Consider the following 144,179-nt stretch of genomic DNA (forward strand, 5'->3'; position numbering starts at 1 on the left):
AATTGCTACAGTATTAGGAGCGGCAAAATCTACAGTTTGGTACATCCTGAGAAAGAAAGAAAGCACTGGTGAATTCATCAATGCAAAAAGACCTGGGCGCCCACGGAAGACAACAGTGGTGGATGATCGCAGAATAATCTCCATGATGAAGAGAAACCCCTTCACAACAGCCGACCAAGTGACCAACACTCTCCAGGAGGTCGGCGGATCAATATCCAAATCCACCATGAAGAGAAGACTGCATGAAAGTAACTACAGAGGGTTCACTGCACGGTGCAGCCACTCATAAGCATCAAGAAGAAAAAGGCTAAAAAACATCTAAAAAAGCCGCACAGTTCTGGAAGAACATTCTATGGACAGATGAAGCCAAGATCAACCTCTACCAGAATGATGGAAAGAGAAAAGTATGGTGAAGGCGTGGTACAGCTCATGATCCAAAGCATACCACATCATCTGTAAGACCCGGCGGAGGCAGTGTGATGGCGCGGGCATGCATAAACCCGGCGGAGGCAGTGTGATGGCGCGGGCATGCATAAACCCGGCGGAGGCAGTGTGATGGCGCGGGCATGCATAAACCCGGCGGAGGCAGTGTGATCGCTTGGGCATGCATAAACCCGGCGGAGGCAGTGTGATGGCGCGGGCATGCATGGCTGCCAGTGGCACTGGGTCACTAGTGTTTATTGATGATGTGACACAGGACAGAAGCAGCCGAATGAATTCTGAGGTCTTCAGAGCCGCCATACTGTGTGCTCAGATCCAGACAAATGCAACCAAACTGATTGTCCATCTGTAGTATGAAACGACGACCAATGACCCAAAACATAAAGCCAAAGCAACCCAGGAGTTTATTAAAGCAAAGAAGTGGAATATTCTGGAATGGCCAAGTCAGTCACCTGATCTCAACCCAACTGAGCAGCATTTCACTTGTTAAAGACTAAATTTCAGACAGAAAGGCCCAGAAACAAACAGCAACTGAAAACCACCGCAGTGAAGGCCGAGCATCAACAAGGAGGAAACAAAGCGTCTGGTGATGTCCATGAGTTCAAGACTTCAGGCAGTCATTGCCAACAAAGGGTTTTCAACCAAGTACTAAAAATGAACATTTTATTTAAAATTATTGAATCTGTCCAATTACTTTTGGTCCTTTTAAAAACAGGGTGGTACATGTTAAAGAGCTGAAATTCCTAAACCCTTCATCCAATTTTAATGTGGATGCCCTCAAATGAAAGCTGAACGTCTGAACTTCAACTGCATCTGAATTGTTTTGTTTAAAATTCATTGTGGTAATGTCTATAACCAAAATTAGAAAAATGTTGTCTCTGTCCAAAAATATATGAACCTAACTGTATATTGTAATGCACCCTTATAGGCAGACTCTATTGCTAGCCTCTATAGTGTAATACAGCCTCTAAAGTATAATGCACCCCCATAGGCAGTCTCTATAGTGTAATGCAGCCCCATAGGCAGCCTCTATAGTGTATTGCAACCCCATAGGCAGCCTCTATAGCATAATGTACTCTTATTGGCAGACTCAATGTAAAGCACCCCTATTGGTAGCATCTCTAGTGTAATGCTCCCTTATAGGCAGACTCTATAATGTAATGCACCCCATTAGTAGGCTCTATAGTGTAATACAGACTCTAAAGTATAATGCACCCCCATAGGCAGCCTCTATAGTGTAATGCAGCCCCATAAGCAGCCTATATAGAGTAATGCAGCCCCATAGGCAGTCTCTATAGTGCAATACAGCCCCTATAGTGTAACGTAGCCCCATAGGTAGACTCTAATGTAATGCACCCCCATGGTAGCCTCTGTAGTGTAATGCAGCCTCTATAGTATAATGCACCCCCATAGGCAGTCTCTATAGTGTAATGCAGCCCCATAGGCAGCCTCTATAGTGTATTGCAACCCCATAGGCAGCCTCTATAGCATAATGTACTCTTATTGGCAGACTCAATGTAATGCACCCCTATTGGTAGCATCTATAGTGTAATGCACTCCCATTGGTGGCCTCTATAGTGTAATGCAGCCTCTATAGTATAATACATCCCCATAGGCAGCCTCTATAGTGTAATTCAGCCCCATAGGCAGCCTCTATAGTGTAATACAGCCCAATAGGCAGTCTCTATAGTGTAATGCAGTACCATAGGCAGCTTCTATAATGCAATGCACCCCATTGGTAGCCTCTGTAGTGTAATGCAGCCTCTATAGTATAATGCACCGCCATAGGTAGTCTCTATAGTGTAATGCACCCCCATAGGCAGCCTCTATAGTGTAATACAGCCCCATAAAAAATACTTCTCTTCCTCCGGGTTTATGCACTGGTCCGAGCTCGTGCTCATTTCCGGACCACAGGTGCCGAGGAGTGATATCATCGTGCCCACTGTCAGTGTTGACGTCGGTGACGTCAGACGCTGACAAGGGGATGATGGGAGATCAAGCGTAATGCTCCTTCTCTCATCAATGTGGTCATCTGTATCGGAACTCAGCCGATACAGTTGGACCTGCAATGATGGGGGGCCCAATGCTGGTACCGGGCCCCCCACTGCCTGCTCAGGGACCCCATAGTGGCCAGGTGGCAGAGCAGGGAGATCGATTCTCCCTACTCTGCCACAGAATGTAACTGTATCAATGTGCTGTGCATGCCGATAGTTTACAGTAGCATAGCTCAGGATGGGCCCACTGAGTGCGGGGGGCCTGGGGCAGCCTCCCCCTCTGCCCCCCCCCCCCTGTCCTTGGGTTACAGACAGATAGTGACTGTAGTTAAGTAGGTGAAAGGCCAAGTCTGCCCAGCAATAGACTGCTGGGGCAAAGAGAGTAAAGATAGAGTTAATGATTGGTCCAGCCCGCAGTGGGAGGGTTAGGGCCAGTAAATAGGGAACTATTTTCTGATTTAGTCAGTTAGTGAAAGAATAGTAAAAGTGTTTGTTACAGGCAAAGTGAAGTTCAATGTGGAGTGAGCTGAAAGCACTGTGTGGGCAAATCTTTCTGGATGTATGAGATTGGGAGCTATGGAGAGCACCGACAACCATTCCATACAGAAGATGGACTTGGAACCGTTTGAGAGAAAGGTAGTGGATCTCAGGAATACTGCGGTGCCCCAACGGGGAATCCCTATGGCTAACAGGGCCTGTTAAAGTAGGGGTAGTCCGAGCAGAACATAAGCAAAATTTTGAAATGTACTGTGTCGATGGAACAAGAACCTGAGTGAGCTGGGCCCTACACTGCTTGTTAAAGACTGATGTACTTGAACCATCCAGTAAAGGTAATCTTGTTAAAACGAACCGCGTGTCCCCTGTGTGCGGCTGATCCTGGACCTGAGGACGTGGTTGCAGAAGGCCTCCGGTCTACAAGTGAGCGCACCTTACACAGCACAACACATATGTACTGGGACACAATTTGTAAAGTGCCAGGGCGTTAGGGATTGGCAGCTTCCCCACGGCTAGTGTCCTGGGCACCTTACACTCTCACTGGATGGCAATGTTCATCTTGGAGGGCGCTCTCTCTCTCGACAGCCGTGCACATTCTGGAGGGCCGAACTCTCACTGGGCATCTGATCTCAAGGGGCCACGGTCTTGCTCTCACTGGGGTGCCACACTCGTACTCCAGGGCCGGGTTTTCAGTGGTCATGTTTTAGGATCCTCAGTAGCTGATTATTGGGACTGTGCAAGCCGTCACTTTTCATTTACATCATTGGGATATGAGGCACCGCCATCTACAAGCCTTGACTCGTCATCGAGGAGAAGTGTAAGAAGAGATGGGACGAGGCTGTGATAACGCTGGCGACGCGTCTTCGATACATCCTCCATATTCATCCATGGCTTGTAGCAGCTTGTTCTGCTGGAACATTTCCATATTACATCTGCCACAAGCGCTCACCGGGGGCCGCCGCATACAGAACTCTGACATGGTCACCTCAGCAAGGGCGCGACATCTCCTCATGAGCACCCACAGAGGTTACCGAGTAACGGAGAGATACACAGGAGTGGCCCTGGGCCAGCAGCGTTCACATCACAACCTCAACCTGTCGCCTGTTCAAGGTCGGTCATAACAAATGCATTATGGGAGGAAGAGCAAGAGGACCCTACCAGAGACTGCTCCTTCAGGAGGATCCCACCAGAGACTGCTCCTCCATGACAGCTGTATGATGGGAGGAGCAGGAGGACCCCACCAGACACCGCTTCTCCATGACAAGTGCATGATGGGGGAGGAACACCACCAGAGACTGCTCCTCTGGGACAGGTGCATGTTGGGAGGAGGATGCCACCAGAGACTGCTCCTCCAGAGCAGGTGCATGATGTTAGGAGCTAGAGGAACCCACAGGAGACAGCTCCTCCAGTACAGGTGCATTATGGAAGACCTCATCAGGGACAGCTCCTCCAGAGCAGGTGCATGATGGGAGGAGCTGGAGGGACCCACAGGAGACTGCTCCTCCAGGGCAGGTGCATTATGGAAGACCTCATCAGGGACAGCTCCTCCAGTACAGGTGCATGATGGGAGGAGCGGGAGGACCTCACCAGAGACCCCACCAACAGGACAGGTGCATTATAGGAGGAGGACCCCACCAGAGACGACTCCTCGAGCACAGGTGCATTATGGGAAGACAACACCAGAGACTGCTCCTCCAAGAAAGGTGCATTATGGAAAGAGGAGCAGGAGGACCCCACGAAAGGCCGCTCCTCCAGGACAGGTGCATGGCAGGAGAGGGAGGAACCCACCAGAGACCGCTTTCAGGACAAGAGCATGAGGGGTGGAGTGGGAGAAACCCTACCAGATACTACTTCTCCAGAAAACGTGCATGATGAGAGGAGTGGAAAGACCCCACTAGAGACGAGAGCCCGAGAACCTCACGAGACCCTGCTCCTCCAGGACAGGTGCATGATGGGAGATGAAGTACCCCATGAGCCACTGCACCCCCAGAACAAGTGCATTATGAGAGGAGGAACTCAACAGATACAGCTTCTACAGGACAGAAGAATTATGGTAGAAGGACCAAACCTGACACCACTCTTCCAGTCCAGGTACACCATGGAAGGACCCAACAAGAGACTGCTCTCTAAGGAAATGTTCATGACGGGAGAACCTCAACAGAGACCACTCCTCGTCAGGTGTATGATGGGAGGAGCGGAAATACCCCACCAGAGGCTGCTCCTCCAGGATAGTTGCATTATGAAAGGAGGACCCTAACAGAGACTGCTTCTCCAGGATCGATGCATCATTGGAGGAGCAGGACCTCAACAACGACCACTCCTTCACAGGATATGCATGATGGGAGGAGAGGGAGAAACCCTACCTGAGACAGCTCCTTTAGGACAAGTGCTTGATGGGAGTAGGAGCAGAAGGACCTTACAAGAGTCCATTCCTACATGTCAAGTGCACGATCGGAGGAGGCGCAGGAGATTCCCACCAAAACTTCTTCTCCAGGAAAGGTGAATTATGGGATGAGCAGAAGTACTTCACCAGAGACATATACTTTGTGCATGATGGATGGAGCAAGACTTCATTAGAAACCACTCCTTCACGACATTTATGCTCGGAGGAGTGGAAGAAATCCCACCAGAAACTTCTCCTCCAGTACAGGTCTATGATGGAGGAGGAGGAGCAGGAGGACCCCACCAGAGACCACTCCTTCAAGACAAGTGCATGTTGGGAGGCTCTACAGGCCATTACAATGAGCAGGTGCAGCTGTGCCTCGGACTAATACATTTTCTGCTGTAGATTATATTATATTATTATATTTCGACACCACATTATGAACAGTTGTAACACTGAGTACGGGAGGGTGAGGGGGCATGAAAAGAGGCAAAACACCGCAGTGCTTGGCCGTCTGCTCCGTCACATAGCTGCAATGTCCGGCTCTCCACCCCAGGATAACACCAGAGGCCGCGGCCTCAGGACTGGGTGGCCACACTTCACCATCTTTTTCTTTTCCATATTTGGTATTTTCAGAGTATACCGCGGATGCCACCCTCAGCCTCCGCCGAAGCTCCCCTCCCCCCCACTCAGCCTCCGCCAACGTTCCCCGACCCTCCTCTGCCACCTTCCCCCACCTCAGCCCTTACTGAAACCCCCTTCCTTCATCGAAACCCCCCTTACCTTCCATCGAAGCCCCCTTGCCTGTTCAGCCTCCGCCAAACCCCACTTCCCCTCTCAGATTGCACCAAAGCCCCTCTTTCCCCCAATAGCCTCCGTCAATGCCCCTTCCCCCTCAGCTTGCACCGAAGCCCCCTTCCACCTCATCAGCTTCCGTCGATGCCCCGCATACCATCTCAGCCTCCGCGCTGACACCCCCTTCTCCCCCCTCAGCCTCCGCCGACACCTTCTCCCTCCTCAGTCTCTGCCGGCGCCCCCTTGTGGCACCCCAGGAGTTCAGGTATCACAGTAGTGCTGCCTTCCTCTCGGGGAGGGTAATGCTATGCCTGGAGACAAGTGAAATTCCCTTTGGCAGGATATCACACACACAACACCTTCCAAATCCAGGCCAGGAGGGGGAGCTCAAAACCCTGTTTTAGGGCAGCTTCCCTTGATAGAGATCCTGGTTTGGAGGAGGAGTCAGTTGAGTTTGTATAGACAGTCTGCGAGCGAGGACAGACAGGAAAGGAGCAGAGGAGATATTCAGGGCTCAAGGAGGCTAAGAATAGGCCTCCGAGGAGTCAGTGCACAGAGACCGGGTATCGGGAGCCCGAGGCTAGAGTGGATCTACAGGACACTCAGCAGAACCGGATGGAATAAGATAATACAGACATTGCCCAAATTACGCCTGTGACACAGCAGCATCCTGGAGTCACTGTGTAGAAACCCCAGAAAGTACGGCTCAAGCTGCCTGCCATACAGGTACCTGTCCCAGGACAGGAAAAAGAACTGAAAGAATTAGGACCTTGTTTGGAACACTTCAGGCAGCAAGGGACTTTAGCAAGCGCACAGTGGAATGCTCCTAACCTGACTTGCCAAGGGGATACCGTTTGTTTCCGAACTGCCTAGACTCCTATGTACCTGTTGCCGGTGCCCTGGACTGTGGCCTGCCATCTACAGTAAACCAGGTAAAGACTTTACAACTTGTCTCCTTTACTCATTTACCGGCAACCGTCATCACCACCATACACCTTAGGACCCCTGAGGACCCCGCTTCACCTGTGGGAAGTGTACCATCAGTGCTGTAATAACATCCCCTAGAGGACCCCTTTAACGCAGCGTCGGTCCCACTATTGATCTAACACCACAGGTGGCGTCACAACAGACTTATAACCATTTTTCCCTTAAAAGACCGTCCCCTTTTACAGTGAGTCCCAGTGCCACAGACCGGGTCGCAGCCACCGTGACATCACCTTTAAGACCGGACCCGTTACCGAGTACCCCGCTGCCTTGGTGGGCGACTCACCCTTCCCCCCATCAGCCTCTGCTGATGCCCCATTCCCCCCTCAGCCTCCGCCCCCCTTCCTTTTAAACCCGCTTCTCACCCTTCAGCCTCCGCCGACACTTCCTTCTCCCCCTCAGCCTCCGCCGGCGCCATTTCCCCTCCATCAGTCTCTGCCGACGCCCTTCTCCCCCTTTCAGCCTCCGCCCCCCTTCCTTTTAAACCCCCTTCTCACCCTTCAGCCTCCGCCGACACTTCCTTCTCCCCCTCGGCCTCCTCCCCTTCCCCTCCATCAGTCTCTGCTGACGCCCTTCTCCCCCTTTCAGCCTCCGCCCCCATCCCCCCTCAGCCTCCATCAACTCCCCCTTCCCACCCTTAGCGTCTCTGAACTCCCTCCTGTGGATGTGGCCACCCCGTCCTTGTGGGCTAGCTCTGTGGGAATTTTCCAGCTTTCCTGGAAGGCACGTAGGGCACCCGCAGGATGCTGGGAGTCTCCTCCATCACCCGCACCAGCAGGTTGTCGATGTAGTCCTCCAGCTCCCGGATGTGGACGTCCTTCTTCTTCAGCAGCTCCTTGTGCTTCACTAACTCCCGCTCCACCTCCGTGCGAGTCAGGTGAGTGTAGGGGCCCGGACCCTCGAAAGGATTCTATAAGGAGAAGTAAATGTGGCATCGTAAGCGGACTCCTCGTCACACCCTGCCCCTCTGAGGACCCCCAATCCCTGAGCACTGAAGTGCAGAGGAGCAGCCAGGGCGTGACCATGAGGATGGCGGAGAATAGGCAGGAGGGCGGTGGAGCAGAATGACAACGCATGGTGGTGGCGGAGCACAGTGTGGGAATGCGGGTGCGAAACACATGGGGTAGTATAGCGGCGGAGCAGGGTGTGGCAGTACAGGGAGGGAGCACGGTGTGGGGGCAGGGTGCCTGAGTATGGCAGCAGAGCCCGATGTGGCAGTAGGAGGACGGAGCATGGTGTGGGAGTTCCGAGGCAGAGCACGGTGTGGGAATACGGGGTAGGAGCAGGGTGCCTGAATATGGCAGTGGAGCACGGTGTGGGAATACGGGGTAGGAGCAGGGTGCCTGAATATGGCAGTGGAGCACGGTGTGGGAATACGGGGTAGGAGCAGGGTGCCTGAATATGGCAGTGGAGCACGGTGTGGGAATACGGGGTAGGAGCAGGGTGCCTGAATATGGCAGTGGAGCACGGTGTGAGAATACAGGGTAGGAGCAGGGTGCCTTAATATGGCAGTGGAGCACGGTGTGGGAATACGGGGTAGGAGCAGGGTGCCTTAATATGGCAGTGGAGCACGGTGTGGGAATACGGGGTAGGAGCAGGGTGCCTGAATATAGCAGTGGAGCACGGTGCGGCAGTACAGAGACGGAGCACAGTGCGGCAGTACGGGGATGGACCATGGTGCGGCAGTACGGGAACGGAGCACGGTGCGGCAGTACGGGGATGGACCACGGTGTAGCAGTATGGAGACGGAGCACAGTGCGGCAGTACGGGAATGGAGCACAGTGCAGGAGTACGGGGACGGAGCACAGTGCGGCAGTATAGGGACAGCGTACGGTGCGGCAGTATGGGGACAGCACACGGTGTGGCAGTACGGAGGCGAGGCAGGGTGTGGGAGCAGGGCGAGTCAGTATGGCGGCAGAGCACGTTGCGGCAGTACGGAAAGGAGCAGGGTGCGGCTGTACGGGGAAGGAGCACGTTGCAGCAGTACAGGGACGGAGCACGGTGCGGCAGTACGGTTGGGGATGGAGCACAGTGTGGCAGTACGGGGATGGAGCACAGTGTGGCAGTATCTGGGACGGAGCATGGTGTGGGAGTCCCGAGGCAGAGCATGGTGTGGGAATATGGGGACGGAGCAGGGTGAACGAGAATGGCGGCAGAACACGGTGTGGCAGTACGAGGACAGAGCATGAGGTGGAAGTACGGGGACGAAGCACAGTGTGGCAGTACAGGGACGGAGCACGGTGTGACAGTACGGGGACGGAGCACGGTGTGGCAGTACGGGGATGAAGCACGGTGTGGCAGTACGGGGATGAAGCACGGTGTGGCAGTACGGGGACGGAGCACGGTGTCGCAGTACGGGGACGGAGCACGGTGTGGGAGTACGGGGACAGAGCACGGTGTGGCAGTATGGGGATGGAGCACGGTGTGGCAGTACGGGGATGGAGCACGGTGTAGTAGTACGGGGACGGAGCACGGTGTGGGAGTACGGGGACGAAGCACGGTGTGGGAGTTCGGGGGTGGAGCACAGTGTGGGAGTACGGGTGTGGAGCACAGTGTGGGAGTACGGGGGTGGAGCACAGTGTGGCAGTATGAGGACGGAGCACAGTGTGGCAGCACGGTGACGGAGCATGGTGTGGGAGTCCCGAGACGGAGCACGGTGTGACAGTATGGAGGCAAGGCAGGGTGTGGGAGCACAGCGGGTGAGTGTGGCGGTGGAGCACGGCGCAGCAGTACAGAGACGAAACACGATACGGCAGTACGGGGTTGGAGCATGGTGCGGCAGTACGGTGACGGAGCACGGTGCGGCTGTACGGTTGGGGATGGAGCACAGTGTGGCAGTACAGGGAAAGAGCACGGTGTGGCAGTATGGGGACAGAGCACGGTGTGGTAATATGGGGACGGAGCATGGTGTGGGAGTCCCGAGACGGAGCATGGTGTGGCAGTACGGAGGAGAGGCCGTGTGTGGGAGCACAGCGGGCAAGTATGGCGGCGGAGCACATCGCGCAGTACGGAGACAGAGCACAGTACGGCAGTACGGGGATGGATCACGGTGCGACAGTATGGGGACGGAGCACGGTGCGGCAGTACAGGGATGGAGCACGGTGTGGTAATACGGGGATGGAGCACGGTGTGGTAATACGGGGACGGAGCACGGTGCGGCAGTACAGGGATGGAGCATGGAGTGGCAGCACGGTCGGGGATGGAGTACAGTGTGGTAATACGGGGATGGAGCACGGTGTGGCAGTAGGGGGACAGAGCACGGTGTGGCAGTACGAGGACGGAGCATGGTGTGGGAGTCCCGAGGCAGAGCATGGTGTGGGAATACGGGGACGGAGCAGGGTGCGTGAGTATGGCAGTGGAGCATGGTGTGGCAGTACAGGGACGAAGCACGGTGTGGCAGTACGGGGACATAGTAACATAGTAACATAGTAACATAGTTAGTAAGGCCGAAAAAAGACATTTGTCCATCCAGTTCAGCCTCTATTCCATCATAATAAATACCCAGATCTACGTCCTTCTACAGAACCTAATAATTGTATGATAAAATATTGTTCTGCTCCAGGAAGACATCCAGGCCTCTCTTGAACCCCTCGACTGAGTTCGCCATCACCACCTCCTCAGGCAAGCAATTCCAGATTCTCACTGCCCTAACAGTAAAGAATCCTCTTCTATGTTGGTGGAAAAACCTTCTCTCCTCCAGACGCAAAGAATGCCCCCTTGTGCCCGTCACCTTCCTTGGTATAAACAGATCCTCAGCGAGATATTTGTATTGTCCCCTCATATACTTATACATGGTTATTAGATCGCCCCTCAGTCGTCTTTTTTCTAGACTAAATAATCCTAATTTCGCTAATCTATCTGGGTATTGTAGTTCTCCCATCCCCTTTATTAATTTTGTTGCCCTCCTTTGTACTCTCTCTAGTTCCATTATATCCTTCCTGAGCACCGGTGCCCAAAACTGGACACAGTACTCCATGTGCGGTCTAACTAGGGATTTGTACAGAGGCAGTATAATGCTCTCATCATGTGTATCCAGACCTCTTTTAATGCACCCCATGATCCTGTTTGCCTTGGCAGCTGCTGCCTGGCACTGGCTGCTCCAGGTAAGTTTATCATTAACTAGGATCCCCAAGTCCTTCTCCCTGTCAGATTTACCCAGTGGTTTCCCGTTCAGTGTGTAATGGTGATATTGATTCCCTCTTCCCATGTGTATAACCTTACATTTAAGGACGAAGCACAGTGTGGCAGTACGAGGACGGAGCATGGTGTGGGAGTCCCGAGGCAGAGCATGGTGTGGGAATACGGGGACGGAGCAGGGTGCACGAGTATGGCAGTGGAGCGTGGTGTGGCAGTACAGGGACGAAGCACGGTGTGGCAGTACGGGGACGAAGCACAGTGTGGCAGTATCTGGGACGGAGCATGGTGTGGGAGTCCCGAGGCAGAGCATGGTGTGGGAATACGGGGACGGAGCAGGGTGCGCGAGTATGGCAGTGGAGCGTGGTGTGGCAGTACAGGGACGAAGCACGGTGTGGCAGTACGGGGACGAAGCACAGTGTGGCAGTACGGGGACGGAGCACGGTGTGGCAGTAGGGGGACAGAGCACGGTGTGGCAGTACGAGGACGGAGCACGGTGTGGCAGTAGGGGGACAGAGCACGGTGTGGCAGTACAGGGACGGTGCAGCAGAGCCCAGTTGTAGCGTGTGTTTCTGGTGGGCACAGAGTTGTAGCTGTGCTGGAGATGATGTCTGCACACACCGATACTGGGGGTTGTTCTACAGTCAGGGGATGTGTGATTACTGCTCTAATGAAGGGACAGTCTAATTGTGGAGGACGGCGACACAGCACCACCCAACACAGCACAGCACCACCCGAAACAGCACTGCACCGCCACACACAGCACCGCATCGCCCAACACAGCACCGCCAGACACAGCACCACCCAACACAGCACCGCATCGCCCAACACAGCACAGCACCACCCGACACAGCACAGCATCGTATCTCCCAACAAAGCACCGCAACGCCCAACACAGAACAGCACCACCCAAAACAGCACTGCACCGCCACACACAGCACCGCATCACCCAACACAGCACAGCACCGCCCAACACAGCACAGCACCGCCCGACACAGACCAGCACCGCATCTCCGAACAAAGCACCGCAACGCCCAAGACAGCACCGCCCAACACAGAACAGCACCGCCCAAAACAGCACAGCACCGCCCAACACAGCACAGCACCGAGAGCCCCAGAACAGCTCAGCACCGCCCAACACAGTAGCGCTGACACAGCATTGCCTGACGTGGCACCGCACGGCCCAACACTGTACAGCACTGAATCTCCCAACACAGCAGCGTACTGCCCAACAAAGCACTGCACCGCACCGACAGCCCCAGCACGGCTCAGCACTGCACCGCCGACATAGTACAGCAAAGTACGGCGAGACACAGCATGACACTGCATTGCCCGCCCCAGCACTGCTGACACAGCACTGCCCGCCCCAGCACTGCCCGCCCCAGCACTGCTGACACAGCACGGCACAGCACGGCACAGCACTGCCCACCCCAGCACTGCTGCTGACACAGCACCACCCGGCATCCTCTCACCCGCACATCATTAAAAGCTGCAGGTGTCAGACTCCATTATAGGTGCTGGCTCCCACTGATATCAGAGACGCTGAGATACTGCACTGCCCACCCCACGTCTCCCCTGGGGGTTCTCACCGGTGGTCTCTGCAGTGGGGGGAACATCTCGACTCTTTCGCTCGCCCGTTCTATTTGTGCTGTCATTTCAGATGATGAAATCCTGAAATATAAATTAACAATTGTCAGGACACCCAGGGGGCACAGAGGGTCAGGGGCAGGTCTGTGTAGACAGATGTGGGGGTGACACCCAGGGGGCATAGAGGGGGAGGGGCAGGTCTGTGTACACAGGTGTGGGGGTGACACCCGGGGGGCACAGAGGGGGAGGGGCAGGTCTGTGTAGACAGATGTGGGGGTGACACCCGGGGGGCACAGAGGGGGAGGGGCAGGTCTGTGTACACAGGTGTGGGGGTGACACCCGGGGGGCACAGAGGGGGAGGGGCAGGTCTGCGTACACAGATGTGGGGGTGACACCCGGGGGTCACAGAGGGTCAGGGGCAGGTCTGCGTACACAGATGTGGGGGTGACACCCGGGGGCACAGAGGGTCAGGGGCAGGTCTGTGTACACAGATGTGGGGGGTGACACCCGGGGGCACAGAGGGGGAGGGGCAGGTCTGTGTACACAGATGTGGGGGGTGACACCCGGGGGGCACAGAGGGTCAGGAGCAGGTCTGTGTACACAGATGAGGGGGTGACACCCGGGGGCACAGAGGGTCAGGGGCAGGTCTGTGTACACAGATGTGGGGGTGACACCCGGGGGGCACAAAGGGGGAGGGGCAGGTCTGTGTACACAGGTGTGGGGGTAACACCCGGGGGGCACAGAGGGGGAGGGGTAGGTCTGTGTACACAGATGTGGGGGGTGACACCCGGGGGCACAGAGGGTCAGGGGCAGGTCTGTGTACACAGATGTGGGGGTGACACCCGGGGGGCACAGAGGGGGAGGGGCAGGTCTGTGTACACAGGTGTGGGGGTAACACCCGGGGGGCACAGAGGGGGAGGGGCAGGTCTGTGTACACAGGTGTGGGGGTGACACCCAGGGGGCACAGAGGGGGAGGGGCAGGTCTGTGTAGACAGATGTGGGGGTGACACCCGGGGGTCACAGAGAGGGAGGGGCAGGTCTGTGTAGACAGATGTGGGGGTGACACCCGGGGGTCACAGAGAGGGAGGGGCAGGTCTGTGTACACAGGTGTGGGGGTGACACCCGGGGGCACAGAGGGGGAGGGGCAGGTCTGTGTACACAGATGCGGGTGTGACACCCAGGGGGCACAGAGGGGGAGGGGCTGGTCTGTGTACACAGATGTGGGGGTGACACCCAGGGGGCACAGAGGGGGCGGGGCAGGTCTGTGTACACAGATGTGGGGGTGACACCCGGGGGCACAGAGTGGGAGGGGCAGGTCTGTGTACACAGATGTGGGGGTGACAGCCGGGGGCACAGAGGGTCAGGGGCAGGTCTGTGTACACAGATGTGGGGGGTGACACCCGGGGGCACAGAGGGTCAGGGGCAGGTCTGTATACACAGATGTGGGGGTGACACCCGGGGGCACAGAGGGGGAGGGGCAGGTCTGTGTAGACAGATGTGGGGGTGACACCCGGGGGCACAGAGGGGGAGGGGCAGGTCTGTGTACACAGGTGTGGGGGTGACACCCGGGGGGCACAGAGGGGGAGGGGCAGGTCTGTGTACACAGATGTGGGGGTGACACTCGGGGGGCACAGAGGGGGAGGGGCAGGTCTGTGTACACAGATGTGGGGGTGATACCCGGGGGGCACAGGGGGGGAGGGGCAGGTCTGTATACAATGATGTGGGGGTGACACCCGGGGGCACAGAGGGGGAGGGGCAGGTCTGTGTACACAGATGTGGGGGTGACACCCGGGGGCACAAAGGGGGAGGGGCAGGTCTGTGTAGACAGATGTGGGGGTGACACCCGGGGGTCACAGAGAGGGAGGGGCAGGTCTGTGTACACAGATGTGGGGGTGACACCCGGGGGCACAGAGGGTCAGGGGCAGGTCTGTGTACACAGATGTGGGGGGTGACACCCGGGGGCACAGAGGGTCAGGGGCAGGTCTGTATACACAGATGTGGGGGTGACACCGGGGGGCACAGAGGGGGAGGGGCAGGTCTGTGTACACAGGTGTGGGGGTGACACCCGGGGGGCACAGAGGGGGAGGGGCAGGTCTGTGTACACAGATGTGGGGGTGACACCCGGGGGGCACAGAGGGGGAGGGGCAGGTCTGTGTACACAGGTGTGGGGGTGACACCCGGGGGGCACAGAGGGGGAGGGGCAGGTCTGTATACACAGATGTGGGGGGTGACACCCGGGGGCACAGAGGGGGAGGGGCAGGTCTGTGTACACAGGTGTGGGGGTGACACCCGGGGGACACAGAGGGGGAGGGGCAGGTCTGTGTACACAGGTGTGGGGGTGACACCCGGGGGCACAGAGGGGGAGGGGCAGGTCTGTGTACACAGATGCGGGTGTGACACCCAGGGGGCACAGAGGGGGAGGGGCTGGTCTGTGTACACAGATGTGGGGGTGACACCCAGGGGGCACAGAGGGGGCGGGGCAGGTCTGTGTACACAGATGTGGGGGTGACACCCGGGGGCACAGAGTGGGAGGGGCAGGTCTGTGTACACAGATGTGGGGGTGACACCCAGGGGGCACAGAGGGGGAGGGGCAGGTCTGTGTAGACAGATGTGGGGGTGACACCCGGGGGCACAAAGGGGGAGGGGCAGGTCTGTGTACACAGATGTGGGGTGACACCCGGGGGCACAAAGGGGGAGGGGCAGGTCTGTGTAGACAGATGTGGGGGTGACACCCGGGGGTCACAGAGGGGGATGGGCAGGTCTGTGTACACAGATGTGGGGGGTGACACCCGGGGGCACAGAGGGGGAGGGGCAGGTCTGTGTACACAGATGTGGGGGGTGACACCCGGGGGGCACAGAGGGTCAGGAGCAGGTCTGTGTACACAGATGAGGGGGTGACACCCGGGGGCACAGAGGGTCAGGGGCAGGTCTGTGTACACAGATGTGGGGGTGACACCCGGGGGGCACAAAGGGGGAGGGGCAGGTCTGTGTACACAGGTGTGGGGGTAACACCCGGGGGGCACAGAGGGGGAGGGGTAGGTCTGTGTACACAGATGTGGGGGGTGACACCCGGGGGCACAGAGGGTCAGGGGCAGGTCTGTGTACACAGATGTGGGGGTGACACCCGGGGGGCACAGAGGGGGAGGGGCAGGTCTGTGTACACAGGTGTGGGGGTAACACCCGGGGGGCACAGAGGGGGAGGGGCAGGTCTGTGTACACAGGTGTGGGGGTGACACCCAGGGGGCACAGAGGGGGAGGGGCAGGTCTGTGTACACAGATGTGGGGGTGACACCCGGGGGCACAGAGGGTCAGGGGCAGGTCTGTGTAGACAGATGTGGGGGTGACACCCGGGGGTCACAGAGGGTCAGGGGCAGGTCTGTGTACACAGATGTGGGGGGTGACACCCGGGGGCACAGAGGGTCAGGGGCAGGTCTGTATACACAGATGTGGGGGTGACACCCGGGGGCACAGAGGGGGAGAGGCAGGTCTGTGTACACAGATGTGGGGGTGACACCCGGGGGTCACAGAGAGGGAGGGGCAGGTCTGTGTACACAGATGTGGGGGTGACACCCGGGGGTCACAGAGGGGGAGGGGCAGGTCTGTGTACACAGGTGTGGGGGTGACACCCGGGGGGCACAGAGGGGGAGGGGCAGGTCTGTGTACACAGGTGTGGGGGTGACACCCGGGGGGCACAGAGGGGGAGGGGCAGGTCTGTATACACAGATGTGGGGGTGACACAGAGGGGGAGGGGCAGGTCTGTGTACACAGGTGTGGGGGTGACACCCGGGGGGCACAGAGGGGGAGGGGCAGGTCTGTATACACAGATGTGGGGGTGACACCCGGGGGCACAGAGGGGGAGGGGCAGGTCTGTGTACACAGGTGTGGGGGTGACACCCGGGGGACACAGAGGGGGAGGGGCAGGTCTGTGTACACAGGTGTGGGGGTGACACCCGGGGGCACAGAGGGGGAGGGGCAGGTCTGTGTACACAGATGCGGGTGTGACACCCAGGGGGCACAGAGGGGGAGGGGCAGGTCTGTGTACACAGATGTGGGGGTGACACCCGGGGGCACAGAGGGGGAGGGGCAGGTCTGTGTACACAGGTGTGGGGGTGACACCCGGGGGCACATAGGGGGAGGGGCAGGTCTGTGTACACAGATGTGGGGGTGACACCCAGGGGGCACAGAGGGGGAGGGGCAGGTCTGTGTACACAGATGTGGGGGTGACACCCAGGGGGCATAGAGGGGGAGGGGCAGGTCTGTGTACACAGGTGTGGGGGTGACACCCGGGGGCACAGAGGGGGAGGGGCAGGTCTGTGTACACAGATGTGGGGGTGACACCCGGGGGCACAGAGGGGGAGGGGCAGGTCTGTGTACACAGGTGTGGGGGTGACACCCGGGGGCACATAGGGGGAGGGGCAGGTCTGTGTACACAGGTGTGGGGGTGACACCCGGGGGCACAGAGGGGGAGGGGCAGGTCTGTGTACACAGATGTGGGGGTGACACCCGGGGGCACAGAGGGTCAGGGGCAGGTCTGTGTACACAGATGTGGGGGTGACACCCGGGGGTCACAGAGAGGGAGGGGCAGGTCTGTGTACACAGATGTGGGGGGTGACACCCGGGGGCACAGAGGGTCAGGGGCAGGTCTGTGTACACAGATGTGGGGGTGACACTTGGGGGCACAGAGGGTCAGGGGCAGGTCTGTGTACACAGATGTGGGGGGTGACACCCGGGGGCACAGAGGGTCAGGGGCAGGTCTGTGTACACAGATGTGGGGGTAACACCCGGGGGCACAGAGGGTCAGGGGCAGGTCTGTATACACAGATGCGGGTGTGACACCCGGGGGCACAGAGGGGGAGGGGCAGGTCTGTGTACACAGATGTGGGGGTGACACCCGGGGGTCACAGAGAGGGAGGGGCAGGTCTGTGTACACAGATGTGGGGGTGACACCCGGGGGCACAGAGGGTCAGGGGCAGGTCTGTATACACAGATGTGGGGGTGACACCGGGGGGCACAGAGGGGGAGGGGCAGGTCTGTGTACACAGATGTGGGGGTGACACCCGGGGGGCACAGAGGGGGAGGGGCAGGTCTGTGTACACAGGTGTGGGGGTGACACCCGGGGGGCACAGAGGGGGAGGGGCAGGTCTGTATACACAGATGTGGGGGTGACACCCGGGGGCACAGAGGGGGAGGGGCAGGTCTGTGTACACAGGTGTGGGGGTGACACCCGGGGGACACAGAGGGGGAGGGGCAGGTCTGTGTACACAGGTGTAGGGGTGACACCCGGGGGCACAGAGGGGGAGGGGCAGGTCTGTGTACACAGATGCGGGTGTGACACCCAGGGGGCACAGAGGGGGAGGGGCTGGTCTGTGTACACAGATGTGGGGGTGACACCCAGGGGGCACAGAGGGGGCGGGGCAGGTCTGTGTACACAGATGTGGGGGTGACACCCGGGGGCACAGAGTGGGAGGGGCAGGTCTGTGTACACAGATGTGGGGGTGACACCCGGGGGCACAGAGGGGGAGGGGCAGGTCTGTGTACACAGATGCGGGTGTGACACCCAGGGGGCACAGAGGGGGAGGGGCTGGTCTGTGTACACAGATGTGGGGGTGACACCCAGGGGGCACAGAGGGGGCGGGGCAGGTCTGTGTACACAGATGTGGGGGTGACACCCGGGGGCACAGAGTGGGAGGGGCAGGTCTGTGTACACAGATGTGGGGGTGACACCCAGGGGGCACAGAGGGGGAGGGGCAGGTCTGTGTAGACAGATGTGGGGGTGACACCCGGGGGCACAAAGGGGGAGGGGCAGGTCTGTGTACACAGATGTGGGGTGACACCCGGGGGCACAAAGGGGGAGGGGCAGGTCTGTGTAGACAGATGTGGGGGTGACACCCGGGGGTCACAGAGGGGGATGGGCAGGTCTGTGTACACAGATGTGGGGGGTGACACCCGGGGGCACAGAGGGGGAGGGGCAGGTCTGTGTACACAGATGTGGGGGGTGACACCCGGGGGGCACAGAGGGTCAGGAGCAGGTCTGTGTACACAGATGAGGGGGTGACACCCGGGGGCACAGAGGGTCAGGGGCAGGTCTGTGTACACAGATGTGGGGGTGACACCCGGGGGGCACAAAGGGGGAGGGGCAGGTCTGTGTACACAGGTGTGGGGGTAACACCCGGGGGGCACAGAGGGGGAGGGGTAGGTCTGTGTACACAGATGTGGGGGGTGACACCCGGGGGCACAGAGGGTCAGGGGCAGGTCTGTGTACACAGATGTGGGGGTGACACCCGGGGGGCACAGAGGGGGAGGGGCAGGTCTGTGTACACAGGTGTGGGGGTAACACCCGGGGGGCACAGAGGGGGAGGGGCAGGTCTGTGTACACAGGTGTGGGGGTGACACCCAGGGGGCACAGAGGGGGAGGGGCAGGTCTGTGTACACAGATGTGGGGGTGACACCCGGGGGCACAGAGGGTCAGGGGCAGGTCTGTGTAGACAGATGTGGGGGTGACACCCGGGGGTCACAGAGGGTCAGGGGCAGGTCTGTGTACACAGATGTGGGGGGTGACACCCGGGGGCACAGAGGGTCAGGGGCAGGTCTGTATACACAGATGTGGGGGTGACACCCGGGGGCACAGAGGGGGAGAGGCAGGTCTGTGTACACAGATGTGGGGGTGACACCCGGGGGTCACAGAGAGGGAGGGGCAGGTCTGTGTACACAGATGTGGGGGTGACACCCGGGGGTCACAGAGGGGGAGGGGCAGGTCTGTGTACACAGGTGTGGGGGTGACACCCGGGGGGCACAGAGGGGGAGGGGCAGGTCTGTGTACACAGGTGTGGGGATGACACCCGGGGGGCACAGAGGGGGAGGGGCAGGTCTGTATACACAGATGTGGGGGGTGACACCCGGGGGGCACAGAGGGGGAGGGGCAGGTCTGTGTACACAGGTGTGGGGGTGACACCCGGGGGGCACAGAGGGGGAGGGGCAGGTCTGTATACACAGATGTGGGGGGTGACACCCGGGGGCACAGAGGGGGAGGGGCAGGTCTGTGTACACAGGTGTGGGGGTGACACCCGGGGGACACAGAGGGGGAGGGGCAGGTCTGTGTACACAGGTGTGGGGGTGACACCCGGGGGCACAGAGGGGGAGGGGCAGGTCTGTGTACACAGATGCGGGTGTGACACCCAAGGGGCACAGAGGGGGAGGGGCTGGTCTGTGTACACAGATGTGGGGGTGACACCCAGGGGGCACAGAGGGGGCGGGGCAGGTCGGTGTACACAGATGTGGGGGTGACACCCGGGGGCACAGAGTGGGAGGGGCAGGTCTGTGTACACAGATGTGGGGGTGACACCCAGGGGGCACAGAGGGGGAGGGGCAGGTCTGTGTAGACAGATGTGGGGGTGACACCCGGGGGCACAAAGGGGGAGGGGCAGGTCTGTGTACACAGATGTGGGGTGACACCCGGGGGCACAAAGGGGGAGGGGCAGGTCTGTGTAGACAGATGTGGGGGTGACACCCGGGGGTCACAGAGGGGGATGGGCAGGTCTGTGTACACAGATGTGGGGGTAACACCCGGGGGCACAGAGGGTCAGGGGCAGGTCTGTGTAGACAGATGTGGGGGTGACACCCAGGGGGCACAGAAGGTCAGGGGCAGGTCTGTGTACACAGATGTGGGGGTGACACCCGGGGGGCACAGAGGGGGAGGGGCAGGTCTGTGTACACAGGTGTGGGGGTGACACCCGGGGGCACAGAGGGGGAGGGGCAGGTCTGTGTACACAGATGTGGGGGTGACACCCGGGGGCACAGAGGGGGAGGGGCAGGTCTGTGTACACAGGTGTGGGGGTGACACCCGGGGGCACATAGGGGGAGGGGCAGGTCTGTGTACACAGATGTGGGGGTGACACCCAGGGGGCACAGAGGGTCAGGGGCAGGTCTGTGTACACAGATGTGGGGGTAACACCCGGGGGCACAGAGGGGGAGGGGCAGGTCTGTGTACACAGATGTGGGGGGTGACACCCGGGGGGCACAGAGGGTCAGGGGCAGGTCTGTATACACAGATGTGGGGGTGACACCCGGGGGCACAGAGGGTCAGGGGCAGGTCTGTGTACACAGATGTGGGGGTGACACCCGGGGGCACAGAGGGTCAGGGGCAGGTCTGTATACACAGATGCGGGTGTGACACCCGGGGGCACAGAGGGTCAGGGGCAGGTCTGTGTACACAGATGTGGGGGTAACACCCGGGGGCACAGAGGGGGAGGGGCAGGTCTGTGTACACAGATGTGGGGGGTGACACCCGGGGGGCACAGAGGGTCAGGGGCAGGTCTGTATACACAGATGCGGGGTGACACCCGGGGGCACAGAGGGTCAGGGGCAGGTCTGTATACACAGATGCGGGTGTGACACCCGGGGGCACAGAGGGTCAGGGGCAGGTCTGTGTACACAGATGTGGGGGTAACACCCGGGGGCACAGAGGGGGAGGGGCAGGTCTGTGTACACAGATGCGGGGTTACACCCGAGGGGGAGGCATCAGGTATGGCCGCAGAGTGTTCCTATGTCTTAGAACTGTCGATGTGCTGACACCAATGTACAGGGGTCGGAGTCACAGATGGGCAGTGACCCCACGGTGGACGTTCCTGGGTCACCAGCGCTTTGCCTGCTTCCTGGGCGCCGATCGGCCTTTCTCAGCATTCTCAACAGGCGTCTCGCATCAACCCCCCCGAACATCTCTGTAATTACCCAGTCTCCATCTAATTACCCCTTCCCCACCCCCCGCGACCTCGCTAATATAATCCCAGGTCTTCACGGTTCTGACGACACTTTCCACATTCTCACCTGTCACCGCTGCAAATTGAGAAATTTTCACATCTGCTGATTAGAAATTCGGTTCTTATCCTGATAACGGAGCGACGCTCCGGAGGACACACAGTCCTGTCATGTACACGTTGCCCTCCAGAATAAGGGTACCGTAACACAGTGCCATTTCGATCGCTACGACGGTACGATTCATGACGTTCCAGCGATATCGTTACGATATCGCTGTGTCTGACACGCAGCAGCGATCAGGGATCCTGCTGAGAATCGTACGTCGCAGCAGATCGTTTAGAACTTTCTTTCGTCGCTGGATCTCCCACTGTCATCACTAGATCGGTGTGTGTGACACCGATCTAGCGATGCGTTCGCTTGTAACCAGGGTAAACATTGGGTTACTAAGCGCAGGGCCGCGCTTAGTAACCCGATGTTTACCCTGGTTACAAGCGTAAAACTAAAAATAAACAAACAGCACATACTTACATTCTGGTGTCCGTCAGGTCCCTTACCGTCTGCTTCCCGCACTCAGTGACTGCCGGCCGTAAAGTGAAAGCAGAGCACAGCGGTGACGTCACCGCTGTGCTGTGCTTTCACTTTCCAGCCGGCAGTCAGTGAGTGCGGGAAGCAGATGGCAAGGGACCTGACGGACACCAGAATGTAAGTATGTGCTGTTTGTTTATTTTTTACGCTGCTAACCAGGGTAAACATCGGGTTACTAAGCGCGGTCCTGCACTTAGTAACCCGATGTTTACCCTGGTTACCCGGGGACCTCGGCATCGTTGGTCGCTGGAGAGCTGTCTGTGTGACAGCTCCCCAGCGACCACACTACGATTTACCTACGATCACGGCCAGGTCATATCGCTGGTCGTGATCGTAGGTAAATCGTATAGTGTGACGGTACCCTAAGTCACAGCCATAATCCCACCCAGCCGCCAGCTCACACCTCAAGCACCAGTGATCTACATGTAATGCGTGTACGACAGCCGCCAACACGGGGCCATGATGTGACAGCCCTACACAGCCAAGATGGCAGCACAGTCCTTATACAACTGTAAGGGAAAGTCAGTACGGTGTCCCCATGAGGAGCATTGCTGCCACCTGTGCCATGTGGTGGGGCACCCTGTGAGGCTCCATGTAGGATCAGTCCCACATGGAGGGGCCGTATGGACACAGCAGTCTATGGGTCTGCATTATGCTATGCTGCTATGTGGCGGGGCACCCCGTGGAGCCCTTTGTGGGGCATCTTGTGGAGCCCTCTGTTCGGCACCCTGTGTAGCCCTCTGTGGGGCACCTCATGGAGCTCTCTGTGGGGCACCCCGTGGAGCCCAGTGTGCGGCACCTTGTGGGACTTTCTGTACACCTCAATGTAAGATCAGTCACACATGGGGGCCATATGGTCTCAGCACTTGACAGACCTGTATCCTGGATATATATATAGCACAGCCAAGCATACGCTCCTCTGTATGTATCATTAGACTTATCTGCCCCAATTACCGTTGCTCCTGAGTTTGGTTCCCCACCCAGAAAGGATTGGTGGTTTCATAGTTGGTACCACCCTCTGGAGTCCAGTCGGAGATGTCCTGGCTGTGCCACTCGGGCCTCTTCCCATCCTTCTTGCCGGTCACTCTCTCAAATAGGCTGACTTTCTCTTTTTTCCTGGCGTTCTTCTTGCCATTGGCAGTTCTGGAGAAGTTACTGGAGGAAGCGGACCTCTCCCACAGCTCTGTGCGCTCATCTCCAGGAGCCCACTGTCTGGGCAATGTGGCAAATTTCTGAGGCAAAGGAGCACTGGGACCTAGGAGTTTGTGGATCCCATCAGTCCAGCTCACCTCGGGGACCCAACTTTCCAAGGGGTTGTCTTTCGAGGCATCAATGCTCATAGTTCTTCTGTGAGGAGAGTGGAGGCTTCCTAGAAGACAGATGGATTGTTAGAACCCAGAGATGGGTGAAATAGTAATGACAGATGTAAGAAATCCTACGACATGGCCGACGGCATTACAAGCCACGAGGACCGGACCCCTCATATGGAGCGATGGTGCTGTGGCAACATTGCATTTAATCTGAATTATCCAGACATATTATTTCAGTATTTTCACGAATCCGTTCATTCCTCAACCATGAATCTGCAAAAACCCTAGTCCATGCCCTCATCATCTCTCGCCTTGACTACTTCAACCTCCTGCTCTTTGGCCTCCCCTATAACATTCTCGCACCCCTCCAATCTATTCTAAACTCTGCTGCCCGACTAATCCACCTGTCCCCCCGCTATTCCCCGGCCTCTCCCCTCTGTCAATCCCTTCACTGGCTCCCCATTACCCAGAGACTCCAGTACAAAACCCTAACCATGACGTACAAAGCCATCCACAACCTGTCTCCTCCATACATCTGTGACCTCGTCTCCCGGTACTTACCTACACGCAACCTCCGATCCTCACAAGATCTCCTTCTCTACTCCCCTCTTATCTCCTCTTATCTCCTCTTCCCACAATCGTATACAAGATTTCTCTCGCGCATCACCCCTACTCTGGAACTCTCTACCACAACACATCAGACTCTCGCCTACCATCGAAACCTTCAAAAAGAACCTGAAGACCCACCTCTTCCGACAAGCCTACAACCTGCAGTAACCACCGATCGACCAAACCGCTGCACAACCAGCTCTACCCTCTCCTCCTGTATCCTCACCCATCCCTTGTAGATTGTGAGCCTTCGCGGGCAGGGTCCTCACTCCTCCTGTATCCTCACCCATCCCTTGTAGATTGTGAGCCCTCGCGGGCAGGGTCCTCTCTCCCCCTGTATTCTCACCCATCCCTTGTAGATTGTGAGCCCTCGCAGGCAGGGTCCTCTCCTCCTGTATCCTCACCCATCCCTTGTAGATTGTGAGCCCTCGCGGGCAGGGTCCTCTCTCCTCCTGTATCCTCACCCATCCCTTGTAGATTGTGAGCTTTCGCGGGCAGGGTCCTCTCTCCTCCTGTACCAGTTATGACTTGTATTGTTTAAGATTATTGTACTTGTTTTTATTATGTATACCCCTCCTCACATGTAAAGCGCCATGGAATAAATGGCGCTATAACAATAAATAATAATAATAATAATAATTTCAGTAGGCCCAGGGACATGAGCTCGAGTTCTTGTGAGAATGACTTAGCATTTATTATAATTAATTCACTGGCTGCCATTTGTGGACTGGCTGCTGATTAGCTATTGCATCTGTCTTAGTATTGTTCTACAATCTGTGGGAAACTAATGTTTGAATGTTAACAATATGTTGATGACCCATTGGTGCTCTGCAATCTGAAGGCCTCCTACCACCTTCCCCCAAGCCTGTGGTGGAATGACTGAATGAGAAGTTGTGACCTATAAAAAGGAGGATCTGCCTGTGTTCAGAGAGACTCTACATGACCGAAGTCATGGCATCATGGCTCCAACTGAAGAAATACAGAGCTGCTTCACTGACCATCACTGAACCCTCAAAGATGTTTAGAGAATCCAGGTTGGGACAATCAGCGAGAAGCCACTGGAGGGGATATTCCGCCCTGGACACAGCTCTTATCCCGGCGAGTCAGTGGCAGGGTGAGGCTCTGTAATGTGCACCATCTTGGCTATTTGCTGGGACTGTTCTATATGCTATTGTGTGTTGTGGTTCAATAAATTATTGCCACACTGTTTTACCCTTACCTTGTGTTGTCTGAGTAGTGACCCGCCCGTGGAGAGAGCGGCCGTTCAGTGGTATGAGCCCTGGTCCATGCAGTCTTTCTAAAGACAGCCGGGCCAGAGGATGAGAGCACCCACTGACCCTGTATCTCTACTAGTGCCAACATCACAAAAAGAATAGATGTGCCCCTTTGCCCAACAACAAAACAAATTGTCCCTGGTCACGCTGGTGTAGATACCAGGTGTGCTGTTCAGTTTATTCTGATAGACTTTCAGCCATACATGGACATTCATGTAATGGTAATATACTTCGTTCTATCATCTATTGTGTTTGTTATACTTTGCTGCCATCTACTGGCCATTGCTGTATTACACTGTAATATTTTGTTATGGTACTTTCCCATAATACCTCGCTGTCTATAGCTCCTCCTATCTTTTTCCTTCTCTTCCTGTTTGTACTCCGTGCCATCTTGGAACACACATGTGCTGCAGAGCTGGAGAAAGGATTCTCTTGTTATCTCTAACCTGGAGCTTCTATTGTCTCTCAAGGTACCTTCACACTGAGCAACTTTACAACGAGAACGACAACGATCTGTGACGTTGCAGCGTCCTGGATAGCGATCTCGTTGTGTGACACGCAGCAGCGATCAGGATCCCACTGTGACATCGCTGGTCGGAGCTAGAAGTCCAGAACTTTATTTGGTCGTCAGGTCGGCGTGTATCGTCATGTTTGACATCAAAAGCAACGATGCCAGCAACTTTTTACATGGAACTAACAACCAGCGAGAACGATAAGCGAGTCGCCGTTACGTCACTGGATCGCTCCTGCATCGTTCTAGTGTTGCCATGTTTGACGTCTCTATAGCGACCTAAACAGCGACGCTGCAGCGATCGGCTCGTTGTCTATATCGCTGCAGCGTCGCTTAGTGTAACGGTACCTTCACCTGGAGCTTCTATTATCTCTAATCTGGTGCTTCTATAACAGCTCTAGCCTACAGTCCTCACTCCTACCTCATCTTCATTCCTTCATCTTCGCTGATGTCTCATCTCATCAAGGTACTGTAAATAAAATCTGTTGAATTCATCACTGCATCATCCTTCCGGATCACCACGCGCAGCTGCTAAGTACTAGGAGCACAGGTTGGCGAGTAACGCTATCCGCCATTGTTTATACAGAGATTCGTGATCACATCCCTCACATCTTAGCTAAAACATGTCCACAAAAGGCACCGTGGACCCATCTGCAAGTGAAGCACATCATGTTCCCGACACCATAGATGCTGCAGGAGCAGAGTCCACACTTACTGCAGAGCAGGACGTACGACCCAAACGTGTAACCAAGCCGACACCAAAGGCCAGAGAGAACTTTGAGACTACTAGAGACGAGTTCCATGATAACCTAGAACATTTATGGGGCAGAGTTGATCACTATTTAGCAGCTCTTCCACGCTATCACAGTGACGCTGCAGGTTTAACCGCCACATTGAAGAGTTTATCTGCCGCCTATGATCGCTACCAGAGACTGTCTGCAAAGTACATCACATTCCTGAGTAACTGTGACATGGAAGATGCCCCAGCAGAACTAGCTGAAAGGGAAACTCTTCTCCAAAAAAAGACCTCATTAGTACGAGATGCCCAGGATAAAGCAGAACTCCGCATCGCTCACCTCCAAGAGGTTAGGTCACATCGCACAACATCGACCAAAATCACATCTCCGTCTTCCAGATCATCTCACTCCAGGAAGTCAACATTGTCCGACAAGCTACTGGAGATCCGTGCGCCTGCAGAGGAAGCTAGAGTAAACAGCTCTTTGGTAAGAGGGAGGCTGAAGTGGAAGCCCAAATGGAAGCTCAAAGGAATGAGATGGAGGCTCAAAGAAACAAAATAGAAGCTCAAAGGAAATTAAAAATACTCTAAGCAGAAAGGGAAGAAGCAACAGCCCTTGCTAAACTGAAGGTCCTTGAAAAAGCATTGGGACAGGAAGATAATTCGGACTGTCTTATTCCAGAAGAAATGGAGGACTCAGCTGATCACACTTCTGACTACCTGCTAAGACATTTAACATCTGCACCAGCACCACCTCCAGTTTCTAACACGGATGCGCCCGCAAGTCAAGAGATGTCGCCACCTACTGCCGACAAGGTAACTTCCAGCACTAACTCTCAATTTAGGCCACAGCCAGCAGAACCTATAGAGACTAAACTGAGGTTTAACCCTTATGCTGCATCATTTCGTTCTGATTTGTCACAGTCATATAAGCCAGAGAAGTTACATCCCCTACGGATACCACAAGTTCATCCTGCAACAATGACCGGGAGATCGGAAATGTCTGACTTCGCCAGATACATGATTCGCCGGGAGTTAATAAACATTAGTCTCTCAAAGTTTGATGATCGTGCCGAGAATTATAGAGCCTGGAAATCGACCTTTCAAGCAGTGATCCAAGACCTTAATCTCACCGGCAGGGAACAACTAGTTAGGCCCTGAATCAGCAGAGCGCAAAATGACAATAACAGCAGTTCATGTGGACTACTCAGATGCAGGTCTTATTGCAGCCTGGGAGAGACTGGAACAAACCTACGGCAGCTCAGAAGCCATAGAACATGCCTTATTTAAAAGCCTGCAAACCTTCCCAAAGATAACTAAGAAGGACAATAGAAAACTTCAAGATCTGAGCGACCTGCTAAAGGAAATAGAATTAGCAAAATTAGACCCACGTCTCTCAGGACTGAGCTACCTAGATACTGCTCATGGCGTTAATCCAATAGTGTCCAAGTTGCCACACGGCATGCAAGATAAATGGGCAGACCACGGCTCACGGTATAAAAGGCAGCAAAATGTGTCCTTTCCCCCCTTTTCACATTTTTCCAGGTTCATCAGTGACCAAGCTCGGAAGAATGATCCCAGCTTTGACTTCACCGACCGTACTCCATCAGAATCATCATCTACAAGGTATGATAACATTGCCAAACATAGAGATTCAAGGAACGCAGTATCCGTGAGAAAGACTGACGTTCCACTTACTACACCTGTCTTCACTAAAACAAATAATGCTGCTCCTAAAGTCATGAACAGTAACCGTATGTGCCCTATGCACAAAAGGCCTCACCCCCTTAAAGAATGCTGTGGATTCAGAGCAAGGACTTTGCAGGAGCGTAAAGATACCCTCAAGGAGCTTGGGATATGTTACAAGTTATCCCCCAAGTACCCTCACTTGTCTTCCCTTCCTTTGAGGTCCACGTGGTCAGACTCTACGTCCCCTTCTCCATGCGAGTGGCGGTGGTGTATCGTCCTCCCGGCCCCTCTCATCAGTTCCTGGATCACTTTGCCACCTGGCTTCCACACTTTCTCTCCTGTGACACCCCCACCCTTATCATGGGTGATTTCAACATCCCCATTGCCTCTCCCCTCTCCCCATCTGCTTCTTACCTTTTATCTCTATCCTCCTCTTTTGGCCTCTCGCAGCATACTAACTCTCCAACACATGAAGATGGAAACTCCCTTGACTTGGTCTTCTCCCGACTTTGCTCAGTGGATGATTTCACAAACTCCCCTCTCCCGCTCTCTGACCACAACCTTCTTTCATTCTCTATCAAGAACTGCCATCCCGCTCAGTTCACCCCCACTTTCCACACTTATAGAAACATACAGGCCATTAACACCCAGAAACTTATGAAGAACTTGCAGTCCTCATTGGCCCCTATCTCCTCCATCTCATGTCCTGATTCTGCATTGAAGCATTACAATGAAACCCTGCAAAGTGCTCTGGATGAAGCTGCTCCTCCTATACATAAAACAACTCGGCACAGACGGCAACAACCGTGGCACACGCTGCAAACACGTTTCCTGCAGCGGTGCTCCAGGTGCGCAGAACGTCTGTGGAGAAAATCTAATCTACCCGAAGATTTCATCCATTATAAGTTCATGCTAAAGACATACAATTCTGCCCTTCACCTCTCCAAACAAACCTACTTCAACACCCTCATCACCTCCCTGTCCAATAACCCTAAACGTCTCTTTGACACGTTCCAGTCCCTACTCAACCCAAGAGAGCAGGCCCCAACCACAGATCTCCGTGCTGACGATCTGGCCAATTACTTCAAAGAAAAAATTGACCACATTCGACAGGAAATCATCTCCCAATCTCTTCATAACATGCACTGTCCTCCCTCCCCCACTGCATCTAGTTCACTCTCTGACTTTGAAGCAGTTACAGAAGAAGAAGTAAGCAGGCTCCTTGCATCTTCTCGCCCGACTGTTATGTTTGCTAATGACAGGTGTTATGAAGGCAATCCAGAAACACAGTGTGCTTAGCGATCAGAGCGCACACAGTGATCTGACAAATACCCAAAAATACAAGAACGAGCTCTGAGACGTGGAAACTCTGTAGACTGCACACCTGATCCTATCCTAAACACAACTAAAAGCGGCTGTGGATTGCGCCTAACAACTACCTAGGCAACTCGGCACAGCCTAAGAAACTAGCTAGCCTGAAGATAGAAAAATAGGCCTGACTTGCCCCAGAGAAATTCCCCAAAGGAAAAGGCAGCCCCCCACATATAATGACTGTGAGTAAGATGAAAAGACAAAACGTAGGGATGAAATAGATTCAGCAAAGTGGGGCCCGATATTCTAGGACAGAGCGAGGACAGTAAAGCGAACTTTGCAGTCTACAAAAAACCCTAAAGCAAAACCACGCAAAGGGGGCAAAAAAAAACCACCGTGCCGAACTAACGGCACGGCGGTACACCCTTTGCGTCTCAGAGCTTCCAGCAAAACAAAAGACAAGCTGGACAGAAAAAAAGCAACAAAAAAAACAAAAAGCACTTAGCTATACAGAGCAGCAGGTCACAGGAACAATCAGGAGAAGCTCAGATCCAACACTGAAACATTGACAAGGAGCAAGGATAGCAGCATCAGGCGGAGTTAAGTAATGAAGCAGCTAACGAGCTCACCAGAACACCTGAGGGAGGAAGCTCAGAAGCTGCAGTACCACTTGTGACCACAGGAGTGAATTCAGCCACAGAATTCACAACAGTACCCCCCCTTGAGGAGGGTTCACCGAACCCTCACCAGAGCCCCCAGGCCGACCAGGATGAGCCGCATGAAAGGCACGAACAAGATCGGAAGCATGAACATCAGAGGCAAAAACCCAGGAATTATCTTCCTGAGCATAACCCTTCCATTTAACCAGATACTGGAGTTTCCGTCTAGAAACACGAGAATCCAAAATCTTCTCCACAATATACTCCAATTCCCCCTCCACCAAACCGGGGCAGGAGGCTCAACAGATGGAACCATAGGTGCCACGTATCTCCGCAACAACGACCTATGGAATACATTATGTATGGAAAAGGAGTCTGGGAGGGTCAAACGAAAAGACACAGGATTGAGAACCTCAGAAATCCTATACGGACCAATAAAACGAGGTTTAAATTTAGGAGAGGAAACCTTCATAGGAATATGACGAGAAGATAACCAAACCAGATCCCCAACACGAAGTCGGGGACCCACACGGCGTCTGCGATTAGCGAAAAGTTGAGCTTTCTCCTGGGACAAGATCAAATTGTCCACTACCTGAGTCCAGATCTGCTGCAACCTATCCACCACAGAATCCACACCAGGACAGTCCGAAGACTCAACCTGTCCTGAAGAGAAACGAGGATGGAACCCAGAATTGCAAAAAAATGGAGAAACCAAGGTAGCCGAGCTGGCCCGATTATTAAGGGCGAACTCAGCCAACGGCAAAAAGGACACCCAATCATCCTGGTCTGCAGAAACAAAACATCTCAGATATGTTTCCAAGGTCTGATTGGTTCGTTCGGTCTGGCCATTAGTCTGAGGATGGAAAGCCGAGGAAAAGGATAGGTCAATGCCCATCCTACCACAAAAGGCTCGCCAAAACCTTGAAACAAACTGGGAACCTCTGTCAGAAACAATATTCTCAGGAATGCCATGCAACCGAACCACATGCTGAAAGAACAAAGGTACCAAATCAGAGGAGGAAGGCAATTTAGCCAAGGGCACCAGATGGACCATTTTAGAAAAGCGATCACAGACCACCCAAATGACTGACATCTTTTGAGAAACGGGAAGGTCAGAAATGAAATCCATCGAAATATGTGTCCAAGGCCTCTTTGGGACCGGCAAGGGCAAAAGCAACCCACTGGCACGAGAACAGCAGGGCTTAGCCCTAGCACAAATCCCACAGGACTGCACAAAAGTACGTACATCCCGTGACAGAGATGGCCACCAGAAGGATCTAGCCACTAACTCTCTGGTACCAAAGATTCCAGGATGACCAGCCAACACCGAACAATGAAGTTCAGAGATAAGTTTATTAGTCCACCTATCAGGGACGAACAGTTTCTCTGCTGGACAACGATCAGGTTTATTCGCCTGAAATTTTTGCAGCACCCGCCGCAAATCAGGGGAGATGGCAGACACAATGACTCCTTCCTTGAGGATACCCGCTGGCTCAGATAAACCCGGAGAGTCGGGCACAAAACTCCTAGACAGAGCATCCGCCTTCACATTTTTAGAGCCCGGAAGGTACGAAATCACAAAGTCGAAGCGGGCAAAAAATAACGACCAACGGGCCTGTCTAGGATTCAAGCGCTTGGCAGACTCGAGATAAGTCAAGTTCTTATGATCAGTCAATACCACCACGCGATGCTTAGCTCCTTCAAGCCAATGACGCCACTCCTCGAATGCCCACTTCATGGCCAGCAACTCTCGATTGCCCACATCATAATTACGCTCAGCGGGCGAAAACTTCCTGGAAAAGAAAGCACATGGCTTCATCACTGAGCAATCAGAACCTCTCTGTGACAAAACCGCCCCTGCTCCAATCTCAGAAGCATCAACCTCGACCTGGAACGGAAGAGAAACATCTGGTTGACACAACACAGGGGCAGAACAAAAACGATGCTTCAACTCCTGAAAAGCTTCCACAGCAGCAGAAGACCAATTAACCAAATCAGCACCCTTCTTGGTCAAATCGGTCAATGGTTTGGCAATGCTAGAAAAATTACAGATGAAGCGACGATAAAAATTAGCAAAGCCCAGGAACTTTTGCAGACTTTTCAGAGATGTCGGCTGAATCCAATCCTGGATGGCTTGGACCTTAACTGGATCCATCTCGATAGTACTGGGGATATATTCACATGCAGGAGTCTGCTATAGACTCAGTCTGCTGAAAATCATCTTTTAACTTCCATCTTTTAAATTACATCTTTTTAACTATGATTCTGAATTAGACTGAATTCTAGAATGCATTTGGCTACTCATCACTACTACAATATTATCATCATCTGCACCATCTAATCGAGCTGTTCTCCTCTTCCCACAGGTATGCACTGACTTTACCCAGCTCTCCCTGGCTCCAGAATATCTCTGTATACTGCATTGATTTTCCATGGTATGCACTGACTTTACCCAGCTCTCCCTGGCTCCAGAATATCTCTGTATACTGCATTGATTTTCCATGGTATGCACTGACTTTACCCAGCTCTCCCTGGCTTCTGAATGTCTCTGTATATTGCACTGGCTTTTCTATGCTTCCCCTGGATCTGAGTGTCTTGGTGCAGCACATATAATCCTTTTAGTATGCTTTCTCACCTATGAGCTTGTTTCCACGACCTGTTTTCATGTCTCTCATTGTGTGATCCTGGCATCTCTTTGAGTGGTCAGTCTTACCCCTCCCTCACTTTATGACCTTTGCTTAACTCTCTACATCTGGTCTCCCATACCCAGCCACCCCCTCATTCACACCTGATTGCCCTTAACTGGGGATATATTCACATGCAGGAGTCTGCTATAGACTCAGTCTGCTGCAAATCATCTTTTAACTTCCATCTTTTAACTTCCATCTTTTTAATTATGATTCTGAATTAGACTGAATTGGACTGGAATTGACTGGAAGGTAACAGAACACCAACCACTACAATATAATAATAATAATAATAATTTTTATTTATATAGCGCCAACATATTCCGCAGCGCTTTACAAATTATAGAGGGGACTTGTACATACAATAGACATTACAGCATAACAGAAATACAGTTCAAAACAGATACCAAGAGGAGTGAGGGCCCTGCTCGTAAGCTTACAAACTATGAGGAAAAGGGGAGACACGAGAGGTGGATGGTAACAATTGCTATAGTTATTCGGACCAGCCATAGTGTAAGGCTTGGGTGTTCATGTAAAGCTGCATGAACCAGTTAATTAATTTTTTTTTTTTTTTTTTAATATAGGCCACACAGGGATCGTTAGGTTAATGCATTGAGGCGGTAGGCCAGTCTGAACAAATGAGTTTTTAGGGCACGCTTAAAACTGTGGGGATTGGGGATTAATCGTATTATCCTAGGTAGTGCATTCCAAAGAATCGGCGCAGCACGTGTAAAGTCTTGGAGACGGGAGTGGGAGGTTCTGATTATTGAGGATGCTAACCTGAGGTCATCAGCGGAGCGGAGGGCACGGGTAGGGTGGTAGACTGAGACCAGAGAGGAGATGTAGGGTGGTGCTGAGCCATGGAGTGCTTTGTGGATGAGGGTAGTAGTTTTGTACTGGATTCAACAATGAATGTTTTGGTTTCTTTTCTCTTTCACCCCCATACTACTTTCCTTCTTACAATCTCCTGCAATCACTCCACCTAGTAAGGAACTAGTCATTTCTTCCTCCATACTCCCCAGCCATCTCACCTTCTCCTCAGAACTGTTCCTCCACATACAATCCTTTTTCTCCAGACACACACGGCCACATCATGTCCTATCCTGCTCCCACCTTCTAATGATCTGTCTGTTACTCCTCATTGCTGGTGACATATCCCCAAATCCCGGCCCTCCCCAATTCATCCCCACACTCGTTTCTAACCCCCTGCCACGATCCTCCGCACGTTTTCCCAACCACGACAACCTCATACCCATTCATCCAGCCCCCACTCCCCCGCTCCCCCTACCTGGAGCACTATGGAACGCACGCTCCATCTGCAACAAACTGCCATTTATCCATGACCTCTTCATCACCAACAAACTCTCCTTCCTCGGCCTCACTGAAACCTGGCTCACCCCCTCTGACTCGGCCTCTCCAGCTGCGCTCTCCTATGGCGGATTCCAACTCTCTCACACCCCTCGCCCCAGCAACAAACGCGGTGGAGGAGTTGGCTTGCTCCTGTCCGACACCTGCTCCTTCACTCCAATCCCGCTACCACCCTCCGCTACTCTTCCCTCGTTTGAGGTGCACTCTGTCCGCATCTATTCCCCCTCCAACCTCCAGCTGGCTGTCATCTACCGCCCCCCAGAACTAGCCATCTCCACCTTTCTCGACCACTTCACCACCTGGCTACTTCATTTCCTCTCTGTTGACATCCCCACTATCATCATGGGTGATTTCAATGTCCCCATTGACACTTTCACCTCACTACCTCTAAACTTCTATCACTGACTGCCTCCTTTGGCCTCACTCAATGGTCCTCTGAGGCCACTCACAAAGATGGCCACACGCTGGACCTCATCTTCACCCGCCTCTGCTCCCTTACTAACCTCACTAACACACCCCTCCCCCTGTCTGACCACAACCTACTGACATTCTCGTCCCTCTCCTCTCCTAGTGTGCAACCCCCACTCCACAAACTCACTCACCCTCGCAGAAATCTCAAACATCTCAACTTACAATCACTCTCTGAGTCCCTTCTCCCTCTCACAGACATAGCCTCCCTTCATGACACAGATGCTGCTGCCACTTTTTATAACACCACAATAACAACAACACTCGATTCGGCCACCCCACTCATGCATAGTAAAACTCGTACAATTAACAGGCAGCCCTGGCTGACCAGCCTGACCAAAGAATTGAGACGGGCTTCCAGGATTGCTGAGCGGAGATGGAAGCGATCCCACTCTGCCGACCACTTCACTGCATACAAGCAGTCCCTCGCCAGCTTCAAGTCTGCGCTCACTGCCGCAAAACAAACTTACTTCTCATCCCTCATATCCTCCCTGTCCCACAACCCTAAACAGCTTTTCAACACTTTCAATTCTCTACTCCGTCCCCCCGCACCTCCTCCCTCCCCCCTCATTTCTGCTGATGACTTCGCCTCTTTCTTTAAACAGAAGATCGATACGATCAGAGAAAGCTTTGGCCCACAGCGCCCACTGCCCCTCTTAGCTGCTCAACCCTGCTCCTCCAAAACCAGCTTCTCCACCATGACAGAAGATCAGCTCTCCACCCTCCTGTCAAGATCACACCTCACCACCTGCACGCTTGACCCGCTCCCATCCCACCTCATCCCTAACCTTTCCACGGTCTTCATCCCAACCCTAACGCACCTCTTCAACCTCTCACTCACAACAGGTGTCTTTCCCTCATCCTTCAAGCATGCCAAGATCACACCCATCCTCAAAAAGCCCTCCCTCGACCCATCCTCTGTGTCTAGCTATCGCCCGATATCTCTTCTCCCTTATGCCTCCAAATTGCTGGAGCAACACGTCCATCTTGAACTGTCCTCCCACTTCTCCTCCTGCTCCCTCTTTGATCGGTTACAATCAGGCTTCCGTTCCCATCACTCAACTGAAACTGCCCTAACTAAAGTCACCAATGACCTACTAACTGCCAGGAGCAAGCGACACTACTCTGTCCTCCTTCTCCTGGACTTGTCTTCTGCCTTTGACACTGTAGACCACTCCCTTTTGCTACAAATCCTCTCATCCCTTGGCATCACAGACTTGGCCCTTTCCTGGATCTCGTCATATCTGACAGACCGAACATTCAGTGTCTCCCTCCCCCACACCACCTCCTCACTTCGCCCCTTGTCAGTCGGTGTTCCTCAAGGCTCTGTTCTAGGACCCCTACTCTTCTCCATCTACACTTTCGGCCTGGGACAGCTCATAGAATCCCACGGTATGCAGTACCATCTCTACGCTGACGACACGCAGATCTACCTCTCCGGACCTGACCTCTCCTCCTTGCTTACCAAAATCCCGCACTGTCTGTCTGCCATTTCAGCCTTCTTTTCTGCTCGCTTTCTACAACTGAACATGGACAAAACAGAATTCATCATCTTTCCCCCATCTCACTCTACCCCTCCACCAGACCTATCCATCAATGTCAATGGCTGCTCACTATCCCCAGTCCCACACGCCCGGTGCCTCGGGGTGATCCTCGACTCTGCCCTCTCTTTCAAGCCACATATCCAAGCCCTTGCCTCCTCCTGTCGTCTCAAACTCAAAAATATTTCCCGGATCCGTGCTTTCCTTGACCGCAACACTGCAAAAACGCTAGTGCATGCCCTTATCTCCCGCCTCGACTACTGCAACCTCCTACTCTCTGGACTCCCCTCTAGCACTCTGGCACCACTCCAATCCATCCTACACTCTGCTGCCCGACTAATCCACCTGTCCCCCCGCTATTCCCCAGCCTCTCCCCTGTGTCAAGCCCTTCACTGGCTTCCTATCGCCCAGAGACTCCAGTTCAAAACCCTCACACTGACATACAAAGCCATCCACAACCTGTCTCCTCCATACATCTGTGACATGGTCTCCCGGTACCTACCTACACGCGACCTCCGATCCTCCCAAGACCTCCTTCTCTACTCCCCTCTCATCTCTTCTTCCCATAACCGCATCCAAGACTTCTCCCGTGCTTCCCCCATACTCTGGAACTCTCTACCCCAACACATCAGACTTGCGCCTACCATAGAAACCTTCAAAAAGAACCTGAAGACTCATCTCTTCCGACAAGCCTACAGCCTGCAGTGATCCTCAACCTACTGAACAGCCGCACAGCCAACTCTTCCCTCTCCTAGTGTATCCTCACCCACCCCCTGCAGACTGTGAGCCCTCGCGGGCAGGGTCCTCCCTCCTTATGTACTCGTGTGCCTTGTTATCTGCTCATGTTTAATGTATTTGTCTATATTTGCCCCGTATTCACATGTAAAGCGCCATGGAATAAATGGCGCTATAAAAATGTATAATAATAATAATAATAATAATAATAGTAGAAGGGGTAAAGATGAACCCCAAAAATGAAATTTTCTGCACACCGAAGAGACACTTTGATCCCTTCACAAACAAAGAGTTAGCACGCAGGACCTGAAAAACCATTCTGACTTGCTTCACATGAGACTCCCAATCATCTGAGAAGATCAAAATGTCATCCAAGTAAACAATCAGGAATTTATCCAGATACTCACGGAAGATGTCATGCATAAAAGACTGAAACACAGATGGAGCATTGGCAAGTCCGAACGGCATCACTAGATACTCAAAATGACCCTCGGGCGTATTGAATGCAGTTTTCCATTCATCTCCTTGCCTGATTCTCACCAGATTATACGCACCACGAAGATCTATCTTAGTGAACCAACTAGCCCCCTTAATCCGAGCAAACAAGTCAGATAACAATGGCAAGGGATACTGAAATTTAACAGTGATCTTATTAAGAAGGCGGTAATCAATACACGGTCTCAGCGAACCATCCTTCTTGGCTACAAAGAAGAACCCTGCTCCCAGTGGTGATGACGATGGGCGAATATGTCCCTTCTCCAGGGATTCCTTCACATAACTGCGCATAGCGGCGTGTTCGGGCACGGATAAATTAAACAGTCGACCTTTAGGGAATTTACTACCAGGAATCAAATTGATAGCACAATCACAATCCCTATGCGGAGGTAGGGCATCGGACTTGGGCTCTTCAAATACATCCTGAAAGTCAGACAAGAACTCTGGAACCTCAGAAGGGGTGGATGACGAAATCGACAAAAATGGAACATCACCATGTACCCCCTGACAACCCCAGCTGGATACCGACATGGAATTCCAATCCAATACTGGATTATGGGTTTGTAGCCATGGCAACCCCAACACGACCACATCATGCAGATTATGCAACACCAGAAAGCGAATAACTTCCTGATGTGCAGGAGCCATGCACATGGTCAGCTGGGCCCAGTATTGAGGTTTATTCTTGGCCAAAGGTGTAGCATCAATTCCTCTCAATGGAATAGGACACCGCAAAGGCTCCAAGAAAAACCCACAACGTTTAGCATAATCCAAATCCATCAGATTCAGGGCAGCGCCCGAATCCACAAACGCCATGACAGAAAACGATGACAAAGAGCATATCAAGGTAATGGACAGAAGGAATTTGGACTGTACAGTACCAATGACGGCAGACCTAGCGGACCGCTTAGTGCGCTTAGGACAATCAGAATCACCACAGTAGAAACACAGACCATTCAGACGTCTGTATTCCTGCCGTTCAACTCTAGTCATAGTCCTATCGCACTGCATAGGCTCAGGTTTAACCTCAGGCAGTACCGCCAAATGGTGCACAGATTTACGCTCGCGCAAGCGTCGACCGATCTGAATGGCCAAAGACAAAGACTCATTCAAACCAGCAGGCATAGGAAATCCCACCATGACATCCTTAAGAGCCTCAGAGAGACCCTTTCTGAACAAAGCTGCCAGCGCAGATTCATTCCACTGAGTGAGTACTGACCATTTCCTAAATTTCTGACAATATACTTCTATATCATCCTGACCCTGGCACAAAGCCAGCAAATTTTTCTCAGCCTGATCCACTGAATTAGGCTCATCGTACAGCAATCCGAGCGCCAGGAAAAACGCATCGACACTACTCAATGCAGGGTCTCCTGGCGCAAGAGAAAATGCCCAGTCTTGAGGGTCGCCGCGCAAAAAAGAAATAATAATCAAAACCTGTTGAATAGGATTACCAGAAGAATGAGGTTTCACGGCCAGAAATAGCTTACAATTATTTTTGAAACTTAGTTCTATCTCCAAAAAACAAATCAGGAATAGGAATTCTTGGTTCTAACATAGATTTCTGATCAATAGTATCTTGAATTTTTTGTACATTTATAACGAGATTATCCATTGAAGAGCACAGACCCTGAATATCCATGTCCACACCTGTGTCCAGAATCACCCAAATGTCTAGGGGAAAAAAAAAAAAGTGAACACAGAGCAGAAAAAAAAAAAAAAAAATGATGTCAGAACTTTTTCTTTCCCTCTATTGAGAATCATTAGTTTGGCTCCTTGTACTGTTATGTTTGCTAATGACAGGTGTTATGAAGGCAATCCAGAAACACAGTGTGCTTAGCGATCAGAGCGCACACAGTGATCTGACAAATACCCAAAAATACAAGAACGAGCTCTGAGACGTGGAAACTCTGTAGACTGCACACCTGATCCTATCCTAAACACAACTAAAAGCGGCTGTGGATTGCGCCTAACAACTACCTAGGCAACTCGGCACAGCCTAAGAAACTAGCTAGCCTGAAGATAGAAAAATAGGCCTGACTTGCCCCAGAGAAATTCCCCAAAGGAAAAGGCAGCCCCCCACATATAATGACTGTGAGTAAGATGAAAAGACAAAACGTAGGGATGAAATAGATTCAGCAAAGTGGGGCCCGATATTCTAGGACAGAGCGAGGACAGTAAAGCGAACTTTGCAGTCTACAAAAAACCCTAAAGCAAAACCACGCAAAGGGGGCAAAAAAAACCCACCGTGCCGAACTAACGGCACGGCGGTACACCCTTTGCGTCTCAGAGCTTCCAGCAAAACAAAAGATAAGCTGGACAGAAAAAAAGCAACAAAAAAAACAAAAAGCACTTAGCTATACAGAGCAGCAGGTCACAGGAACAATCAGGAGAAGCTCAGATCCAACACTGAAACATTGACAAGGAGCAAGGATAGCAGCATCAGGCGGAGTTAAGTAATGAAGCAGTTAACGAGCTCACCAGAACACCTGAGGGAGGAAGCTCAGAAGCTGCAGTACCACTTGTGACCACAGGAGTGAATTCAGCCACAGAATTCACAACACCCGACCACTTGCACCAGTGACCCCATTCCATCACATCTCCTCCAGTCCCTTTCCCCGGCTGTCATCTCTCACCTAACAAAAATATTCAACCTTTTCCTCACTTCCGGTATTTTTCCCTCCTCATTTAAGCATGCCATCATACATCCATTACTTAAAAAACCATCCCTCGATCAAAACTGTGCCGCTAATTATAGACCTGTCTCTAATCTTCCCTTCATCTCTAAACTCCTCGAACGCCTGGTCCACTCCCGTCTTACCCGCTATCTCTCAGATAACTCTCTTCTCGACCCTCTTCAATCTGGCTTCCGCTCTTTACACTCTACTGAAACTGCCCTCACTAAAGTCTCTAATGACCTACTAACAGCTAAATCTAATGGTCACTACTCCATGCTAATTCTCTTGGATCTCTCTGCAGCATTCGACACTGTGGATCATCAGCTCCTCCTCACTATGCTCCGCTCCATCGGCCTCAAGGACACCGTTCTCTCCTGGTTCTCCTCCTATCTCTCTGACCGATCCTTCACTGTATGTTTTGCTGGTTCCTCCTCCTCTCACCTTCCCCTTACTGTTGGGGTTCCTCAAGGATCAGTCCTAGGCCCCCTACTCTTCTCGTTGTATACTGCCCCTATTGGACAAACAATCAGTAGATTTGGTTTCCAGTACCATCTCTATGCTGACGACACCCAATTATACACTTCTGCTCCTGATATCACACCGACCTTTTTAGAAAACACCAGTGATTGTCTTACCGCTGTCTCTAACATCATGTCCTCCCTCTATCTGAAACTAAACCTGTCAAAAACTGAACTCCTCGTGTTCTCTCCCTCTACTAACCTACCTTTGCCTGACATTGCCATCTCCGTGTGCGGTTCCACCATTACTCCAAAGCAACATGCCCGCTGCCTTGGGGTCATCCTTGATTCTGACCTTTCATTCACCCCCCACATCCGATCACTGGCTCGCTCTTCTTACCTGCATCTCAAAAACATTTCTAGAATTCGCCCTTTTCTTACTTTCGACTCTGCAAAAACTCTTACTGTTTCACTTATTCATTCTCGTCTGGACTATTGTAACTCTCTACTAATCGGCCTCCCTCTTGCAAAACTCTCCCCGCTCCAATCTGTCCTGAATGCTGCAGCCAGGATCATATTCCTCACCAACCGTTACACAGATGCCTCTACCCTGTGCCAGTCATTACACTGGCTACCCATCCACTCCAGAATCCAGTACAAAACTACTACCCTCATCCACAAAGCACTCCATGGCTCAGCACCACCCTACATCTCCTCCCTGGTATCAGTCTACCACCCTACCCGTGCCCTCCGCTCCGCTAATGACCTCAGGTTAGCATCCTCAATAATCAGAACCTCCCACTCCCGTCTCCAAGACTTTACACGTGCTGCGCCGATTCTTTGGAATGCACTACCTAGGTTAATACGATTAATCCCCAATCCCCACAGTTTTAAGCGTACCCTAAAAACTCATTTGTTCAGACTGGCCTACCGCCTCAATGCATTAACCTAACGATCCCTGTGTGGCCTATTTATAATAAAAAAAAAAAAAGGTTCCTCACATCATGTTCTCATACACTTTATGCAGTATTAGCCCTCTGTGTCTGTACTGCTACATACTGGTTCATGCAGCTTTACATGAACACCTGAGCCTTACACTATAGCTGGTCCGAATAACTAAAGCAATTGTTACCATCCACCTCTCGTGTCTCCCCTTTTCCTCATAGTTTGTAAGCTTGCGAGCAGGGCCCTCACTCCTCCTGGTATCTGTTTTGAACTGTATTTCTGTTATGCTGTAATGTCTATTGTCTGTACAAGTCCCCTCTATAATTTGTAAAGCGCTGCGGAATATGTTGGCGCTATATAAATAAAAATTATTATTATAAGTGTTGCGCTTCTTCAGACCACCTCGCTAAGGACTGTAAGGCCGCCATTAAGTGCACTGAATGCAGCAGTGATAAACACGTCACAGCCATGCATCCCACGCCAGCTCCACACAACTCACAACCTTCTGCAGCATCCAACCCTGCTCAAAAGCATGGCGGGGAGCCACAAGTTCCTGACCCATCTGCAACTGCTGGAGAAGGGACTGTTCCTAAATGCTGTGCCAAGGTATGTCTGGTTAAGGTCTATCCAGAAGGACAACCCGACAAGGCCTCCAAAATGTATGCCATAATAGATGAGCAAAGTAACCGATCTCTAGCAAGGCCCAAATTCTTTGAGATCTTCAACATAAAGGGACAAACGACTCCATACAACACCTGCACTGGTCGTATTGAGACTTCTGGCAGGAGAGCCTGTGGGTACATAGTCTCTTCAATCAAGGGAAACGTGCATATACCCTTGCCAACTCTAACTGAATGTGACCAGAAACCTGATAACAGTCAGGAGATTCCCACTCCGGAAGCCGCACTTCATCATTGCCACTTGAGGCACCTGACTAAAGAAATTCCTCCTCTGGACACAAATGCTGATATTCTAATCCTACTCGGGAGGGACATTCTGAAGGTCCACAAGGTGCGCCAACAATGCAACAGCCCAGATGATGCTCCATACACCCAAAGACTCGACCTAGGCTGGGTAATCGTGGGCGATGTATGTCTGGATAGGAGTCACAAGGCATCCGAAGTCAACGCCTGTAAAACGTATGTGCTCCAAATTGGTCACGCAACTCACTTTAAGCCATGCCCTCATCACTACGAAGTGAAAGAAAGGTTCTCTGATTGCATGACATCATTCCCACTCCCTACCGTGATGACTTAGAGAGAACAGTGTTTCACACAACAAAAGATGACAACAAAATCGCTTTATCCATATAAGACAAAGAGTTTCTTAAAATGATTGTCACGATATTGTATGAAATATAATATGATTTTGATGCCTTGCCCTTCAGACCCATGCTGCGGGCTAAAACCTCCCCTCCTTTGTGTGTTTCTGAATGTATGTGTAAAAGAGGTTTTTATTGCCCTGGCCATAAATTCCAAGCTCTGAGCAACTTGCTCGCCCCTCCCATCTGTACTAGCTAGGACTGGTATAGAAGTTCTTTAAAACATAAGGTCCTTTGTCTTAATCTTGTAAGATTCTGGGCTAACGATTTGGGCTAGGAAAATAATGAGTACATATTGCTAAAGTCCATCACTGTAAGCGCTAGCCTCTAATTCCACCAGGTAAATAAGTATAGATTTCTCTGGAACGGAGTGTACCTACTAGCCCAAATTTAGTATCTATAGAGAGCAAATCTTAATACAAGATGAATGCTGGGTGTGTTATGATTCTGACATTTTCTATAGCGGAGATACAGGCATTAGACAAACTTGTGTGAAATTTACTAAGGTTGAAGAGGTAGGAGGGTCTAAGGAAACCAGCCCTGTTAGTGACGTCACAAGGCTGTTGTTTAAGTGACCCCACTTTGCCCAGCCTTCAGAGTCAGCAGAGTTACTTAAGGAGCTGTTTCTATCCAAACCTCCTGATGCACTGGGACAATTGGGAAGCTCTGCCCACCAGCATGGTTTTGCCTGAAATGAACTGAGAACATGTAAGTGTTGATTTTCTCATTTTATAATTATCTTGTACATATTTCAATTGTCTCTTTTGTAACATCTTTATATGCCTTTTTATAAACACTCCTTAAAATCTTTTATGGAGTATAATATTTAATATACTAGAGTCGTTCTTCTGCTCTAAAACGTACCCTAATTCTTCTGAAGGGAATTACGCTACTGTTTTGGGTTAGCTTCGGACCCGTTTAATGGGAGCTGGTGGCAGCATATCGTGTGCGGGGCCTTTGGGTGTCATAGCGACTGCGGCGTTGATAATTATTGTTCCTGCCTGAGCGGGAGTAGTTACATCGCCTCGCTGCAGCGTGCCCAATAGCCAGTACATAGCAGGCAGCCTTTCTGGCGACTAATTACCCTAGGTGCAGTACCTAGTCTGACCTGAGGGTGAGGGGGGCACTAGAGAGCTGCAAGTTTCAAGTGGAACTGTAAAGCGGGATATACATAAATCCCTGCAGTTCATGGTATATTGAAGAGCAGTGGGATACCTATAATAAGCCCCTGCTGTAAACTAAGAGGTCAATAGCCTTGTGTGTGTGTTTTTCCATCACATTGTAGCAGTGGAGGGATAACTAAGATAAGCCCCCCCTGCACATTTGATAACCGTCTGTTGACCTAAAGTCACCCCGATTCGTGACGTGGGGGGTGACGGTCATGGTGTGAATCGTGACATATTGGTGGCAGCGGTGTGGATTTGTGACAATGATGGACAGTGGATTCTTCAAAAATGAATCTGACCACTTGGTTGCTCCCTTACCCTTCAAGGCTTCAAGGACCAGGCTTCCTAACAACAGAGAACAGGCCTTATCTAGATTCATCTCACTGCAGAGAACATTAAGGAACAAGCCTGAAATGAAGGAACATTTCATAGCCTTTCTGGACAAGATATTTCGCAATGACCACGCAGAGCCAGCTCCGCCATTGCAAGCTGATAAAGAATGCTGGTATCTCCCTTCCTTTGGGGTATATCATCCAAGAAAGCCAAAACAAATCAGAGTGGTGTTCGATTCAAGCGCCAAACAGGACGGCGTATCTCTGAATGACGTTCTCCTCACTGGTCCGAACCTGACTAATAACCTGGTGGGAGTGCTCAAGAGATTCAGAAAGGAACTGGTCGCCATTACCGCCGACATAGAACAAATGTTCCATTGTTTCATCGTGCAACAAGATCACAAAAATTATCTCCGTTTTCTATGGCACCGAGACAACGACACCAACAAGGAAATGGTTGAATACCGCATGAAGGTGCACGTGTTCGGAAACAGTCCTTCTCCTGCAGTCGCTACATACAGCCTACGCAGGACCGCCTCTGATGGCGCAGCAGAGTTCGGGAAGGATGCCCAACAGTTCAATGAAAAGGACTTCTACATGGACGACGGTCTTAAATCCCTGCCCACAGCGGAAGAAGCCATAGACTTGCTCAAACGGACACAAGGTATGCTTTCTAAAGCTCATTTAAGATTGCAAAAAATTTATTATTATTATTATTATTTATTGTTATAGCTCCATTTATTCCATGGCGCTTTACATGTGAGGAGGGGTATACATAATAAAAACAAGTATAATAATCTTAAACAATACAAGTCATAACTGGTACAGGAGGAGAGAGGACCCTGCCCGCGAGGGCTCACAATCTACAAGGGATGGGTGAGGATACAGGAGGAGAGAGGACCCTGCCCGCGAGGGCTCACAATCTACAAGGGATGGGTGAGGATACAGGAAGAGAGAGGACCCTGCCCGCGAGGGCTCACAAGCTACAAGGGACGGGTGAGGATACAGGAGGAGAGAGGACCCTGCCCGCGAGGGCTCACAATCTACAAGGGATGGGTGAGGATACAGGACGAGAGAGGACCCTGCCTGCGAGGGCTCACAATCTACAAGGGATGGGTGAGGATACAGGAGGAGAGAGGACCCTGCCCACAAGGGCTCACAATCTACAAGGGATGGGTGAGGATACAGGACGAGAGAGGACCCTGCCTGCGAGGGCTCACAATCTACAAGGGATGGGTGAGGATACAGGAGGAGTGAGGACCCTGCCCGCGAGGGCTCACAATCTACAAGGGATGGGTGAGAATACAGTAGGTGAGGATAGAGCTGGTCCTGCAGCGGTTTGGTCGATCGGTGGTTACTGTAGGTTATAGGCTTGTCGGAAGAGGTGGGTCTTCAGGCTCTTTTTGAAGGTTTCGATGGTAGGCGAGAGTCTGATGTGTTGTGGTAGAGAGTTCCAGAGTAGGGGGGGATGCACGAGAGACATCTTGTATGCGATTGTGGGAAGAGGAGATAAGAGGGAAGTAGAGAAGGAGATCTTGTGAGGATCGGAGGTTGCGTGTAGGTAAGTACCGAGAGATGAGGTCACAGATGTATGGAGGGGACAGGTTGTGGATGGCTTTGTACGTCATGGTTAGGGTTTTGTACTGGAGTCTGTGGGTAATGGGGAGCCAGTGAAGGGATTTGACAGAGGGGAGAAGCCGAGGAATAGCGGGGGACAGGTGGATTAGTCGGGCAGCAGAGTTTAGAATAGATTGAGGCGTGCGAGAGTGTTAGAGGAGAGGCCACAAAGGAGGAGGTTGAAGTAGTCAAGGCGAGAGATGAGGGCACGGACTTGGGTTTTTGCAGATTCTTGGTTTAGGAATGTACGGATCCGGGAAATATTTCTGAGTTGAAGGCGGCAGGAAGTGGAAAGGGCTTGGATATGTGGTTTGAAAGAAATCAGCGACAAGGATTACCCCGAGGCAGCGAGCTTGTGGGACTGGGGAGAGTGGGCAGCCGTTTACTGTAATGGATAGGTTCGTTGGGGGGGGTCAGGTGAGATGGGGGAAAGACATTGAATTCTGTTTTGTGCATGTTAAGTTTCAGAAATCTCAGCGGAGAAGAAGGATGAAATAGTGGACAGACATTGAGGGATTCTGGTTAGTAGGGAGGTGATATCTGGTCCAGAGATGTAGATCTGTGTGTCATCAGCATAGAGATGATACTGAAAGCCATGAGATTCTATGAGCTGTCCCAGGCCAAAGGTGTAAATGGAGAAGAGCAGGGGCCCTAGGATTGAACCTTGCGGGACTCCGACAGATAGGGGGCGAGGGGAGGAGGTGGTGTGTGAGTGGGAGACTCTGAATGTCCGGTCTGTTAGGTATGATGAGATCCAGGATAGGGCCAAGTCTGTGATGCCAAGGGATGAGAGGGTCTGTAATAATAGGGAATGGTCCACTGTGTCAAAGGCAGAGGACAGGTCCAGGAGGACAGAGTAGTGTCGCTTGCTCTTGGCGGTTAATAGGTCATTGGTGACCTTAGTTAAGGGCAGTTTCAGTGGAGTGGTGTGACCGGAAGCTTGTTTGTAAGCGGTCGAAGAGGGAATTGAAGAGAGATGGGAGGACAGTTCAAGGTAGACGTGTTGTTCCAGTAGCTTGGAGGCATAGGGGAGAAGTGATATAGGGCGATAGCTAGATACAGAGGATGGGTCAAGAGAGGGCTTTTTGAGGATAGGTGTGATGGAGGCATGTTTAAAGCTTGAGGTGAAAACACAAGTTGTTAGTGATAGGTTGAAGAGATGGGTTAGGGTTGGGATGAAGACTGTGGTGAGGTTTGGGATGAAGTGGGATGGGAGCGGGTCAAGTGCACAGGTGGTGAGATGTGATCTTGAGAGTAGAGTGGAGAGTCGATCTTCTGTAATGGTGGAGAAGTTGGTTTTGGAGGTGGAGGGCTGGGAAGTCGGGAGGAAGGGCTCTGGGGGTTGTTGACCAAAACGGTCTCTGATGCTATCAATCTTCTGCTTGAAAAATGAGGCAAAGTCTTCAGCTGAGATGAGTGGGGAGGAGGTGCTGGGGGACGGAGGAGAGAATTGAAGGTGTTGAATAACTGTTTAGGGTTGTGAGACAGGGAGGATATGAGAGATGAGAAGTAGGTTTGTTTAGCTGTGGCGAGTGTGGTCTTGAAAGTAGTGAGGGACTGTTTGAATGCAATGAAGTGCTCGTTGGAGTGGGATCTTTTCCATCTGCGCTCAGCAGCCCTCCAATTGCCTCCAATAGTGCTGTTGTCATGAAGGCCTTTCACCCTAATGATCATGCCGCAGAATTTAGGGACTTGAATCTAGGCCCGGACAATCCACCAGTACAGAGAAGCCTAGGCCTGAGGTGGAACTTGCTAAAGGACTCCTTCAGCTTTCAGGTTAGTGGTGCAGAAAAACTATTTACTAAGCGTGGGGTTCTGTCAGTGGTGAACAGTCTATATGATGCACTTGGGTTTGTCGCACCCCTGACTATACAAGGCAAGCTGCTGCTGAGACAACTCTCAGAGTACATTATGGACGGGGATATACCACTCCCTGCGGACAAACAACTAAGGTGGAAGTCAAGGAATGAATCTCTTTGCGCCTTGGATTAGATCCACATACCACGTTGTTACACTCCGGCATCCCTAGCTACGAGTCAAAGGAAAGAGATTCACGTATTCGCAGATGCCTCCACTGAAGCTATTGCCGCTGTCGCTTACTTGAAGGTTGTAGACTCTAATAATGAAGCCCATGTTGGATTTCTGTTTGGAAAGGCTAAACTGGCTCCTAAACCCGAGCACACCATACCCAGACTCGAGCTCTGTGGGGCTGTACTAGCCATAGAGATTGCAGACTTCATACAGAGTGAACTAGCTATTCACGTGGATGACACAAAATTCTACACAGACAGTAAAGTAGTTCTGGGCTACATATACAACCAGACGAAACGCTTCTACGTCTATGTCAGTAACCGAGTGGAAAGGATCAGGAAATCCTCCAGACCCCAGCAATGGCAGCATGTCCCATCCCATCTTAACCCTGCGGACCTTGCTATTAGGCCAGTGTCTATTGGTGCCTTCGCAAGCTCTTCTTGGTTAACAGTACCGCTTAATGCGCGCCGCCCTCTGACTGAACAGTCACAGCCAGAGGACCCGGAACACGGAGCGGCGCGCAGCGCTGGATCAGGGCCAGGTGAATATAGCAAGTGTCGGGGGCCTGAGCTAGCGACGACTCCGGCACCTGACCCCCACAGCGCGCCGGTGTCCCCGCCTGCTCAGGCCCCCCAGCGACGATAGGCGAGTATGGTATTTTTTTTTTATATATCGCAGCAGCAGCAGAGGATCTTGGTGCAATTAACTGGGACGATATCCTGAGACACAAAAATACACAAAGAAAATGGGAGACGTTTATTAGCATCCTGGATAGGACCTGTGCACAGTATATACCGTATGGGAATAAACATACTAGAAATAGGAGGAAACCAATATGGCTAAATAGAGCTGTAAGGGGCGCAATAAGTGACAAAAAGAAAGCATTTAGAGAATTAAAGGAAGTAGGTAGTGAGGAGGCATTAAATAAATACAGAAAATTAAATAAATTCTGTAAAAAGCAAATCAAGGCAGCAAAGATTGAGACAGAGAGACTCATTGCCAGAGAGAGTAAAAATAATCCTAAAATATTCTTTAACTACATAAATAGTAAGAAACTAAAAAATGATAGTGTTGGCCCCTTAAAAATAGTCTGGGTGAAATGGTGGATGAGGATGAGAAAAAAGCCAATATGCTAAATGACTTTTTTTCATCAGTATTTACACAAGAAAATCCCATGGCGACAAAATGATCAGTGATAAAAATTCCCAATTAAATGTCACCGGCTTAATCCAGCAGGAAGTGCGGCGGCGTCTACAAATCACTAAAATTGACAAATCTCCGGGCCCGGATGGGATCCACCCCCGAGTACTGCAGGAATTAAGTACAGTCATCGATAGACCATTATTTTTAATCTTTAAAGACTCCATAATAACAGGGTCTGTACCACAGGACTGGCGTATAGCAAATGTGGTGCCAATATTCAAAAAGGGGACAAAAACTGAACTCGGAAATTATAGGCCAGTAAGCTTCACCTCTACTGTGGGTAAAATCCTGGAGGGCATTCTAAGGGACGCTATACTGGAGTATCTGAAGAGGAAGAACCTCATGACCCAGTATCAGCACGGGTTTACTAGGGACCGTTCATGTCAGACTAATTTGATCAGTTTCTATGAAGAGGTAAGTTCCGGATTGGACCAAGGGAACCCAGTGGACGTAGTGTATATGGACTTTTCAAAAGCTTTTGATACGGTGCCACACAAAAGGTTGATACATAAAAAGAGAATAATGGGGATAGGGGAAAATATGTGCAAGTGGGTTGAGAGCTGGCTCAGGGATAGGAAACAAAGGGTGGTTATTAATGGAGCACACTCGGACTGGGTAGCGGTTAGCAGTGGGGTACCACAGGGGTCAGTATTGGGCCCTCTTCTTTTTAACATATTTATTACTGACCTTGTAGGGGGCATTCAGAGCAGAATTTCAATATTTGCAGATGACACTAAACTCTGCAGGGTAATCAATACAGAGGAGGACAATTCTATATTACAGGATGATTTATGTAAACTAGAAGCTTGGGCTGATAAATGGCAAATGAGCTTTAATGGGGATAAATGTAAGGTCATGAAGTAATAAGATGTATAATTATGTGCTTAATTCTAAAACTCTGGGCAAAACCGTCAATGAAAAAGACCTGGGTGTATGGGTGGATGACAAACTTAAATTCAGTGGCCAGTGTCAGGCAGCTGCTACAAAGGCAAATAAAATAATGGGATGCATTAAAAGAGGCATAGATGCTCATGAGGAGAACATAATTTTACCTCTATACAAGTCACTAGTTCGACCACACTTAGAATACTGTGCACAGTTCTGGTCTCCGGTGTTTAAGAAAGACATAGCTGAACTGGAGCGGATGCAGAGAAGAGCGACCAAGGTTATTAGAGGACTGGGGGTCTGCAATACCAAGATAGGTTATTACACTTGGGGCTATTTAGTTTGCAAAAACGAAGACTAAGGGGTGATCTTATTTTAATGTATAAATATATGAGGGGACAGTACAAAGACCTTTCTGATGATCTTTTTAATCATAGACCTGAAACAGGGACAAGGGGGCATCCTCTGCGGTTGGAGGAAAAAAGGTTTAAGCATAATAACAGACGCGGATTCTTTACTGTAAGAGCAGTGAGACTATGGAACTCTCTGCCGTATGATGTTGTAATGAGTGATTCATTACTTAAATTTAAGAGGGGACTGGATACCTTTCTGGAAAAGTATAATGTTACAGGGTATATACACTAGATTCCTTGATAGGGCGTTGATCCAGGGAACTAGTCTGATTGCCGTATGTGGAGTCGGGAAGGAATTTTTTTCCCCAATGTGGAGCTTACTCTTTGCACATGGGGTTTTTTTGCCTTCCTCTGGATCAACATGTTAGGTTAGGCTATGGGTTGAACTAGATGGACATATAGTCTTCCTTCAACCTTAATAACTATGTAACTATGTAACTATGTAGCATACGGGGCATATAATACAATAGAGCATCTTATGGGGGCCATCAACCATAATGGAGCAGTGTACAGGGCATATACTATGGAGCATCTTATGGGGGGCCATAAACCTTTATGGAGCAGCATATGAGGCATATACTATGGAGCATCTTATGGGGGCCATCAACCATAATGCAGCAGCATACGGGGCATATACTATGGAGCATCTTATGGGGGCCATCAACCATAATGCAGCAGCATACGGAGCATATACTATGGAGCATCTTATGGGGCCATCAACCTTTATGGAGCAGCGTATGGGGCATATACTATGGAGCATCTTATGGGGGGCCATAAACCTTTATGGAGCAGCATACGGGGCATATACTATGGAGCATCTTATGGGGGCCATCAACCAAAATGGAGCAGCATATGAGGCATATACTATGGAGCATCTTATGGGGGCCATCAACCATAATGGAGCAGTGTACAGGGCATATACTATGGAGCATCTTATGGGGGGCCATAAACCTTTATGGAGCAGCATATGAGGCATATACTATGGAGCATCTTATGGGGGGCCATAAACCTTTATGGAGCAGCATACGGGGCATATACTATGGAGCATCTTATGGGGGCCATCAACCAAAATGGAGCAGCATATGAGGCATATACTATGGAGCATCTTATGGGGGCCATCAACCATAATGCAGCAGCATACGGAGCATATACTATGGAGCATCTTATGGGGCCATCAACCTTTATGGAGCAGCGTATGGGGCATATGGATGGGAGCAGCAAATTACAGAATGGTGGTGCAGGATGGGAGCAGCACATGAAAGAATAGGGCAGCACATGACAGAATGGAGGCGCAGGATGGGAGCAGCAAATGACATAATGGAGGCGCAGGATGGGAGCAGCAAATGACATAATGGAGGCGCAGGATGGGTGCAGCACATGACAGAATGGGGGCTCAAGATGGGAGCAGCACATGACAGGATGGGGACGCAGGATGGTAGCAGCACATGACAGGATGGGGACGCAAGATGGTAGCAGCACATGACAGGATGGGGGCGCAGGATGGAAGCAACACATACCAGGATGGAGACCGTATACCAATATAAATGCTCGCCACCCGGGCGTAGAACGGGTTCAATAGCTAGTGTATATATATATATTTTATTTATTTTTTATAAAGTTGCTAAAATTTCTACATTTCTGATTTTTTTCAATCAAGATGGGGTGCAGAGTGAACATTAATGAGGAAAAATGAACTTTTTTGGAATTTACCAAATGGCTGCAATGAAACAAAGGGTGAAAAATGTAAAGGGGTCTGAATACTTTCTGTAACCACTGTATCTAGTACACAAGAGCCCCTGGTATCAAGAATACGGTTACTCCATGTATCTAGAACTCGAGTGCTCCTGGTATCTACAATACGATGGCTCCTGGGGTGATCCTTAATTGACAGAGATGCCTCGGCAGGATGGAGAAGGGCGCCATGCTGCCTCTTACCGTTCTCAGCAGCAGAGCTGATGGAATCTAGAGCCACTTTAGCCGGGGGTCCGCTGGAGCTCTGCTGAGAGGTTGGAGTTCCATACAAATCCGACATGGAATGCGCTGAAGACAGGCGCTGAGGTCCCAGCAGAAATGGCTTCTTGGTCTTCGGCTTGATATGGATTTCGGGGCCTCCAAGGTTGCGGCAGCTCTGCTGATCGCTGACACTGCTGGGAACAATGGCAGACGACGTGTCCGATCCGTCCGGCTTCCATACTTTCATCTTGTCCTTCAGACGGGCAAATGGTGAGCGGCTCTTGTCCTTCATGGAGAGGTCGAACATACTGGCAGTCATGTTACTCCGCATAAACTGGACGCTGACCTTCAGCTCGCCGCGCTCCTTCCTCCTCTTCCCCGGCTTCGATTCCAGCTTGTACCACCTGTGATATACAAAGAGGGTTAGGGGCCATCAGGACCTCCGACCGCCAACCGCACAGCTGTATACGGCCTACATTATAGCAAATCTGTACTGACCCCCTATAGCGTGCCCCCTCAGTCACAGCAGAGTCCACACAGACGCCCTATAGCATGCCCCCTCACAGTAACAACAGAGTCCATACAGACCCCCTAGTGTGTGCCCCCTCACAGTAACAACAGAGTCCATACAGACCACCTATAGTGTGCCCCCTCAGTCACAGCAGAGTCCACACAGACCCCCGATAGTATGCCCCCTCACAGTAACAACAGAGTCCATACAGACCCCCTAGTGTGTGCCCCCTCCCAGTAACAACAGAGTCCATACAGACCACCTATAGTGTGCCCCCTCAGTCACAGCAGAGTCCACACAGACCCCCTATAGCATGCCCCCTCACAGTAACAACAGAGTCCATACAGACCCCCTAGTGTGTTCCCCCTCAGTCACAGCAAAGTCCATACAGACCCCCTATAGCCTTTCCCCTCAGTCACAGCAAAGTACATACAGACCCCTATAGTGTGCCCCCTCAGTCACAGCAAAGTCCATACAGAACCCCTATAGCGTGCCCCCTCAGTCACAGCAAAGTCCATACAGAACCCCTATAGCATGCCCCCTCAGTCACAGCAGAGTCCACACAGACCCCCTATAGCATGCCCCCTCACAGTAACAACAGAGTACATACAGACCCCCTAGTGTGTGCCCCCACCCAGTAACAGAGTCCATACAGACCACCTATAGTGTGCCCCCTCAGTCACAGCAGAGTCCACACTGACCCCCTATAGCATGCCCCCTCACAGTAACAACAGAGTCCATACAGACCCCCTAGTGTGTGCCCCCTCAGTCACAGCAAAGTCCATACAGACCCCCTATAGCGTTTCCCCTCAGTCACAGCAAAGTACATACAGACCCCTATAGTGTGCACCCTCACAGTCACAGCAGAGTCCATACAGACCCACTATACTATAGTGTACCCCCTCAGCAGGATGGGACGAGGGCTAAGCAGGGTAGTCATCTGCCTAGGGTACCACCTTCTGCCACCTTTTTTTTTTTTTTTTTTATTAGGGGGGCGCACTTATAAAAAGATTGCTGAGTGTCTGCGGTCGCCCGGCATCTTCCTCTGGCCGCAGACATTCAGCACAGTGATGGCCAGGGCGCAGTCAGACACCAATCACACTTCTCTCTGGCCATCACTCACTCCTCGCAATCAATGGTATTGGTGTCTATAGGACAATTGCTGTCTGCGCCGCCTGGGACAGGAGCGGTCATCTCCCCTGCTCCGCCGGGATCTCCAACAACACGCAGGACACTTCCAGCTTCCCCACACAGGGGACGTTGGCTGGCAGGTTGCAATGACATCATCACGCCATCCAGCGTTCAATGCTGCACATAGGAGACGGTGGAGGGGAGCCGGGAAAATGTGAGTATGAGCTATATTTGTTATTCTTTTTAAATTGTTATATTAATAGGGGGGGCATATAATGAGGAAACTGTGCTGATGGGAGGAAATAAACTGAGGGGCTGCGCTGATGGGGAATAAACTGAGGGGCTGTGCTGATGGGGGGAATAAAATGAGGGGCTGTGCTGATGGGGAATAAACTGAGGGGCTGTGCTGATGGGGAATAAACTGAGGGGCTGTGCTGATGGGGGGAATAAAATGAGGGACTGCTGATGGGGGGAATAAACTGAGGGGCTGTGCTGATGGGGAATAAACTGAGGGGCTGTGCTGATGGGGGGAATAAAATGAGGGACTGCTGATGGGGGGAATAAAATGAGGGACTGCTGATGGGGGGAATAAACTGAGGGGTTGTGCTGATGGGGGAATAAACTGAGGGGCTGTGCTGATGGGGGGAATAAACTGAGGGGCTGTGCTGATGGGGGAATAAACTGAGGGGCTGTGCTGATGGGGGGAATAAAATGAGGGACTGCTGATGGGAGGAAATAAACTGAGGGGCTGCGCTGATGGGGAATAAACTGAGGGGCTGTGCTGATGGGGGGAATAAAATGAGGGACTGCTGATGGGGGGAATAAACTGAGGGGCTGTGCTGATGGGGGAATAAACTGAGGGGCTGTGCTGATGGGGGGAATAAACTGAGGGGCTGTGCTGATGGGGGAATAAACTGAGGGGCTGTGCTGATGGGGGAATAAACTGAGGGGCTGTGCTGATGGGGGGAATAAAATGAGGGACTGCTGATGGGGGGAATAAACTGAGGGGCTGTGCTGATGGGGGGAATAAACTGAGGGGCTGTGCTGATGGGGGAATAAACTGAGGGGCTGTGCTGATGGGGGAATAAACTGAGGGGCTGTGCTGATGGGGGGAATAAAATGAGGGGCAGTGCTGATGGGGGGAATAAACTGAGGGGCTGCGCTGATGGGGGGAATAAAATGAGTGACTGCTGATGGGGGGAATAAACTGAGGGGCTGCGCTGATGGGGGAATAAACTGAGGGGCTGTGCTGATGGGGGAATAAACTGAGGGGCTGTGCTGATGGGGGGAATAAAATGAGGGACTGCTGATGGGGGGAATAAACTGAGGGGCTGTGCTGATGGGGGAATAAAATGAGGGGCTGTGCTGATGGGGGGAATAAAATGAGGGGCAGTGCTGATGGGGGGAATAAACTGAGGGGCTGCGCTGATGGGGGGAATAAAATGAGTGACTGCTGATGGGGGGAATAAACTGAGGGGCTGCGCTGATGGGGGAATAAACTGAGGGGCTGTGCTGATGGGGGGAATAAACTGAGGGGCTGCGCTGATGGGGGGAATAAAATGAGGGACTGCTGATGGGGGGAATAAACTGAGGGGCTGTGCTGATGGGGGAATAAACTGAGGGGCTGTGCTGATGGGGGGAATAAACTGAGGGGCTGTGCTGATGGGGGGAATAAAATGAGGGGCTGTGCTGATGGGGGGAATAAAATGAGGGTCTGTGCTGATGGGGGGGAATAAACTGAGGGTCTGTGCTGATGGGTGTGTCAGGAATATGATGTATTTGATGCTCTATTATCACGCACACTGAGCTCTACAACTTCCATTAGGTCTGGGTACAGACATATGCTGTGGGCTTTTGACCTCCCTTCCTCCCAGCTCCTTCTCCCTGCTAACAATACAGCTGTAATGTGAAACTCCAGTGTGTGACTCCGTTCCCCCTCCCTCAAGAATGCGGGGATTAGCAGAAAACCAGTTCTTTGTTTCCAGCAATGTGTATCTTTGTGAATCCTAGAAATATTCAAGATGAAATAATTTGACCCCAGGTAGTGAAATAGGTGTGAAAGTTACATATTTGGGATGTGCCAAGGTAGAGCGACACGTACAGTGTTTTTCGAAGCTCAGCACCTAGCAGAAATTGAGAAATGGATTACTACTTAACTGGGTCACACAGCTACCCCATGTGTAGACTTAAATGGAAGCTAACCTCGTGAGAGGACCAGTAATACTTTTGTCGTCACTCTATGAAGTTCCCAGCGTACGCTATGACGGATATGAGTTTTAATAAAGTTGTGAGTCTCTTTGGAAAGGGGAGTGGAGTCCATGGCGCAGCCCACTCAGTGATGGCAATACCAGGGGGGTGTAAGATAGTGGGAGCTCATTTTGCACTAGGTTTTTGCCCAGGAAGCCAGCAAAAGAGAAACTTTGATGCATTTTGAGGTCACCCCTCCCCCACGCCGCATGGTCAGCCATGATGTAAGACAAATGTAAGTTTACTTTCATCTTTAATCCCTTTAATTTTGAGATCGTTCTTGTACATACATGATTGTCTCATTTTGGTAATATCTTTTTATATACTTTTGTAAATACTGCCCAATCTTTTTGGAGTGAAAGTTATATTATTTACTAGTCTCGTCCTCCTTGCTCTAAAACGTACCTCCAGCGTCGTCTGAAGTAAATTACGCTACTGATTGGGTTGGCTCCTGACCCGCTATTAGTCATAGGAATAGGAGCTGGTGGCAGCAGATCGGATGGAGCTTGTTGGTTAATGCTGGCAGTGACGGAACGGGGTTTATAAGTGTATTGCTTGGCTGTGGCTAGGAATAGTTATATCGCCCTCACTGCAGTGTGCCAAATAGCCAGTACGTAGCAGGCAGCTATTCTGGCGACTATTTATCCTAGGTGCATTTCCCGGACAGACCTCAGAGTAAGGGGGCGCCAGAGAGCTTCAAGTTCCAAACTGGAACGGGGAAGTGGGATGTAAATAAATCCCTGCAGCACGAACTGGGGGCAAACAAACACCCTCGGTTCATGACATATTGGTAGCAGAGCGGTGGGATAATAGAGCATTAGTGATCTGGTTTGAGAAATCATTCCTCTCACTAAAAAACTTGCACGGTTCTTGCGAGGACTCTTCGCAAAAAGTTTTGGAGAACAAGCTCAGTGTTTACTAGTCCCGAGACGATACCGTGTGTACTTTCGATTACCCCCCCCCTTTCTCTTTGTTTTTCTATCCTGTCTTTTATTTGGTAATGAAGGCCGCAAACATAGTAACAGTTATTAAGGTTGAAGGAAGACTAAGTCCATCTAGTTCAACCCATAGCCTAACCCAACATGCCCTAACATGGGCAGAAGGAGAAGGCTGGCATAAGCAGCATAACAAGGACACTCTTATTGTCCTTTGTGGGTTGAGACAGATTGACGCCATGGGCAAAAACAAAAGCCAACTGGTCGTGGCTCTGGTGCAACTGGAAATCGCTCAGAGCCCAGCAGACGCAGAAGCCAGCCCAAGCACTAATGGTGCTGCTGCAGAGTTCCAACCACTGAATGCCGGCCCTACTTGCAGCCAGGCCGGATTGGACCCCCACCTGCAGATGGCCTTGGAACATCTCCCCGCTGATGACCGTGATGGACGTCTGAGGCTGATCCAGCAATACCAAGCGGAGAGAGCCCAGCAGGAGGCAGAGAGCTGAACGCCAAGCTGAGCGGGAGGCCCGAGCAGTCGAGGACCAAGCTCGGAGGGACCATGAACTGCGGATGGCCCAACTCGGGGCAGTACCATCTACCACGCGGAACAGCGAGTCCAGCAACGCTCCGTTCCCTAAACCCCCGCCAGAGCACTTTCCTGTGATGGAAAAGGACAGGGACTTGGACATTTTTCTGAGGGCCTTTGAGAAAGCATGCAGAGAAAGTATCGGCTGCCTGGGACAAAATGGGCTTGATTCCTAACCCCCGGGCTTAAAGGCAAAGCTTTGGAGACGTTTGCTTCTCTCCTGCCAGACCAAAGTGAAGACTATGAGGCAGTCAAGCAGGCCCTGATAAAGTACCAACTGACTCCTGAGGTCTACCGCAAAAAGTTCCGGAACCTCCAACGTGGCCCACACGACAGTTATATCGACTTGGTGCATGGACCCAGGACCCACTTTGACCAGTGGATCCAAAGACTGTCAGGGACCACCTTTGAGCAGCTGCGGTGCAGATGCAGTTTCTACATCTGTCACGATATGGTATGAAATATCATAAGTAGTTTTCTTGCTAGCCTGCGTGGGCTAAGCCCCCCTTCTTGGAGTGATACTGCAACAGTTTGTAGCTGCAAATTCCTGGCTTTCCTTCTCAGAGAGTGTGGGGGTTAGGAGAGCCAAAAGTATTTACGACCGGCATTTCCTGTGTAAGCTCTTGTTCAGCTATAAGTGAAGTAGAAACTTCGAGGATCCATGAAAGATTCTTTGTTTAGGTTTTGTTAGATATTAGGCAAACGATTTAAGCTAGAAATACGAAAATATATATTCTTATTCTCACTCGGTGTATCTACCCATCCCGCGAAACACGGGCTTCTAACTCCATCTGGTAAAGAAGTAGGGATTTCTCTGTAAATATGTATCCCAGATAGGACATATTTGATCTCATTAGAATGCTGACGTTAATCCGAGATGAATGATGGATTTGTTAGGACTATAACATGTTTTGTAGCGGAGTTATCGAAATTTGATATAGATTAGAAAAAATGAGTTAACTGAAGAGGTAGGAGGGACGAGGTGATCCAACCCCTTTCTGGGATGTTACCGGCTTAAGCTATAACTGTCTGCACACATTCCCAGCTTCCTTCTTGTCCTATTTTCCTGGAAGAGCGGAGTACATCCCATGAGCTGGGACGTATGGAATATCGTAGTTACTTACCGATAACGGTATTTCTCTGAACCCATGACGGCACTAACGAGAGAGAGGGATCCGCCCTCAGGGACAGGAAACCCACAGGTTAAAAAGGCGGGACCTCTCCTCCACCTCAGTTGGTTTACAGAGCCTTGCAGGGAATTTCTGCTGTAACTTAATTGGTTATTTTTACACAACAAAATATAACTGTATAACTTATATAAGCTCCTCTATATATATATATATATACACTTTTTTTTTTTTTTTTTTTTTTATGCACACCTCGTGACTTAATTTATAAGTAGTGTGGACACCCATACGTGAAGGGAGGGAATATACAGGTGCCGTCATGGGTTCAGAGAAATACCGTTATCGGTAAGTAACTACGATATTCTCTTACCCCATGACGGCACTAACGAGAGAATTTCAAAGAATGAAAATTTTAGGGTGGGACTACTGCCTCAAGAACTCTCCTACCAAAAGTTAAGTCTGAGGGAGAGGATAGATTAAGCTGATAGTGCTTGAAGAATGTAGAGGGGGAAGACCAAGTGGCTGCTCTACATATTTGATCTATTGATGCTCCACCACGTTCAGCCCAAGAGGTTGCCACCGACCTGGTTGAATGAGCCTTAATTGTGTCCGGAGCTTGTTCTCCGGAAGAGGTATATGACATCTTGATGGCATCTCTTACCCACCTCGCCAACGTGGCTTTCGATGCCTTGTGACCCTTATTTGGTCCCTGAAAGCAGACAAACAGAGCCCTCCCTTTCCTACACTCCCTTGTGGCTGATAGATAGTGTGTTAGACATCTCTTTACATCTAGAGTGTGTAGAGCCTCCTCTTTTTTGTTTTTTGGATTGGGGCAAAAAGATGGTAACGCTATCTCTTGAGATCTGTGGAATTTTGACGCCACTTTGGGAAGGTAAGAAGGGTCAGTTTTGAGGATTACTCTGTCATCTAATATTTGTGTTAGAGGTGGGTAGGCTGATAAGGCCTGCAGATCACTAATCCTGCGAGCTGAGGTTAGGGCCACCAATAAACAGGTTTTCCAAGATATTATTTTTAGTGAAGCCTGAGATAAAGGTTCGAACGGCGCTTTAGTTAGTGCTGAAAGGACTAAGTTCAGGTCCCAGGGAGGAGCGGTGAGATGTATAACTGGTCTGGACCTAGTAGATGCTCTAATAAATCTTTTTACCCAGTGATTCCCCGCCAAATCCTGGTTGTAAAGGGCACCCAATGCTGCAATCTGAACCTTCAGCGTGTTTGTTGCTAGGCCTTTCTCTAAACCTTTTTGAAGAAATTCTAAGATTTCCTGAATTGGCATCTGATTTGATAGGATAACTCCTGACGTGGAGAGGAACTTTTTCCAGACTTTGCCGTAGGCTCTGGTAGTTATAGGTTTTCTACTGGCCAGCAGGGTAGAAATTAAATTTGAAGAAAACCCCCTTTTTGTTAACAGTTCCCTTTCAAAAGCCAGGCCGTCATGTGCAAACTTTTTATTTGAGGGTGATTCACTGGCCCTTGATGCAGAAGGTCTGGGATATCTGGGAGTACCCATGGATCCGCTATGGACATTAGGCGTAGCCATGGGAACCATACTCTTTTCGGCCAGAACGGAGCTATCAGTATCACTTTGGCTCTGTCTTCCCTGATTTTCTTCAAGACTAAGGGAATTAGAGCTATCGGAGGAAACACATAAGCTAGATGGAATTTCCATGGAATTAACAACGCGTCTATGGCCACTGGACTCCCCCGAGGATCTATCGAGCAGAAGGCCTCCGTTTTCCGATTTTGATTGTTTGCAAATAGATCTATATCCGGGGCCCCCCAAAGATCCACTATGCGTTTGAATATTCTTGTATTTAACTCCCATTCCCCCTGTTTTAATTGGGTTCTGCTTAGAAAATCTGCAGTTTGATTTTCTGACCCTTTTATGTGAAGGGCTGTCAGGGAGGACAAGTTGGCTTCTGCTTGTGACATGATGAAATTTGTCACTTTCATTAGGGATTGAGACCTCGTCCCTCCCTGATGGTTTAAATATGCTACTACCACCCTGTTGTCCGTCAGTACTCTCACGTGGTGGGAACGGAGGGAAGTTAAAAAATGATTGATGGCGTACTGAACTGCTAAAAGCTCCTTCATGTTTGAAGTAAGGTCTTTTTCTTCTACTGACCAAGGACCTTGGGCAATTTGCCTGTTTAGGTGGGCCCCCCACCCCCAAGGGCTTGCGTCTGTGGTCAGGATTATCGAGACCGGCCATACCCATGGAACCCCCCTCCTGAGATTGGACGGGTCTGTCCACCAAGCTAAGGAAGTTTTTGTCCGAGAGGATATTTTTAATTGCTTTTCTAAATTTCCTCCTGCGTGGGATACCGCCTCTAGTATTTCCCACTGGAGATCTCTCGAGTGGCTCTGAGCCCACTGTACCGCTGGGATACAGGATGTCATTGACCCCAGTATGGACATGGCTCTCCTTAGAGAGATCAGAGGAGAGATACTCAACTGATTCACTAGATGTATCATGTTGGATACTTTTTCTTCTGGCAGACGACACTCTTGCTTTGTTGAGTCTATTAATATCCCCAAGTACAACTGTACTTGAGATGGGATAAGCCTGGATTTTTCCAGGTTCAGAAACCATCCTAGATTCGATAGGGCTACCATCACTCTGTTTAGTTGCTGGCTGCAATGTAGAGAGGAACTGCCCATCACTAGGAGGTCGTCCAGATAAGGCACAATCAATATGTTTTGTTCCCTTATATGGGCCATTACTTCCGCCATTAATTTTGTGAATACTCTCGGGGCAATGGCTAGACCAAACGGAAGAGCCTTGTATTGGTAATGTTTCAGTTCCCCTTGTATCATTACTGCAACCCTGAGATATTTCCGGAAATCCGGATGGATTGGCACATGATAGTATGCGTCCTTTAAGTCTATAACAGTCATGAAACAAGACGGGATAAGAGATCTGACACATGATTTTATTGTCTCCATTTTGAATTTTTCTATTACCAGGTATCTGTTTAGTTGTTTCAAATTTATAATTACTCTGAAAGTTCCGTCCGGTTTTGTTCGAAGAAAGAGCGGAGAATAAAACCCCCTCGTCTCTTCCTGTTGTGGAACTTCCTGTAAGACTTTCTTCTCCAGAAGAGTGAGAACTTCTCTCTGGATGCTTAGCTGCTCGATCTCTGACTTTCTTCGTGGTGTGACCACAAACTGATTGTGTGGCATTGTGTGAAAACTTAGTTTTAGGCCCGTCTTTATGATGTTTAGAGTCCAGGCACTTCCAGAAATTTTTTCCCAGGTTGGAAGAAAGTGGGTCAGTCTCCCTCCTACCTGGGGCACACCCTCATTGTGGCTGTTTTTTATTATCCGGCTTGTTGAACATGAAACCTCCTCTTTTGAATTTTCTGTCTTCCCACCCCTCCTTTTGATTTTTTGGGGGGCGTCTTTGTGTGAACCTCCTTCCTCGAAAGGGCCGCCTATAAGATTGATTTAGGAATCCCGGAAAGGCTTTCTTTTTATCAACCGCTTTTTCGAGGACATCGTCTAGGGTGGGACCGAACAAATATTCACCTTCACACGGAATGGAACACAACTTAGCTTTAGTTTGCAGGTCCCCCGGCCAGCACTTTAGCCATAATGCTCTCCTAGCCGCATTTGAGAAGGAAGCCGATTTTGCCGTCAGTCTAACTGAGTCTATTGAGGCATCTGCTAAATATGCAGCGGCCCCTCTCATCGCTGACACGGAGTCTAGTATAGACTCTCTCGGGGTTTTATTTTTTAATTGAGTCTCTAAATGATCCAGCCAGACCATTAGTGCTCTAGCTGTACACGTAGCAGCTATACCGGGTTTTAGCCCCCCGCTGGCGGCCTCCCAGGACCCTTTTAGGAAGACATCGGCCTTTTTATCCATAGGATCCTTGAGGGTCCCCATATCTTCAAAAGGCAGAGCGAACTTTTTAGAGGCTTTCGCGATGGCGACGTCTAATTTTGGCGCTTTTCCCCATGAGGCGCAGGCTGGGTCATCAAATGGGTATTTCCTTTTGGGTGTTAACAGTACTTTTTTGTCTGGTCTTTTCCACTCCTTTTTTATAAGGGCTTGAATTTTTTCATTTAATGGGAACACTCTGTACTTCTTTTGTTCCAGGCCACTAAACATAAGATCTTGTACAGATTTTTTGGAACGAGTGTCTGCCAGACCCATTGTCGCCCTAACCATTTTTACCAACGCATCCGTTTCATCTATTGGGAAACAGTTGCGACCGCTTTCTGAAGATGCGGAGGAGGATGATGAAGCTGTAGAGCTATCAGAATCCCCACTCGTACTATCTCCCTCGCTGGAGCTGTAATCTGGAGATTTTTCTTTATGTTTTCTTTTACGGTTTTTTACGCTTTTTAATGCGTCTGCTACTTGGGTTTTAATTAAATCTTTTAATTCAGATGTGAAACTTGGTGTCTCCTCATCAATGGTGTTCTTAATACATGGCGCACAGAGTTTTTTAACCCATGAATCCGGCAAATCTGCTGAACAAAGCGGGCATACTCTATGTTTACTTTTCCCCTGGCATTTCTTTCCCTAGGAAACAATAAACCCCTATTAGAATTTACACTTTCACGGAGGTCACTTACCCTCCTAATGTGAGGAAGATACCGGCTGTGGCTTTGAGGATGCCTCCTCCACTTGAACCACCGTCTCCCTCCTGGATCCACCAGAGCCTCTGCTACGCTGGGATCCTGAGCTGCTGCGCTGCGTGGGTTTTCTTGAGGAATGGCGCTCCTTCGGGTTCTTTGTCACAGGGGCCTGTGAAATTTCTTCCACCGACTGCTCTATTCCACTCATGGTGGTAATCTCTGAGCAGCGGTATACCCCTTTTTCTTCTGGATATATACTAATGGAGCGGCGCCAGGCAACTTCCGGTTTTACCCAGAGGTGCCCTGCGCCGCCCCGGAAGTGACCCCCACGCCTGCGCAGTAAGTCGCCGAACCCCGCGCGCGCGCTCACTGTTTGCCGGCTCACAGGAGGGACGGAGCTTCCGCAGCCGCCGCTGCTCCCAGCGTTCTCCTGTCAGTGACCGGCGTCACCACTCCTGTGTGCCTTATGGATCGGTGGAGAAACCCTCCAGGTAGCCGCCGCTACCTATTGCCGATCATCCCTTTGAAAAGGAAGAGGCAGGCTTTCTCGGCATCCTCTTCACTGCCTCCCCTCTGCGCGCATCTACGAGGCCCGCCGACCCCGGATCGCGCCCTCAGGGAGGAATCCACCTGAGACCGTGGCAGGGCCCCCCGCTGCCTGAACTCGGCCTGATGGTCCCTGGACTCCTGGATGGTGAGTTGTGGGATCCCCGTCGGGGACAGGAAACCGAACTGAGGTGGAGGAGAGGTCCCGCCTTTTTAACCTGTGGGTTTCCTGTCCCTGAGGGCGGATCCCTCTCTCTCGTTAGTGCCGTCATGGGGTAAGAGAAAACTGCCCTAGCCTGGGTGCCTGCCATGCGTTGAACATGTGAGTGTTATCTTTTCTCCTTTATTCCCTTTATGTTATAATTACCCTTGTACATGTTTGCAATTGTCTCATTTGTAACATCTTTATAAAATATTTTTGATAAAGCACTGCCTAATTTTTTTATGGGATATAATATTTAATATTCGTTCGTTCTCCTGTTCTAAACCGTACCCCAAGTCTTCTGAAGGGAAATACGCTGTTACTGTTGTGTTGGGTTAGCTTCGGACCCGTTTAATCGAAGCTGGTGGCGGCGATACCGTGTGCAGACTGTTGAGTGATGCTGTAGCGACTGCGGCGTTGATAATTATTGTTCCTGCCTGAGTGGGAGTAGTTATCGCGTCGCTGCAGCGTGCCCAATAGCCAGTACATAGCAGGCAGCCTTTCTGGCGACTAATTACCCAGGGTGCAGTACCTAATCTGACCTGAGAGTAAGGGGGGCGCCAGAGAGCTGCAAGTGTTAAGTGGAACTGTAAGTGGGATATACATAAATCCCTGCAGTTTGTGGTATATTGAAAGCAGTGGGATACCTAGCATAAGCCCCTGCTGTAAACTAAGAGGTCAATAGCCTTGTGTGTGTTTTCTCATCACATTGCTAGCAGTGGATGGATAACTAAGATAAGCCCCCCTGCACATGTGATAGTTGTCTGTTGGCCTAAAGTCACCCCGAATCGTGACAATTGGGGCCAGCGGTCAGGGGAATCGTGACAACATCTTTGCCCAGTTGAGGAGCGACAGTTTGTGATGGACCGAGAGCCCAAAGACGCGGATAAAGCAGCGCAGATTGCCGACGCCTATGAGGCCAACCGTAAATCGGAAGTGCGGAAGCCAGTCACCGCCAGCTGGAGAGGGGGTAAGCCTGCAACCAACCCCAGTGCCCCTGCCAGCAGACTCACCGGAGGCCCTGTCCCCACTGCCAGCACCAGACCTACCACCGACCTTCGCAAGAGTTTTTTCTGCAATTGGACTGGTCATATCAGTGTCACATGTCCAGACAAGCAGAAGAACCCTCCAGCCAATGCCTCAGGGCTTAATGCAGTCGTTCATTTGGTGGGTGGGGTGGTTGGGAGGATCTATGACACTTGCAGCACGTCACCGTGGGGGGCCATGACGCTAAAGGCCTCAAGGACACCGGGGCTGAACGAACCCTCATCCGACCCGAACTGGTGGCCCCTGAAGAGATAATTCCGGGGAAAACCCTAACTGTCACCGGGATTTGGGGCATCCGCTGTCCCTTGCCAATGGATCGGGTGATTATAGATTGGGGTATCGGGAGCGGGATGAAGTAAGTGGGGTTGTCCGATAACTTGCCCACCGATGTTTTATTGGGGACTGATTTGGGAAGAATGCTTGCATATTACAAGATAAGAGATGGAGATAAGGAGAGGGTGTTCTGGGAACAAGGGAGGTTATACCGGGAGACAGTTCCCAGTCAATACCAAAAGGAGTGGTTGAAAGAAAGACAGCTGGTCGTCCCGCACCAATTCAGGCGTGAGTTGTTGAGGATTACCTATGAGATCTCACTCGCTGGACACTTGGGGATCAGCTTAACTAAGGCCCGGCTGTCTTAACACTCCTATTGACCCAAGATGGGGACACGTGTGAAACTATTGCAGCTCCTGTATCACCTGTCAAAGAGTGGGGAAGGCGGGGCCTGCTCTTCAGGCTCCCCTGATCCCTTTGCCAGCGATAGAGGAGCCTTTCCAGAGGATTGCGGTGGACATTGTGGGCCGACTGGCCGTCCCCTGCAGCTCTGGAAAGCAATACGTCCTCACTGTGGTAGACTATGCTACCCCGGTACCCAGAGGCAGTGGCTTTGTCCTAATCTAGGGCAGATAAGATGGCTGATGCACTGTTGGCCATCTTTCATGGGTAGGATTTCCCAAGGAGATGCTTACAACCAAGGGACTCAATTCATGTCTCACCTAATGGAGAAGCATCTGGTATCGAGTGCGTGTCACCCCCAGACCAATGGCTTGTGTGAGCGCTTCAATGGTGCCCTCAAACAGATGCTACGCATGCTGGTTGAGACCCAATGACCCGACTGGGAGCGGTATCTCCCACACCCCTTCGGGCTCCTGAACGGCAGGAGTGTTTGGGGACCCCTTGGGTTGGAAAGGGAATCCTGGGAAGAAGAGCCAAACCTTTCTGAAGTGTCCATCGTGGAGCATGCCATGCGCTTCCGTGACAAAATGCAGACCTTGACGCAGTTGGTGCATGACAACATGACGCAGGCTCAAGCTTATCAGAAGCATTGGTACGACCAGAACGCCCAAGAGCAGACCTACCAGGTGGGTCAGAAGTTGTGGGTGCTGGTCGCCGTACCGAATGATAAGCTTCAGGCAGCCTGGGAAGACTCGTATGTCATCCACCAACAGCTCAACCCAGTTTTCTTCGCGGTCACGCTTGACCACGCTCGGGGTAGGCGAAAGGCTTTTCATGTCAATATGATGAAAGCTCATCACGAACGGGAAGCCTGCGTCCTACCGGTCTGCAACCTGCCCAAGGACGGGGAGGAAGACCCACTTCTGGGCATGCTGGCCGAAGCCCAGGCCGGTGAGTCCATCAAGGACGTGGAGGTAAGCGCCTTTCTAACCGTACCCCAGCGGTCCCAGCTGTGAACCAGGCTGGAACCCTTCCAGGCCGTGTTCACCAACAGACCTGGAAGGACTGAGTTAGCGGTCAACGAGGTGGACACCGGGAATCATGCCCCACTACGGCGAACACCCTATCTGATCTCCGACGAGGTGCAGCAGGTTATGCTCCAGGAGATCGATGAGATGTTACATCTGGGGGTGATTCAACGGTCCAAAAGCGTGTTGGCGTCACCTGTAGTCCTCGTGCCAAAGAAGGATCGGACCAACCGGTTCTGCGTGGACTAGAGTGGGCTCAACGCCATCAGTCCTTGAGCGGTTAGCTGGCGCAAAATATTTGTCCATAATGGATTTGAGTCGAGGATACTGGCAGTTTCCCCTGAGCCCCGAAGCGCTGGAGAAGTCCACCTTTATCAACTCCTTCGGTCTGTACGAGTCCATGGTCATGCCATTCGGCATGAAGACTGCCCCTGCCACTTTTCAGCGGTTGGTCAACCATCTGCTTCAGAGACTGGAGAAGTACGAGGTGGCGTACCTGGATGACATTGCCATCTTCAGTCTCTCATGGGAGGAACACCTGCAGCATCTCCAGGAGGTGCTCCGGCGAATTCACCAAGCAGGCCTGACCATCAAGCTGGGAAAGTGCCAGATGGGCATGAGAGAAGTCCACTACCTGGAGCACCGGGTAGGCGGAGGCTCCATGAGGCCAGAGCCTGGGAAAGTGAACGCGATCGCATCCTGGCCCACCCCCAAAAAAAAAGGTGATGTCCTTCCTGGGCACTGCAGGGTACTATAGGCGCTTTGTGCAGAACTATAGTAGCCTGGCAAAACCCTTGACGGACCTCACCAGGAAGATGCTACCCCAAACAGTCAACTGGAAAGACGGCTGTGAGGTGGCTTTCCAAGCTTTAAAAACAGCCCTGAGCAGTTCTCCGGTGCTAAAAGTCATCGACAGCAGTCGGCCGTTCCTGGTACAGACCGACGCCAGCGGGTTTGGCCTCGGTGCTGTGCTCAGCCAGGGGGACTCGGGGAACCAAGAGCACCCCGTGTTGAACCTGAGCCAGAAGCTTCTGCCGAGGGAAGTGGCCGATTCCACCATCGAGGAGCGCCTGGCCATGGTTTGGGCCCAGCAACATTTGCAGCTCTACCTGTACAGTCGCACCTTCACTGTGATGAACGACCACAGCCCCCTGAGCTGGATACAATCCATGCCTGGCACCAACAGGAGGTTGCTACGTTGGAGCCTTGCCCTTCAACAGTGCGACTTTACCGTGAAACACAAAAGGGGCAGCGAGCATAGCAACGCAGATGGGTTGCCCCGCCGGGGCAAACCTATTGAGGTGTGCATGGAGGAGTACCGAGAGGTCCTGCCTCTGTAGCACAGTCCAAAAGGGGGAGGTGTCAGCAATATGATGTATTTGATTCTCTATTAACATGCACACTGAGATCTGCTACATCCATTAAGTCTGGGTACAGACACGCTGTTGGCTTTTGACCCCCTTTCCCCTCAGCTCCTTCTTCCTGCTAACAATACAGTTGTAATGTCAAACTCCAGAGTGTGACTCCATTCCCCCTCCCTCAAGAAAGCGGGGGTTAGCAGAAAACCAGTTCTTTCTTTCCAGCCATGTGCTTCTTTGTGAATCCTAGAGATATTCAAGATTAACCCCTTAAGCCCCTAGGGTGGTTTGCATGTTAATGACCGAGACAATTTTTACAATTGTGACCACTGTCCCTTTATGAGCTTATAACTCTGGAACGGATCCCGGTGATTCGGACACTGTTTTCTTCTGACATATTGGGCTTCATGATAGTGGTAAAATTTCTTTTATATTACCTGCATTTGTGAAAAAAACGGAAATTTGGCGAAAATGTTAAAAATGTCGCAATGTTCCAACTTTGAATTTTTATGCACTTAAATCACAGAGATAAGTCAAAAAATACGTAATAAGTAACATTTCCCACGTCTACTTTACATCAGCACAAATTTGGAAGCAACATTTTTTTTTGTTAGGGAGTTATAAGGGTTAAAAGTTGACCAGCAATTTCTCATTTTTACAACACCATTTTTTTTTAGGGACCACATCACATTTGAAGTCATTTTGAGGGGTCTATATGATAGAAAATACCCAAGTGTGACACCATTCTAAAAGTTGCACCCCTCAAGGTGCTCAAAACCACATTCAAGAAGTTTATTAACCCTTCAGGTGTTTCACAGGAAATTTTGGAATGTTTAAAAAAATGAAGATTTAACTTTTTTCACAAAAAATTTACTTCACCTCCAATTTGTTTTATTTTAACAAGGGTAACAGGAGAAAATGGACCCCAAAAGTTGTTGTCCAATTTATCCTGAGTACACTGATACCCCATATGTGGGGGTAAACCCCTGTTTGGGCGCACGGGAGAGCTCGGAAGGGAAGGAGCACTGTCTTACTTTTTCAACGCAGAATTGGCTGGAATTGAGATCGGACGCCATGTCGCGTTTGGAGAGCCCCTGATGTGCCTAAACAGTGGAAACCCCCCAATTCTAACTGAAACCCTAATCCAAACACACCCCTAACCCTACTCACAACCCTAACGATAACCCTAACCACACCTCTAACTCAGACACACCCCTAACCCTAATTCCAACTGTATATGTAATCCAAACCCTAACTTTAGCCCCAGCCCTAACCCTATCCCCAAACCTAACCCTAGCCCCAACCCTAATGGGAAAATGGAAATAAATACATTTTTTTTTATTTTATAATTTTTCCCTAACTCAAGGGGTGATGAAGGGGAGTTTGATTTACTTTTATAGCGGGTTTTTTAGCGGATTTTTATGATTGACAGCCGTCACACACTGAAAGACGCTTTTTATTGTCTTTTTGATCGCGTGTTATTTCACTTTTTGTTTGGCGGTATAACAAAGTGTTGTTTTTTGCCTCTTTTTTTTTACGGTGTTCACTGAAGGGGTTAACTAGTGGGACAGTTTTATAGGTCGGGTCATTATGGACGCGGCGATACTAAATGTGTATTTTTATTGTTTTTTATTTAAAGAAATGTATGGGAATATATATTTTTTTCCTTTATTTTTTTTTTTTACACATCTAAATATTTTTTTTTTGGGGGGGGGCATCACACTATATTGACAGATCGCTGATCTAACACTTTGCAGAGCACTGTGTTATGAAAGGTAATTCAGTACCACAATGGACATAGAGGTCAGCGCACATACAGTGACCTGGCAATAACCCAAAAAACATAGAACGAGCTCTGAGACGTGGGAACTCTGCTGACCGCAATCCCTAATCCTCTCCAACCACACTAGAGGCAGCCGTGGATTGCGCCTAACGCTCCCTATGCAACTCGGCACGGCCTGAGAAACTAGCTAGCCTGAAGATAGAAAATAAGCCTACCTTGCCTCAGAGAAATACCCCAAAGGAAAAGGCAGCCCCCACATATAATGACTGTGAGTTAAGATGAAAAGACAAACGTAGAGATGAAATAGATTTAGCAAAGTGAGGCCCAACTTTCTGAACAGAGCGAGGATAGGAAAGGTAACTTTGCGGTCAACACAAAACCCTACAAAAACCACGCAAAGGGGGCAAAAAGACCCTCCGTACCGAACTAACGGCACGGAGGTACACCCTCTGCGTCCCAGAGTTTCCAGCAAGCAGTAAAAAACAAATTGACAAGCTGGACAGAAAAAACAGCAAACAAATAGCAAAGAGGAACTTAGCTATGCAGAGCAGCAGGCCACAGGAACGATCCAGGAGGAAACAGGTCCAATACTAGAACATTGACTGGAGGCCAGGATACAAGCACTAGGTGGAGTTAAATAGAGCAGCACCTAACGACTTCACCACATCACCTGAGGAAGGAAACTCAGAAGCCGCAGTACCACTTTCCTCCACCAACGGAAGCTCACAGAGAGAACCAGCCGAAGTACCACTTGTGACCACAGGAGGGAGCTCTGCCACAGAATTCACAACAGTACCCCCCCCTTGAGGAGGGGTCACCGAACCCTCACCAGAGCTCCCAGGACGACCAGGATGAGCCATATGAAAGGCACGAACAAGATCGGGAGCATGGACATCAGAGGCAAAAACCCAGGAATTATCTTCCTGAGCATAACCCTTCCATTTAACCAGATACTGGAGTTTCCGCCTTGAAACACGAGAATCCAAAATCTTCTCCACAATATACTCCAACTCCCCCTCCACCAAAACCGGGGCAGGAGGATCAACAGATGGAACCATAGGTGCCACGTATCTCCGCAACAATGACCTATGGAATACGTTATGTATGGAAAAAGAATCTGGAAGCGTCAGACGAAAAGACACAGGATTAAGAACCTCAGAAATCCTATACGGACCAATAAAACGAGGTTTAAACTTAGGAGAGGAAACCTTCATAGGAATATGACGAGAAGATAACCAAACCAAGTCCCCAACCCGAAGTCGGGGACCTACACAGCGTCTGCGATTAGCGAAACGTTGAGCCTTCTCCTGGGACAAAGTCAAATTGCCCACTACATGAGTCCAAATCTGCTGCAACCTGTCCACCACAGCATCCACACCAGGACAGTCCGAAGACTCAACCTGCCCTGAAGAGAAACGAGGATGGAACCCAGAGTTGCACAAAAACGGTGAAACCAAGGTAGCCGAGCTGGCCTGATTATTAAGGGCGAACTCAGCCAAAGGCAAAAAGGACACCCAATCATCCTGATCAGCAGAAACAAAGCATCTCAGATATGTTTCCAAGGTCTGATTGGTTCGTTCGGTCTGGCCATTAGTCTGAGGATGGAAAGCCGAGGAAAAAGACAAGTCAATGCCCATCCTACCACAAAAGGCTCGCCAAAACCTCGAAACAAACTGGGAACCTCTGTCAGAAACGATATTCTCTGGAATGCCATGTAAACGAACCACATGCTGGAAAAACAATGGCACCAAATCAGAGGAGGAAGGCAATTTAGGCAAGGGTACCAAATGGACCATCTTAGAGAAGCGATCACAGACCACCCAAATGACTGACATCTTTTGAGAGACGGGAAGATCTGAAATAAAATCCATAGAGATATGTGTCCAAGGCATCTTTGGGACCGGCAAGGGCAAAAGCAACCCACTGGCACGAGAACAGCAGGGCTTAGCCCGAGCACAAATCCCACAGGACTGCACAAAAGTACGCACATCCCGCGACAGAGACGGCCACCAAAAGGATCTAGCCACTAACTCTCTGGTACCAAAGATTCCAGGATGACCAGCCAACACCGAACAATGAACCTCAGAGATAACTTTATTCGTCCACCTATCAGGGACAAACAGTTTCTCCGCTGGGCAACGATCAGGTTTATTAGCCTGAAATTTTTGCAGCACCCGCCGCAAATCAGGGGAGATGGCAGACACAATTACTCCCTCTTTGAGGATACCCGCCGGCTCAGATACACCCGGAGAGTCGGGCACAAAATTCCTAGACAGAGCATCCGCCTTCACATTTTTAGAGCCCGGAAGGTATGAAATCACAAAGTCAAAACGGGCAAAAAACAACGACCAACGAGCTTGTCTAGGATTCAACCGCTTGGCGGACTCGAGATAAGTCAAGTTCTTATGATCAGTCAAGACCACCACGCGATGCTTAGCTCCTTCAAGCCAATGACGCCACTCCTCGAATGCCCACTTCATGGCCAGCAACTCTCGATTGCCCACATCATAATTTCGCTCAGCAGGCGAAAACTTCCTGGAAAAGAAGGCGCATGGTTTCATCACCGAGCAATCAGAACTTCTCTGCGACAAAACAGCCCCTGCTCCAATCTCAGAAGCATCAACCTCGACCTGGAATGGAAGAGAAACATCTGGCTGACACAACACAGGGGCAGAACAAAAACGACGCTTCAACTCTTGAAAAGCTTCCACCGCAGCAGAAGACCAATTGACCAAATCAGCACCTTTCTTGGTCAAATCGGTCAATGGTTTAGCAATACTATAAAAATTGCAGATGAAGCGACGATAAAAATTAGCAAAGCCCAGGAACCTCTGCAGACCCTTCAGAGATGTCGGCTGAGTCCAATTATGGATGGCTTGGACCTTAACAGGGTCCATCTCGATAGTAGAAGGGGAAAAGATGAACCCCAAAAATGAAACCTTCTGAACACCAAAGAGACACTTTGATCCCTTCACAAACAAAGAATTAGCACGCAGGACCTGAAACACCGTTCTGACCTGCTTCACATGAGACTCCCAATCATCCGAGAAGATCAAAATGTCATCCAAGTACACAATCAGGAATTTATCCAGGTACTCTCGGAAGATGTCATGCATAAAGGACTGAAACACTGATGGAGCATTGGCAAGTCCGAATGGCATTACTAGATACTCAAAATGGCCCTCGGGCGTATTAAATGCAGTTTTCCACTCATCGCCTCGCTTAATACGCACAAGATTATACGCACCACGAAGATGTATCTTGGTGAACCAACTAGCCCCCTTAAACCGAGCAAACAAATCAGATAACAATGGCAAGGGGTACTGAAATTTAACCGTGATCTTATTTAGAAGGCGGTAATCTATACACGGTCTCAGCGAACCATCCTTCTTGGCTACAAAAAAGAACCCTGCTCCTAATGGCGATGATGACGGGCGAATATGCCCCTTCTCCAAAGACTCCTTCACATAACTCCGCATAGCGGCGTGCTCAGGCACAGATAAATTAAACAGTCGACCTTTTGGGAATTTACTACCAGGAATCAAATCGATAGCACAATCACAATCCCTATGCGGAGGTAGGGTATCGGACTTGGGCTCATCAAATAAATCCCGGTAATCAGACAAGAACTCTGGGACCTCAGAAGGGGTGGATGACGAAATAGTCAGAAATGGGACATCACCATGTACCCCCTGACAACCCCAGCTGGACACAGACATGGATTTCCAATCTAATACTGGATTATGGACTTGTAGCCATGGCAACCCCAACACGACCACATCATGCAGATTATGCAACACCAGAAAGCGAATAACCTCCTGATGTGCAGGAGCCATGCACATGGTCAGCTGGGTCCAGTACTGAGGCTTATTCTTGGCCAAAGGCGTAGCATCAATTCCTCTCAATGGAATAGGACACTGCAAGGGCTCCAAGAAAAACCCACAACGCCTAGCATACTCCAAGTCCATCAAATTCAGAGCAGCGACTGAGTCCACAAATGCCATGACAGAATACGATGACAAAGAACAGATCAAGGTAACAGACAGAAGAAATTTTGACTGCACCGTACCAATGGTGGCAGACCTAGCGAACCGCTTAGTGCGCTTAGGACAATCAGAGATAGCATGAGTGGAATCACCACAGTAGAAACACAGCCCATTCAGACGTCTGTGTTCTTGCCGTTCAACTCTGGTCAAAGTCCTATCGCACTGCATAGGCTCAGGTTTAAGCTCAGGTAATACCGCCAAATGGTGCACAGATTTACGCTCGTGCAAGCGTCGACCGATCTGAATGGCCAAAGACATAGACTCATTCAGACCAGCAGGCATAGGAAATCCCACCATGACATCCTTAAGGGCTTCAGAGAGACCTTTTCTGAAAATAGCTGCGAGCGCACCTTCATTCCACTGAGTGAGTACGGACCACTTTCTAAATTTCTGACAAGATACCTCTGTTTCATCCTGACCCTGACACAGAGCCAGCAAATTCTTCTCTGCCTGATCCACAGAATTAGGCTCATCGTACAGCAATCCGAGCGCCAGGAAAAATGCATCGATATTACATAATGCAGGATCTCCTGACGCAAGAGAAAATGCCCAGTCCTGAGGGTCGCCACGCAAAAAAGAAATAACGATCCTAACTTGTTGAACTGGGTCACCAGAGGAGCGAGGTTTCAAAGCCAGAAATAGTTTACAATTATTTTTGAAACTCAGAAATTTAGTTCTATCTCCAAAAAACAAATCAGGAATAGGAATTCTCGGTTCTAACATAGAATTCTGAACCACAAAGTCTTGAATACTTTGTACTCTTGCCGTGAGCTGATCCACACATGAAGACAGACCTTTAATGTCCATTGCTACACCTGTGTCCTGAACCACCCAAATGTCTAGGGGAAAAAAAGGCAAAACACAGTGCAGAGAAAAAAAAATGGTCTCAGAACTTCTTTTTTCCCTCTATTGGGAATCATTAGTACTTTGAGCCTCCAGTACTGTTATGAAAGGTAATTCAGTACCACAATGGACATAGAGGTCAGCGCACATACAGTGACCTGGCAAGAACCCAAAAAACAAGAACGAGCTCTGAGACGTGGGAACTCTGTTGACCGCAATCCCTAATCCTCTCCAACCACACTAAAGGCAGCCGTGGATTGCGCCTAACGCTCCCTATGCAACTCGGCACGGCCTGAGAAACTAGCTAGCCTGAAGATAGAAAATAAGCCTACCTTGCCTCAGAGAAATACCCCAAAGGAAAAGGCAGCCCCCACATATAATGACTGTGAGTTAAGATGAAAAGACAAACGTAGAGATGAAATAGATTTAGCAAAGTGAGGCCCAACTTTCTGAACAGAGCGAGGATAGGAAAGGTAACTTTGCGGTCAACACAAAACCCTACAAAAACCACGCAAAGGGGGCAAAAAGACCCTCCATACCGAACTAACGGCACGGAGGTACACCCTCTGCGTCCCAGAGCTTCCAGCAAGCAGTAAAAAACAAATTGACAAGCTGGACAGAAAAAAACAGCAAACAAATAGCAAAGAGGAACTTAGCTATGCAGAGCAGCAGGCCACAGGAACGATCCAGGAGGAAACAGGTCCAATACTAGAACATTGACTGGAGGCCAGGATACAAGCACTAGGTGGAGTTAAATAGAGCAGCACCTAACGACTTCACCACATTCTCACAGAGAGAACCAGCCGAAGTACCACTTGTGACCACAGGAGGGAGCTCTGCCACAGAATTCACAACAGCACTGTGTCAGATTAGCGATCTGACGTGCACTGCTGGAGGCTTTCCATGGCTTGCTCTGAGTAGGCGCTGGTAAGCCACCTCCCTGCAGGACCCGGATGTAGCCCTGTGGCCATTTTGGATCCGGGGCCTGCAGGGAGGAGACGCTCGGTGCAAGGTGAGCACCTTGTGCTGAGGGTCTCAGGGAAGCCCGCAGGGAGCACTTCCCTGCGCGATGCTTCCCTATGCCCCGAAACGCTGCGATCATGTTTGATCACAGTGTTCAGGGGGTTAGGCTAGTTTCACACTAGCGTTTTGAGGAGCAGTGGACGATGACGATACAGAGAAAAAAAAAATTGCAACCAGCTGCGCCCTATGCTGGTCGCCGCATTGTTAAAACGACGCTTGCGGAATAATCCGCATACAGCCGTACGACCTGCGTACCTAATGTTAAAGATAGGTACGCAGGTCGCATGCAGAAGTAGGCGGAGCTAGCGGCGGAGGTGCGGCCGAGGGAGGGGCTTCATGGAGGAAGTCCGCAGCCCTCCGCAGCTCCTCAAAACGCTAATGTGAAACCGACCTCAGTGTGCCAGGAGCGGTCCATGACCGCTCCTGGCACATAGTGCCGGATGTCAGCTGCGATAGTCAGCTGACACCCGGCCGCGATCCCCCCGTGAACGCGGCCGATTGCATATGACGTACTATCCCGTCACTGGGAATTAAGTCCCAGGTCACCTCGACGGGATAGTAAGTCATATGGGATTAAGGGGTTAAATAATTCAACATCCCCATTGCTTCTCCCCTCTCCCCATCTGCTTCTCACCTTTTATCTCTAACCTCCTCTTTTGGCCTCTCGCAGCATACTAACTCTCCAACGCATGAAGATGGAAACTCCCTTGACTTGGTCTTCTCCCGGCTTTGCTCAGTGGATGATTTCACAAACTCCCCTCTCCCGCTCTCTGACCACAACCTTCTTTCATTCTCTATCAAGAACTGCCATCCCGCTCAGGTCACCCCCACTTTCCACACTTATAGAAACATACAGGCCATTAACACCCAGAAACTTATGAAGAACTTGCAGTCCTCATTGGCCCCAATCTCCTCCATCTCATGTCCTGATTCTGCACTGAAGCATTACAATGAAACCCTGCAAAGTGCCCCTATACATAGAACAACTCGGCACAGATGGCGACAACCGTGTCACACGCTGCAAACACGTTTCCTACAGCAGTGCTCCAGGTGCGCCGAGAAAATCTACCCGAAGATTTCATCCATTATAAGTTCATGCTTAAAACCAGGGGTCCCTAACTCCAGGCCTCGAGGGCCGCCAACAGTGCAGGTTTTCAGGATTTCTTTAGTATTGCATCAGTGGTAATGTGATCATCTGCACAGGTGATGATTCCAACCCCTGTGCAATACTAAGGAAATCCTGAAAACCTGCACTGTTGGCGGCCCTCGAGGCCTGGAGTTGGGGACCACTGCTTAAAACATACAACTCTGCCCTTCACCTCTCCAAACAAACCTATTTCAACACCCCCTTCAGCTCACTGCCCAATAAGTCTAAACGTCTCTTTGACACTTTTCATTCCCTACTCAACCCAAGAGTGCAGGCCCCAACCACGGATCTCCATTTCAAAGGAAAAATTGACCATATCCAACAGGAAATTATCTCCCAATCCCTTCATACCATGCACGGTCTTCCCTCCTGACTTTGAACCAGTCACATAAGAAGAGGTAGTAATCAGGGTCCTTGCAACTTCTCACCCAAATACTTGCACAAGTGACCTTATTCCCTCACATCTCCTCCAGTCCCTTTCCCCTGCTGTCACCTCTCACCTAACAAAAATACTCAACCTTTCTCTCTCTTTTCCGATATCTTTCCCTCCTCATTTAAGCATGCCATCATACATCCATTACTTAAAAACCATCCCTCGACCAAAACTGTGCTGCTAACTATAGATCTGTCTCTAATGTTCCCTTCATGCCAGAAATGAGCCAGAAGTGAACAGAAGGTAAGACTAACCACTGTTAATAAATGTACTAAATTTCTTTCCCTTTCCACCACACTTACTCATCATGCTGACATACGCTCTAACAGTTTTGGCTCCATTACTACTCAATCTCCTTCGCTATCCCCAAACCCCAGCACCCTTTAACCAAGTAATAATCTCTCCTTTCCTCCTGCCTCCCCACCTGACCCCCTCTGCTGACCTGCTCCTCAACCTCAGATCTCTCCTAATAAAACACAAAACAAGCCGCCCACTTTCCTTCTCCCACCTGCTCTGTCTCTGCTTCTCCTCACTGCTGGAGAGATATCTCCCAATCCTGGACCCCCACAGCTCATACCTCCCATTACTACCCCTCCTATCGCTCCCAACCCAATATAAACACTCGAAATATTGCCCACCTCAAATCCGTGCCCATGATGCCCACCCCCCTGCACCCTCTCTCTGGATCACTATGGAATGCCCGCTCCATCTGCAATAAACTCCACGTGATTCACGACCTCTTTACCTCTCGCAATCTTTTATTTCTGGGCATCACCGAAACATGGCTGACACCCTCTGACACAGCCTCCCCCGCTGCACTATGTTACGGTGGCCTCCACTTCACTCACACTCCTCACCCTGGCAATAAACATGGTGGAGGAGTGGGCCTCCACCTTTCTTCCAACTGTACCTTTAACCCAATCCCACCTCTATCCTCCCTTATCCTCCTCCCTTCTTTTGAAGTCCACACTGTCCGCATCTACTCCCCCTACAACCTCCAAATGGCTGTCATATACCGACCTCCGGGCCCGACCACTGCCTTTATTGACCAATTCTCCACCTGGCTCCTTCACGTTTTCTCTGGTGACATTCTCACCATCATCATGGGTGATTTCCACATCCCCATTGATACCCACCAGTCAGCAGCCTCCAAACTCCTGTCCCTTACTTCATCCTTTGGACTTACTCAGTGGTCCTCCTCAGCCACCCACACAGACGCACATTAGACCTGGTGTTCACCCATTTATGCTCCTTATCTAACTTCACAACCTCCCCTCTCCCTTTATCTGACCACCATCTACTCACTCTCATCCCTGTCCTCCTCACCTGTCACCCATGTCCAGCACCATGCGCACCCACGCAGGAACCTCGCACACCTAGGCACCCACACACTGACTATCCTACCACTAGCATCCATATCCTCACTCCACGACAGACACTGCCACTGCTGTCTACAATGCCACTCTTGCATCAGCTATTGACACGGTCGCCCCTGTCATGCATAGCAGAGTGTGACGAACCAATAGACAACCCTGGCACAATAAAACCACTAAAAAGCTTCGGCAAGTATCCAGAATTGCAGAACAGCGTTGGAAGAAAACACATTCACAAGATGATTTCACTGCACTCAAACAAGCAACACTGGCATTCAAATCAGCTCTCACCTCTGCTAAACCGGTCTACTTCACAACCCTCGTATCTTCCTTATCCCACAACCCCAAACAGTTATTCAACACTTTTAACTCTCTCCTCCGCCCAACACTGCCCCCTCAGAGTTCCCTAATCGTTGCCAAGGACATTGCCACGCACTTCAAAAATAATATCAACCAAGCAAGGCAAATCTTTGTCGTCCGACCACCACAACCCCTTTATATGCCAGACCAGTGCCCAAACCCCATAACTTCACTCTCCAAAATCTCTGAAGGAAAGCTTGCACATCTTCACTCCAAATCACACCTCACTACTTGTGCACTTGACCCCATCCCACCTCCTCCCCAACCTCACCACCACCACACTAATCCCATCCCTAACCCATCTCTTCAACCTTTTACTAACTTCTGGCACCTTCCCTTCTGCTTTCAATTATGCCACAATCACACATATCCCCAAAAAGCCATCCCTTGACCCAAGCGCTATGTCCAGCTATCGCACCATATCTGTGCTCCCATTTGCATCCAACCTCCTTGAGCAGCACGGCCATGCTGAACTTTCCTTTCACTTTGTATCTAACTCTCTCTTCAACAACCTACAATCTGGCTTCCGTCCCCACCATTCCACCGAGACTGCCCTGACCAAAATTACTAACAACTTACAGCCAAAGCTAACAGACAATTCTCTATACTCCTCCTTCTAGACCTGTCTTCTGCCTTAGACACAGTTGACCACTGCCTCCTACTACAGATCCTCTCTTCCTTTGGGGTCAAAGACCTCGCCCTATCTTGGATCTTCTCATTCCTCACCAACTGAACATTTAGTGTTTCCCACTCCCATACTACCTCCTCATCTCGCCCCCTCTCTGTTGGAGTCCCCCAAGGCTCTGTCCTAGGACCCTTACCCTTCTCAATCTATACACTCGGCCTATGACAACTCATAAGGTCCTATGGCTTCCAGTACCATCTATATGCCGATGACACTCAGATCTACCACTCTGGCCCAGATGTCACCTCTCTGCTCTCCAGAATCCCAGAGCATCTATCAGCCATATCCTCCTCCTCTCGCTTCCTCAAGCTCAATGTGGACAAATCTGTACTAATTATCTTTCCTCCATCTCGCATATCTTCCCTACCTGATCTATCTATCAAAATAAATGAAATCATACTTTCCCCTGTCCCCAAAATCCGCTGCCTCGGAGTAACCCTCGACTCTGCCCTGTCCTTTAAACCGCACATCCAAGCTCTCGCCACCTCCTGTCGCCTCCAGCTCAAAAATATTTCCAGAATCCGTCCTTTCCTCAACCCTCACTCTACGAAAATGCTTGTGCATGCCCTAATCATCTCCCGCCTGGACTACTGCAACATTCTCCTCTGTGGCCTCCCTTCTAACACTCTCGCACATCTCCAGTCCGTCCTTAACTCTGCTGCCCGACTAATTAATCTCTCTCCTCGCTACACTCCTGCTTCACCTCTTTGCAAATCCCTTCACTGGCTCCCAATTTCCCAGCATATCCAGTTTAAACTACTAACACTGACCTACAAAGTCATCCATAACCTTTCTCCTCCGTATATTTCCAAACTAATCTCTCAATATCTTCCCTCACGTAATCTCCGGTCCTCCCAAGACCTCCTCCTTTCCTCCACGCTTATTCGCTCCTCAATCGCCTCCAAGACTTCTCCCGAATATCCCCCATCCTCTGGAATTCTGTGCTCCAACACGTCCGGTTATCCACCACATTTGGATCCTTCAAAAGAAACCTGAAAACCCACCTCTTACACTCTACTGAAACTGCCCTCACTAAAGTCTCTAATGATCTATTGTATATACTCGAGAATAAGCCGACCCCCCTAATTTTGCCACAAAAAACTGGGAAAACGTAATGACTCGAGTATAAGCCTAGGGTGGGAAATGCAGCAGCTACTGGTAAATTCCAAAAGTAAAAATAGATACCAATAAAAGTAAAATTAATTGAGACAAAAGTAGGTTAAGTGTTTTTGAATATCCATATTGAATCAGGAGCCCCATATAATGCTCCATACAGTTTATGATGGGCCCATAAGATGCTCCATATTAAAATATGCCCCATATAATCCTGAATAAAGGGTAATAAGGGCCCCATAAGATGCTCCATAGAGATATTTGCCCAATATAATGCTGCACAATCGTTATGGCCCCATAAGATGCTCCGTACAGTCACTTGCCCCATATAATGCTGCACAAGCGTTATGGCCCCATAAGATGCTCCATACAGTCACTTGCCCCATATAGTGCTGCACAAGTGTTATGGCCCCATAAGATGCTCCATACAGTCACTTGCCCCATATAGTGCTGCACAAGTGTTATGGCCCCATAAGATGCTCCATACAGTCACTTGCCCCATATAATGCTGCACAAGCGTTATGGCCCCATAAGATGCTCCATACAGTCACTTGCCCCATATAGTGCTGCACAAGTGTTATGGCCCCATAAGATGCTCCATACAGTCACTTGCCCCATATAATGCTGCACAAGTGTTATGGCCCCATAAGATGCTCCATACAGTCACTTGCCCCATATAATGCTGCACAAGTGTTATGGCCCCATAAGATGCTCCATACAGTCACTTGCCCCATATAATGCTGCACAAGCGTTATGGCCCCATAAGATGCTCCATACAGTCACTTGCCCCATATAATGCTGCAGAAACGTTATGGCCCCATAAGATGCTCCATACAGTCACTTGCCCCATATAGTGCTGCACAAGTGTTATGGCCCCATAAGATGCTCCATACAGTCACTTGCCCCATATAGTGCTGCACAAGTGTTATGGCCCCATAAGATGCTCCATACAGTCACTTGCCCCATATAATGCTGCAGAAACGTTATGGCCCCATAAGATGCTCCATACAGTCACTTGCCCCATATAATGCTGTACAAGTGTTATGGCCCCATAAGATGCCCCATACAGTCACTTGCCCCATTATAGTGCTGCAGAAACATTATGGCCCCATAAGATGCTCCGTACAGTCACTTGCCCCTTATAATGCTGCAGAAACATTATGGCCCCATAAGATGATCCGTACAGTCACTTGCCCCTTATAATGCTGCAGAAACATTATGGCCCCATAAGATGCTCCATACAGTCACTTGCCCCATATAATGCTGCACAAGTGTTATGGCCCCATAAGATGCTCCATACAGCCACTTGCCCCATATAATGCTGCACAAGTGTTATGGCCCCATAAGATGCCCCATACAGTCACTGCCCCTTATAATGCTGCACAAGTGTTATGGCCCCATAAGATGCTCCATACAGTCACTGCCCCATATAATGCTGCACAAGTGTTATGGCCCCATAAGATGCTCCATACAGCCACTTGCCCCATATAATGCTGCACAAGTGTTATGGCCCCATAAGATGATCCATACAGTCACTGCCCCTTATAATGCTGCACAAGTGTTATGGCCCCATAAGATGCCCCATACAGCCACTTGCCCCATATAATGCTGCACAAGTGTTATGGCCCCATAAGATGCTCCATACAGTCACTTGCCCCATATAATGCTGCACAAGTGTTATGGCCCCATAAGATGCCCCATACAGCCACTTGCCCCATATAATGCTGCACAAGTGTTATGGCCCCATAAGATGCCCCATACAGCCACTTGCCCCATATAATGCTGCACAAGTGTTATGGCCCCATAAGATGCTCCATACAGTCACTTGCCCCATATAATGCTGCACAAGTGTTATGGCCCCATAAGATGCCCCATACAGCCACTTGCCCCATATAATGCTGCACAAGTGTTATGGCCCCATAAGATGCCCCATACAGCCACTTGCCCCATATAATGCTGCACAAGTGTTATGGCCCCATAAGATGCCCCATACAGCCACTTGCCCCATATAATGCTGCACAAGTGTTATGGCCCCATAAGATGCCCCATACAGCCACTTGCCCCATATAATGCTGCACAAGTGTTATGGCCCCATAAGATGCTCCGTACAGTCACTTGCCCCTTATAATGCTGCAGAAACATTATGGCCCCATAAGATGATCCGTACAGTCACTTGCCCCTTATAATGCTGCACAAGTGTTATGGCCCCATAAGATGCCCCATACAGCCACTTGCCCCATATAATGCTGCACAAGTGTTATGGCCCCATAAGATGCTCCATACAGTCACTTGCCCCATATAATGCTGCACAAGTGTTATGGCCCCATAAGATGATCCATACAGTCACTGCCCCATATAATGCTGTACAAGTGTTATGGCCCCATAAGATGCCCCATACAGCCACTTGCCCCATATAATGCTGCACAAGTGTTATGGCCCCATAAGATGCTCCATACAGTCACTTGCCCCATATAATGCTGCACAAGTGTTATGGCCCCATAAGATGCTCCATACAGTCACTTGCCCCATATAATGCTGCACAAGTGTTATGGCCCCATAAGATGCTCCATACAGTCACTGCCCATATAATGCTGCACAAGTGTTATGGCCCCATAAGATGCTCCATACAGTCACTTGCCCCATATAATGCTGCACAAGTGTTATGGCCCCATAAGATGCTCCATACAGTCACTTGCCCCATATAATGCTGCACAAGTGTTATGGCCCCATAAGATGCTCCATACAGTCACTGCCCCATATAATGCTGCACAAGTGTTATGGCCCCATAAGATGCTCCGTACAGTCACTTGCCCCATATAATGCTGCACAAGTGTTATGGCCCCATAAGATGCTCCATACAGTCACTTGTCCCATATAATGCTGCACAAGTGTTATGGCCCCATAAGATGCTCCATACAGTCACTTGCCCCATATAATGCTGCACAAGTGTTATGGCCCCATAAGATGCTCCATACAGTCACTTGCCCCATATAATGCTGCACAAGTGTTATGGCCCCATAAGATGCTCCATACAGTCACTTGCCCCATATAATGCTGCACAAGTGTTATGGCCCCATAAGATGCTCCGTACAGTCACTTGCCCCATATAGTGCTGCACAAGTGTTATGGCCCCATAAGATGCTCCATACAGTCACTTGCCCCATATAATGCTGCACAAGTGTTATGGCCCCATAAGATGCTCCGTACAGTCACTTGCCCCATATAATGCTGCACAAGTGTTATGGCCCTATAAGATGCTCCATACAGTCACTTGCCCCATATAATGCTGCACAAGTGTTATGGCCCCATAAGATGCTCCGTACAGTCACTTGCCCCATATAATGCTGCACAAGTGTTATGGCCCCATAAGATGCTCCATACAGTCACTGCCCCATATAATGCTGCACAAGTGTTATGGCCCCATAAGATGCTCCATACAGTCACTGCCCCATATAATGCTGCACAAGTGTTATGGCCCCATAAGATGCTCCGTACAGTCACTTGCCCCATATAATGCTGCACAAGTGTTATGGCCCCATAAGATGCCCCTTACAGCCACTTGCCCCATATAATGCTGCACAAGTGTTATGGCCCCATAAGATGCTCCATACAGTCACTGCCCCATATAATGCTGCACAAGTGTTATGGCCCCATAAGATGCCCCATACAGCCACTTGCCCCATATAGTGCTGCACAAGTGTTATGGCCCCATAAGATGCTCCATACAGTCACTGCCCCATATAATGCTGCACAAGTGTTATGGCCCCATAAGATGCCCCATACAGCCACTTGCCCCATATAATGCTGCACAAGTGTTATGGCCCCATAAGATGCTCCGTACAGTCACTTGCCCCATATAATGCTGCACAAGTGTTATGGCCCCATAAGATGCTCCATACAGTCACTTGCCCCATTATAGTGCTGCACAAGTGTTATGGCCCCATAAGATGCCCCATACAGCCACTTGCCCCATATAATGCTGCACAAGTGTTATGGCCCCATAAGATGCTCCATACAGTCACTTGCCCCATTATAGTGCTGCACAAGTGTTATGGCCCCATAAGATGCTCCATACAGTCACTTGCCCCATTATAGTGCTGCACAAGTGTTATGGCCCCATAAGATGCTCCATACAGTCACTTGCCCCATTATAGTGCTGCACAAGTGTTATGGCCCCATAAGATGCTCCATACAGTCACTGCCCCATATAATGCTGCACAAGTGTTATGGCCCCATAAGATGCCCCATACAGCCACTTGCCCCATATAATGCTGCACAAGTGTTATGGCCCCATAAGATGCTCCGTACAGTCACTTGCCCCATATAATGCTGCACAAGTGTTATGGCCCCATAAGATGCTCCATACAGTCACTTGCCCCATTATAGTGCTGCACAAGTGTTATGGCCCCATAAGATGCCCCATACAGCCACTTGCCCCATATAATGCTGCACAAGTGTTATGGCCCCATAAGATGCTCCATACAGTCACTTGCCCCATTATAGTGCTGCACAAGTGTTATGGCCCCATAAGATGCTCCATACAGTCACTTGCCCCATTATAGTGCTGCACAAGTGTTATGGCCCCATAAGATGCTCCATACAGTCACTTGCCCATATGCTTTTGCTGCGATAAAAAAAAAAATCACATACTCACTTCTCTTCGCTCAGGACCCCGGCACTTTCAATATTTACCTGCTCTTCGTGCGGCTCCGTCTAGCACTGACGTTCAGCAGAGGGCGCGCACTGACCACGTCATCGCGCCCTCCGACCTGAGCGTCACTGCCAGAGGACGAAGAAGACGGAGCCGCACCAGAACGAGGAGCGGCAAATATCGCGCAGCGCTGCGCTCCCCTCCCCGTATACTCACCTACTCCTGGCACTGTGCAGTCCCTGCTTCTTCCAGCGCTGCAGCTTCTTCCTGTATTGAGTGGTCACCCCTATGGGAGGTGGAGCCGCATATTCATTACTGTAATGAGCGGTACCATGTGACCGCTCAGTACAGGAAGCTGCTTCACTGGAAGAAGCAGGGACCGCGCCGGGAGTAGGTGAGTATAATTACACAGCCCCCGCTCCCCCTCACCTGCTCCCCCTCACCTAACGACCCCCGGGTATGACTCGAGTATAAGCCGAGAGGGGGACTTTCAGCCCAAAAAATGGGCTGAAAATCTCGGCTTATACTTGAGTATATACGGTACTAACAGCTAAATCTAATGGTCACTACTCCATGCTAATTCTCTTGGATCTCTCTGCAGCATTCGACACTGTGGATCATCAGCTCCTCCTCACTATGCTCCGCTCCATCGGCCTCAAGGACATCGTTCTCTCCTGGTTCTCCTCCTATCTCTCTGACCGCTCCTTCACTGTATGTTTTCCTGGTTCCTCCTCCTCTCACCTTCCCCTTACTGTTGAGGTTCCTCAAGGATGAGTCCTAGGCCCTCTCCCCTTACTGTTGGGGTTCCTCAAGGATCAGTCCTAGGCCCCCTCCTCTTCTCGTTGTATACTGCCCCTATTGGACACACAATCAGTAGATTTGGTTTCCAGTACCATCTCTATGCTGATGACACCAATTATACACCTCTTCTCCTGATATCACGCCAACCTTTTTAGTAAACACCAGTGATTGTCTTACCGCTGTCTCTAACATCATGTCCTCCCTCTATCGGAAACCGAACCTGTCAAAACCTGAACTCCTCGTGTTTTCTCCCTCTACTAACCTACCTTTGCCTGACATTGCCATCTCCGTGTGCGGTTCCACCATTACTCCAAAGCAACATGCCCGCTGCCTTGGGGTCATCCTTGATTCCGAGCTTTCATTCACCCCCTACATCCGATCACTGGCTCGCTCTTCTTATCTGCATCTCAAAAACATTTCTAGAATTCGCCCTTTTCTTACTTTCGACTCTGCAAAAACTCTGACTGTTTCTCTTATTCATTCTCGACTGGACTATTGTAACTCTCTACTAATCAGCCTCCCTCTACGTTCACATTTGCGTTTTGGGCGCAGCGTCGTCGACGCAACGCACAACGCATGTCAAACGCATACATAACGCGTTTTTTGACGAATGCGTTGTCCTATACAATTGAAGATCAAAAACGCCCCAAAAAAATATATTTAGTCAAACGGCGCATGCGTCAAAAAACGCGCCTCAACGCAGGTACCTGCGCCCTATGCGTTTTTCATAGACACTAATGTGTTTTGTTGGCGCATTTACGACGCAGTTGCGTTGCATGCGTTTTTCTTCGGAAATGTGACGCATCAAAACTGCAACCTGTAGAATCGTCCGCACTCTGTCTGGTGCGCCCAAAAAAACGCATGCGTCATACAACGCATGACAACGCATACCGGCGCATGTCCATGCGCCCCCCCATGTTAAATATAGGGGCGCATGACGCATGCGTCGGTATTCGTTGACGACGCTGCGCCCAAAGACGCAAATGTGAACGTAGCCTTAGCAAACTCTCCCCGCTCCAATCTGTGCTGAATGCTGCAGCCAGGATCATATTCCTCACCAACCGTTACACCAATGTCTCTACCCTGTGCCAGTCATTACACTGGTTACCCATCCACTCCAGAATCCAGTACAAAACTACTACCCTCATCCACAAAGCACTCCATGGCTCAGCACCACCCTACATCTCCTCCTTGGTCTCAGTCTACCACCCTACCCGTGCCCTCCATGGCTCAGCACCACCCTACATCTCCTCCCTGGTCTCAGTCTACCACCCTACCTGTGCTCTCCATGGCTCAGCACCACCCTACATCTCCTCCCTGGTCTCAGTCTACCACCCTACCTGTGCTCTCCATGGCTCAGCACCACCCTACATCTCCTCCTTGGTCTCAGTCTACCACCCTACCCGTGCCCTCCATGGCTCAGCACCACCCTACATCTCCTCCCTGGTCTCAGTCTACCACCCTACCTGTGCTCGACATGGCTCAGCACCACCCTACATCTCCTCCTTGGTCTCAGTCTACCACCCTACCTGTGCTCTCCATGGCTCAGCACCACCCTACATCTCCTCCCAGGTCTCAGTCTACCACCCTACCCGTGCCCTTCATGGCTCAGCACCACCCTACATCTCTTCCCTGGTCTCAGTCTACCGCCCTACCTGTGCTCTCCATGGCTCAGCACCACCCTACATCTCCTCCCTGGTCTCAGTCTACCGCCCTACCTGTGCCCTCCATGGCTCAGCACCACCCTACATCTCCTCCCTGGTCTCAGCCTACCACCCTACCCGTGCCCTCCATGGCTCAGCACCACTCTACATCTCCTCCCTGGTCTCAGCCTGCCACCCTACCTGTGCCCTCCATGGCTCAGCACCACCCTACATCTCCTCCCTGGTCTCAGCCTACCACCCTACCCGTGCCCTCCATGGCTCAGCACCACCCTACATCTCCTCCCTGGTCTCAGCCTACCACCCTACCCGTGCCCTCCATGACTCAGCACTACCCTACATCTCCTCCCTGGTCTCAGTCTACCACCCTACCTGTGCTCTCCATGACTCAGCACCACCCTACATCTCCTCCTTGGTCTCAGTCTACCACCCTACCTGTGCTCGACATGGCTCAGCACCACCCTACATCTCCTCCCTGGTCTCAGTCTACCACCCTACCCGTGACCTCCATGGCTCAGCACCACCCTACATCTCCCTGGTCTCAGTCTACCACCCTACCCGTGACCTCCATGGCTCAGCACCACCCCACATCTCCTCTCTGGTCTCAGCCTACCACCCTACCCGTGCCCTCCATGACTCAGCACTACCCTACATCTCCTCCCTGGTCTCAGTCTACCACTCCCGTCTCCAAGACTTTACACGTGCTGCGCCGATTCTTTGGAATGCATTACCCAGGTTAATACGATTAATCCCCACAGTTTTAAGCGTGCCCTAAAAACGCATTTGTCCAGACTGGCCTACCGCCTCAACACATTAAACTAACTATCCCTGTGTGGTCCAATTAAAAAACTTAAACCATAATCAGGTTCCTCACATCATGTTCTCATACACTTTATACAGTTAATAGCCCTCTGTGTCTGTACTGCTACATATTCAGGCTGATAACCGGTTCATGCAGCTTTATATGAACACCCGATCCTAAAGGTACCGTCACACATAATGATATCGTTAAGGAAATCGTTGTGTGTGACAGCGACCAACGATCAGGCCCCTGCTGGGAGATCGTTGGTCACTGAGGAAAGTCCAGAACTTTATTTCGTCGCTGGATCTCCCGCTGACATCGCTGAATCGGCGTGTGTGACACCGATCCAGCGAGGTCTTCACTGGTAACCAGGGTAAATATCGGGTTACTAAGCGCAGGGCCGCGCTTAGTAACCCGATGTTTACCATGGTTACCAGCGTAAACGTTAAAAAAACAAACACTACATACTTACCTTCAGCTGTCTGTCCCCGGCGCTCTGCTTCTCTGCACTCCTCCTGCATCAGCGCCGGCCAGCCGGAAAGCACAGCGGTGACGTCACCGCTCTGCTTTCCGGCTGACCGGCGCTGACAGTGCAGAGGAAAGCAGAGCGCCGGGGGACAGACAGCTGAAGGTAAGTATGTAGTGTTTGTTTTTTTAACGTTTACGCTGGTAACCATGGTAAACATCGGGTTACTAAGCGCGGCCCTGCGCTTAGTAACCCGATGTTTACCCTGGTTACCGGGGACCTCGGGATCGTTGGTCGCTGGAGAGCTGTGTGTGACAGCTCTCCAGCGACCAAACATCGACGCTGCAGCGATCGACATCGTTGTCGGTATCGCTGCAGCGTCGCTTAGTGTGACGGTACCTTTACACTATGGCTGGTCCGAATAACTAAAGCAATTGTTACCATCCACCTCTCGTGTCTCCCTTTTTCCTCAGATTGTAACCTAGCGAGCAGCAGGGCCCTCACTCCTGTATCTGGTGATCGGGGCCCTCACTCCTCCTGTATCTGGTGATCGGGGCCCTCGCTCCTCCTGTATCTGGTGATCGGGGCCCTCGCTCCTCCTGTATCTGGTGATCGGGGCCCTCGCTCCTCCTGTATCTGGTGATCGGGGCCCTCCCTCCTCCTGTATCTGGTGATCGGGACCCTCACTCCTCTTGTATCTGGTGATCGGGGCCCTCACTCCTCCTGTATCTGGTGATCGGGACCCTCACTCCTCCTGTATCTGGTGATCGGGACCCTCACACTCCTCCTGTATCTGGTGATCGGGGCCCTCGCTCCTCCTGTATCTGGTGATCGGGGCCCTCGCTCCTCCTGTATCTGGTGATCGGGGCCCTCGCTCCTCCTGTATCTGGTGATCGGGGCCCTCACTCCTCCTGTATCTGGTGATCGGGGCCCTCACTCCTCCTGTATCTGGTGATCGGGACCCTCACTCCTCTTGTATCTGGTGATCGGGGCCCTCGCTCCTCCTGTATCTGGTGATCGGGGCCCTCGCTCCTCCTGTATCTGGTGATCGGGGCCCTCACTCCTCCTGTATCTGGTGATCGGGGCCCTCACTCCTCTTGTATCTGGTGATCAGGGCCCTCACTCCTCTTGTATCTGGTGATCGGGGCCCTCACTCCTCTTGTATCTGGTGATCGGGGCCCTCACTCCTCTTGTATCTGGTGATCGGGGCCCTCACTCCTCTTGTATCTGGTGATCAGGGCCCTCACTCCTCTTGTATCTGGTGATCGGGGCCCTCACTCCTCTTGTATCTGGTGATCGGGGCCCTCACTCCTCTTGTATCTGGTGATCGGGGCCCTCACTCCTCTTGTATCTGGTGATCAGGGCCCTCACTCCTCTTGTATCTGGTGATCGGGGCCCTCACTCCTCTTGTATCTGGTGATCAGGGCCCTCACTCCTCCTGTATCTGGTGATCGGGGCCCTCACTCCTCCTGTATCTGGTGATCGGGGCCCTCACTCCTCCTGTATCTGGTGATCGGGACCCTCACTCCTCTTGTATCTGGTGATCGGGGCCCTCGCTCCTCCTGTATCTGGTGATCGGGGCCCTCGCTCCTCCTGTATCTGGTGATCGGGGCCCTCACTCCTCCTGTATCTGGTGATCGGGGCCCTCACTCCTCCTGTATCTGGTGATCAGGGCCCTCACTCCTCTTGTATCTGGTGATCGGGGCCCTCACTCCTCTTGTATCTGGTGATCGGGGCCCTCACTCCTCTTGTATCTGGTGATCGGGGCCCTCACTCCTCCTGTATCTGGTGATCGGGGTCCTCGCTCCTCTTGTATCTGGTGATCGGGGCCCTCACTCCTCCTGTATCTGGTGATCGGGGTCCTCATTCCTCCTGTATCTGGTGATCGGGGCCCTCGCTCCTCCTGTATCTGGTGATCGGGGCCCTCACTTTGATCTGTAATTTTTGTTATGCTGTAATGTCTATTGTCTGTACAAGTCCCCTCTATAATGTAAAGTGCTGCGGAATATGTTGGCGCTATATAAATAAAAATTATTGTTATTCGACACCAGGTAGTGAGATAGGTGTGAAAGTTACATACAGGTCCTTCTCAAAAAATTAGCATATAGTGTTAAATTTCATTATTTACCATAATGTAATGATTACAATTAAACTTTCATATATTATAGATTCATTATCCACCAACTGAAATTTGTCAGGTCTTTTATTGTTTTAATACTGATGATTTTGGCATACAACTCCTGATAACCCAAAAAATCTGTCTCAATAAATTAGCATATCAAGAAAAGGTTCTCTAAACGACCTATTACCCTAATCTTCTGAATCAACTAATTAACTCTAAACACATGCAAAAGATACCTGAGGCTTTTATAAACTCCCTGCCTGGTTCATTACTCAAAACCCCCATCATGGGTAAGACTAGCGACCTGACAGATGTCAAGAAGGCCATCATTGACACCCTCAAGCAAGAGGGTAAGACCCAGAAAGAAATTTCTCAACAAATAGGCTGTTCCCAGAGTGCTGTATCAAGGCACCTCAATGGTAAGTCTGTTGGAAGGAAACAATGTGGCAGAAAACGCTGTACAACGAGAAGAGGAGACCGGACCCTGAGGAAGATTGTGGAGAAGGACCGATTCCAGACCTTGGGGAACCTGAGGAAGCAGTGGACTGAGTCTGGTGTGGAAACATCCAGAGCCACCGTGCACAGGCGTGTGCAGGAAATGGGCTACAGGTGCCGCATTCCCCAGGTAAAGCCACTTTTGAACCATAAACAGCGGCAGAGGCGCCTGACCTGGGCTACAGAGAAGCAGCACTGGACTGTTGCTAAGTGGTCCCAAGTACTTTTTTCTGATGAAAGCAAATTTTGCATGTCATTCGGAAATCAAGGTGCCAGAGTCTGGAGGAAGACTGGGGAGAAGGAAATGCCAAAATGCCTGAAGTCCAGTGTCAAGTACCCACAGTCAGTGATGGTGTGGGGTGCCATGTCAGCTGCTGGTGTTGGTCCACTGTGTTTCATCAAGGGCAGGGTCAATGCAGCTAGCTATCAGGAGATTTTGGAGCACTTCATGCTTCCATCGGCTGAAATGCTTTATGGAGATGAAGATTTCATTTTTCAGCACGACCTGGCACCTGCTCACAGTGCCAAAACCACTGGTAAATGGTTTACTGACCATGGTATTACTGTGCTCAATTGGCCTGCCAACTCTCCTGACCTGAACCCCATAGAGAATCTGTGGGATATTGTGAAGAGAAAGTTGAGAGACGCAAGACCCAACACTCTGGATGAGCTTAAGGCCGCTATTGAAGCATCCTGGGCCTCCATAACCTCTCAGCAGTGTCACAGGCTGATTGCCTCCATGCCACGCCGCATTGAAGCAGTCATTTCTGCCAAAGGATTCCCCACCAAGTATTGAGTGCATAACTGAACATTATTATTTGATGGTTTTTTTGTTTGTTATTAAAAAACACTTTTATTTGATTGGATGGGTGAAATATGCTAATTTATTGAGACAGGTTTTTTGGTTATCAGGAGTTGTATGCCAAAATCATCAGTATTAAAACAATAAAAGACCTGACAAATTTCAGTTGGTGGATAATGAATCTATAATATATGACAGTTTAATTGTAATCATTACATTATGGTAAATAATGAAATTTAACACTATATGCTAATTTTTTGAGAAGGACCTGTATTTGGGATGTGCCAGGGAAGAGCGACACGCAGTGTTTTTCTATGCTAAGTGCTTAGCTTAAAGGGAACCTGTCACCCCGTTTTTTCAGAATGAGATATAAATACTGTTAAATAGGGCCTGCGCTATTCGTTACTATAGTGTATGTAGTGTACCCTGATTCCCCACCTATGCTGAGAAATACATCACCAAAGTCGCCGTTTTCGCCTGTCAATCAGGCTCGTCTGGTCAGGTGGGCGTGTTCACAGCGCTCTTTTCTTCCCCAGCTTTCCGTTGGTGGCGTAGTGGTGTGCGCATGTCCAAGGTCCGAGTTTGCATCTCGGCTTTGGGAAAATGGCCGCCGCGATCTCTTGTGCGCACGCGCTGCATCCCACGGCCATTTTCCTGAAGCCCCGTGCAGCAGAGCACTCCATCTGCGCACGCGCGGCCCCAGGAAGATGGCCGCCCCCACCGATGAAAGGGATGACAGCGCAGATCGCGCGCTGTGTCTTCACGTGGGCGCAGGGAATTCGGACCTTGGACATGCGCACACCACTACGCCACCAATGGAAAGCTGGGGGAGAAAAGAGCGCTGTGAACACGCCCACCTGACCAGACCAGCCTGATTGACAGGCGAAAACGGCGACTTTGGTAATGTATTTCTCAGCATACATGGGGAATCAGGGTACACTACATACACTATAGTAACGAACAGCGCAGGCCCTATTTAACAGTATTTATAGCTCAATCTGAAAAAACGGGGTGACAGGTTCCCTTTAACTGGGTCACACAGCTACCCCATGTGTAGACTTAAATGGAAGCTAACCTCGTGAGAGGACCAGTAATACTTTTGTCGTCACTCTATGAAGTTCCCAGCGTACGCTAGGACGGATATGAGTTTTAATAAAGTTGTGAGTCTCTTTGGAAAGGGGAGTGGAGTCCATGGCGCAGCCCACTCAGTGATGGCAATACCAGGGGGGTGTAAGATAGTGGGAGCTCATTTTGCACTAGGCTTTTGCCCAGGGAGCCAGCAAAAGAGAAACTTTGATGCATTTTGAAGTCACCCCTCCCCCACGCCGCATGGATAGCCATGATATAAGACAAATGTAAGTTCACTTTCATCTTTAATCCCTTTTATTTTGTAATTGTTCTTGTACATACATGTCTCATTTTGGTAATATCTTTTTATATACTTTTGTAAACACTACCTAATCTTTTTGGAGTAAAAATTATAATATTTACTAGTCTCATAATCCTTGCTCTAAACGTACCTCCAGCGTCGTCTAAAGTAAATTAGGCTAAAACTGAAGGGCTGTGCTGATGGGGGGGAATAAACTGAGGGGCTGCGCTGATGGGGGGGAATAAACTGAGGGGCTGCGCTGATGGGGGGGAATAAACTGAGGGGCTGTGCTGATGGGGGGAATAAACTGAGGGGCTGTGCTTATGGGGGGAATAAACTGAGGGGCTGTGCTTATGGGGGGGAATAAACTGAGGGGCTGTGCTGATGGGGGGAATAAACTGAGGGGCTGTGCTTATGGGGGGGAATAAACTGAGGGGCTGTGCTGATGGGGGGGAATAAACTGAGGGGCTGCGCTGATGGGGGGGAATAAACTGAGGGGCTGCGCTGATTGGGGGGAATAAACTGAGGGGCTGCGCTGATGGGGGGGAATAAACTGAGGGGCTGTGCTGATGGGGGGAATAAACTGAGGGGCTGTGCTTATGGGGGGAATAAACTGAGGGGCTGCGCTGATGGGGGGAATAAACTGAGGGGCTGCGCTGATGGGGGGAATAAACTGAGGGGCTGCGCTGATGGGGGGAATAAACTGAGGGGCTGCGCTGATGGGGGGGAAAATAATCCTCCAGTCACCTCCAGAGCTGCAGTCCTGATTTCCTGGCACTCACCCGGTGCTGCTCCGGTTCTCCTCCTCGCACAGGCCGCCCAGGGTGATGCCCACCTGCCCCAGGAACGTGTCCGGCCCGACCAGGGAGCGGTGCATGGCGGTGAGCAGCAGGCGGCCCCGCTCCGGGCTCTGCGGGTCCATCATCCCGGGCAGCTCGAAGGCGGCTTGTTCCCCCCACACCGGGCTCAGGCTCTTCTGCACCACGGACGTGCAGTACTTCTCCCGGCCCAGCTGGATGATGCTGTACGTGTCGTTGGCGCCATGCTTCCCCCTGGGCTGGAGGTTCCGGGCCCGCAGCACCGTCACCTGCACATGGGTGGGCCGCCAGCGCTCCGCCGCCTCCATCCTCCGGGGCCCGGATCTACCGGAGCGTGGCGGGGGGACCGGGCGGCGCCATCATCCTCACTGTCCGGCCGCAGCGACCACCGACCTCACTGTCCGGCCGCAGCGACCACCGACCTCACTGTCCGGCCGCAGCGACCACCGACCTCACTGTCCGGCCGCACCCCGCTGTACCGCGCCTCCACAGCACCCAGGGAAAGGCCGCTGTCAGCACCGGAGCCACCGCCAACCAGCTGACGGTCTCCTCACTGCAGAACCGGAAACAGCGGCCGTGATTGGAGCGGAGTATAGAATCCTCAACAAGAATACTATATCCTAGTGAGAGGAGGAGCGGGTCCTGTATATATAAGAATACTATATCCTAGTGAGAGGAGGAGCGGGTCCTGTATATATAAGAATACTATATCCTAGTGAGAGGAGGAGCGGGTCCTGTCTATATATAAGAATACTATATCCTAGTGAGAGGAGGAGCGGGTCCTGTCTATATATAATAATACTATATCCTAGTGAGAGGAGGAGCGGGTCCTGTATATATAAGAATACTATATCCTAGTGAGAGGAGGAGCGGGTCCTGACTATATATAAGAATACTATATCCTAGTGAGAGGAGGAGCGGGTCCTGTATATATAAGAATACTATATCCTAGTGAGAGGAGGAGCGGGTCCTGACTATATATAAGAATACTATATCCTAGTGAGAGGAGGAGCAGGTCCTGTATATATATAAGAATACTATATCCTAGTGAGAGGAGGAGCGGGTCCTGTATATATAAGAATACTATATCCTAGTGAGAGGAGGAGCGGGTCCTGTATATATAAGAATACTATATCCTAGTGAGAGGAGGAGCAGGTCCTGTATATATATATATATATATATAAGAATACTATATCCTAGTGAGAGGAGGAGCGGGTCCTGTATATATAAGAATACTATATCCTAGTGAGAGGAGGAGCAGGTCCTGTATATATATAAGAATACTATATCCTAGTGAGAGGAGGAGCAGGTCCTGTATATATATAAGAATACTATATCCTAGTGAGAGGAGGAGCGGGTCCTGTATATATAAGAATACTATATCCTAGTGAGAGGAGGAGCGGGTCCTGACTATATATAAGAATACTATATCCTAGTGAGAGGAGGAGCAGGTCCTGTATATATATAAGAATACTATATCCTAGTGAGAGGAGGAGCGGGTCCTGTATATATAAGAATACTATATCCTAGTGAGAGGAGGAGCGGGTCCTGTATATATAAGAATACTATATCCTAGTGAGAGGAGGAGCAGGTCCTGTCTATATATAAGAATACTATATCCTAGTGAGAGGAGGAGCGGGTCCTGTCTATATATAAGAATACTATATCCTAGTGAGAGGAGGAGCGGGTCCTGACTATATATAAGAATACTATATCCTAGTGAGAGGAGGAGCGGGTCCTGTATATATAAGAATACTATATCCTAGTGAGAGGAGGAGCAGGTCCTGTATATATAAGAATACTATATCCTAGTGAGAGGAGGAGCAGGTCCTGTATATATAAGAATACTATATCCTAGTGAGAGGAGGAGCGGGTCCTGTATATATAAGAATACTATATCCTAGTGAGAGGAGGAGCGGGTCCTGTCTATATATAAGAATACTATATCCTAGTGAGAGGAGGAGCGGGTCCTATCTATATATAAGAATACTATATCCTAGTGAGAGGAGGAGCGGGTCCTGTATATATAAGAATACTATATCCTAGTGAGAGGAGGAGCGGGTCCTGTATATATAAGAATACTATATCCTAGTGAGAGGAGGAGCGGGTCCTGTATATATAAGAATACTATATCCTAGTGAGAGGAGGAGCGGGTCCTGTGTATATATAAGAATACTATATCCTAGTGAGAGGAGGAGCGGGTCCTGTATATATAAGAATACTATATCCTAGTGAGAGGAGGAGCGGGTCCTGTCTATATATAAGAATACTATATCCTAGTGAGAGGAGGAGCGGGTCCTGTCTATATATAAGAATACTATATCCTAGTGAGAGGAGGAGCGGGTCCTGTATATATAAGAATACTATATCCTAGTGAGAGGAGGAGCGGGTCCTGTCTATATATAAGAATACTATATCCTAGTGAGAGGAGGAGCGGGTCCTGTATATATAAGAATACTATATCCTAGTGAGAGGAGGAGCGGGTCCTGTATATATAAGAATACTATATCCTAGTGAGAGGAGGAGCGGGTCCTGTATATATAAGAATACTATATCCTAGTGAGAGGAGGAGCGGGTCCTGTCTATATATAAGAATACTATATCCTAGTGAGAGGAGGAGCAGGTCCTGTCTATATATAAGAATACTATATCCTAGTGAGAGGAGGAGCGGGTCCTGACTATATATAAGAATACTATATCCTAGTGAGAGGAGGAGCGGGTCCTGTATATATAAGAATACTATATCCTAGTGAGAGGAGGAGCAGGTCCTGTATATATAAGAATACTATATCCTAGTGAGAGGAGGAGCAGGTCCTGTATATATAAGAATACTATATCCTAGTGAGAGGAGGAGCGGGTCCTGTATATATATAAGAATACTATATCCTAGTGAGAGGAGGAGCAGGTCCTGTATATATATAAGAATACTATATCCTAGTGAGAGGAGGAGCGGGTCCTGTATATATAAGAATACTATATCCTAGTGAGAGGAGGAGCGGGTCCTGTATATATAAGAATACTATATCCTAGTGAGAGGAGGAGCAGGTCCTGTATATATAAGAATACTATATCCTAGTGAGAGGAGGAGCGGGTCCTGTCTATATATAACAATACTATATCCTAGTGAGAGGAGGAGCGGGTCCTGTATATATAAGAATACTATATCCTAGTGAGAGGAGGAGCAGGTCCTGTATATATAAGAATACTATATCCTAGTGAGAGGAGGAGCAGGTCCTGTATATATAAGAATACTATATCCTAGTGAGAGGAGGAGCGGGTCCTGTATATATATAACAATACTATATCCTAGTGAGAGGAGGAGCGGGTCCTGTATATATATAAGAATACTATATCCTAGTGAGAGGAGGAGCAGGTCCTGTATATATATAAGAATACTATATCCTAGTGAGAGGAGGAGCGGGTCCTGTATATATAAGAATACTATATCCTAGTGAGAGGAGGAGCGGGTCCTGTATATATAAGAATACTATATCCTAGTGAGAGGAGGAGCGGGTCCTGTCTATATATAAGAATACTATATCCTAGTGAGAGGAGGAGCGGGTCCTGTATATATAAGAATACTATATCCTAGTGAGAGGAGGAGCGGGTCCTGTCTATATATAAGAATACTATATCCTAGTGAGAGGAGGAGCGGGTCCTGACTATATATAAGAATACTATATCCTAGTGAGAGGAGGAGCGGGTCCTGTATATATAAGAATACTATATCCTAGTGAGAGGAGGAGCAGGTCCTGTATATATAAGAATACTATATCCTAGTGAGAGGAGGAGCAGGTCCTGTATATATAAGAATACTATATCCTAGTGAGAGGAGGAGCGGGTCCTGTATATATAAGAATACTATATCCTAGTGAGAGGAGGAGCGGGTCCTGTATATATAAGAATACTATATCCTAGTGAGAGGAGGAGCAGGTCCTGTCTATATATAAGAATACTATATCCTAGTGAGAGGAGGAGCGGGTCCTGTATATATAAGAATACTATATCCTAGTGAGAGGAGGAGCAGGTCCTGTATATATAAGAATACTATATCCTAGTGAGAGGAGGAGCGGGTCCTGTATATATAAGAATACTATATCCTAGTGAGAGGAGGAGCAGGTCCTGTATATATAAGAATACTATATCCTAGTGAGAGGAGGAGCAGGTCCTGTCTATATATAAGAATACTATATCCTAGTGAGAGGAGGAGCGGGTCCTGTATATATAAGAATACTATATCCTAGTGAGAGGAGGAGCGGGTCCTGTATATATAAGAATACTATATCCTACTGAGAGGAGGAGCAGGTCCTGTATATATAAGAATACTATATCCTAGTGAGAGGAGGAGCAGGTCCTGTCTATATATAAGAATACTATATCCTAGTGAGAGGAGGAGCAGGTCCTGACTATATATAATAATACTATATCCTAGTGAGAGGAGGAGCAGGTCCTGTCTATATATAATAATACTATATCCTAGTGAGAGGAGGAGCAGGTCCTGTATATATATAAGAATACTATATCCTAGTGAGAGGAGGAGCAGGTCCTGACTATATATAATAATACTATATCCTAGTGAGAGGAGGAGCAGGTCCTGTCTATATATAATAATACTATATCCTAGTGAGAGGAGGAGCGGGTCCTGTATATATAAGAATACTATATCCTAGTGAGAGGAGGAGCGGGTCCTGTATATATAAGAATACTATATCCTAGTGAGAGGAGGAGCGGGTCCTGTATATATAAGAATACTATATCCTAGTGAGAGGAGGAGCGGGTCCTGTATATATAAGAATACTATATCCTAGTGAGAGGAGGAGCAGGTCCTGTATATATAAGAATACTATATCCTAGTGAGAGGAGGAGCGGGTCCTGTATATATAAGAATACTATATCCTAGTGAGAGGAGGAGCGGGTCCTGTATATATAAGAATACTATATCCTAGTGAGAGGAGGAGCGGGTCCTGTCTATATATAAGAATACTATATCCTAGTGAGAGGAGGAGCAGGTCCTGACTATATATAATAATACTATATCCTAGTGAGAGGAGGAGCAGGTCCTGTCTATATATAATAATACTATATCCTAGTGAGAGGAGGAGCAGGTCCTGTATATATATAAGAATACTATATCCTAGTGAGAGGAGGAGCAGGTCCTGACTATATATAATAATACTATATCCTAGTGAGAGGAGGAGCAGGTCCTGTCTATATATAATAATACTATATCCTAGTGAGAGGAGGAGCGGGTCCTGTATATATAAGAATACTATATCCTAGTGAGAGGAGGAGCGGGTCCTGTATATATAAGAATACTATATCCTAGTGAGAGGAGGAGCGGGTCCTGTATATATAAGAATACTATATCCTAGTGAGAGGAGGAGCGGGTCCTGTATATATAAGAATACTATATCCTAGTGAGAGGAGGAGCAGGTCCTGTATATATAAGAATACTATATCCTAGTGAGAGGAGGAGCGGGTCCTGTATATATAAGAATACTATATCCTAGTGAGAGGAGGAGCGGGTCCTGTATATATAAGAATACTATATCCTAGTGAGAGGAGGAGCAGGTCCTGTATATATAAGAATACTATATCCTAGTGAGAGGAGGAGCAGGTCCTGTATATATAAGAATACTATATCCTAGTGAGAGGAGGAGCGGGTCCTGTATATATAAGAATACTATATCCTAGTGAGAGGAGGAGCGGGTCCTGTATATATAAGAATACTATATCCTAGTGAGAGGAGGAGCAGGTCCTGACTATATATAAGAATACTATATCCTAGTGAGAGGAGGAGCAGGTCCTGTCTATATATAAGAATACTATATCCTAGTGAGAGGAGGAGCAGGTCCTGTATATATATAAGAATACTATATCCTAGTGAGAGGAGGAGCAGGTCCTGTCTATATATAAGAATACTATATCCTAGTGAGAGGAGGAGCAGGTCCTGACTATATATAAGAATACTATATCCTAGTGAGAGGAGGAGCAGGTCCTGTCTATATATAAGAATACTATATCCTAGTGAGAGGAGGAGCAGGTCCTGTATATATATAAGAATACTATATCCTAGTGAGAGGAGGAGCGGGTCCTGTCTATATATAAGAATACTATATCCTAGTGAGAGGAGGAGCAGGTCCTGTATATATAAGAATACTATATCCTAGTGAGAGGAGGAGCGGGTCCTGTATATATAAGAATACTATATCCTAGTGAGAGGAGGAGCGCGTCCTGTATATATAAGAATACTATATCCTAGTGAGAGGAGGAGCGGGTCCTGTATATATAAGAATACTATATCCTAGTGAGAGGAGGAGCGGGTCCTGTATATATAAGAATACTATATCCTAGTGAGAGGAGGAGCGGGTCCTGTATATATAAGAATACTATATCCTAGTGAGAGGAGGAGCAGGTCCTGACTATATATAATAATACTATATCCTAGTGAGAGGAGGAGCGGGTCCTGTCTATATATAATAATACTATATCCTAGTGAGAGGAGGAGCAGGTCCTGACTATATATAAGAATACTATATCCTAGTGAGAGGAGGAGCAGGTCCTGTATATATAAGAATACTATATCCTAGTGAGAGGAGGAGCAGGTCCTGTATATATAAGAATACTATATCCTAGTGAGAGGAGGAGCGGGTCCTGTATATATAAGAATACTATATCCTAGTGAGAGGAGGAGCGGGTCCTGTCTATATATAATAATACTATATCCTAGTGAGAGGAGGAGCGGGTCCTGTCTATATATAAGAATACTATATCCTAGTGAGAGGAGGAGCAGGTCCTGTATATATAAGAATACTATATCCTAGTGAGAGGAGGAGCGGGTCCTGACTATATATAAGAATACTATATCCTAGTGAGAGGAGGAGCAGGTCCTGACTATATATAAGAATACTATATCCTAGTGAGAGGAGGAGCAGGTCCTGTCTATATATAAGAATACTATATCCTAGTGAGAGGAGGAGCAGGTCCTGTCTATATATAAGAATACTATATCCTAGTGAGAGGAGGAGCAGGTCCTGTCTATATATAAGAATACTATATCCTAGTGAGAGGAGGAGCAGGTCCTGTATATATAAGAATACTATATCCTAGTGAGAGGAGGAGCGGGTCCTGTCTATATATAAGAATACTATAAACTAGTGAGAGGAGGAGCAGGTCCTGTATATATAAGAATACTATATCCTAGTGAGAGGAGGAGCGGGTCCTGTCTATATATAAGAATACTATATCCTAGTGAGAGGAGGAGCAGGTCCTGACTATATATAAGAATACTATATCCTAGTGAGAGGAGGAGCAGGTCCTGACTATATATAAGAATACTATATCCTAGTGAGAGGAGGAGCTGGTCCTGTCTATATATAATAATACTATATCCTAGTGAGAGGAGGAGCGGGTCCTGTCTATATATAAGAATACTATATCCTAGTGAGAGGAGGAGCGGGTCCTGTCTATATATAAGAATACTATATCCTAGTGAGAGGAGGAGCGGGTCCTGTCTATATATAAGAATACTATATCCTAGTGAGAGGAGGAGCAGGTCCTGTATATATAAGAATACTATATCCTAGTGAGAGGAGGAGCGGGTCCTGACTATATATAAGAATACTATATCCTAGTGAGAGGAGGAGCTGGTCCTGTCTATATATAATAATACTATATCCTAGTGAGAGGAGGAGCGGGTCCTGTATATATATATAAGAATACTATATCCTAGTGAGAGGAGGAGCGGGTCCTGACTATATATAAGAATACTATATCCTAGTGAGAGGAGGAGCAGGTCCTGTATATATAAGAATACTATATCCTAGTGAGGGGAGGAGCGGGTCCTGTCTATATATAAGAATACTATATCCTAGTGAGAGGAGGAGCGGGTCCTGTATATATATATAAGAATACTATATCCTAGTGAGGGGAGGAGCTGGTCCTGACTATATATAAGAATACTATATCCTAGTGAGAGGAGGAGCGGGTCCTGTCTATATATAAGAATACTATATCCTAGTGAGAGGAGGAGCAGGTCCTGTCTATATATAAGAATACTATATCCTAGTGAGAGGAGGAGCGGGTCCTGTATATATATAAGAATACTATATCCTAGTGAGAGGAGGAGCGGGTCCTGTCTATATATAAGAATACTATATCCTAGTGAGAGGAGGAGCGGGTCCTGTATATATAAGAATACTATATCCTAGTGAGAGGAGGAGCGGGTCCTGTCTATATATAAGAATACTATATCCTAGTGAGAGGAGGAGCGGGTCCTGTCTATATATAAGAATACTATATCCTAGTGAGAGGAGGAGCAGGTCCTGTCTATATATAAGAATACTATATCCTAGTGAGAGGAGGAGCGGGTCCTGTCTATATATAAGAATACTATATCCTAGTGAGAGGAGGAGCAGGTCCTGTATATATATAAGAATACTATATCCTAGTGAGAGGAGGAGCAGGTCCTGTATATATATAAGAATACTATATCCTAGTGAGAGGAGGAGCAGGTCCTGTCTATATATAAGAATACTATATCCTAGTGAGAGGAGGAGCGGGTCCTGTATATATAAGAATACTATATCCTAGTGAGAGGAGGAGCGGGTCCTGTATATATAAGAATACTATATCCTAGTGAGAGGAGGAGCAGGTCCTGACTATATATAAGAATACTATATCCTAGTGAGAGGAGGAGCAGGTCCTGTCTATATATAAGAATACTATATCCTAGTGAGAGGAGGAGCGGGTCCTGTCTATATAAGAATACTATATCCTAGTGAGAGGAGGAGCGGGTCCTGTGTATATATAAGAATACTATATCCTAGTGAGAGGAGGAGCGGGTCCTGTATATATATAAGAATACTATATCCTAGTGAGAGGAGGAGCGGGTCCTGACTATATATAAGAATACTATATCCTAGTGAGAGGAGGAGCAGGTCCTGTATATATAAGAATACTATATCCTAGTGAGGGGAGGAGCGGGTCCTGTCTATATATAAGAATACTATATCCTAGTGAGAGGAGGAGCGGGTCCTGTATATATATATAAGAATACTATATCCTAGTGAGGGGAGGAGCTGGTCCTGACTATATATAAGAATACTATATCCTAGTGAGAGGAGGAGCGGGTCCTGTCTATATATAAGAATACTATATCCTAGTGAGAGGAGGAGCGGGTCCTGTATATATATAAGAATACTATATCCTAGTGAGAGGAGGAGCGGGTCCTGTATATATAAGAATACTATATCCTAGTGAGAGGAGGAGCGGGTCCTGTATATATAAGAATACTATATCCTAGTGAGAGGAGGAGCAGGTCCTGACTATATATAAGAATACTATATCCTAGTGAGAGGAGGAGCAGGTCCTGTCTATATATAAGAATACTATATCCTAGTGAGAGGAGGAGCGGGTCCTGTCTATATAAGAATACTATATCCTAGTGAGAGGAGGAGCGGGTCCTGACTATATATAAGAATACTATATCCTAGTGAGAGGAGGAGCGGGTCCTGTATATATATAAGAATACTATATCCTAGTGAGAGGAGGAGCAGGTCCTGTATATATATAAGAATACTATATCCTAGTGAGAGGAGGAGCAGGTCCTGTATATATATAAGAATACTATATCCTAGTGAGCGGAGGAGCGGGTCCTGTCTATATATAAGAATACTATATCCTAGTGAGAGGAGGAGCGGGTCCTGTAAATATAAGAATACTATATCCTAGTGAGAGGAGGAGCAGGTCCTGTATATATAAGAATACTATATCCTAGTGAGAGGAGGAGCGTGTCCTGTATATATAAGAATACTATATCCTAGTGAGAGGAGGAGCAGGTCCTGTATATATAAGAATACTATATCCTAGTGAGAGGAGGAGCGGGTCCTGTCTATATATAAGAATACTATATCCTAGTGAGAGGAGGAGCGGGTCCTGTATATATATAAGAATACTATATCCTAGTGAGAGGAGGAGCGGGTCCTGACTATATATAAGAATACTATATCCTAGTGAGAGGAGGAGCAGGTCCTGTATATATAAGAATACTATATCCTAGTGAGGGGAGGAGCGGGTCCTGTCTATATAAGAATACTATATCCTAGTGAGAGGAGGAGCGGGTCCTGTGTATATATAAGAATACTATATCCTAGTGAGAGGAGGAGCAGGTCCTGTGTATATATAAGAATACTATATCCTAGTGAGAGGAGGAGCGGGTCCTGACTATATATAAGAATACTATATCCTAGTGAGAGGAGGAGCGGGTCCTGTCTATATATAAGAATACTATATCCTAGTGAGAGGAGGAGCGGGTCCTGTATATATATAAGAATACTATATCCTAGTGAGAGGAGGAGCGGGTCCTGTCTATATATAAGAATACTATATCCTAGTGAGAGGAGGAGCGGGTCCTGTCTATATATAAGAATACTATATCCTAGTGAGAGGAGGAGCGGGTCCTGTATATATATAAGAATACTATATCCTAGTGAGCGGAGGAGCGGGTCCTGTATATATATATAATAATACTATATCCTAGTGAGAGGAGGAGCGGGTCCTGTCTATATATAAGAATACTATATCCTAGTGAGAGGAGGAGCGGGTCCTGACTATATATAAGAATACTATATCCTAGTGAGAGGAGGAGCGGGTCCTGTATATATATAAGAATACTATATCCTAGTGAGAGGAGGAGCAGGTCCTGTATATATATAAGAATACTATATCCTAGTGAGAGGAGGAGCAGGTCCTGTATATATATAAGAATACTATATCCTAGTGAGAGGAGGAGCAGGTCCTGTATATATATAAGAATACTATATCCTAGTGAGAGGAGGAGCGGGTCCTGTCTATATATAAGAATACTATATCCTAGTGAGAGGAGGAGCGGGTCCTGACTATATATAAGAATACTATATCCTAGTGAGAGGAGGAGCGGGTCCTGTATATATATAAGAATACTATATCCTAGTGAGAGGAGGAGCAGGTCCTGTATATATATAAGAATACTATATCCTAGTGAGAGGAGGAGCAGGTCCTGTATATATATAAGAATACTATATCCTAGTGAGCGGAGGAGCGGGTCCTGTATATATATATAATAATACTATATCCTAGTGAGAGGAGGAGCAGGTCCTGTATATATAAGAATACTATATCCTAGTGAGAGGAGGAGCGGGTCCTGTCTATATATAAGAATACTATATCCTAGTGAGAGGAGGAGCGGGTCCTGTCTATATATAAGAATACTATATCCTAGTGAGCGGAGGAGCGGGTCCTGTATATATATAAGAATACTATATCCTAGTGAGCGGAGGAGCGGGTCCTGTATATATATATAATAATACTATATCCTAGTGAGAGGAGGAGCAGGTCCTGTATATATAAGAATACTATATCCTAGTGAGAGGAGGAGCGGGTCCTGTATATATAAGAATACTATATCCTAGTGAGAGGAGGAGCAGGTCCTGACTATATATAAGAATACTATATCCTAGTGAGAGGAGGAGCGGGTCCTGTATATATAAGAATACTATATCCTAGTGAGAGGAGGAGCAGGTCCTGTCTATATATAAGAATACTATATCCTAGTGAGAGGAGGAGCAGGTCCTGTATATATATAAGAATACTATATCCTAGTGAGAGGAGGAGCAGGTCCTGACTATATATAAGAATACTATATCCTAGTGAGAGGAGGAGCAGGTCCTGTATATATATAAGAATACTATATCCTAGTGAGAGGAGGAGCAGGTCCTGTGTATATATAAGAATACTATATCCTAGTGAGAGGAGGAGCGGGTCCTGTCTATATATAAGAATACTATATCCTAGTGAGAGGAGGAGCGGGTCCTGTCTATATATAAGAATACTATATCCTAGTGAGAGGAGGAGCAGGTCCTGTGTATATATAAGAATACTATATCCTAGTGAGAGGAGGAGCGGGTCCTGTCTATATATAAGAATACTATATCCTAGTGAGAGGAGGAGCGGGTCCTGTCTATATATAAGAATACTATATCCTAGTGAGAGGAGGAGCAGGTCCTGACTATATATAAGAATACTATATCCTAGTGAGAGGAGGAGCAGGTCCTGTATATATATAAGAATACTATATCCTAGTGAGAGGAGGAGCAGGTCCTGACTATATATAAGAATACTATATCCTAGTGAGAGGTGGAGCAGGTCCTGTGTATATATAAGAATACTATATCCTAGTGAGAGGAGGAGCAGGTCCTGTGTATATATAAGAATACTATATCCTAGTGAGAGGAGGAGCAGGTCCTGACTATATATAAGAATACTATATCCTAGTGAGAGGAGGAGCAGGTCCTGACTATATATAAGAATACTATATCCTAGTGAGAGGAGGAGCAGGTCCTGACTATATATAAGAATACTATATCCTAGTGAGAGGAGGAGCGGGTCCTGTATATATAAGAATACTATATCCTAGTGAGAGGAGGAGCAGGTCCTGTATATATAAGAATACTATATCCTAGTGAGCGGAGGAGCGGGTCCTGTATATATATATAATAATACTATATCCTAGTGAGAGGAGGAGCAGGTCCTGTATATATAAGAATACTATATCCTAGTGAGAGGAGGAGCGGGTCCTGTATATATAAGAATACTATATCCTAGTGAGAGGAGGAGCAGGTCCTGACTATATATAAGAATACTATATCCTAGTGAGAGGAGGAGCAGGTCCTGACTATATATAAGAATACTATATCCTAGTGAGAGGAGGAGCGGGTCCTGTGTATATATAAGAATACTATATCCTAGTGAGAGGAGGAGCAGGTCCTGACTATATATAAGAATACTATATCCTAGTGAGAGGAGGAGCGGGTCCTGTGTATATATAAGAATACTATATTCTAGTGAGAGGAGGAGCAGGTCCTGTCTATATATAAGAATACTATATCCTAGTGAGAGGAGGAGCGGGTCCTGTGTATATATAAGAATACTATATCCTAGTGAGAGGAGGAGCAGGTCCTGACTATATATAAGAATACTATATCCTAGTGAGAGGAGGAGCAGGTCCTGACTATATATAAGAATACTATATCCTAGTGAGAGGAGGAGCAGGTCCTGACTATATATAAGAATACTATATCCTAGTGAGAGGAGGAGCGGGTCCTGTGTATATATAATAATACTATATCCTAGTGAGAGGAGGAGCAGGTCCTGTATATATAAGAATACTATATCCTAGTGAGAGGAGGAGCAGGTCCTGTCTATATATAAGAATACTATATCCTAGTGAGAGGAGGAGCAGGTCCTGTCTATATATAAGAATACTATATCCTAGTGAGAGGAGGAGCAGGTCCTGTCTATATATAAGAATACTATATCCTAGTGAGAGGAGGAGCAGGTCCTGTCTATATATAAGAATACTATATCCTAGTGAGAGGAGGAGCAGGTCCTGTATATATATAATAATACTATATCCTAGTGAGAGGAGGAGCAGGTCCTGTATATATAAGAATACTATATCCTAGTGAGAGGAGGAGCGGGTCCTATCTATATATAAGAATACTATATCCTAGTGAGAGGAGGAGCGGGTCCTGTATATATATAATAATACTATATCCTAGTGAGAGGAGGAGCAGGTCCTGTATATATAAGAATACTATATCCTAGTGAGAGGAGGAGCGGGTCCTGTATATATAATAATACTATATCCTAGTGAGAGGAGGAGCGGTTCCTGACTATATATAAGAATACTATATCCTAGTGAGAGGAGGAGCGGGTCCTGACTATATATAAGAATACTATATCCTAGTGAGAGGAGGAGCGGGTCCTATCTATATATAAGAATACTATATCCTAGTGAGAGGAGGAGCGGGTCCTGTCTATATATAAGAATACTATATCCTAGTGAGAGGAGGAGCAGGTCCTGACTATATATAATAATACTATATCCTAGTGAGAGGAGGAGCAGGTCCTGACTATATATAATAATACTATATCCTAGTGAGGGGAGGAGCTGGTCCTGTATATATAAGAATACTATATCCTAGTGAGAGGAGGAGCAGGTCCTGACTATATATAATAATACTATATCCTAGTGAGAGGAGGAGCAGGTCCTGACTATATATAAGAATACTATATCCTAGTGAGAGGAGGAGCGGGTCCTGTCTATATATAAGAATACTATATCCTAGTGAGAGGAGGAGCGGGTCCTGTCTATATATAAGAATACTATATCCTAGTGAGAGGAGGAGCGGGTCCTGTCTATATATAAGAATACTATATCCTAGTGAGAGGAGGAGCAGGTCCTGACTATATATAATAATACTATATCCTAGTGAGAGGAGGAGCGGGTCCTGTCTATATATAAGAATACTATATCCTAGTGAGAGGAGGAGCAGGTCCTGACTATATATAATAATACTATATCCTAGTGAGAGGAGGAGCGGGTCCTGTCTATATATAAGAATACTATATCCTAGTGAGAGGAGGAGCGGGTCCTGTATATATATAAGAATACTATATCCTAGTGAGAGGAGGAGCGGGTCCTGACTATATATAAGAATACTATATCCTAGTGAGAGGAGGAGCGGGTCCTGACTATATATAATAATACTATATCCTAGTGAGAGGAGGAGCGGGTCCTGTCTATATATAAGAATACTATATCCTAGTGAGAGGAGGAGCGGGTCCTGACTATATATAAGAATACTATATCCTAGTGAGAGGAGGAGCGGGTCCTGTGTATATATAAGAATACTATATCCTAGTGAGAGGAGGAGCAGGTCCTGACTATATATAAGAATACTATATCCTAGTGACAGGAGGAGCAGGTCCTGACTATATATAAGAATACTATATCCTAGTGAGAGGAGGAGCGGGTCCTGTCTATATATAAGAATACTATATCCTAGTGAGAGGAGGAGCGGGTCCTGTATATATATAAGAATACTATATCCTAGTGAGAGGAGGAGCGGGTCCTGTCTATATATAAGAATACTATATCCTAGTGAGAGGAGGAGCGGGTCCTGTCTATATATAAGAATACTATATCCTAGTGAGAGGAGGAGCGGGTCCTGTCTATATATAAGAATACTATATCCTAGTGAGAGGAGGAGCAGGTCCTGTATATATATATATATAAGAATACTATATCCTAGTGAGAGGAGGAGCAGGTCCTGTCTATATATAAGAATACTATATCCTAGTGAGAGGAGGAGCAGGTCCTGACTATATATAATAATACTATATCCTAGTGAGGGGAGGAGCTGGTCCTGTATATATAAGAATACTATATCCTAGTGAGAGGAGGAGCAGGTCCTGACTATATATAATAATACTATATCCTAGTGAGAGGAGGAGCAGGTCCTGACTATATATAAGAATACTATATCCTAGTGAGAGGAGGAGCGGGTCCTGTCTATATATAAGAATACTATATCCTAGTGAGAGGAGGAGCGGGTCCTGACTATATATAAGAATACTATATCCTAGTGAGCGGAGGAGCGGGTCCTGACTATATATAAGAATACTATATCCTAGTGAGAGGAGGAGCGGGTCCTGTCTATATATAAGAATACTATATCCTAGTGAGAGGAGGAGCAGGTCCTGACTATATATAAGAATACTATATCCTAGTGAGAGGAGGAGCAGGTCCTGACTATATATAAGAATACTATATCCTAGTGAGAGGAGGAGCGGGTCCTGTCTATATATAAGAATACTATATCCTAGTGAGAGGAGGAGCGGGTCCTGTCTATATATAAGAATACTATATCCTAGTGAGAGGAGGAGCGGGTCCTGTATATATATAAGAATACTATATCCTAGTGAGAGGAGGAGCGGGTCCTGTCTATATATAAGAATACTATATCCTAGTGAGAGGAGGAGCGGGTCCTGTCTATATATAAGAATACTATATCCTAGTGAGAGGAGGAGCGGGTCCTGTCTATATATAAGAATACTATATCCTAGTGAGAGGAGGAGCGGGTCCTGTCTATATATAAGAATACTATATCCTAGTGAGGGGAGGAGCGGGTCCTGTATATATATAAGAATACTATATCCTAGTGAGAGGAGGAGCAGGTCCTGTCTATATATAAGAATACTATATCCTAGTGAGGGGAGGAGCTGGTCCTGTATATATAAGAATACTATATCCTAGTGAGAGGAGGAGCAGGTCCTGTCTATATATAAGAATACTATATCCTAGTGAGAGGAGGAGCAGGTCCTGACTATATATAAGAATACTATATCCTAGTGAGGGGAGGAGCTGGTCCTGTATATATAAGAATACTATATCCTAGTGAGGGGAGGAGCAGGTCCTGACTATATATAAGAATACTATATCCTAGTGAGAGGAGGAGCAGGTCCTGTCTATATATAAGAATACTATATCCTAGTGAGAGGAGGAGCAGGTCCTGACTATATATAAGAATACTATATCCTAGTGAGGGGAGGAGCTGGTCCTGTATATATAAGAATACTATATCCTAGTGAGGGGAGGAGCAGGTCCTGACTATATATAAGAATACTATATCCTAGTGAGGGGAGGAGCTGGTCCTGTATATATAAGAATACTATATCCTAGTGAGAGGAGGAGCAGGTCCTGTCTATATATAAGAATACTATATCCTAGTGAGAGGAGGAGCAGGTCCTGTGTATATATAAGAATACTATATCCTAGTGAGAGGAGGAGCAGGTCCTATCTATATATAAGAATACTATATCCTAGTGAGAGGAGGAGCAGGTCCTGTATATATATAAGAATACTATATCCTAGTGAGAGGAGGAGCAGGTCCTATCTATATATAAGAATACTATATCCTAGTGAGAGGAGGAGCAGGTCCTGTATATATATAAGAATACTATATCCTAGTGAGAGGAGGAGCGGGTCCTGTCTATATATAAGAATACTATATCCTAGTGAGAGGAGGAGCGGGTCCTGTCTATATATAAGAATACTATATCCTAGTGAGAGGAGGAGCAGGTCCTGTCTATATATAAGAATACTATATCCTAGTGAGAGGAGGAGCAGGTCCTGTCTATATATAAGAATACTATATCCTAGTGAGAGGAGGAGCGGGTCCTGTCTATATATAAGAATACTATATCCTAGTGAGAGGAGGAGCGGGTCCTGTCTATATATAAGAATACTATATCCTAGTGAGAGGAGGAGCGGGTCCTGTCTATATATAAGAATACTATATCCTAGTGAGAGGAGGAGCGGGTCCTGTATATATATAAGAATACTATATCCTAGTGAGAGGAGGAGCAGGTCCTGTGTATATATAAGAATACTATATCCTAGTGAGAGGAGGAGCAGGTCCTGTGTATATATAAGAATACTATATCCTAGTGAGAGGAGGAGCAGGTCCTGTGTATATATAAGAATACTATATCCTAGTGAGAGGAGGAGCAGGTCCTGTGTATATATAAGAATACTATATCCTAGTGAGAGGAGGAGCAGGTCCTGTCTATATATAAGAATACTATATCCTAGTGAGAGGAGGAGCGGGTCCTGTCTATATATAAGAATACTATATCCTAGTGAGAGGAGGAGCAGGTCCTGTATATATATAAGAATACTATATCCTAGTGAGAGGAGGAGCGGGTCCTGTGTATATAAGAATACTATATCCTAGTGAGGGGAGGAGCAGGTCCTGTATATATATAAGAATACTATATCCTAGTGAGAGGAGGAGCAGGTCCTGTGTATATATAAGAATACTATATCCTAGTGAGAGGAGGAGCAGGTCCTGTCTATATATAAGAATACTATATCCTAGTGAGAGGAGGAGCAGGTCCTGTCTATATATAAGAATACTATATCCTAGTGAGAGGAGGAGCAGGTCCTGTGTATATATAAGAATACTATATCCTAGTGAGAGGAGGAGCAGGTCCTGTCTATATATAAGAATACTATATCCTAGTGAGAGGGGGAGCGGGTCCTGTATATATATAAGAATACTATATCCTAGTGAGCGGAGGAGCGGGTCCTGTCTATATATAATAATACTATATCCTAGTGAGAGGAGGAGCAGGTCCTGACTATATATAAGAATACTATATCCTAGTGAGAGGAGGAGCAGGTCCTATCTATATATAAGAATACTATATCCTAGTGAGAGGAGGAGCAGGTCCTGACTATATATAAGAATACTATATCCTAGTGAGAGGAGGAGCAGGTCCTGACTATATATAAGAATACTATATCCTAGTGAGAGGAGGAGCAGGTCCTATCTATATATAAGAATACTATATCCTAGTGAGAGGAGGAGCAGGTCCTGTGTATATATAAGAATACTATATCCTAGTGAGAGGAGGAGCAGGTCCTGTCTATATAAGAATACTATATTCTAGTGAGAGGAGGAGCGGGTCCTGTCTATATAAGAATACTATATTCTAGTGAGAGGAGGAGCGGGTCCTGTCTATATAAGAATACTATATTCTAGTGAGAGGAGGAGCGGGTCCTGACTATATATAAGAATACTATATCCTAGTGAGAGGAGGAGCAGGTCCTGTATATATAAGAATACTATATTCTAGTGAGAGGAGGAGCAGGTCCTGTATATATAAGAATACTATATCCTAGTGAGAGGAGGAGCAGGTCCTGTATATATAAGAATACTATATCCTAGTGAGAGGAGGAGCGGGTCCTGTCTATATATAAGAATACTATATCCTAGTGAGAGGAGGAGCAGGTCCTGTATATATAAGAATACTATATCCTAGTGAGAGGAGGAGCAGGTCCTGTATATATATATATATATATATAAGAATACTATATTCTAGTGAGAGGAGGAGCAGGTCCTGTATATATAAGAATACTATATCCTAGTGAGAGGAGGAGCAGGTCCTGTATATATAAGAATACTATATCCTAGTGAGAGGAGGAGCGGGTCCTGTCTATATATAAGAATACTATATCCTAGTGAGAGGAGGAGCGGGTCCTGTCTATATATAAGAATACTATATCCTAGTGAGAGGAGGAGCAGGTCCTGACTATATATAAGAATACTATATCCTAGTGAGAGGAGGAGCGGGTCCTGTCTATATATAATAATACTATATCCTAGTGAGAGGAGGAGCAGGTCCTGACTATATATAAGAATACTATATCCTAGTGAGAGGAGGAGCGGGTCCTGTCTATATATAAGAATACTATATCCTAGTGAGAGGAGGAGCAGGTCCTGACTATATATAAGAATACTATATCCTAGTGAGAGGAGGAGCAGGTCCTGTATATATAAGAATACTATATCCTAGTGAGAGGAGGAGCGGGTCCTGTCTATATATAAGAATACTATATCCTAGTGAGAGGAGGAGCAGGTCCTGACTATATATAAGAATACTATATCCTAGTGAGAGGAGGAGCGGGTCCTGTCTATATATAAGAATACTATATTCTAGTGAGAGGAGGAGCGGGTCCTGTCTATATAAGAATACTATATTCTAGTGAGAGGAGGAGCGGGTCCTGTGTATATATAAGAATACTATATCCTAGTGAGAGGAGGAGCAGGTCCTGTATATATAAGAATACTATATCCTAGTGAGAGGAGGAGCGGGTCCTGTCTATATATAAGAATACTATATCCTAGTGAGAGGAGGAGCAGGTCCTGTCTATATATAAGAATACTATATCCTAGTGAGAGGAGGAGCGGGTCCTGTCTATATATAAGAATACTATATCCTAGTGAGAGGAGGAGCAGGTCCTGACTATATATAAGAATACTATATCCTAGTGAGAGGAGGAGCAGGTCCTGTCTATATATAAGAATACTATATCCTAGTGAGAGGAGGAGCAGGTCCTGTCTATATATAAGAATACTATATCCTAGTGAGAGGAGGAGCGGGTCCTGTGTATATATAAGAATACTATATCCTAGTGAGAGGAGGAGCGGGTCCTGTGTATATATAAGAATACTATATCCTAGTGAGAGGAGGAGCAGGTCCTGTCTATATATAAGAATACTATATCCTAGTGAGAGGAGGAGCGGGTCCTGTGTATATATAAGAATACTATATCCTAGTGAGAGGAGGAGCGGGTCCTGTCTATATATAAGAATACTATATCCTAGTGAGCGGAGGAGCAGGTCCTGTGTATATATAAGAATACTATATCCTAGTGAGAGGAGGAGCGGGTCCTGACTATATATAAGAATACTATATCCTAGTGAGAGGAGGAGCGGGTCCTGTGTATATATAAGAATACTATATCCTAGTGAGAGGAGGAGCGGGTCCTGACTATATATAAGAATACTATATCCTAGTGAGAGGAGGAGCGGGTCCTGACTATATATAAGAATACTATATCCTAGTGAGAGGAGGAGCAGGTCCTGTCTATATATAAGAATACTATATCCTAGTGAGAGGAGGAGCAGGTCCTGTCTATATATAAGAATACTATATCCTAGTGAGAGGAGGAGCGGGTCCTGTCTATATATAAGAATACTATATCCTAGTGAGAGGAGGAGCGGGTCCTGTCTATATATAAGAATACTATATCCTAGTGAGAGGAGGAGCGGGTCCTGTGTATACATAAGAATACTATATCCTAGTGAGAGGAGGAGCAGGTCCTGTGTATATATAAGAATACTATATCCTAGTGAGAGGAGGAGCGGGTCCTGTGTATATATAAGAATACTATATCCTAGTGAGAGGAGGAGCGGGTCCTGTATATATATAAGAATACTATATCCTAGTGAGAGGAGGAGCGGGTCCTGTGTATATATAAGAATACTATATCCTAGTGAGAGGAGGAGCGGGTCCTGTCTATATATATAAGAATACTATATCCTAGTGAGAGGAGGAGCGGGTCCTGTATATATATAAGAATACTATATCCTAGTGAGAGGAGGAGCAGGTCCTGTCTATATATAAGAATACTATATCCTAGTGAGAGGAGGAGCGGGTCCTGTCTATATATATAAGAATACTATATCCTAGTGAGAGGAGGAGCGGGTCCTGTATATATATAAGAATACTATATCCTAGTGAGAGGAGGAGCGGGTCCTGACTATATATAAGAATACTATATCCTAGTGAGAGGAGGAGCAGGTCCTGTCTATATATAAGAATACTATATCCTAGTGAGAGGAGGAGCGGGTCCTGTCTATATATAAGAATACTATATCCTAGTGAGAGGAGGAGCGGGTCCTGTATATATAAGAATACTATATCCTAGTGAGAGGAGGAGCGGGTCCTGTATATATAAGAATACTATATCCTAGTGAGAGGAGGAGCGGGTCCTGTATATATAAGAATACTATATCCTAGTGAGAGGAGGAGCGGGTCCTGTCTATATATAAGAATACTATATCCTAGTGAGAGGAGGAGCGGGTCCTGTCTATATATAAGAATACTATATCCTAGTGAGAGGAGGAGCGGGTCCTGTATATATAAGAATACTATATCCTAGTGAGAGGAGGAGCGGGTCCTGTATATATAAGAATACTATATCCTAGTGAGAGGAGGAGCGGGTCCTGTCTATATATAAGAATACTATATCCTAGTGAGAGGAGGAGCGGGTCCTGACTATATATAAGAATACTATATCCTAGTGAGAGGAGGAGCAGGTCCTGACTATATATATAAAAATACTATATCCTAGTGAGAGGAGGAGCAGGTCCTGACTATATATAAGAATACTATATCCTAGTGAGAGGAGGAGCGGGTCCTGACTATATATAAGAATACTATATCCTAGTGAGAGGAGGAGCAGGTCCTGTATATATAAGAATACTATATCCTAGTGAGAGGAGGAGCGGGTCCTGACTATATATAAGAATACTATATCCTAGTGAGAGGAGGAGCGGGTCCTGACTATATATATAAGAATACTATATCCTAGTGAGAGGAGGAGCAGGTCCTATCTATATATAAGAATACTATATCCTAGTGAGAGGAGGAGCGGGTCCTGTCTATATATAATAATACTATATCCTAGTGAGAGGAGGAGCAGGTCCTGTATATATAAGAATACTATATCCTAGTGAGAGGAGGAGCAGGTCCTATCTATATATAAGAATACTATATCCTAGTGAGAGGAGGAGCAGGTCCTGTCTATATATAAGAATACTATATCCTAGTGAGAGGAGGAGCAGGTCCTGTATATATAAGAATACTATATCCTAGTAAGAGGAGGAGCAGGTCCTGTCTATATATAAGAATACTATATCCTAGTGAGAGGAGGAGCAGGTCCTGACTATATATAAGAATACTATATCCTAGTGAGAGGAGGAGCAGGTCCTGACTATATATAAGAATACTATATCCTAGTGAGAGGAGGAGCGGGTCCTGTATATATAAGAATACTATATCCTAGTGAGAGAAGGAGCGGGTCCTGTCTATATATAATAATACTATATCCTAGTGAGAGGAGGAGCGGGTCCTGACTATATATAAGAATACTATATCCTACTGAGAGGAGGAGCAGGTCCTGACTATATATATAAGAATACTATATCCTAGTGAGAGGAGGAGCAGGTCCTGACTATATATAAGAATACTATATCCTAGTGAGAGGAGGAGCGGGTCCTGACTATATATAAGAATACTATATCCTAGTGAGAGGAGGAGCGGGTCCTGTATATATAAGAATACTATATCCTAGTGAGAGGAGGAGCGGGTCCTGACTATATATAAGAATACTATATCCTAGTGAGAGGAGGAGCGGGTCCTGACTATATATATAAGAATACTATATCCTAGTGAGAGGAGGAGCAGGTCCTATCTATATATAATAATACTATATCCTAGTGAGAGGAGGAGCAGGTCCTGACTATATATAAGAATACTATATCCTAGTGAGAGGAGGAGCGGGTCCTGACTATATATAATAATACTATATCCTAGTGAGAGGAGGAGCGGGTCCTGACTATATATAAGAATACTATATCCTAGTGAGAGGAGGAGCGGGTCCTGACTATATATAATAATACTATATCCTAGTGAGAGGAGGAGCGGGTCCTGACTATATATAATAATACTATATCCTAGTGAGAGGAGGAGCAGGTCCTGACTATATATAAGAATACTATATCCTAGTGAGAGGAGGAGCGGGTCCTGACTATATATAATAATACTATATCCTAGTGAGAGGAGGAGCGGGTCCTGTCTATATATAAGAATACTATATCCTAGTGAGAGGAGGAGCGGGTCCTGTATATATATATAAGAATACTATATCCTAGTGAGAGGAGGAGCAGGTCCTGTCTATATATAAGAATACTATATCCTAGTGAGAGGAGGAGCGGGTCCTGTGTATATATAAGAATACTATATCCTAGTGAGAGGAGGAGCGTGTCCTGTCTATATATAAGAATACTATATCCTAGTGAGAGGAGGAGCGGGTCCTGTATATATATAAGAATACTATATCCTAGTGAGAGGAGGAGCGTGTCCTGTATATATAAGAATACTATATCCTAGTGAGAGGAGGAGCGGGTCCTGTATATATATAAGAATACTATATCCTAGTGAGAGGAGGAGCGGGTCCTGTCTATATATAAGAATACTATATCCTAGTGAGAGGAGGAGCGGGTCCTGTCTATATATAAGAATACTATATCCTAGTGAGAGGAGGAGCGGGTCCTGTCTATATATAAGAATACTATATCCTAGTGAGAGGAGGAGCGGGTCCTGTCTATATATAAGAATACTATATCCTAGTGAGAGGAGGAGCAGGTCCTGTCTATATAAGAATACTATATCCTAGTGAGAGGAGGAGCGGGTCCTGTCTATATATAAGAATACTATATCCTAGTGAGAGGAGGAGCGGGTCCTGTGTATATATAAGAATACTATATCCTAGTGAGAGGAGGAGCGGGTCCTGTGTATATATAAGAATACTATATCCTAGTGAGAGGAGGAGCGGGTCCTGTCTATATATAAGAATACTATATCCTAGTGAGAGGAGGAGCAGGTCCTGACTATATATAAGAATACTATATCCTAGTGAGAGGAGGAGCGGGTCCTGACTATATATAAGAATACTATATCCTAGTGAGAGGAGGAGCGGGTCCTGTATATATATAAGAATACTATATCCTAGTGAGAAGAGGAGCGGGTCCTGTCTATATATAAGAATACTATATCCTAGTGAGAGGAGGAGCAGGTCCTGTCTATATATAAGAATACTATATCCTAGTGAGAGGAGGAGCAGGTCCTGTCTATATATAAGAATACTATATCCTAGTGAGAGGAGGAGCGGGTCCTGTATATATATAAGAATACTATATCCTAGTGAGAGGAGGAGCAGGTCCTGTCTATATATAAGAATACTATATCCTAGTGAGAGGAGGAGCGGGTCCTGTCTATATATAAGAATACTATATCCTAGTGAGAGGAGGAGCAGGTCCTGTATATATAAGAATACTATATCCTAGTGAGAGGAGGAGCGGGTCCTGTATATATATAATAATACTATATTCTAGTGAGAGGAGGAGCAGGTCCTGTCTATATATAAGAATACTATATCCTAGTGAGAGGAGGAGCGGGTCCTGTATATATATAAGAATACTATATCCTAGTGAGAGGAGGAGCAGGTCCTGTCTATATATAATAATACTATATTCTAGTGAGAGGAGGAGCGGGTCCTGTGTATATATAAGAATACTATATCCTAGTGAGAGGAGGAGCGGGTCCTGACTATATATAAGAATACTATATCCTAGTGAGATGAGGAGCAGGTCCTGACTATATATAAGAATACTATATCCTAGTGAGAGGAGGAGCGGGTCCTGTATATATAAGAATACTATATCCTAGTGAGATGAGGAGCAGGTCCTGACTATATATAATAATACTATATCCTAGTGAGAGGAGGAGCGGGTCCTCTCTATATATAAGAATACTATATCCTAGTGAGAGGAGGAGCGGGTCCTGTCTATATATAAGAATACTATATCCTAGTGAGAGGAGGAGCGGGTCCTGTCTATATATAAGAATACTATATCCTAGTGAGAGGAGGAGCGGGTCCTGTATATATATAATAATACTATATTCTAGTGAGAGGAGGAGCGGGTCCTGTCTATATATATAAGAATACTATATCCTAGTGAGAGGAGGAGCAGGTCCTGTGTATATATAAGAATACTATATCCTAGTGAGCGGAGGAGCAGGTCCTGTCTATATATAAGAATACTATATCCTAGTGAGAGGAGGAGCGGGTCCTGTATATATATAATAATACTATATTCTAGTGAGAGGAGGAGCGGGTCCTGTCTATATATAAGAATACTATATCCTAGTGAGAGGAGGAGCGGGTCCTGTCTATATATAAGAATACTATATCCTAGTGAGAGGAGGAGCAGGTCCTGTATATATAAGAATACTATATCCTAGTGAGAGGAGGAGCGGGTCCTGTCTATATATAAGAATACTATATCCTAGTGAGAGGAGGAGCGGGTCCTGTATATATATAAGAATACTATATCCTAGTGAGAGGAGGAGCGGGTCCTGACTATATATATATATAATAATACTATATCCTAGTGAGAGGAGGAGCAGGTCCTGTATATATATAATAATACTATATTCTAGTGAGAGGAGGAGCGGGTCCTGTCTATATATAAGAATACTATATCCTAGTGAGAGGAGGAGCAGGTCCTGTCTATATATAAGAATACTATATCCTAGTGAGAGGAGGAGCGGGTCCTGTCTATATATAAGAATACTATATCCTAGTGAGAGGAGGAGCAGGTCCTGACTATATATAAGAATACTATATCCTAGTGAGAGGAGGAGCAGGTCCTGTCTATATATAAGAATACTATATCCTAGTGAGAGGAGGAGCAGGTCCTGTATATATATAAGAATACTATATCCTAGTGAGGGGAGGAGCGGGTCCTGTCTATATATAAGAATACTATATCCTAGTGAGAGGAGGAGCAGGTCCTGACTATATATAAGAATACTATATCCTAGTGAGAGGAGGAGCGGGTCCTGTCTATATATAAGAATACTATATCCTAGTGAGAGGAGGAGCAGGTCCTGACTATATATAAGAATACTATATCCTAGTGAGAGGAGGAGCGGGTCCTGTCTATATAAGAATACTATATCCTAGTGAGAGGAGGAGCAGGTCCTGTCTATATATAAGAATACTATATCCTAGTGAGAGGAGGAGCGGGTCCTGTCTATATAAGAATACTATATCCTAGTGAGAGGAGGAGCAGGTCCTGTCTATATATAATAATACTATATTCTAGTGAGAGGAGGAGCGGGTCCTGACTATATATAATAATACTATATTCTAGTGAGAGGAGGAGCGGGTCCTGTCTATATATAATAATACTATATCCTAGTGAGAGGAGGAGCAGGTCCTGTCTATATATAAGAATACTATATCCTAGTGAGCGGAGGAGCAGGTCCTGACTATATATAAGAATACTATATCCTAGTGAGAGGAGGAGCGGGTCCTGTCTATATAAGAATACTATATCCTAGTGAGAGGAGGAGCAGGTCCTGTCTATATATAAGAATACTATATCCTAGTGAGAGGAGGAGCGGGTCCTGTCTATATAAGAATACTATATCCTAGTGAGAGGAGGAGCGGGTCCTGTCTATATATAAGAATACTATATCCTAGTGAGAGGAGGAGCGGGTCCTGTCTATATAAGAATACTATATCCTAGTGAGAGGAGGAGCGGGTCCTGACTATATATAAGAATACTATATCCTAGTGAGAGGAGGAGCGGGTCCTGTCTATATATAAGAATACTATATCCTAGTGAGAGGAGGAGCGGGTCCTGTCTATATATATAAGAATACTATATCCTAGTGAGAGGAGGAGCAGGTCCTGTATATATAAGAATACTATATCCTAGTGAGAGGAGGAGCGGGTCCTGTATATATATAAGAATACTATATCCTAGTGAGAGGAGGAGCAGGTCCTGTATATATAAGAATACTATATCCTAGTGAGAGGAGGAGCAGGTCCTGTCTATATATAAGAATACTATATCCTAGTGAGAGGAGGAGCGGGTCCTGTATATATAAGAATACTATATCCTAGTGAGAGGAGGAGCGGGTCCTGTATATATATAAGAATACTATATCCTAGTGAGAGGAGGAGCAGGTCCTGTATATATAAGAATACTATATCCTAGTGAGAGGAGGAGCAGGTCCTGACTATATATAAGAATACTATATCCTAGTGAGAGGAGGAGCGGGTCCTGTATATATAAGAATACTATATCCTAGTGAGAGGAGGAGCGGGTCCTGTATATATATAAGAATACTATATCCTAGTGAGAGGAGGAGCAGGTCCTGTCTATATATAAGAATACTATATCCTAGTGAGAGGAGGAGCAGGTCCTGTATATATAAGAATACTATATCCTAGTGAGGGGAGGAGCGGGTCCTGTCTATATATAAGAATACTATATCCTAGTGAGAGGAGGAGCAGGTCCTGTATATATAAGAATACTATATCCTAGTGAGGGGAGGAGCGGGTCCTGTCTATATATAAGAATACTATATCCTAGTGAGAGGAGGAGCAGGTCCTGTCTATATATAAGAATACTATATCCTAGTGAGGGGAGGAGCGGGTCCTGTATATATATAAGAATACTATATCCTAGTGAGCGGAGGAGCGGGTCCTGTATATATATAAGAATACTATATCCTAGTGAGAGGAGGAGCAGGTCCTGTCTATATATAAGAATACTATATCCTAGTGAGAGGAGGAGCAGGTCCTGTCTATATATAAGAATACTATATCCTAGTGAGAGGAGGAGCAGGTCCTGTCTATATATAAGAATACTATATCCTAGTGAGAGGAGGAGCGGGTCCTGTCTATATATAATAATACTATATCCTAGTGAGAGGAGGAGCGGGTCCTATCTATATATAAGAATACTATATCCTAGTGAGAGGAGGAGCAGGTCCTGACTATATATAAGAATACTATATCCTAGTGAGAGGAGGAGCAGGTCCTGTCTATATATAAGAATACTATATCCTAGTGAGAGGAGGAGCGGGTCCTGTCTATATATATATAAGAATACTATATCCTAGTGAGAGGAGGAGCAGGTCCTGTATATATAAGAATACTATATCCTAGTGAGGGGAGGAGCGGGTCCTGTATATATATAAGAATACTATATCCTAGTGAGAGGAGGAGCGAGTCCTGTATATATATAAGAATACTATATCCTACTGAGAGGAGGAGCAGGTCCTGTCTATATATAAGAATACTATATCCTAGTGAGAGGAGGAGCGGGTCCTGTGTATATATAAGAATACTATATCCTAGTGAGAGGAGGAGCGGGTCCTCTCTATATATAAGAATACTATATCCTAGTGAGCGGAGGAGCGGGTCCTATCTATATATAAGAATACTATATCCTAGTGAGAGGAGGAGCAGGTCCTGTCTATATATAAGAATACTATATCCTAGTGAGAGGAGGAGCAGGTCCTGACTATATATAAGAATACTATATCCTAGTGAGAGGAGGAGCAGGTCCTGTCTATATATAAGAATACTATATCCTAGTGAGAGGAGGAGCAGGTCCTGACTATATATAAGAATACTATATCCTAGTGAGAGGAGGAGCAGGTCCTGTCTATATATAAGAATACTATATCCTAGTGAGAGGAGGAGCGGGTCCTATCTATATATAAGAATACTATATCCTAGTGAGAGGAGGAGCAGGTCCTGACTATATATAAGAATACTATATCCTAGTGAGAGGAGGAGCGGGTCCTGTCTATATATATATAAGAATACTATATCCTAGTGAGAGGAGGAGCGGGTCCTGTCTATATAAGAATACTATATCCTAGTGAGAGGAGGAGCGGGTCCTGTCTATATATAAGAATACTATATCCTAGTGAGAGGAGGAGCAGGTCCTGACTATATATAAGAATACTATATCCTAGTGAGAGGAGGAGCGGGTCCTGTCTATATATAAGAATACTATATCCTAGTGAGAGGAGGAGCAGGTCCTGTCTATATATAAGAATACTATATCCTAGTGAGAGGAGGAGCGGGTCCTGTCTATATATAAGAATACTATATCCTAGTGAGAGGAGGAGCAGGTCCTGTCTATATATAAGAATACTATATCCTAGTGAGAGGAGGAGCAGGTCCTGACTATATATAAGAATACTATATCCTAGTGAGAGGAGGAGCGGGTCCTGTCTATATATAAGAATACTATATCCTAGTGAGAGGAGGAGCAGGTCCTGACTATATATAAGAATACTATATCCTAGTGAGAGGAGGAGCGGGTCCTGTCTATATATAAGAATACTATATCCTAGTGAGAGGAGGAGCGGGTCCTGTATATATATAAGAATACTATATCCTAGTGAGAGGAGGAGCAGGTCCTGACTATATATAAGAATACTATATCCTAGTGAGAGGAGGAGCGGGTCCTGTATATATATAAGAATACTATATCCTAGTGAGAGGAGGAGCAGGTCCTGTCTATATATAAGAATACTATATCCTAGTGAGAGGAGGAGCGGGTCCTGTATATATATAAGAATACTATATCCTAGTGAGAGGAGGAGCAGGTCCTGTCTATATATATAAGAATACTATATCCTAGTGAGAGGAGGAGCGGGTCCTGTCTATATATATAAGAATACTATATCCTAGTGAGAGGAGGAGCGGGTCCTGTATATATATAAGAATACTATATCCTAGTGAGGGGAGGAGCGGGTCCTGACTATATATAAGAATACTATATCCTAGTGAGAGGAGGAGCAGGTCCTGACTATATATAAGAATACTATATCCTAGTGAGAGGAGGAGCGGGTCCTGTATATATATAAGAATACTATATCCTAGTGAGAGGAGGAGCAGGTCCTGTCTATATAAGAATACTATATCCTAGTGAGAGGAGGAGCGGGTCCTGTATATATATATATATATAAGAATACTATATCCTAGTGAGAGGAGGAGCGGGTCCTGTATATATATATATATATAAGAATACTATATCCTAGTGAGAGGAGGAGCAGGTCCTGTCTATATATATATAAGAATACTATATCCTAGTGAGAGGAGGAGCAGGTCCTGTCTATATAAGAATACTATATCCTAGTGAGAGGAGGAGCGGGTCCTGTATATATATATATATATAAGAATACTATATCCTAGTGAGAGGAGGAGCGGGTCCTGTCTATATAAGAATACTATATCCTAGTGAGAGGAGGAGCAGGTCCTGTCTATATAAGAATACTATATCCTAGTGAGAGGAGGAGCGGGTCCTGTATATATATATATAAGAATACTATATCCTAGTGAGAGGAGGAGCGGGTCCTGTATATATATATATAAGAATACTATATCCTAGTGAGAGGAGGAGCGGGTCCTGACTATATATAAGAATACTATATCCTAGTGAGAGGAGGAGCAGGTCCTGTCTATATATAAGAATACTATATCCTAGTGAGAGGAGGAGCAGGTCCTGTCTATATATAAGAATACTATATCCTAGTGAGAGGAGGAGCAGGTCCTGTCTATATATAAGAATACTATATCCTAGTGAGAGGAGGAGCGGGTCCTGTCTATATATAAGAATACTATATCCTAGTGAGAGGAGGAGCGGGTCCTGTCTATATATAAGAATACTATATCCTAGTGAGAGGAGGAGCAGGTCCTGTCTATATAAGAATACTATATCCTAGTGAGAGGAGGAGCGGGTCCTGTATATATATATATATATAAGAATACTATATCCTAGTGAGAGGAGGAGCGGGTCCTGTCTATATAAGAATACTATATCCTAGTGAGAGGAGGAGCAGGTCCTGTCTATATAAGAATACTATATCCTAGTGAGAGGAGGAGCGGGTCCTGTATATATATATATAAGAATACTATATCCTAGTGAGAGGAGGAGCGGGTCCTGTATATATATATATAAGAATACTATATCCTAGTGAGAGGAGGAGCGGGTCCTGACTATATATAAGAATACTATATCCTAGTGAGAGGAGGAGCAGGTCCTGTCTATATATAAGAATACTATATCCTAGTGAGAGGAGGAGCAGGTCCTGTCTATATATAAGAATACTATATCCTAGTGAGAGGAGGAGCAGGTCCTGTCTATATATAAGAATACTATATCCTAGTGAGAGGAGGAGCGGGTCCTGTCTATATATAAGAATACTATATCCTAGTGAGAGGAGGAGCAGGTCCTGACTATATATAAGAATACTATATCCTAGTGAGAGGAGGAGCGGGTCCTGTATATATATAAGAATACTATATCCTAGTGAGAGGAGGAGCGGGTCCTGACTATATATAAGAATACTATATCCTAGTGAGAGGAGGAGCAGGTCCTGTATATATATAAGAATACTATATCCTAGTGAGAGGAGGAGCAGGTCCTGTATATATAAGAATACTATATCCTAGTGAGAGGAGGAGCGGGTCCTGACTATATATAAGAATACTATATCCTAGTGAGAGGAGGAGCAGGTCCTGTATATATATAAGAATACTATATCCTAGTGAGAGGAGGAGCAGGTCCTGTATATATATAAGAATACTATATCCTAGTGAGAGGAGGAGCGGGTCCTGTATATATAAGAATACTATATCCTAGTGAGAGGAGGAGCGGGTCCTGTCTATATATAAGAATACTATATCCTAGTGAGAGGAGGAGCAGGTCCTGTATATATAAAAATACTATATCCTAGTGAGAGGAGGAGCAGGTCCTGTCTATATATAAGAATACTATATCCTAGTGAGAGGAGGAGCGGGTCCTGTCTATATATAAGAATACTATATCCTAGTGAGAGGAGGAGCGGGTCCTGTATATATAAGAATACTATATCCTAGTGAGAGGAGGAGCAGGTCCTGACTATATATAAGAATACTATATCCTAGTGAGAGGAGGAGCAGGTCCTGACTATATATAAGAATACTATATCCTAGTGAGAGGAGGAGCAGGTCCTGACTATATATAAGAATACTATATCCTAGTGAGAGGAGGAGCAGGTCCTGACTATATATAAGAATACTATATCCTAGTGAGAGGAGGAGCAGGTCCTGACTATATATAAGAATACTATATCCTAGTGAGAGGAGGAGCAGGTCCTGACTATATATAAGAATACTATATCCTAGTGAGAGGAGGAGCAGGTCCTGACTATATATAAGAATACTATATCCTAGTGAGAGGAGGAGCAGGTCCTGACTATATATAAGAATACTATATCCTAGTGAGAGGAGGAGCAGGTCCTGACTATATATAAGAATACTATATCCTAGTGAGAGGAGGAGCAGGTCCTGTATATATATAAGAATACTATATCCTAGTGAGAGGAGGAGCAGGTCCTGACTATATATAAGAATACTATATCCTAGTGAGAGGAGGAGCAGGTCCTGTCTATATATAAGAATACTATATCCTAGTGAGGGGAGGAGCTGGTCCTGTCTATATATAAGAATACTATATCCTAGTGAGAGGAGGAGCGGGTCCTGACTATATCTAAGAATACTATATCCTAGTGAGAGGAGGAGCGGGTCCTGTATATATAAGAATACTATATCCTAGTGAGAGGAGGAGCGGGTCCTGTCTATATATATATAAGAATACTATATCCTAGTGAGAGGAGGAGCAGGTCCTGTATATATAAGAATACTATATCCTAGTGAGGGGAGGAGCGGGTCCTGTATATATATAAGAATACTATATCCTAGTGAGAGGAGGAGCGAGTCCTGTATATATATAAGAATACTATATCCTACTGAGAGGAGGAGCAGGTCCTGTCTATATATAAGAATACTATATCCTAGTGAGAGGAGGAGCGGGTCCTGTGTATATATAAGAATACTATATCCTAGTGAGAGGAGGAGCGGGTCCTCTCTATATATAAGAATACTATATCCTAGTGAGCGGAGGAGCGGGTCCTATCTATATATAAGAATACTATATCCTAGTGAGAGGAGGAGCAGGTCCTGTCTATATATAAGAATACTATATCCTAGTGAGAGGAGGAGCGGGTCCTATCTATATATAAGAATACTATATCCTAGTGAGAGGAGGAGCAGGTCCTGACTATATATAAGAATACTATATCCTAGTGAGAGGAGGAGCGGGTCCTGTCTATATATATATATAAGAATACTATATCCTAGTGAGAGGAGGAGCGGGTCCTGTCTATATAAGAATACTATATCCTAGTGAGAGGAGGAGCGGGTCCTGTCTATATATAAGAATACTATATCCTAGTGAGAGGAGGAGCAGGTCCTGACTATATATAAGAATACTATATCCTAGTGAGAGGAGGAGCGGGTCCTGTCTATATATAAGAATACTATATCCTAGTGAGAGGAGGAGCAGGTCCTGTCTATATATAAGAATACTATATCCTAGTGAGAGGAGGAGCGGGTCCTGTCTATATATAAGAATACTATATCCTAGTGAGAGGAGGAGCAGGTCCTGTCTATATATAAGAATACTATATCCTAGTGAGAGGAGGAGCAGGTCCTGACTATATATAAGAATACTATATCCTAGTGAGAGGAGGAGCGGGTCCTGTCTATATATAAGAATACTATATCCTAGTGAGAGGAGGAGCAGGTCCTGACTATATATAAGAATACTATATCCTAGTGAGAGGAGGAGCGGGTCCTGTCTATATATAATAATACTATATCCTAGTGAGAGGAGGAGCGGGTCCTATCTATATATAATAATACTATATCCTAGTGAGAGGAGGAGCGGGTCCTGTCTATATATAATAATACTATATCCTAGTGAGAGGAGGAGCGGGTCCTGTCTATATATAAGAATACTATATCCTAGTGAGAGGAGGAGCGGGTCCTGTCTATATATAATAATACTATATCCTAGTGAGAGGAGGAGCGGGTCCTATCTATATATAAGAATACTATATCCTAGTGAGAGGAGGAGCGGGTCCTGTCTATATATAAGAATACTATATCCTAGTGAGAGGAGGAGCGGGTCCTGTATATATATAAGAATACTATATCCTAGTGAGAGGAGGAGCAGGTCCTGACTATATATAAGAATACTATATCCTAGTGAGAGGAGGAGCGGGTCCTGTATATATATAAGAATACTATATCCTAGTGAGAGGAGGAGCAGGTCCTGTCTATATATAAGAATACTATATCCTAGTGAGAGGAGGAGCGGGTCCTGTATATATATAAGAATACTATATCCTAGTGAGAGGAGGAGCGGGTCCTGTATATATATAAGAATACTATATCCTAGTGAGGGGAGGAGCGGGTCCTGACTATATATAAGAATACTATATCCTAGTGAGAGGAGGAGCAGGTCCTGACTATATATAAGAATACTATATCCTAGTGAGAGGAGGAGCGGGTCCTGTATATATATAAGAATACTATATCCTAGTGAGAGGAGGAGCAGGTCCTGTCTATATAAGAATACTATATCCTAGTGAGAGGAGGAGCGGGTCCTGTATATATATATATATATAAGAATACTATATCCTAGTGAGAGGAGGAGCGGGTCCTGTATATATATATATATATAAGAATACTATATCCTAGTGAGAGGAGGAGCAGGTCCTGTCTATATAAGAATACTATATCCTAGTGAGAGGAGGAGCGGGTCCTGTCTATATATATATAAGAATACTATATCCTAGTGAGAGGAGGAGCAGGTCCTGTCTATATAAGAATACTATATCCTAGTGAGAGGAGGAGCGGGTCCTGTATATATATATATATATAAGAATACTATATCCTAGTGAGAGGAGGAGCGGGTCCTGTCTATATAAGAATACTATATCCTAGTGAGAGGAGGAGCGGGTCCTGTCTATATATATATAAGAATACTATATCCTAGTGAGAGGAGGAGCAGGTCCTGTCTATATAAGAATACTATATCCTAGTGAGAGGAGGAGCGGGTCCTGTATATATATATATAAGAATACTATATCCTAGTGAGAGGAGGAGCGGGTCCTGTATATATATATATAAGAATACTATATCCTAGTGAGAGGAGGAGCGGGTCCTGACTATATATAAGAATACTATATCCTAGTGAGAGGAGGAGCAGGTCCTGTCTATATATAAGAATACTATATCCTAGTGAGAGGAGGAGCAGGTCCTGTCTATATATAAGAATACTATATCCTAGTGAGAGGAGGAGCAGGTCCTGTCTATATATAAGAATACTATATCCTAGTGAGAGGAGGAGCGGGTCCTGTCTATATATAAGAATACTATATCCTAGTGAGAGGAGGAGCGGGTCCTGTCTATATATAAGAATACTATATCCTAGTGAGAGGAGGAGCGGGTCCTGTATATATATAAGAATACTATATCCTAGTGAGAGGAGGAGCGGGTCCTGACTATATATAAGAATACTATATCCTAGTGAGAGGAGGAGCAGGTCCTGTATATATATAAGAATACTATATCCTAGTGAGAGGAGGAGCAGGTCCTGTATATATAAGAATACTATATCCTAGTGAGAGGAGGAGCGGGTCCTGACTATATATAAGAATACTATATCCTAGTGAGAGGAGGAGCAGGTCCTGTATATATATAAGAATACTATATCCTAGTGAGAGGAGGAGCAGGTCCTGTATATATATAAGAATACTATATCCTAGTGAGAGGAGGAGCGGGTCCTGTATATATAAGAATACTATATCCTAGTGAGAGGAGGAGCGGGTCCTGTCTATATATAAGAATACTATATCCTAGTGAGAGGAGGAGCAGGTCCTGTATATATAAGAATACTATATCCTAGTGAGAGGAGGAGCGGGTCCTGTCTATATATAAGAATACTATATCCTAGTGAGAGGAGGAGCGGGTCCTGTCTATATATAAGAATACTATATCCTAGTGAGAGGAGGAGCAGGTCCTGACTATATATAAGAATACTATATCCTAGTGAGAGGAGGAGCAGGTCCTGTCTATATATAAGAATACTATATCCTAGTGAGAGGAGGAGCGGGTCCTGTCTATATATAAGAATACTATATCCTAGTGAGAGGAGGAGCGGGTCCTGTATATATAAGAATACTATATCCTAGTGAGAGGAGGAGCAGGTCCTGACTATATATAAGAATACTATATCCTAGTGAGAGGAGGAGCAGGTCCTGACTATATATAAGAATACTATATCCTAGTGAGAGGAGGAGCAGGTCCTGACTATATATAAGAATACTATATCCTAGTGAGAGGAGGAGCAGGTCCTGACTATATATAAGAATACTATATCCTAGTGAGAGGAGGAGCAGGTCCTGACTATATATAAGAATACTATATCCTAGTGAGAGGAGGAGCAGGTCCTGACTATATATAAGAATACTATATCCTAGTGAGAGGAGGAGCAGGTCCTGACTATATATAAGAATACTATATCCTAGTGAGAGGAGGAGCAGGTCCTGACTATATATAAGAATACTATATCCTAGTGAGAGGAGGAGCAGGTCCTGACTATATATAAGAATACTATATCCTACTGAGAGGAGGAGCAGGTCCTGTATATATATAAGAATACTATATCCTAGTGAGAGGAGGAGCAGGTCCTGACTATATATAAGAATACTATATCCTAGTGAGAGGAGGAGCAGGTCCTGTCTATATATAAGAATACTATATCCTAGTGAGGGGAGGAGCTGGTCCTGTCTATATATAAGAATACTATATCCTAGTGAGAGGAGGAGCGGGTCCTGACTATATCTAAGAATACTATATCCTAGTGAGAGGAGGAGCGGGTCCTGTATATATAAGAATACTATATCCTAGTGAGAGGAGGAGCGGGTCCTGTCTATATATAAGAATACTATATCCTAGTGAGAGGAGGAGCAGGTCCTGTATATATAAGAATACTATATCCTACTGAGAGGAGGAGCAGGTCCTGTCTATTTAAGAATACTATATCCTAGTGAGAGGAGGAGCAGGTCCTGACTATATATAAGAATACTATATCCTAGTGAGAGGAGGAGCAGGTCCTGACTATATATAAGAATACTATATCCTAGTGAGAGGAGGAGCAGGTCCTGTATATATAAGAATACTATATCCTACTGAGAGGAGGAGCAGGTCCTGTCTATATAAGAATACTATATCCTAGTGAGAGGAGGAGCGGGTCCTGTCTATATATAAGAATACTATATCCTAGTGAGCGGAGGAGCGGGTCCTGTATATATAAGAATACTATATCCTAGTGAGAGGAGGAGCGGGTCCTGTATATATAAGAATACTATATCCTAGTGAGAGGAGGAGCGGGTCCTGACTATATATAAGAATACTATATCCTAGTGAGAGGAGGAGCAGGTCCTGTCTATATATAAGAATACTATATCCTAGTGAGAGGAGGAGCGGGTCCTGTCTATATATAAGAATACTATATCCTAGTGAGAGGAGGAGCAGGTCCTGTCTATATATAAGAATACTATATCCTAGTGAGAGGAGGAGCAGGTCCTGTATATATAAGAATACTATATCCTACTGAGAGGAGGAGCAGGTCCTGTCTATATATAAGAATACTATATCCTAGTGAGGGGAGGAGCAGGTCCTGACTATATATAAGAATACTATATCCTAGTGAGAGGAGGAGCAGGTCCTGTCTATATATATAAGAATACTATATCCTAGTGAGAGGAGGAGCAGGTCCTGACTATATATAAGAATACTATATCCTAGTGAGAGGAGGAGCAGGTCCTGTCTATATATAAGAATACTATATCCTAGTGAGAGGAGGAGCGGGTCCTGTCTATATATAAGAATACTATATCCTAGTGAGAGGAGGAGCGGGTCCTGTCTATATATAAGAATACTATATCCTAGTGAGAGGAGGAGCGGGTCCTGTCTATATATAAGAATACTATATCCTAGTGAGAGGAGGAGCGGGTCCTGTATATATATATAAGAATACTATATCCTAGTGAGAGGAGGAGCAGGTCCTGTCTATATATAATAATACTATATCCTAGTGAGAGGAGGAGCGGGTCCTGTGTATATATAAGAATACTATATCCTAGTGAGAGGAGGAGCAGGTCCTGACTATATATAAGAATACTATATCCTAGTGAGAGGAGGAGCAGGTCCTGTCTATATATAAGAATACTATATCCTAGTGAGGGGAGGAGCTGGTCCTGTCTATATATAAGAATACTATATCCTAGTGAGAGGAGGAGCGGGTCCTGACTATATCTAAGAATACTATATCCTAGTGAGAGGAGGAGCGGGTCCTGTATATATAAGAATACTATATCCTAGTGAGAGGAGGAGCGGGTCCTGTCTATATATAAGAATACTATATCCTAGTGAGAGGAGGAGCAGGTCCTGTATATATAAGAATACTATATCCTACTGAGAGGAGGAGCAGGTCCTGTCTATTTAAGAATACTATATCCTAGTGAGAGGAGGAGCAGGTCCTGACTATATATAAGAATACTATATCCTAGTGAGAGGAGGAGCAGGTCCTGACTATATATAAGAATACTATATCCTAGTGAGAGGAGGAGCAGGTCCTGTATATATAAGAATACTATATCCTACTGAGAGGAGGAGCAGGTCCTGTCTATATAAGAATACTATATCCTAGTGAGAGGAGGAGCGGGTCCTGTCTATATATAAGAATACTATATCCTAGTGAGCGGAGGAGCGGGTCCTGTATATATAAGAATACTATATCCTAGTGAGAGGAGGAGCGGGTCCTGTATATATAAGAATACTATATCCTAGTGAGAGGAGGAGCGGGTCCTGACTATATATAAGAATACTATATCCTAGTGAGAGGAGGAGCAGGTCCTGTCTATATATAAGAATACTATATCCTAGTGAGAGGAGGAGCGGGTCCTGTCTATATATAAGAATACTATATCCTAGTGAGAGGAGGAGCAGGTCCTGTCTATATATAAGAATACTATATCCTAGTGAGAGGAGGAGCAGGTCCTGTATATATAAGAATACTATATCCTACTGAGAGGAGGAGCAGGTCCTGTCTATATATAAGAATACTATATCCTAGTGAGGGGAGGAGCAGGTCCTGACTATATATAAGAATACTATATCCTAGTGAGAGGAGGAGCAGGTCCTGTCTATATATAAGAATACTATATCCTAGTGAGAGGAGGAGCAGGTCCTGACTATATATAAGAATACTATATCCTAGTGAGAGGAGGAGCAGGTCCTGTCTATATATAAGAATACTATATCCTAGTGAGAGGAGGAGCGGGTCCTGTCTATATATAAGAATACTATATCCTAGTGAGAGGAGGAGCGGGTCCTGTCTATATATAAGAATACTATATCCTAGTGAGAGGAGGAGCGGGTCCTGTCTATATATAAGAATACTATATCCTAGTGAGAGGAGGAGCGGGTCCTGTATATATATATAAGAATACTATATCCTAGTGAGAGGAGGAGCGGGTCCTGTCTATATATAAGAATACTATATCCTAGTGAGAGGAGGAGCAGGTCCTGTCTATATATAATAATACTATATCCTAGTGAGAGGAGGAGCGGGTCCTGTGTATATATAAGAATACTATATCCTAGTGAGAGGAGGAGCAGGTCCTGACTATATATAAGAATACTATATCCTAGTGAGAGGAGGAGCAGGTCCTGTATATATATAAGAATACTATATCCTAGTGAGAGGAGGAGCGGGTCCTGTCTATATATAAGAATACTATATCCTAGTGAGAGGAGGAGCAGGTCCTGTCTATATATAATAATACTATATCCTAGTGAGAAGAGGAGCGGGTCCTGTCTATATAAGAATACTATATCCTAGTGAGAAGAGGAGCGGGTCCTGTCTATATAAGAATACTATATCCTAGTGAGAGGAGGAGCGGGTCCTGACTATATATAAGAATACTATATCCTAGTGAGAGGAGGAGCGGGTACTGTATATATATAAGAATACTATATCCTAGTGAGAGAAGGAGCAGGTCCTGTCTATATATAAGAACACTATATCCTAGTGAGAGGAGGAGCAGGTCCTGTCTATATATAAGAATACTATATCCTAGTGAGCGGAGGAGCGGGTCCTGACTATATATAACAATACTATATCCTAGTGAGAGGAGGAGCGGGTCCTGTCTATATAAGAATACTATATCCTAGTGAGAGGAGGAGCGGGTCCTGTCTATATATAAGAATACTATATCCTAGTGAGAGGAGGAGCGGGTCCTGTCTATATAAGAATACTATATCCTAGTGAGAGGAGGAGCGGGTCCTGTCTATATATAAGAATACTATATCCTAGTGAGAGGAGGAGCAGGTCCTGTCTATATAAGAATACTATATCCTAGTGAGAGGAGGAGCGGGTCCTGTCTATATATAAGAATACTATATCCTAGTGAGAGGAGGAGCGGGTCCTGTCTATATATAAGAATACTATATCCTAGTGAGAGGAGGAGCGGGTCCTGTCTATATATAAGAATACTATATCCTAGTGAGAGGAGGAGCGGGTCCTGACTATATATAAGAATACTATATCCTAGTGAGAGGAGGAGCGGGTCCTGACTATATATAAGAATACTATATCCTAGTGAGAGGAGGAGCGGGTCCTGACTATATATAAGAATACTATATCCTAGTGAGAGGGGGAGCGGGTCCTGTCTATATATAAGAATACTATATCCTAGTGAGAGGAGGAGCGTGTCCTGTATATATAAGAATACTATATCCTAGTGAGCGGAGGAGCAGGTCCTGTGTATATATAAGAATACTATATCCTAGTGAGAGGAGGAGCAAGTCCTGACTATATATATAAGAATACTATATCCTAGTGAGAGGAGGAGCGGGTCCTGTATATATATAAGAATACTATATCCTAGTGAGAGGAGGAGCGGGTCCTGACTATATATAAGAATACTATATCCTAGTGAGAGGAGGAGCGGGTCCTGTCTATATATAAGAATACTATATCCTAGTGAGGGGAGGAGCGGGTCCTATCTATATATAAGAATACTATATCCTAGTGAGAGGAGGAGCGGGTCCTGTGTATATATAAGAATACTATATCCTAGTGAGAGGAGGAGCGGGTCCTGACTATATATAAGAATACTATATCCTAGTGAGAGGAGGAGCGGGTCCTGTATATATAAGAATACTATATCCTAGTGAGAGGAGGAGCGGGTCCTGTCTATATATAATAATACTATATCCTAGTGAGAGGAGGAGCGGGTCCTGTCTATATATAATAATACTATATCCTAGTGAGAGGAGGAGCAGGTCCTGTCTATATATAAGAATACTATATCCTAGTGAGAGGAGGAGCGGGTCCTATCTATATATAAGAATACTATATCCTAGTGAGAGGAGGAGCGGGTCCTATCTATATATAAGAATACTATATCCTAGTGAGAGGAGGAGCGGGTCCTGTATATATATAAGAATACTATATCCTAGTGAGAGGAGGAGCGGGTCCTGACTATATATAAGAATACTATATCCTAGTGAGAGGAGGAGCGGGTCCTGTATATATATATAAGAATACTATATCCTAGTGAGAGGAGGAGCGGGTCCTGTATATATATAAGAATACTATATCCTAGTGAGGGGAGGAGCGGGTCCTGTCTATATATAAGAATACTATATCCTAGTGAGGGGAGGAGCGGGTCCTGTCTATATATAAGAATACTATATCCTAGTGAGAGGAGGAGCAGGTCCTGTCTATATATAATAATACTATATCCTAGTGAGAGGAGGAGCGGGTCCTGTCTATATATAAGAATACTATATCCTAGTGAGAGGAGGAGCGGGTCCTGTCTATATATAAGAATACTATATCCTAGTGAGAGGAGGAGCGGGTCCTGTCTATATATAAGAATACTATATCCTAGTGAGAGGAGGAGCGGGTCCTGTCTATATATAAGAATACTATATCCTAGTGAGGGGAGGAGCGGGTCCTGTCTATATATAAGAATACTATATCCTAGTGAGCGGAGGAGCGGGTCCTGTCTATATATATATATAATAATACTATATCCTAGTGAGAGGAGGAGCAGGTCCTGTCTATATATAAGAATACTATATCCTAGTGAGGGGAGGAGCGGGTCCTGTCTATATATAAGAATACTATATCCTAGTGAGAGGAGGAGCGGGTCCTGTCTATATATAAGAATACTATATCCTAGTGAGAGGAGGAGCGGGTCCTGACTATATATAAGAATACTATATCCTAGTGAGAGGTGGAGCAGGTCCTGTATATATATAAGAATACTATATCCTAGTGAGAGGAGGAGCGGGTCCTGTATATATAAGAATACTATATCCTAGTGAGAGGAGGAGCGGGTCCTGTATATATATATAAGAATACTATATCCTAGTGAGAGGAGGAGCGGGTCCTATCTATATATAAGAATACTATATCCTAGTGAGAGGAGGAGCGGGTCCTATCTATATATAAGAATACTATATCCTAGTGAGAGGAGGAGCGGGTCCTGTATATATATAAGAATACTATATCCTAGTGAGAGGAGGAGCGGGTCCTGACTATATATAAGAATACTATATCCTAGTGAGAGGAGGAGCGGGTCCTATCTATATATAATAATACTATATCCTAGTGAGAGGAGGAGCGGGTCCTGACTATATATAAGAATACTATATCCTAGTGAGAGGAGGAGCAGGTCCTGACTATATATAATAATACTATATCCTAGTGAGGGGAGGAGCAGGTCCTGTCTATATATAATAATACTATATCCTAGTGAGAGGAGGAGCGGGTCCTGACTATATATAATAATACTATATCCTAGTGAGAGGAGGAGCGGGTCCTGTCTATATATAAGAATACTATATCCTAGTGAGAGGAGGAGCAGGTCCTGTCTATATATAATAATACTATATCCTAGTGAGAGGAGGAGCAGGTCCTGTCTATATATAATAATACTATATCCTAGTGAGGGGAGGAGCAGGTCCTGTCTATATATAATAATACTATATCCTAGTGAGAGGAGGAGCAGGTCCTGTCTATATATAAGAATACTATATCCTAGTGAGAGGAGGAGCAGGTCCTGTCTATATAAGAATACTATATCCTAGTGAGAGGAGGAGCAGGTCCTGACTATATATAAGAATACTATATCCTAGTGAGCGGAGGAGCAGGTCCTGTCTATATAAGAATACTATATCCTAGTGAGAGGAGGAGCAGGTCCTGACTATATATAAGAATACTATATCCTAGTGAGAGGAGGAGCGGGTCCTGACTATATATAATAATACTATATCCTAGTGAGAGGAGGAGCAGGTCCTGTCTATATATAAGAATACTATATCCTAGTGAGAGGAGGAGCGGGTCCTGACTATATATAATAATACTATATCCTAGTGAGAGGAGGAGCGGGTCCTGTCTATATATAAGAATACTATATCCTAGTGAGAGGAGGAGCAGGTCCTGTCTATATATAATAATACTATATCCTAGTGAGAGGAGGAGCAGGTCCTGTCTATATATAATAATACTATATCCTAGTGAGGGGAGGAGCAGGTCCTGTCTATATATAATAATACTATATCCTAGTGAGAGGAGGAGCGGGTCCTGACTATATATAATAATACTATATCCTAGTGAGGGGAGGAGCAGGTCCTGTCTATATATAATAATACTATATCCTAGTGAGAGGAGGAGCAGGTCCTGTCTATATATAATAATACTATATCCTAGTGAGAGGAGGAGCGGGTCCTGTATATATATAATAATACTATATTCTAGTGAGAGGAGGAGCGGGTCCTGTATATATATAATAATACTATATTCTAGTGAGAGGAGGAGTGGGTCCTGTCTATATATAAGAATACTATATTCTAGTGAGAGGAGGAGCGGGTCCTGTATATATATAATAATACTATATTCTAGTGAGAGGAGGAGCGGGTCCTGTATATATATAATAATACTATATTCTAGTGAGAGGAGGAGTGGGTCCTGTCTATATATAAGAATACTATATTCTAGTGAGAGGAGGAGCGGGTCCTGTATATATATAATAATACTATATTCTAGTGAGAGGAGGAGTGGGTCCTGTCTATATATAAGAATACTATATTCTAGTGAGAGGAGGAGCGGGTCCTGTATATATATAAGAATACTATATCCTAGTGAGAGGAGGAGCGGGTCCTGTATATATATAAGAATACTATATCCTAGTGAGAGGAGGAGCGGGTCCTGACTATATATAAGAATACTATATCCTAGTGAGAGGAGGAGCGGGTCCTATCTATATATAAGAATACTATATCCTAGTGAGAGGAGGAGCAGGTCCTGTATATATATATAAGAATACTATATCCTAGTGAGAGGAGGAGCGGGTCCTGTCTATATATAATAATACTATATCCTAGTGAGAGGAGGAGCAGGTCCTGTCTATATATTATAATACTATATCCTAGTGAGAGGAGGAGCGGGTCCTGTCTATATATAAGAATACTATATCCTAGTGAGAGGAGGAGCGGGTCCTGTATATATATAAGAATACTATATCCTAGTGAGAGGAGGAGCGGGTCCTGTATATATAAGAATACTATATCCTAGTGAGAGGAGGAGCGGTTCCTGTCTATATATAATAATACTATATCCTAGTGAGAGGAGGAGCGGGTCCTGACTATATATAAGAATACTATATCCTAGTGAGAGGAGGAGCGGGTCCTATCTATATATAAGAATACTATATCCTAGTGAGAGGAGGAGCAGGTCCTGTCTATATATAATAATACTATATCCTAGTGAGAGGAGGAGCGGGTCCTGTCTATATATAAGAATACTATATCCTAGTGAGGGGAGGAGCGGGTCCTGTCTATATATAATAATACTATATCCTAGTGAGAGGAGGAGCGGGTCCTGACTATATATAAGAATACTATATCCTAGTGAGAGGAGGAGCGGGTCCTATCTATATATAAGAATACTATATCCTAGTGAGAGGAGGAGCGGGTCCTGTCTATATATAAGAATACTATATCCTAGTGAGAGGAGGAGCGGGTCCTGTCTATATATAAGAATACTATATCCTAGTGAGAGGAGGAGCGGGTCCTGTCTATATATAATAATACTATATCCTAGTGAGAGGAGGAGCGGGTCCTGACTATATATAAGAATACTATATCCTAGTGAGAGGAGGAGCGGGTCCTGTCTATATATAAGAATACTATATCCTAGTGAGAGGAGGAGCGGGTCCTGTATATATAATAATACTATATCCTAGTGAGAGGAGGAGCGGGTCCTGTCTATATATATATATATATAAGAATACTATATCCTAGTGAGAGGAGGAGCGGGTCCTGACTATATATAAGAATACTATATCCTAGTGAGAGGAGGAGCAGGTCCTGACTATATATAAGAATACTATATCCTAGTGAGAGGAGGAGCGGGTCCTGTCTATATATAAGAATACTATATCCTAGTGAGAGGAGGAGCGGGTCCTGTATATATATAAGAATACTATATCCTAGTGAGAGGAGGAGCAGGTCCTGTCTATATAAGAATACTATATCCTAGTGAGAGGAGGAGCAGGTCCTGTGTATATATAAGAATACTATATCCTAGTGAGCGGAGGAGCGGGTCCTGTCTATATATAAGAATACTATATCCTAGTGAGAGGAGGAGCGGGTCCTGTATATATATAAGAATACTATATCCTAGTGAGAGGAGGAGCAGGTCCTGTCTATATAAGAATACTATATCCTAGTGAGAGGAGGAGCGGGTCCTGTCTATATATAAGAATACTATATCCTAGTGAGCGGAGGAGCGGGTCCTGTCTATATATAAGAATACTATATCCTAGTGAGAGGAGGAGCGGGTCCTGTCTATATATAATAATACTATATCCTAGTGAGAGGAGGGGCAGGTCCTGTCTATATATAATAATACTATATCCTAGTGAGAGGAGGAGCGGGTCCTGTATATATATAATAATACTATATCCTAGTGAGAGGAGGAGCGGGTCCTGTATATATATAAGAATACTATATCCTAGTGAGAGGAGGAGCAGGTCCTGTCTATATATAATAATACTATATCCTAGTGAGAGGAGGAGCGGGTCCTGTATATATATAAGAATACTATATCCTAGTGAGAGGAGGAGCAGGTCCTGTCTATATATAATAATACTATATCCTAGTGAGAGGAGGAGCAGGTCCTGTCTATATATAATAATACTATATCCTAGTGAGAGGAGGAGCGGGTCCTGTCTATATATAAGAATACTATATCCTAGTGAGAGGAGGAGCAGGTCCTGTGTATATATAAGAATACTATATCCTAGTGAGAGGAGGAGCGGGTCCTGTATATATAAGAATACTATATCCTAGTGAGAGGAGGAGCAGGTCCTGTCTATATATAAGAATACTATATCCTAGTGAGAGGAGGAGCGGGTCCTGTCTATATATAAGAATACTATATCCTAGTGAGAGGAGGAGCAGGTCCTGTATATATAAGAATACTATATCCTAGTGAGCGGAGGAGCGGGTCCTGTCTATATATAAGAATACTATATCCTAGTGAGAGGAGGAGCGGGTCCTGTCTATATATAAGAATACTATATCCTAGTGAGCGGAGGAGCGGGTCCTGTCTATATATAAGAATACTATATCCTAGTGAGAGGAGGAGCAGGTCCTGTCTATATATAAGAATACTATATCCTAGTGAGAGGAGGAGCAGGTCCTGTGTATATATAAGAATACTATATCCTAGTGAGAGGAGGAGCAGGTCCTGTCTATATATAAGAATACTATATCCTAGTGAGAGGAGGAGCGGGTCCTGTCTATATATAAGAATACTATATCCTAGTGAGAGGAGGAGCGGGTCCTGTCTATATATAAGAATACTATATCCTAGTGAGAGGAGGAGCGGGTCCTGACTATATATAAGAATACTATATCCTAGTGAGAGGAGGAGCAGGTCCTGTGTATATAAGAATACTATATCCTAGTGAGAGGAGGAGCGGGTCCTGACTATATATAAGAATACTATATCCTAGTGAGAGGAGGAGCAGGTCCTGTCTATATATAAGAATACTATATCCTAGTGAGAGGAGGAGCAGGTCCTGTGTATATATAAGAATACTATATCCTAGTGAGAGGAGGAGCGGGTCCTGACTATATATAAGAATACTATATCCTAGTGAGAGGAGGAGCGGGTCCTGTGTATATAAGAATACTATATCCTAGTGAGAGGAGGAGCGGGTCCTGTCTATATATAATAATACTATATCCTAGTGAGAGGAGGAGCAGGTCCTGTCTATATATAAGAATACTATATCCTAGTGAGAGGAGGAGCGGGTCCTGTGTATATATAAGAATACTATATCCTAGTGAGAGGAGGAGCAGGTCCTGTCTATATATAAGAATACTATATCCTAGTGAGAGGAGGAGCGGGTCCTGTGTATATATAAGAATACTATATCCTAGTGAGAGGAGGAGCAGGTCCTGTCTATATATAAGAATACTATATCCTAGTGAGAGGAGGAGCGGGTCCTGTGTATATATAAGAATACTATATCCTAGTGAGAGGAGGAGCGGGTCCTGTCTATATATAAGAATACTATATCCTAGTGAGAGGAGGAGCGGGTCCTGTGTATATAAGAATACTATATCCTAGTGAGGGGAGGAGCAGGTCCTGTATATATATAAGAATACTATATCCTAGTGAGAGGAGGAGCAGGTCCTGTATATATATAAGAATACTATATCCTAGTGAGCGGAGGAGCGGGTCCTGTCTATATATAAGAATACTATATCCTAGTGAGAGGAGGAGCAGGTCCTGTCTATATATAAGAATACTATATCCTAGTGAGAGGAGGAGCGGGTCCTGTCTATATATAAGAATACTATATCCTAGTGAGAGGAGGAGCGGGTCCTCTCTATATATAAGAATACTATATCCTAGTGAGAGGAGGAGCGGGTCCTGTATATATAAGAATACTATATCCTAGTGAGAGGAGGAGCGGGTCCTGTATATATATAAGAATACTATATCCTAGTGAGAGGAGGAGCAGGTCCTGTATATATAAGAATACTATATCCTAGTGAGCGGAGGAGCGGGTCCTGTCTATATATAAGAATACTATATCCTAGTGAGAGGAGGAGCGGGTCCTGTATATATAAGAATACTATATCCTAGTGAGAGGAGGAGCGGGTCCTGTCTATATATAAGAATACTATATCCTAGTGAGAGGAGGAGCGGGTCCTGTATATATATAAGAATACTATATCCTAGTGAGAGGAGGAGCGGGTCCTGTCTATATATAAGAATACTATATCCTAGTGAGAGGAGGGGCAGGTCCTGACTATATATAAGAATACTATATCCTAGTGAGAGGAGGAGCGGGTCCTGTATATATAAGAATACTATATCCTAGTGAGAGGAGGAGCGGGTCCTGTTTATATGAGAATACTATATCCTAGTGAGAGGAGGAGCGGGTCCTGTGTATATATAAGAATACTATATCCTAGTGAGAGGAGGAGCGGGTCCTGACTATATATAAGAATACTATATCCTAGTGAGAGGAGGAGCAGGTCCTGACTATATATAAGAATACTATATCCTAGTGAGAGGAGGAGCAGGTCCTGTATATATAAGAATACTATATCCTAGTGAGAGGAGGAGCGGGTCCTGACTATATATAATAATACTATATCCTAGTGAGAGGAGGAGCGGGTCCTGTCTATATATAAGAATACTATATCCTAGTGAGAGGAGGAGCGGGTCCTGTGTATATATAAGAATACTATATCCTAGTGAGAGGAGGAGCGGGTCCTGTATATATAAGAATACTATATCCTAGTGAGAGGAGGAGCGGGTCCTGTATATATATATATATATATATATATATATATATATAAGAATACTATATCCTAGTGAGAGGAGGAGCGGGTCCTGTGTATATATAAGAATACTATATCCTAGTGAGAGGAGGAGCGGGTCCTGTGTATATA

General features: G+C 47.3%; 1 protein-coding gene across 1 annotated transcript; it reads right to left on the minus strand.

Annotated features, from left to right (window-relative positions):
• Window positions 1-7,708: 7,708 nt before the first annotated feature.
• RAB11FIP2 (RAB11 family interacting protein 2) lies at window positions 7,709-95,975 on the minus strand. Its single transcript, XM_069754401.1, has 6 exons — window positions 95,761-95,975; window positions 95,303-95,702; window positions 52,530-52,951; window positions 23,107-23,521; window positions 12,816-12,897; window positions 7,709-8,002 (listed from the first exon to the last, which is right to left on the minus strand). Exons 2-6 carry the CDS (start codon window positions 95,644-95,646, stop codon window positions 7,781-7,783), a joined length of 1,485 nt encoding a protein of 494 aa, XP_069610502.1. The 5' UTR covers window positions 95,647-95,702; window positions 95,761-95,975; the 3' UTR covers window positions 7,709-7,780.
• Between the last annotated feature and the right edge of the window lie 48,204 nt (window positions 95,976-144,179).

Source organism: Ranitomeya imitator, chromosome 2 (assembly GCF_032444005.1).
Source record: "Ranitomeya imitator isolate aRanImi1 chromosome 2, aRanImi1.pri, whole genome shotgun sequence".
NCBI classification, from domain to species: domain Eukaryota; kingdom Metazoa; phylum Chordata; class Amphibia; order Anura; family Dendrobatidae; genus Ranitomeya; species Ranitomeya imitator.

Coding starts and splice junctions, on each gene's coding strand:
- RAB11FIP2 (XM_069754401.1), bottom strand. CDS start 95,646: ATGGAGGCGGCGGAGCGCTGGCGGCCCACCCATGTGCAGGTGACGGTG. Junction 52,952..95,302: donor GAGAACCGGAGCAGCACCGG/GTGAGTGCCAGG, acceptor TGTATATCACAG/GTGGTACAAGCTGGAATCGA. Junction 8,003..12,815: donor CCCCACTGCAGAGACCACCG/GTGAGAACCCCC, acceptor TTCTCCTTATAG/AATCCTTTCGAGGGTCCGGG.